Below are 140,867 nucleotides of genomic sequence, written 5' to 3' on the forward strand. Positions count from 1 at the left end.
CAGTGGAGCGCAGGAGAAGTCGTAGAAGGGCAGCTTAAATGGGTATCCGGCAAATACCTTGTCAGGAGTCCCATTGCAGTCACATTCCTTTAAAATGCTATGCGCTGGCCTCCTTCAATAATAATTACTGCTACTGCTTATAATCTAGCTCCTTTGTAAAGCTTTCCTGAAAATAAAAATAATAGTTTCTAACGTGAAGCCCCAAACCCTAATTATACTTTATGCTTAATACATATGCAAGACATGACCAACACTGGTTTTAGCAATTATGCAATTATCTTTTGCCAGATGCATATATAGATTTCTAAGCTATAGAACATTATGCAATAAAATGTGTCAAAGCACTTATCAAATTCCAGTTGCTAATGAATCAGGTTTTATTATTGCAAATATTTACTAGTTCTAATCGCGTGCTCTTAATTAATCAGTTTGCCTCCTTGGCGATTTCTAGTGTACTTCTGGAATGGAGACTCAACCTGGTCATATAAACAGCAATGTCACCTCTATGATGTATTTTCCACAATGCTTGACCAATTCTTCGGAATTAAGAGGAATATCGACGCTGAACAAGAAGGAGCTGCTCTCGATATGAGATCAACAGCAAAAAACTATCGATCGTGGCAGCAGAAACTAAAAACAGCATTTGCAAGCAGAATTCACTAGGCATCAAGTGCAAAGTGATATTCATAATATATACAGGTTTTTCAGATTTTAATTGGCATTGATAAGTTGTTTAGTCTGAAAAGAAGGAAACGTTGTGTTCATCACAAACCAGTGTAAAATCCAGTTTAGATTGCAGAACAAGTAGTCCAGAGCCTTACTCTAATGCTCCAGCCTCACAAAGATCAATTTGATAAAGGTGTTCACTTTGCCATCCTTTAAATTCAACAATCATGCTGTTTCAAATGCAATGACAAAACATAAAAAACATTTAAGATAATTCAAAATTTGAAACAAACATTCAACTGAGTTTGGTCACTACGAACTACCCAAAAAAAAAAAAATTTGTTAGTCAAATAATTAATTGATAATCAAATTAGTTCAAGGACGTCACCAGAAAACTAACCTTAACCATCCATTTATTTGCAGCATTAACAACTTACCAAGAGGTTTGTGCATATTATTAGGCTGTGAAACTCATGTTCTTCACTCAAATAGAGAAAAATTACTTTGCTCTAATTTGATCCAGAGAGACAATTGATGAAATCTGCCCTTGCGCAAAGATAACTCAGCTTTATTGGTGTTCACCTTTTTCTTTTCTGGGGAAGTGGGGTGTGAGGGGTGAGGCAATGCTCGCTGTTTCAAGAGTAAGTCTAAGCAAGAGAACTACAAATTAAGAAATCAAAGAGGAAAGAGAGGGGAGATTATTGACAATTGGAAAGGGGTGACGAGCTGCATGTGGTCAAACTTAATTACCAGGCAACTACATACACCTTTTTCAACTCCATTCTTCTCCCCTATTCTCTCCTAATCGACCTCTTCTACTCTCTCTCTCTCTCTCTCTCTCTCTCTCTCTCTCTCTCTCTCTCTCTCTCTCTCTCTCTCTCTCTCTCTCTGTATCCCTTACCATCGACCTTCTGTGGTGCCTCCATGTAACGACCCAGGACCTCGCTCAAAAAAATTAGCTGAAAGATGTTATTTAGATTCCTTAGCTTTATACAATAATACAAATATCTAATATCTATCTAATGCATAGCTCATGATCCATTCAAATAGCATCGTGCTGCACTATCCTCTAGTCCACATAGGTCATGGGCCGGATATGCTCTGATATAATTTGTAATAACCCAAAACCTCATCCAAAAAGATTAGCCGGAAGATGTTATTTAGGTTTCTTAGTCTTGTATGGGTATTTAGGATCTATCTATTGCATAGCCGATGTGAGATTAAACACACATCTGTGTGAGTCTTTACATTCATCCATCCTCCACCTTCTTTATTCCCTCCTTTACCTCCAATTCTGCCTAGGCAACTCCATATCACCTAAGTGCCTTGTAAGTACCCTAGCCATCCATATAACATTGTTCTTTTTTGGAACCCCAATAAGTAGTCCAAGTATACTCAGAATAAAGGAGGGGAAAATGGCAATGGTTTGCAGATAACATATTCTAACAAAGTCTTTTGGATGCAAGAAATTAAGAAGTCTATAAGAGCACCAGGAGCCTCTATTACAAGGAAAAAAAAACACAATATCCCAAAATTTGTCATTCAAGATGACTCAAGGATCTGATTCAATGTTAATACTGGACGTATTTTCTTCTATCTATTGCACAAAAGAATGATAAGATTAGAAAAATATCTTGCTAAAGTAGAATGGAAATAATACACATGAAGATGAAGTACGCCTTCAAGTTTTACAAACAGCGGACACTGAAATCAGGTCCAGTGTGCAATTTTCAAAGAAGCTGGTTGAGGTATGATAAAAGAACTTCCTTAGCACATGAAGAAGTACAGTAGACAACATCTACTTTAAAAGGACCAAGTGCATGAAATTGTGTATGTTTGCCTAGCACAAAGATATTTATGTTACTTGCTAGGAAAGAACAACCAAAATTCACAGATGACAGGTAGTAATTGTTGCGAGCACGAAAGCACTCTCCCTTCGATCGTACTATTCCCTTTCCTGGATCCAAACTGCGGAAAGACGAATCGAGAAGAAGAAGAAGTAGAGAATAAAATCAAACAATCACAAAGACAACAATTTTACGTGGTTCACCCCAATACGGGTTACGTCCACGGAGGCCACACGCACAGATTCAATATATTCAGCAAGAGTTACAATGATCTCTCTTCCTGTTGGAGATTGCACACCTAGGGCTTACAAGAGAGATAGGACTCCAAAAGAAACTCACTACAGCCGCTCTCATCATCCCTAGGGTTCACCAAAAAACCCTATTTATAGGTTTTCAACACATAAGGAAACTTCCCTACGAAAAAACCCTAAGTCAAAAAAAAACCCATCTTGCCATCGTTTCAATCAATCCCGTGATAAGGAGTCGACTCTTCACTTTCAGGGGTCGACTCCTGATAAGTTCGAGTCGACTCGGACATCCTCGGGTCGACTCCAAGTATCAGCACCGAAACTGGCACGCTCTGTCTTCCTGCAGGGCTGGAGTCGACTCCTGCAGGGCTGGAGTCGACTCCTGCAGGCAACCCAAAAAACTGCTCTCTGTTTCTTCACTGTGGCAGATGCGAGTCGACCCTCTCATCCCTGGGGTCGACTCAAGCTTCACATGAGTCGACTCCTAGATGCTAGGGGTCGACTCCATTCAGTTGGCACAGAATTTTTCAAGTAAACTTGAGCCGAATTCAATTTGCGGTCGTTTCGAGTTTCGAGGCACATTTTCTCAACAATCTCCCACTTGCCGAGAAACAAGCCTGAAATAACCGTAACCCCATCAGCAACATGATCTCCAAATCATCCTCTATGTGTGTGAACCTCTGTCTTCACTTCTAGCTGTGAAGACCAACCGAAGATGCACATATGTGCAACTTCTCAAGAGTAACCACCTTTGTCAACATATCTGCTGGGTTGTCCATTGTATGTATCTTCTCTAGCTGGAAAAGATCTTCTTCGAGGAGTGACCGAATAAAGTGATATCTGATATCAATGTGTTTGGTCCTTGAGTGAAAAGCAGCATTCTTTGCCAAATGTATAGCACTCTGGCTGTCACTATACAACTTTGCATCGCCTTGCTCCATGCCAAGCTCTTTCATCAAACCTTGTAACCAAACCATCTCCTTGCTCGCTTCAGTAAGAGCAACGTATTCGGCCTCGGTCGTAGACAATGCTACAATCTTCTGCAGTTTCGAAACCCATGAAACTGCAGCACTTCCCAGCGTGAACACATACCCAGTAGTACTCTTTCTGCCATCAATGTCTCCAGCCATGTCAGAATCCACGAAACCATGTAGGCAAACATCAGGACCACCATAGCATAGTCCTAAGTCTCTGGTTCCTTTCAGATACCGCAATATCCACTTCACAGCTCTCCAATGCTCCTGGCCTGGATCGCTCATGTATCTGCTCACCACTCCCACTGCATGGGCAATATCCGGTCTCGTGCAAACCATGGCATACATAAGGCTTCCGACCGCTGATGAGTAGGGTACATACTTCATCTCATCTCGATCATCCTGCGTAGTCGGACACTCCTGCTTGGATAACTTGAAGTGTGCGCCCAGCGGAGTACTCACAGCTTTAGCCCCGTCCATATTGAACCGCTTCAGCACCTTATCAATGTACTCTGCTTGAGACAACTTCAACGTTTTAAGCTTCCTGTCCCTGCTGATACGCATCCCAAGGACTTTCTTGGCTTCACCCAAGTCCTTCATTGAAAACTCCTGGGATAATTGTTTCTTCAGTTTCACAATCTCTCCCATGTTGGCACTTGCCACCAACATATCATCTACATACAGAAGTAGAATGATATATGAGCTTTTCAATCCCTTAAAGTAGCAGCAATGATCACCATTACACCTCTGAAACTTATTCTTCAGCATAAACTGATCAAACTTTAAGTACCACTGACGAGGTGCTTGTTTCAACCCGTACAGACTTTTCTGAAGTCGGCACACCCAATCTTTCTTCCTCTTCACTACATATCCTTCTGGCTGCTTCATGTAGATTTCCTCTTCAAGGTCGCCATGTAAAAATGCAGTCTTGATGTCAAGCTGCTCAAGATGTAAGTCTTTGGCTGCCACTATACTCAACACCATCCGGATAGTAGACATCTTCACAACCGGAGAAAAGATCTCGTCAAAATCAATGCCCTCCTTCTGCTGAAAACCCTTGACAACAAGTCTCGCTTTGAACCTCTCAGAACCATCTGGTTCAAGCTTTAGTCTGTATACCCACTTGTTGTGCAAAGCTCTCTTCCCCTTCGGAAGTGGAACCAAGTCCCACGTCCTGTTGGATGATAGGGAATCCATTTCATCATCCATGGCAAGCTTCCACTTGTCACTGGCTTCAACCTGCAAAGCCTCCTTGTAGCTTTCTGGCTCACCACCATCTGTAAGCAACAGGTATTGTAGAGAGTCAGCATACCTAGACGGAGTTATTCTATTTCTTTTACACTTGCGTAAAGCAATCGGGATATCAGCTGGAGGTTCTTCTTCTTGCTGTGCTTCTCCCACTGGCTCAGCAACTTCTTCATCGTCTCGAGACATTGTTTCATCATCCAGCTCTGCATATTCCGATTTTACAGCTTTGACGCCTTGGCTCGTCTGTTGCTGCAGGTCCTTGTACAGAACCTCTTCATTGAATACAACATTTCTGCTCCTGATGACTTTCCGATCTGTCGCATCCCAGAGTCGGTATCCAAAATCATCACCACCGTACCCAATGAATGTGCACTTCTTTGACTTTGCATCCAGCTTGGTTCGATTGTCTGCAGTATCGAGCACGTAAGAGATGCAACCAAAAGTACGCAAGTGAGATAGTTTCACCTCTTTCCCAGTCCATGCTTCCTCCGGCAGTCCAAGCTCTAATGCAACTGAAGGCCCTCTGTTGATCAGATACACTGCTGTACTGACCGCTTCCGCCCAAAAAATCTTCGGCAACCCTGCATGAAGCCTCATGCATCGTGCCCGCTCATTGATGGTGCGGTTCATGCGTTCTGCAACACCATTTTGCTGTGGCGTTCCTGGAACCGTCTTTAGTCTTCGAATTCCAGCTGAGGCACAATAAGCCTCAAACTCATCACTGCAGTATTCGCCCCCATTGTCAGACTTGAGACACTTCAATCTCTGACCTGTCTCATTCTCCACTAAAGCCTTCCATCTCTTGAACTTCTCAAATACATCGGATTTGTGCTTCAAGAAGTAGACCCATAGCTTTCGGGTAGCGTCGTCGATGAACGTGACATAGTACCTTGCTCCTCCATGAGAAGCCACTTGAGTTGGTCCCCATACGTCAGTATGTACGAGTTCCAACTTAGAATTTTTCTTGGTACTACCTCCTTTTGAAAAACTGACCTTCTTCTGTTTTGACAGTACACAATCTTCACAAAATTCCAAATCCACAGATTTCAGGTCTCCCAATTTTCTTTTGGACATCATCACCTTCATCCCTTTCTGACTCATGTGGCCGAGTCTCATGTGCCATGTCCTTGCATCAACAGTCGGATTTGCAGCACTGACGGTGGAATCAGTATCAGCTGTCATGTATAGTGTTCCTGACCTTACACCTCGAGCAATCACCAAGGCTCCCTTAGTGATCTTCCAAGCATCATCATTGAAGGTGGTCACAAACCCCAAATCCGACAACTGACTTACCGAAATCAGATTTCGAGCCAGTTTGGGTACATGTCGCATATCTTTCAGAGTTAAAGTCATCCCACTTGATGTCTTTATCTGAGCATCTCCCTTTCCTACGATGTTGCAACTATTTCCATCACCAAGATACACCTTGCCATGATCACCTGCAACATAGTTTGAGATGATTGCCTTGTTCCCAGTAGCATGGAACGAGGCACCTGAGTCGACTATCCACGACTCCGGATGAATATCACAGGAAAGTATCAGGGCATCATCTTCACTTGCAGTTTCGGCTAAATTAGCACTTGCTTTAGTGTCAGAACCACCATTGTTCTTTGACACTTTGCAGTCTTTTCTCAAGTGACCCTTCTGCCCACAATTCCAGCACTTTCCAAGAGGTCTAGACTTGTTTCTAGACTTGGATCGTCCACCCCTATTTCTATCTCCCTTCTTTGAAGTCCTTCCACGTTCTTCAAAGGCCAGCGCGTTCCCAGATGAACTTGCTGATGGATCCAGGGTTTTCCTTCGAGCCTCTTCACTCAGAATAAGAGCTACCACTTCATCAAACCTCGCTGTAGTCTTTTCCGAAGAATTACTAACAGCCGTGATAAAGCCTTCCCAACTTTCAGGCATCTGACCTAGAAGAGACCACGCCTTCACCTCATCAGTGAACGTGATCTTCACAGATTCCAATTGGGCACATAGGGTATTGAATTCACTCAAATGTGAATGAACACTCCCACTGTCTCTCATCTTCAAAGTGAATAATCGTCGAATCAGGAATACCTTGTTCGCTCCTGTTGGCTCATCATACATGGAAGCCAGTGTGTCCATCAAATCTTTTGCAGTCTTTACTTTGGATATATTGGCGAGGATCTCCGATGCCAAGGACAAACGGATAGCGGCGAGCGCCTTCTTATCAAGACGCTCCCACTTCTCCGACGGCATGTCTGTCGGCTTCGCTTCTTCTCCGCCCAGTGGTAGATCCAGATCCTTTGAGAGCAAGTAATCTTCCATCTGCATCTTCCACACACCAAAGTTCTGTCCGTTGAATTTCTCTATCCTCAATCTTCCTTCGTCAGCCATTGGAACACAGGGAACGTTGCTCTGATACCAGTTGTTGCGAGCACGAAAGCACTCTCCCTTCGATCGTACTATTCCCTTTCCTGGATCCAAACTGCGGAAAGACGAATCGAGAAGAAGAAGAAGTAGAGAATAAAATCAAACAATCACAAAGACAACAATTTTACGTGGTTCACCCCAATACGGGTTACGTCCACGGAGGCCACACGCACAGATTCAATATATTCAGCAAGGGTTACAATGATCTCTCTTCCTGTTGGAGATTGCACACCTAGGGCTTACAAGAGAGATAGGACTCCAAAAGAAACTCACTATAGCCGCTCTCATCATCCCTAGGGTTCACCAAAAAACCCTATTTATAGGTTTTCAACACATAAGGAAACTTCCCTACGAAAAAACCCTAAGTCAAAAAAAAACCCATCTTGCCATCGTTTCAATCAATCTCGTGATCAGGAGTCGACTCTTCACTTTCAGGGGTCGACTCCTGATAAGTTCGAGTCGACTCGGACATCCTCGGGTCGACTCCAAGTATCAGCACCGAAACTGGCACGCTCTGTCTTCCTGGGCTGGAGTCGACTCCTGCAGGGCTGGAGTCGACTCCTGCAGGCAACCCAAAAAACTGCTCTCTGTTTCTTCACTGTGGCAGATGCGAGTCGACCCTCTCATCCCTGGGGTCGACTCAAGCTTCACATGAGTCGACTCCTAGATGCTAGGGGTCGACTCCATTCAGTTGGCACAGAATTTTTCAAGCAAACTTGAGCCGAATTCAATTTGCGGTCGTTTCGAGTTTCGAGGCACATTTTCTCAACAGTAATGACCGTAAGATTCCATAATGAATAACAGATAATACCGACCTTCAACAAGGCACTATTGATATCAAAATCCAATTACATGGAACAAACTTAACTTTGAACAAAGGTGAAAATAAATTATTTACTATCAATTAAACAACATAGCTTTCTTAATGCAAACAACTCACTCACGAGGAAGCCTGAAATGTTTTTCTTGTGGCATGCTGCTCTATTGATCCTTGTGGCATGTAAAGTAATAAATTTGTGGAGGCATGTCAGAAGCAATGCCATTATTGCTTTGTCATAGTCAGCACTCCAAAAGTAATTCTCCAAACAGGTCCTTGAAAAAGTTGTAGCTCATATCCTCATGAAAGCCAGAGTCTGCTTGGTCCAAAAACTTTAAAGCAAAAATCAAGAAAGACATATGTATGAAACTGAGATATGCCGTAGATACATCGATTATTTTCCTTTTCTTTATGATGGGTGAACTGGTATTTTTAGACTCTGTTGGCAATGTCAACTCGGTTGCCATCAAGTCAAAGTAGTTCTAAAATCACCTTGTGCAGAAAATATAAACCAAGGAACCAGAACTTCAAAAATTCATGAAGGTTTAAAGGGGAAGGAAGATTGAATCACAGATTCAGAACATTGCATGTTATCTAGTCTGTTTGATTGCCACATCCGCGTAGTAAAAATATCAAAAACAATTCGCACATCATAAATTTTATAAATACAGATAAACACATTAAGCATGTCATCATGCATTCTATGTCGAGAGCAAGCTTCATAAAAGGAAATTTACATCATGCATTTCCAATCCCTCTCCGCACACACATGCACACAGCATGCGTACAAATGAAAAAAGAAAGAAAGAAAATGAAGAGGAAGAAGAAGGTATATACGTGTGTGTGTGTGTGTGTGTGTGTGTGTGTGTGTGTGTGTGTGTGTGTGTGTGTGTGTGTGTGTGTGTGTGTGTAATGTTTTGTTATTGGGAAGGAGAGGTCAGGCTGCCCAAGATAGAGCAGATGATGCTCCCTATTTTGATATGTTAACATTCTCTGCACTGTAATCTCTAATTTTCTTCCTTCAAAATCAGCACAAATGAATGTGCTATATACACTTGCACCTTGTGGGTCAAAGCCACCTAAGTACAACATCAACCATAAGCATTCCTTTCTTGAACCAAGTCAACATCAAGTTTGTGCAGGGTTTGAATGTTAAGGGGGACCAAGCGTGTACGTGCTTGATGCAAAGTACACGTCTCTATTGAGCAGTGCTTTTCTATATTTAAAAATAAAATAAAAATTAAAGTTGGCTTGAAATTATAAGTTCTAGACCCACGTGGCATTAGAAAACTTATACCTAGCTAGGGATGAAAAATAAAGATCAAAATAACCTTCTATTAAAAGGATACTAAATTTGATCATGTTTTTGTCGAAATTTTTTTGATCATATATCAATGATATGGAGTTATAAATAAGGAGGTTTAGACCACTACTCCTTCCCTACATTGTCTTTTGATTGGGCATATTTGAACACCTAGAAACCTTCTAAGGAATTGCTTATGTTCCTCCAGCTAAAATTTACCACTATCATGAGTCTACAATTTGAGTTACCTTCATAAATTAACTTTGACTGAATTTGCCATAGCACATGAAGGACTAACAAATGAGTGTAGCGAAATTTACATGTTTGGTGTTAGCTACAATTCCGCCAAATTTTGGATGAAGCAAATTCAGAAATTTTATTAAACTTGTTAATTTAAATATAATATCAAAGTTACAAGCTACGTATCCCAATAGCTGCGGTTGAAGGCTCCACAGTTCCAACATGCTTGACAACTGTTCATTAGTCATGCATGATGCATCTATCAACTGTGGATAACAAAAAAGAAATAGAATATGGGTTTGATCATCAACATATACCAATGTTGATCCATGCATGGACTGTTGGACTTGCTAATGTCGGAGGCGGTGATTGAGATTTACCTTTTGGATTGATCACCATTTTACATTGAATCCCTATTAGATGGAAAATTTACACATTACTTTTAATTCCAACAATTATTTTTTGTTTAATCTCTTGATTTGTAGAGTGTATATCAGATGTAGCTAACTACGCAAGTAAGAAAGGCCCAATTTCATGCAAAAAGAAATAAAATAAGTAGTAGGACTAAAAATAAAATGCTAATATTTATGGGCTAAATTAATACGATAGATAAGCAAAGAACCAATAATTTTATCTCGCATGAGATCTTAAATCTGTATGAATACCACTGACTCACATAAAACCAGATAAAGGAACTCTAGGCTCCAAATCATTAAGCTAAAATAAATCTAGCATGCAATATTAAATTATTAACACACCAGAGTCAATATTTTCTAATTTTTATTTCTTTGAATATTGTTAATTAATAAATATCAAAACCAATGTCAAAAAAGAATTGCTGGTTTTGATTCTATCCGCCATTTTTGGTATTTCTGCTAAAATAAAGAAAAATCTCCCATAGATAAACCAAGAGATCTATCTCAATATTTGAGTTCTATACAATCTAGAAAAGGACCGGCTAGTTATTTTTTGAAAAAATTCCATCTCTAGCATCAACTAATAAGAGAAATTTCGGGGCCTATAAAGAATAATTAGATAATTTTTTTGTTTTAGAGGCAACTTAGATTTAATAAATCGACGAGGGGGACTACAATATTTTCTAATTTTTATTTCTTTGAATATTGTTAATTAATAAATATCAAAACCAATGTCAAAAAAGAATTGTTGGTTTTGGTTCTATCGGCCATTTTTGGTATTTCTGCTAAAATAAAGAAAAATCTCCTATGGATAAACCAAGAGATCTATCATCATCAAGATTTCCATATTTGAGTTCTATACAATCGAGGAAAGGACCGGTTAATTATTTTCTGAAAAAATTCCATCTCAAGCATCAACTACTAAGGAAAATTTCGGGCCTGTAAAGAATAATTGGATTTTTTTTTTGTTTTAGAGGCCAACTCAGATTTAATAAATTGACCGTAGGACTACAATAATTTTTAATTTTTATTTCTTTAAATATTGTTAATTAATAAATATCACAACTAATGTCATAAAAGAATTGCTGATTTTGATTTTATCTGCCATTTTTGGTATTTCTGCTAAAATAAAGAAATATCTCCTATGGATAAACCAAGAGATCTATCATTATGGAGATTTTCAATATTTGAGTTGTATACAATCTAGGAAAGAACCGGTTAGTTATTTTTCTAAAGAATTCCAGCTCAAGCACTAACTAATTGGATAAATTTTTTGTTTTAGAGGCAACTCAGGTTTAATAAATCGACCGGGGGACTACAGTATTAGACGCCTTCAAACGCACCACCAGTGACGTGGACCCGCTGGTAGCGATCGGTGCACTTTCGACGGTCCGATCTTACGCTGCGGTTTAGAGTTTAACTTCGAGCTGGACTCGGAAAATAATCGGAAGCCGCGCTATGGAAATAAGATTCCCCCGCAAAATCCGATGGCGCGTCCTCTCTTTCAAAAGGCCGCGAATTCTTCACCCCCTCGGCCCTCGGCTTCGATTTCTTATGATAATAGGAAACCCCATCTCTAATTCCGAAACCCTAACTCCGCTTCCGAGTCCCACAGAGTCGTGGATATACGAAGGAAACCCTAGCTTGCCATGGAGGCCGAGTCTCTTCATCCTCCTCCTCCCCAGACGGTACGCGTAATTTTTTTTCTTCCAGATTCTTAAGTATTCTCTCAGGGTTTTTGCTGAATCGTTTCTTCTTCTTCTTCGGTAATCCTGCAGGAATCTGATCCGGAAAACATGGAAAGATCCTGGCTTTCGCCGCCTCCTTCGAATTACCAGCCCCGCCTCGTGGTAATTAGCCCCAATCTACACTAATTATATCCTTTTTCGATCTCTGTTCTCCTATAGAAATTGCGTCTTTTTGTGATTCTATCGTGAATCTATTTGTTTCGGTTGTGGTTTAGGGAGCCGCTCTCTGGAATTTAGGGAACACGTGCTTTCTCAATGCGGTTCTTCAGTGTCTCACGCATACGGTTCCTTTAATACAGAAGCTTCGATCGGTTGATCACTCTTCTACTTGTTGTGGTATTGGATTTGGTTCCGCTTAGTACAAAGACTGAATTTTTTTTCTCTAATGTCTTATTTTTTTCCGAGTTGGTAGACATTAGAATTTGGGAAAATTTTACAGGAGGCAATGGGGATTTCTGCTCTTTCTGTGCGCTGAGAGAACATATCAACCTCAGTATTGTCAAGTCAGGAAACGTTATCTCCCCCAGAAGGATTGCTGATAATATGAGCAGTATCCTTTGAATAACCTCATCTACTTTATATGGCTTCTCTGGTTTGGTCTTTGGATGATTAGTTTCTATTCATCTGTCCATATATTGATTTAGGTTTTGTCTGATATTTTCTTTGATCTGATGGGCGGTTATGAGTTTATTTCTGCATTCTCAAGTCGAATCTTGCTTGGATTCTGAATTATTGACTCGATACAATTCTTTACCATTTTTGTTGCCTGTAGTTACAACTATGATGATCGATGACCCTTGAACTAATCTGGTGTAATCTACTAATCTAGTAACAGTTGGAAGCTTGAAATTAGGGTGTTTCCCTCTTTCGATATAATCCTAACTCGGGTTTTAAGTTTTGTAGACTTAGATGCAGCATGATTGTCCTGGTGCCGTATATTTCTTGAGCTGAGAGATAATTTGAAGATATCTTGGTGCTTGAAATTTGGTTTCATTTGATCCAAATTAAATAAAACTTTTTTCCTTGTGCATAGATAGAGAAGTACGGATTAATATAACATTGTTCTTCTTGACCTTTTGATTACCAGAAATATCATCTTGTTTTCAGCTGGGCAATCAAGGGGATGCCCATGAATTCCTCCATGCTTTGCTGGATAGCTTGCATGGCTGCTGTCTGGACCCCAGCTTGAAGGACCACCCGTCTTCATTAGAGAAAGATAGCCTTGTCAAGCAGGTTTTTGGAGGGCGTCTCAGAAGCCAGGTAGCTGCCGCTAAGTCACTCCTTTACTTGGTTACCGGCCTGCGTCTCCTTTTAACTAATATTAACATCGTTCCTTTTAATGGCTATGCCATTGGTTCAGTTGCGATGCTGTGATTGTGGTCACTGTTCAGACACTTTTGAGCCCCTGCTTGATCTCAGCTTGGAGATTGGTGATGTTGACACCCTCACAGATGCTCTGGTGTCTTTCACCAAGGTGGAGAAACTTGATGATCCTGAAGCCAAGTTCACCTGTGAAGGCTGCAAGGCTCAGGTGCTGGTGGAGAAGCAACTTAAGCTGGACCAAGCTCCAGAAATTGTTGCACTTCAACTCAAGCGATTCAAGAGCATTGGATTTTTTGCTACAAAGATTGAAAAGTTTGTGGAGTATCCATTGGAGCTGGACTTGAATCCTTTTCTTAGTTGCCCAGAGGATGGGGTAAGCATCCCTTCCATTCCCCACCGAAGTACATTTTGGCGCACAAATGAGTTCTGATCATTTAGCATGCTTTACATGGCAGGCGCAGTTAAAATACGACCTATATGCAGTCCTGGTGCATGATGGTTCACCTTATTCTGGGCATTATTACTGCTTCGTTCGTTCCTCTCCAACAGCATGGTTCCAAATGAATGATTCCGAGGCAAGTGTTCTACCAATATTTTATCTACTACGTGGGTGTGCTTATGATTCTAATGAAACCATGTCTGTTGCAGGTGGCCAGAGTTTCTGAAACCCATGTGTTAAAGGAATCAGCCTTTATCCTTTTCTACATAAAGCAGGGATCCTCGCCCTGGTTTTCAACCTTAATGGAGGCACAGAAGGTACCCGACCTGGATGGCAGCAATGATGCGTCCCCAGTATCTGTGTTGGATTATGTAGATCGAAATCTTGTTTCACCTTCTATTGGAGAGACTAGTTGCAGCAGTTCAAGAGAAATGCAAGGGAAGGATGAAGACCCCAGCCAATGCTTTAATTTTTCTCCTGTTGTAGATGAAGAAAGATGCCATGATGCAACTCCTAGCGCTTGCTACCACAGGAGCCTTGACGAAGGGTCTTGCAAAGCTACGCCAGACAAGTTTATTATCCAACACACCAAAGAGTCTATCTCTGATAATCATATCGTTGGTTTTTTCCAAGATGAGCCATTGGGTAAGGGTTTTCCATCAAAAGTAGTTAGAATATTAAGATCTCTACGTAGAAAGCCGCTATCTAGTTTGTCGGCTTATATTGCTCTCATTGCTATACATGGGCTATTTCCTTTCATCATTATCCGTTTTCTTGTTTGAAATCGAGTGATACTTTTATGTCGAAGGCAATTTTATTCATTCATTATATTCTTTTTACCTCTTTGTGCCATAATTTTACAGAAGATGAGAAGGAGAATCACCTTATTCCACAATTCCAAGGGGAATTGAAGCTCACTAGGGAAGTAGGGAAAGCCACCCTCGACACCATGAAGGATGTGCCCATGAACGAGCCACTCAAAAGATTGGTGCGAGGCATGCCTGGTTCACGGAGGTCAAGCATTCTGGCCTGCCTTGCTACGCAGCACAAGCCTTTACATAGGCGACCTCTTCAGGATAAAGGCCAGCTTCCCAGTAATAAAAGAATGAGAGCGAGTTTAGATGGTTCTTCCAGGGAAGCAACAACGGCAGCACAGCTAACGTCTGCATCTCGCCAGAGCCTTAGCCCTCGCTCCATCAGACGTGGTTTGTTTATAGATGACTCCGAATTGGATCTTGAGCTTGTCTCTCGTCAGTCAGAGTAGCCTCCATAGATGATTACCCTGGCCGCTGCATCTGCCTTCGCCTATTCAGGCTTGATGATTAACCATCCTTCCATCTAAAGCTTCTTTTCGCTAAAACTTCATGTCAATGTTGATGTTTTCAGACTTTTAACCCATTCTTGTCCAAATGCTCTATCCTCTGTGTAACTTCGTTAAAAATATTTTTTTTTGTAGTTCTTACATGATTTTTCCTCTTCTCATATATTCTTCCTTGAGGTAAATACTTTGGCTCTTAGGTTGTCAGAGTATCACATAAGTACATGAATCTGGTGGGTGAAATAGCAGTTTATCCACAGCGCCAGAAAGTTTGTAAAGGCGAAAAACTGGTCTGTTTTAGAAGGTGTTATGAGCATTTAGCCAAAATGACGTACAGTCTGCACTTTATTGTCATAGGTGATCTGATGGAATATATCTCATTTCGTTTTTATCGTTTTCGAGCCTATTTCAACTCTTAATGTGAAACAATTCTGTCTTGTTTCTTGCGTTCGGTATACAATCAATTGCCCTTGCATCAACTTTGACATACAATAATCAGAGTGGGCCTTGTATCTGCTTAGACTGTGAGATGGAAGATGAGAAAATTTTGGAAGGGTTCAAGAAATTTGCCAGACGCTAGGTTTCTCTTATGAGCCCGGTTTTTAGTCCGATGCGCGGTGACGTGGTTAGGTTTCTAACTTAAGAGTTAATCCCTCCAACGCCCCACCAATAAAGTGATGTTAGACTAGTATTAAAGAAAAAATGATATTTTTTATTGACATTCCTAACGTGTTTCAAGTTTTCCCAGTAATTTTTCCACCCGAAGACGAAGAGTTTACTGTTGTCCTGAATGCCACCAAAGGGTACAGTGACTTCCCTTATCCGTGCCTCCAAGGGATTTTTTTTTTTTTTTTTTGGTTTTCTGATGGAAGACTCCAAGAGATTATTGGACTCTTAATTATATGAGCCGTCTCTTTATCATCAAGCTGTCTCTTTCATCCGTGAGGTCTTTCTTCTCCTTCTAAATCCTTTTTTTTCTTTCATCTGGAAACTGTGTATTGATTCACTTAAAAGTATATTGTTAGAATGTTGAATGATTATTTTGCTAGTTGTGTATCACCTGATCGTGCAGTATGTACTAGTGAATACTAAGTTCTAGAGGCTATGTATCGATTTACTTGAGCTATTGGGTTGCTATTAGATGTACATTAGAAAAACTTACAGTATGTATTACTGATGAGTGTATATCACTTGGCTAGTGAGCATCATATTTTAAAAATTGTATATCGATTTATCAAGAGGTGTATATTGGAACGTTAGATTACTATATTGCTAGGTTTGTATCAACTAGCCATATATTATATAATGGTCGATTTACCTAGGTATGTATTGAGATGTTAGATGATGATATTGCTAGATATATATCAACTACCCATATACTATATAATGATGCACATAGTATTCTAAAAACTATGTTTCAATTTATCTGAAAATTTGTATTGGATTGCTACAAGATGTGTATCAAAAAAACTTACAGCTTGTATCAGGAAGCTGATGAATTGTATTACTTGATGAGAAAGAAAAAGAATGAGATGGATTTTTTTTCGTACAGTCTCTATTGGTACATAAAATTTTTCATTTTTATTTTTTTAATTATAAAAGTGACAAACCCAGTTAGTAAAAAAACTATTTTTATTTGTCTTCTCTTTTTTTTCCGTATGATATATGCGGGTTTGCTCGGTAGCGCATGATGGAGAACGGCGTACATATTCCGCCAAGGGCGCAAAAATAGTATCTGGCTCTACGAACAAGATTCTGAGCAAACTGTGTCGTTAATTGTCCATTTAGTTCCAAATACTATAATACTAATGACTACTAATTGGCATATATATAATATAGGGAATCATTTCGTACCTATTTCATTAACAATATCAATCCAAGTTGGAACAAATTACACTATCTTGAAACAACTGGAGGCGGAACAAATTGGAGGAATAAAAATCGAGGTTGGGATTAGTCATACCACCTAGATATGATTTTTTTTTAAAGGAAAGGGAGGGGGACCCATCTGATATAAGTTGCGCTGGTTCAAATACAAGACGGTATATAATTCAAGACAAAACCAAAACCAATAGTGACAACTACAGTAATGCCCTCCTTCACAATTAGGTTAACCAGCATAATGATCCTAGATTGTGGTACCAAGGATCCGCACAAACGCAGAATAGAGGGATCCTGTTTCATTGAAGGCACGGTACTAGCTTGCCTTTGCACGCCCAGAGCTGTATGTGAAATGAATTCCTATCACTGCTTACCTGATGTTTTGCAATGAAAAAATTGTAAACTCTACAGCAGAGGAGCAGCACATAAACATAAATGATTAAAACATGTGCAACTTTTCAGGCATCAAATTTGCCGAGTCCATAAATACAAACCCCAAACTTTTTGGAGCTTCAAGAAGTATAAAATCCATTCTGCTATGGGTTCTACAGCTCCGAATGCTTCCACTATTACAAAAGTAGGTCATGCACGGTAACTAGGAAAGATGAACAATGTATCTCTGCGAAAAAAAGGTATGATATAGATTTAAGATGGTAAGCTAGCAACCTCCCTCAATGTTGAGATTGATCCTTTATTGGAAAAGGTAGCTGTTCTTTAGGCATGTACATGAATGTGACCACATGAAGCCCACTCAGAGGATTCTATCCTGAAGATCATTGATAAGGCTGGAAGCTAAAGATGTCAATCTTTTCCCGGTCTCCCCAGCTATGTTCTTGAGGGAGGATATATCCTGTGTTGCCTGAGAAAAACAAGATATTGAAGCAAATCATTTGGATAAAATACATACTGCAAACACCTGAAGGCATCAAATTCGATGGTTTGCTTCTCAATAAATAGTTAAGGTTGTAAAGGCAACATCATTGTGGCGGCGAATAGCAAGCACGGAATAGAACTAAATATAAAGACCAGTAATCACTCTTCGTGTTCAATCATTTCAAGAAATTCATGGATAGTCTGCATTTCTGATGTTGACCTATCAAGTGGAATCTCCTGGAATCATCATATAATATCTCATGTTCAAGAAAGTACCTGGAAGGAAATTCGGTTGATAAGGTCTGCTGCACTGAGGTCAAGTCCAGAATCAATCGTATTGTGACCAAAGACATCAGCACTCGAAATGGAAGTTGAGCCCTATATAGAGGTATGTTAAAACCAGTGGCTTTTGAACAGTAATCCAACTTCTTAAGCATTAATTTTTAGAATCTGATAGTTGAAAAAAATAACATCCAAATCACAGTTGATCTGCCAAACCATCCGCAACAGAATGCAATAAAATTAACAAGCAGAGCTCCAGAGATGAGAAACAGGATTTTACACAAATCATGATGAACTAACATAATGCTGATATTATATATCCCGAAATCTACTAATATTAGATAACCTGAACATTTTATATATAAGATTTCAGTAAGATTTGTGATAACAGCAAGAGAGCATACCGAAAACTTTTGCAGGGAAATTTGAGCCTCCTTATCAGCATCTTTGTTCTGATCACCAAAGAATTGGGCTGATGAAATTGATTTTGCATTTGAGAATTTCTGCCTTGCTTCATTACTTTCCTGGATCTGAAGATCATCATGCAAACTAAAAATCTCAGAGCATAAATTCGATGTCCAACAACAAGATCAAGTGCCAAATGATTTGAAATGCCTATTATATAGTTGTCCACTGCATAAACCAACAGATCCGTGGATCTAATTATGATTGGTAAAAGAACCATCTTTCAAGACATACAGTGGACATTATGACAGTGCCTAGACATTCACTGGGAAACAAAATGCATATCTTTTAAAACAGCCATTTTAATGCAACTGAATAATTGATAAAGTTCTCATGTTCTCAAACGAGGTTAATCCTTATGATCATATGCATGAGCTTCGGTTAATCCTTAGCCCACACACGACCAGCCATTAAGTAAAAAATCCAAAAACAATAGAAACAAGATACAAGGAAAGATCTGTACTGCAAAAATTAGTGACACTAGAATAACCTTGCACTACTTTGAACCCTAAACAGACTTCTATTCCATAATAAACTAGGACTCCCAAGTACAGGACTCTTTCCACTTTTTTGTCTCCAGAAATAAGAAAGAAACAAAGCAAAACTTCGCCCATAAAGTTACAGACTAGAGAAGAGGCAAGGATTAAGAGGAAGTTAGCAAGAGGCTTCATCTCATGGCTAGCCCTGTGTAATGGCTGCAACTTCTCTGTCCTCCTATTTAGCCCCAATTAATTTAGCTGGAGTAAGTCATGGCCCACAGAAACAAAAGTTGGCATGACGCTAATTATAAAGATCACATAATTTCTAATCTCAGCACCCCATTATCTAATCACCTAGTACAAACAAAAATATCCTATTTAATCTCCTAAGATTGACTCAGTCGCACCCAAATCATCCTCTTATGGACATCAAGACACAATTTTCTTCCTAGATTACATCAAATGTTAAGCAGTGTCATGTAGATACCATGTAGCAATAAGTGATGACACTCTGATCCTAAAACCCTCTAGTGTCCAAGTAACACTGATGATTGCAGAAGTTCTTGGATGATGTGTGACCAAAATTTGCAATAGTTTACAAGTCAATCTTGACTACAACATTACAAAAGGTAAGAATTAGGATAAGGCCGATGGTTAATTGTGCAAAAGGTAATCTTCGTAGCACAAAGCATCTCAATTCATGAAAAGAGCATCTTCCCCAACATCACTAAACCAATAGTAATCCATAGATGAGAGCTGCTAGATTCTTGGATGAGATGTCACCGTAGCCCCATATATAGGCAAGGCCATAACCATGCTAGCAGTACATCACCATCACACTAGGGAGAATTGCATTTCCCTCATCTCAAAAATGCAATGAAATTAATCTTGAAAGTTCAGAATGATTTTCTTCACATAAGAACTTGTCCCTCATCATCATGATCATCTCCACAATGCCAAGATTCGTAGTTAAGGTATATGAATTACCGCTTGAGTTTGTTCCACGATCTATCAAGAAATAAAGCTAATCCCGATTTTCTTGCAACCTTACTAGAGAAGGTGACCCAGAAAACTAAATCTTTAAGAGCCAAGCAATCTTTTTCAATTTAGGGAACTTACTTACAGTTCATGATCTGACTTCTTTTGATTTTGGAATGCTTTCTCCTTCATATTGAAGAGATTGATCTTTTCAAAACAAAACGATCATCCAAACAATTTTTAAAAAATAAACATGCTTATTTTATATGGTACGATATGGTTCCCAAACATGACAGAGATATTATTTTCACCAAAGCCTTTAACAACCAACAGAAACATGATAGAAATAGCATTTGAATAAGAAACCAGTTGCATTTCATTAAGTTACTACTAGAAATAACAAAAAGGCTATCTTACATTGCATTGGGTAACATAACTTGTTACCCATAGCCATGTAAAAGATGCAATTTTTACATAATATAGCTTGTCAAAAATGGGAGGCTTGCTAATTTTCAAATATCCAGGTATTAGACCCGGTTAAGAATGATGGTAGAGAAACTTCTACTGGACCAAAACTGTATCAATTTTTCAAACATTCCCCTTGGGCACACGTCCAATAAAAGGTGCCTTGAATAAATAGTCCATAATCATAGCCGTGTCATGGTGTCTCATCAACTGTAGTCTGTATCCACGACACTTGAAATATCCACGAATCATACCATGAAGGAACTGGGGAAGTGAAAAAAGACTTTCACCACTGAAATCTCATATTGCAGTCCTTAGCTGTCCAAGCATTAGTCCAGTGCTTCCCAAATAACTTATGGCTATGACGATATCACGTTATGACACCTTCAATTACCCCCCAACAACTTAGGAAATTCAATCTGTCCTCGTACCATACCTACAACAGTACTCCATTTGGCATAACCGCAGATTCAAGTCAAATAAAATCACATTCTTTAATATAGCCTTTTCCTCATGCTTACCACCACAATTTATCCTACTTTTACAATTGTTGAAGAAGAGAAGAAAAGCCAATAACGGCAACAATAACTTTGCAAAACAATAACTTCTCCTGAAGTTCTTTGTATGCTTCTACCCTGCTAACATGTGGATAAACTACATTGCATTTCCTAGCAGCCACTCTGATTTCAAGTATCTGACATGAGCAGTGAATAAGAAAGAGATTCAAAGACAATGTGTGTGACTCCACAGATATCATCATACATAATGCACCAGAAAGACAAAATCCATCCACTTAATATCAACCTTGGTAAATATTATTCCTGACATGTACATGTATAAGAGGAATGATTGTGCTTCTTCAATAGCATCAAACATGCAACTGTAGTCTTTGGTCCATTAAAAACATGAACTTCGTCTAATATGGAATACAAATTCATGCTAGTTAAGTATATTGAAATTTAATATATCTAGAAGTAAGCAACATTAACCAAATAACCAATATAATTTACAGAATAATCATAGATTTTATGCTCGTACAATTAGAGCACAAGTGCTTGCATTCAGTATAAATTTGAAACTCAAGTGTGTTTAAAACAACAATAAGTAAGCTTGCTTTGTCACATAATTACATACAACCAATGAATTTAATACATGTTTCTTTTTGTTGCAACAAATTCATTAGTTTTCAAGCAGCATGTGGTAATATCTCCTAGGAATTGCATGTGAGGGGGACAAAAGCTACACAGTACCTCTGTTCACAAACTGATGGTAAATGGTAACTTTTGATGGTTAAAATTATATCAAATTATAGATTAAATGTATAACCACACAAGATCAAGGACATAAAAATAAAAGAAGCCAACAAAGATATACACGACAGACCATGAACATGGAGTGCGACTTCATGATGTGAAGTGTGAGAAGTCACATGTTCTAGTAGAAATTAGACAGAAAGCCTGCCATGATTAAAATGGTAAGGCAGATGACCATAGAAGAAATGAATTAACTTATGCAAGAGGCAAGTAAGAAAGACAACAGCTTCTGTAACTAATTAGTTTCTAGAAGAAGCTGAAGCAATTTGTTAATTTGTTAAATTACAGTAGATAAGTTGGCCCAAATTTGACTTTTTTACTTCTCCCCATGCTGATGGAAATAGTTCCTACCATCAACTGAGAATAGTTTAATTCACAACTAGATTAGATGCATCACACGAAATGGGACCTGACATGCAATAGGCAAGAAGTATTCAAAATTCCATGGGAACCCAACAGTTTCAAACAAGTACCATCATTTCAGGCCTCAAATGGGACAGTCATGCAGACAAGGCCCAGATCTGGGTGGTTTGGAAGGCATGCTTTAGGGGCATTTGGGGTCAGCTATGCACTGTCATGCAGCCCACTAACTCAAATCCAAATGAAAGAAAAACCCTGATGATTTTGTTGAGAAAATATTTCAAATATAACTTTACCTCTACTTTTGCTGAAGTGGAGCTTGATTTTTTCTGAAATGCACTCTCCATTTCAAACTCTGCAAAGAAATTTGAAGATTTTGGTGGTGCAACATGATGGATCACTTGAGCACTTCCTGAACTAGACTCAGCAGATGGTATGTTTTCCATGTACTCAAATCGAGAAGGAAATGATGGGCCATGTGCTGTCTTGGAATTAGCCAAGGATGCTATAGCAGGTGCTGGCTCTTCAGGTTTCTGGTTATAAAGACTGTCGTTTGGCTGCAAATTAAATGCTCAGCATGGTTAAAACTGTTGCTAGTCACTTCTTTCTCATGCCCCGAAAGTACTGCACTAAAAGTCATAAATGTTGACAGCATGCTAAAAGGCACATATGGAGGCTCCCCAGCCACATGACTATATAAGGTCGGATAAGAAGGATAAAGGAAAAAAATCGTGGCCAACTACCAAAAAATCATTTTGATGGTCTCCTTCTGAAACCATCAAAGCATAATTTAATTCGTAAAGTTCCTCAGACTTCATTCCTTTTTAACTTATAATTGTTAGAATGAAAAAACACAAATTTACCTTTGTCGTAAGCCTTCGGACGCCTAGCCCCCCAGTCTTCTTCGCACCAATAGGCTTTTTAGCAGCACTTATAACTGCAGAATGGGTTGGAGCCTTAGGTGACCGAGTAGTCTCAGGTTCACGCTTCTCATTTGAATTTTCCTTTGGCACATCCACAAAATTGAGCTCTGGAAGACCATTGCCCGCATCTGGTGACTGGGATGCTACAACAGGCAACAAAGGCAAGCTACTATCTTCAGCAACGCTTTTAGCAACCTCTTTGGAAAGTAACTGCCTGTACAATTCAGCAGCTCTTGATGTATATTTTGCCTCAATTCTACCACCATCTGTCCATCCATGCTGCTTAAAGAAAACCTGTGCACGGTTGTTGCCCCCAAAAGCCATCATCTTCAGCTGCTCCGGAGTCCACGAATCTAAATTTGTAGACCTAGAAAACGAGAAAAAGGAACTCTTAATTGAGTAATATATTCCAGAACTTCCCCAAAAAACAATCAACCACAGGCTATATTCAAAACATTAATTCAATTTATAAAAAAAACATAGCCTCCAAAACATGAATAATATAAATGCATCAAAAGGAAAAAGTGAGAGAAAAACAAATTAAAGAACAAAAACAAAGTGATGAGGTACTTCTTTTATGGTAACTACAACAGGGTTTACAAGTCAAATTCAATCCAATCTGATCAGCAAACTACAGTCATAACAGCAATATACAATTCTGGTTCAATAGCAAAAGCACTTGAACAGGATGTAATATCAAGCATGTTTATCTTACATGCTGATAGAAGATTCTTTTCCAATGACAAGGTTACTACCAGTCTATTTGATTAATTTTCTTTTCCATTGATGTATCTATGATCAACCTCATTTGTGACAACCTTATAAAAATGCATGTCAGAGAGAAATACCATTCCTTCCAAATTTATAACTCTTTGCAGTCAAGACTTCATAATTAATTGGTCTACCATTCAACAGAAGATCTTAGTCAAAAATCTTACTTTCACTTCATAAGATTTTTTCTCCAGTAGTTCTGATATAGGTAGGCTATAATTATGAACACAAGGTCGTGTAAAAGGCATATCAAGACAACTGAAAACTTCCAAACATGATAACCCATTTGGTGTTGTTTGCCATGCAACCATCTTAGATCAAATAAGAAGCCATCTCCAGTCCAGTTAACTATTGATCATTGTCAAGATTTTTCGTGCTTAACAATTACACTTAAATAACTATAACATGCCTTTGGCATCATATACAAAGAATAATCAATGAACCTTTTCAACATGAATGAGATAGAGTAAGTTAGGTCAATGCTCTCTCCACTAAACAAAATTAATTATTTCATCATTACAAAGGCCAATCATGTGATCATCAAACAAGGTTTGAGGTAATGCTGAATCAGCAAATTTAGGGCTACTTCTGCACTCAAAATGTTACCTTTTCCTCTTTCTGTTTCTTATTTTGAGGATTACATTATGGTTGACCCAGTCTACCAGCCCCATTCCCCCAGTATGTCACAATACCCATGTCAGTTGTTGGGTAATTGATCACAATGCTTTAAAGCATTGGGAGTACATGATATGACAACATGAGTGAACCTTTGAGACCATGATTTTCTCATCATATGTGTCATGTCTTAATCATGCATCTCATGCATCACACTGAATTAGTTGAAGGAAGATTTGTACAGACCCCACTAGGATTTGATGTCAAGAGAATAGGTGTATATCCATTTGCACTTGTTCTCAGCTTTTATGCCAGTATATTTTTTTATTTCTGAGCACATATTACTCACATTAATTAAATCATTGTTATTTTATTCATTACATGATTCCTTATAGCTTAAATCTTAAAATTTGAGCTTATTTGCTTTGTTATACTTTGTTTGATAGAATCAAGGTACGCTGTCTTGGTGTCGGGCTCTACACCAGTGCCACCTTATTACCGTGTCTGTACAGGAGAAGGTTCGGCATACCAAGTATCGGCACGGCCTTCATACTGCGTACTGGTTCAGTGCCGGTACGGTATGGTGTATCTTGGATAGAACTGATTGGTCAGCATATCGATCCCTAGCTAAAACTTCTTGTTAGACAAAATCCAATCAAGATATGCTATTCTAGATTTCATATGCAAAACTTGTTTTCAGGTATACAGCTACAAAAGCAGAATCTGCTTTGCATGAATTACATTATCAATATCTAACTGAAAATAATCCCGAAGTCTAAAGGTCTATCAAAGCAAAAGCCCCTTAAAACCCCTGTCTCAATAATAGACTTCTAGCAACAAACACTCACTTTCTCCCCTCTCTACTTTCTTCTATTATAAGCAATAGATCTTTGACTTCTATCATGTTGCCACAAGCTTGCACCCATCCTAGAACCTACAATGTCAAGACCAAGGCTTGATTTTTCATTTTTTGGGGCCTTTTACCATAACCAAACTGGCTTTGATCACTAACTTTTCGAATAGCCAAAGCAAATTTTAACACCTATGAAGCTGCCTCTTCTGTATCCTACAATCTATACCGGACATGCAAGAACCATATGCACAATATACATTGTTCAGTTAGAAATCAAAATATGCCTTGATCAAGTACCTTTCACCTTTTGCACAAATACATTGAGTTGAAGAGATATGCCAAACTTCCGAGATCCTGCCCTGTGACTTCCTACATATCCCAAAACTATTATCATCTCCATACAGTTCAGTGGACGGTGGTTACCACCCAAAGGCATCAAGAATGCAGCTGGCTAGCAAGAATTCTATTAGCATCTGATTAGCTTGATCTCAACTTCTATTGAAGGGAAGGGAATGTCACGTCAATACCATCTACTCATTCATTATGCACTAGGGGTTACCTATAATCAGTTTCATCTTATCAGGTATATAATTCCAAAGTTGCATGTTTTAAGGCTTTGAACATCTTTAAAAAAAAAAATAGCTATAAAGATTTGCAGCGACAGCAACATCATCGCCTCAGGTTTTGAAAGGGCCGATGGTTGAAAATTCAGAAACGGCCTTCAAATTAATCAGAGAAAAAACGGAATGAACCACAAGGACATGAAGAGGAACCCTAGAAGTTGCCTCCTTTGCTAAATTAACAAAAGACAATAACAATCCCATACCTCACGAAGCTGATGTGCACGCCGAGGCTACGGTGGACGGCCGAGCAGTCAAGGCAGAGAAAGATCCCGTACGTCACCGACGCCCACGTAGGGTTCTTAGCGTTGCAATCAAAGCACATCTGAGACGGAAAGATCCACGGTCAGAAGCGATCAGATCTGAAGGATCCCGTCGGGATCTGGAGTTCCCGCAGCAGATCCCCCAAACCCAAACGATTTTCAGGAAAACAAGTGATCGAAATTGAGTCGAACCCAGAGCAAATTTATAAGGACAAACCTACGAGACTGATTCCAATATAGGGGGGGGGGGGGGGGGGGGGGGGGGGGGGGGGGAAGCAAAAAAGACGAAGAAGAAAAAGAAAGAGAAGAACTTGAACAGATTACCTTGTTCTCCGACTTAGATTTGAGCTTTTTGAATACCGCGTTCTTGTCGGTGAAGCTTTCGGGAGCCATGGCTGCGATGGTACGAGCGGGGAGAGAGAGGACGGGTTTTCTTTTTCCAGAGAGGGGGGGGGGGTGTGCGCAAGAACCTCCACTGGGGATATTGGGGAGGAGAGACCTTGGTTGCGCGAATTAAAATAACATTGAATTGATGGATAGTTAAACCTTTTATTAAATTCCTTCCGCTAGAGGAGTTGCCACTAGGCGTTTTTTTTTGCCTTTATTTTTCTAAAATTGCGAGCCCACGAGCCGTGGGATTAGCGGCGACAGCAGGTTAAAAGGTTGGTAGGCCTCCGGTCCGTGGAACGACGATATATTAGATGGCACTCGGCTTTCCAACCGCGTGGCACCTCCCTTTGGTGTTTTTTCTTTTTTCTTTTTCTTTTCCGGGAAACCAAACTATGGCGTGGTGTCTGCAGATTTTTATTTACTTATTTTATTGTAAAATTTATATGTGGAATTTGTAGATATACTTTAGTCTCCTGGAACGCGAGCTAGCAAACACCGCTCACCGACTTGGCAGAAGATGTGCGTCAGAAATACGTTAGTGCTTTCAGAGATCAGATGGATTACCGGGAACAAATGATTCATCGATATTTTGGAGGATTGTTGGATAACCGAACAGTCGATCAGTCGTCTACCGACCATGATGGACTCGGTTAGGCTAGCGGGACATAGGGTTAGTGATTTACTAGACCCAGATGGGGGTTGATGGAGGGATGGTTTGATTCGAGAGGATTTTGGTGAGCAGTTTGCAGAGATGGTTCTGGTTTTACTGATCTCCTCCCGGACGGAGCGTGACAGGCTAGTATGGTTGTCGTCAGGGCGGTCGTGGGTGCGAGTTAGGGATCTTCACGCTTTAATCAGGAGGAAGCAAGTTCGGCAGATTGAGGGAAGATGGATTTGGAGGATGTGGATTCACCCGCGTGTGGCACTTTTCATCTGGAAGGTGGCATAGGGTTGTCTACCGACTAGGAGTCTGCTTGTTCGGCGAGGTGTGCGGGTTACTTCGTGCTGTGAGGTGTGTGCGGATATCAACGAGAGCATTAGTCATATTCTTTTGCAGTGCCCTAGAGCCAGGGAGATATGGAGTAGATCACCTACACATCTTCCCCATTCGGTGGAGTTGGCTCAGGATTTAATTCACATGCTGAGGGGTTCCATGTGGAGTCCCAGCTCTGCTAAGGCGGGGATCCTCAGAGCATATTTGGCTTATTATATATGATTGGACAGGAATGCCGGCCTGTTTGAGGGCAGGAGGTCATCGCCGGGAATAGTGGTGGATAGAGCTATACTGCATGCGGGGGAGGTCACCGCAGCTGCCGATTGTTCTCTTCCAGAAAGACCAGGAACATCTGGGGTACTCTCTCCACTGGTACAGCGCCTAGGTTCACCCTAGTTTCTTGGGTGCCCCACCTCTTGGCCATTTCAAAGTGAACTTCGACGACTGCAGATCGGTGGACGGTTGGTCTGGAGGGATTGGTTTTATGATCAGAGACTCTCTTAGTAGGCTGATAGCAGCTGATATGCATCGCATGCTAGGACGCACAGTTGTTGGGGCAGAGCTTTAGGCAGCTTGGAAGGGCTTATTCTATGCGAGGCGGGTGCTGGGCGCAGAGCGGGTATATCTTGAGGGGGATTCATCTGTGGTGATTGATTGGATTCAGGGTGTGGATAGATATGGTGATGGTCATCCTCTTATCCGAGAGACTCGCAGATTGGCTTAGGAGATGAGCGATTTTCAGGCAGCGCATGTGTTCAGGGAGGCGAACAGGGCGGCAGATTGGGTCGCCTCCTTTGTTGTCCGGCATTCTGCGGAGATTTTTTGAACGTCTGCAATAAACATACCTTTTTCGTTGTACCTTTTACTTTTCGTGATTTGGCAGGATATACTCAAGTTAGAGCTATATAAAATTTGCCATTTCCACCCAAAAAAAAAGCACTGCAAGAATATTCATGAGGGCCGGCCGTTGACTCATTAAATTCGCAGACTACTGGGGAGTGTTACTTCTACCAAACCTCACACTTCTATAGGGAGACAAACGGAGCTACTGACTGGGTTGCCTCCTTTGCGGCCTACCACTTCGGTAGGTTCATCTGCTTGGATAACAGATTTGTGTGAGAGCCTTTATGTAGCCTTTTATTTTCTGATTTTGTTGGCCGTATCCACACCTATAATATATAAGCCGCCATTGTAAAAAAAAAAAAAAAACATTGCAAGAAGATACATCATATTATTTTCTTTTAAAAAATTATTTTTTTTTATTTTAAAAATAAAAATAGGCACAATCAGAATCATCCATTGAGATCGTAGATTCTGATGAATGCAGGTCCCGAACCCAAAACCTGATGAATTCCTTGAGGAGGAATGTAAAAGCGTTGTATGCCCACTATTTTTTTAAGAAAGTTAAAACGCATCCGAACAGACTCCGATAAATATAACTTTTTTTCCAAATAAAAGTCAAGTCACGGGAGGCTACACTGGATTTATTTTTTTTGGTGAAAAATAGGAGGAGGAGAGAGGCGAACATCACCCGCGTAGCAGCCTCCACTGGGCTCTCCTTCCATTAGAAAATGTTCGATGCAAGCCTTAAGTTTCCGCGTATCCTTCCCGACCCATGGTCTCCTCCACCGGGTTCATCACCTATGTATGAGTACGTCACCCCAGCGCCACCTCAGTGGCAAGGTTACACTAGATTTTCAAAAGCCAATATATGTCGTTGAGTTGCCAAAGTTTTCAAAATGCACGTATCCAAACATCTATTTAAAAAGTTAATACTATTATTGCCCAAGTTTTGTGCGACCATATCTTTGATAAGGAATAAAATCCTCGCCGACCATTTTAAAGCGTCGTGCCCTGTTAAATGAAATAAAAATCAAAATTCAAATATTTAGCAAATAACCCGTACCACACTCCGAAAGGGCCATCTGCCCGTTAACCCATAGGCACACGGATCAAAGACAACCACGTATTCCACCAGTCACAAGTAAAATATTTTCAGGTCAAATTAAAACCTAATCACAGATAAAAGGCATGGCTCAAACGGATCATGACCGCCCATTGCAGGAAGACACTGCTTGGGTCACATCCAGGCCCGGAAAACACCTTGGACCTCAACCTTGTCGCGATCTCAGAGTCACGGTCAAACCTGGCAACCGTGGTAAAGCAATTTCCTAGCTGATTCGAAGCTTCCCACATCACTCTAAAGTCCAAAAAGAGCTGGCCATCAACCCATCCAAATGCTAAAGTAGGCCAAATGCAGGTCATAGCTCTAAATGAAAAACAACAATTGTTTCGAGACTTCCAATAGCTAAAAACAACCTAAACCTATCTTGCTTCGTACCTAAACCATAACGGCAGCACCGTATGGATAGAAGATGAGGAGTTGCCTCAAAAACTCCGTGATATTTTGTTTTCTGATTATATTAGATGTATTCATGTACGTGTTGTATGTATTACTTGTCGTTGAAAAAAAAATACATGAATATCCTTTTAAATATTTAAATTTACATGAATACCTTCTTTGAATTTATATTTATTTCTTATCCTCATAAAATATTATTTTTGCACAAATATCCCTAATATAACTGTTCTTCTAACACCATTAATAAAAAAACATATTTATTTTAATTTAAAAATAAAATAAAATTTTAAAATTACTTTTTTGTCCTCCATCGCGATCGTCTTATAAATATTTATTTTTACACATCCACCTATTAAGAGTATTTTAATCATTTTAATTTGAAACCGTTAAATTTTTAATGGCGTTAGATGACGTAAATACATGTGCAAAAATAAGGATAAAAAAAGATAGAATAGCAAAACAAGTATTTTTATGAGGGTATACATACAAATATCAATTTTAGAAGGGTATTCATGCAAAATTAGATATTTAGGAGTGTATTCATGTAAAAAATTCTAAAATGAATTAGAACTAGACTATAAAGATTTTTTAACCCACAGGCATTTAAGGATTTGAAACATCAAACTGCCACGTGGCATTAACAAAAAGAAATAACTATGGATCAAGTGAACATATCTAGCTTCAACCATCATCAGATGAATGTTAATTACATGTGAGATATCAATTAGTTTATTCCCTCTTGCCAGGGCTAGGTGAAGGGTCAACCAATATTTTCAGGATGCTGTAGAGTGTTCATGAACCTCAAATATTGCAACAAATACACCATTTCCATTCCGTGAACTATCCATTTCAAAGCAAACCATATCGTGCATTGTACCAATGAAAGCATATCGTGCACACAAGTCAATGGCTTTTCATATCCTTTAGTTGAACAGTGGAGTCAAGGACCTCGCAGCTCATAAGCCCTGCATTTTGTCCAGAATCAACTTGAAGGAGAAGATCGTAGTTTCTTGCTGTGAGAATAGTCCAGATGAGGCTCCACACCTGCAACTGAACCTGTTGCAGCAAAATATGCTCCAAGATAGTTGCACTTTTCTTGGCCTGGCAAGAACTGTCTATGTACCTTTTGAAATAGAAAAAATTCTGAGATCTTTGCAGCTGCAGCATGGCCATGTTCAAGGCAGTTGATATAATGACTATGTGAATGGGAAGGACAACCAGAATTTTTATTTGGAAAACTTCGTGCAAGTATACAGAATCTGTTTACTAATAGTTTTACATCGTCCTGAAGCATTCACCAATCTACAACTAAACTTTTGACTTCATTGATCATATACAGGGATCAGCAAAAGATTCCAGAAATAGTGATGAAATTGTTCTTGTCTAACTCCAACAAGAATAAGTGCAGGATGCTAGCCAAAGAGCATAACAGTTAAACAGAAACAGATTTAAAGTACCCCAATAAAGACAGTAATACTTCTATCATTGCTTGATTTTCCACCATGTATTTATACTACAAAGGCTTCCAAAATAGGGGGCAACAAAGAAAATCATATCCTACAATTAAAGGGTGATTAAGGTTTACTCTTACAGTCTCTCTCTCTCTCGATCGAGAAATAGCAGGAGACCTGCCCGCAATATAAGTATCTAAGCAGATTTTTGGTGATGCACCACACAAGAATCAAGCCCAGAAACTTTGGCTGCTAAGAAACAGGACTGGGGCAACCCCAGTTCACAAGTTCACTCTTATGGTTATTTAGCATATTTGGCTGTTTGGGGTTTAAATAATGCAGTTGGTATATAAAACGTTAACTAGAAAAATCATTTTGTTGCTCAGGTATTATCTTGTCCACTGCCAGTTTTGTAGGATGCATTTCAGTTCGATTCCTTGATATTTGTGCTTGAGAGACAGATGTAGTTTTTGCTTTGATACATCCAGTAGACCATGTACAAAATACAGGCAATTTAATTGTTAACCGCATGTATGATGTCAAAATCACGTATGTATGTGTTTCTGACTGAGACTCTGTGCATGTGTGTGTGTGTGAGAGAGAGAAATAGAGTAAACTAACCAAGACTTTTCTATTGATACGTTGATGAACAGATTTGGATAACCAATAAAAATGTTGGTTTATGCATCTTCTAGCCTTAGGTTCTTTGCAGTTACAATTTTCATCAAAATTGTTATTTTCAAGAATAGATAAGTCTGATAACCAACAAATGAACTAACTCATCCACAATGCATTATCAGATCAATTGCCATTTCAGTCCCAAGTTAGCAAAACCTTGTCGGCTATGTAGTTATAATATATTTTATGACTGGGATGGAACTGTGTAGGAGATTTGAACAGAGCACGTAAACGGCAACACAGAGTTCTACGGAACATGTGCATAGACATTAATATATTGAATTAAGATATATGGTTTCCATCCAGTTGGAATTAAAGTTAAAAAGCCAACGGATCAAATGGTCATCAAAATCAGAAATCACTTGCACGTGCCCAAGAATACTTTTTAAATTGCAAGAAAGAAAAAATATGAAATTATGAATGCACTTAAACAAATATAAATGTATATATATAAGGAGGTAGACTTAGCTACACTCGAGTAGATCTCCATTCATATCTGTTGAGGTTCGATCGGACAATGGGTCCCTCATGGATGTTCGAGCCATGGTTTGCTATCTCGATATGGAACCCCATATAAGTACCATCCTCGTACAATGTCGATACACCATACATGGATAAGTTCAGCATACCGATACTCGATACGCCTCTCGTACCTACTCAATACTGGTATGGTATAGTTGGTACGTACAAGTACCAATTGGTACAATGTATCATGATTCGAGCAATTGAATATAATCTACTACTTTAAACTGCTTACACACCAAAAATCATATGATTTGGCGACTCCTAACCTATACCTAAGGTGTTCAAAAAAATATATATTATTTCATGTTATTCAAACTTTTAAATTTTTTGACCATTTGATGCATAGGCTACGAATCTCTAAATCACATGATTTTTGGTGTGTAGGCAGTTTTGGAATAGTAGATTACATCCAACAACTCAAATCATAAATATGGGACCCTCATCATTCGATCTAGACATGACCGAATCTGAGTGGAGATCCACTCAAGTGGAGCCAACTCTCTCTCCATATATATATATATATATATATATATATATATATATATATATATGTATGTATATGTATATATACACATGTATTAATATATGTATGTATATATATATATATATATATATATATATATATATATATATATATGTATATGTGCATGTGTGTATATATGGAGAGATAGAGAAAGTTAGGCTAGAATGCACTCGAATGTATTTAGCCCAAATGCTTCCTTATAGAAATCAATGTCGCTCATCTCGAAATGGAAATTGATACCGTTGATAATGATCTATGGTATAAAAAATGCTTGGACAATAAAAATCATTTATTTTAGATGTCTCATGCCTATGCATCAAATAAGCACAAAATGAACGATATTAAATATCAATATAACTAGTGAGCTAAAGTATATCACACTATAATTTGTAAATCTCAATCACTGATCTTGATTTAAATATTTTAAAACAAATATAGATTAAATTTCAGCTGATTTTGATGCTTCTAGAATATAGATCAAATGAAGACATGGCATCATACTATTAAAATCATTCATTTTTCATCAATTGGATGCAAGCGTAAAAGATCCTGGAATTGCATGATTTTTTTTGTTTCTAGGCATTTTATGCACCATAGGTCTTGTTCAATGGTGTCGATTTTCAATTTGAAATGTCCATCATTGATTTCCACTATTTATACATGTATATATAATATATGAATATATATGTGTGTGTGTGTGTGTATATATATGCGTCTATATAAATACATACATATATACATATATATGCACATGTATATATATGTATGTGTGTGTGTGTATATATTATATATGCATGTACGTATGCATGCATATATATATGTGTGTGTATGCATATATATATGTCTGCATACACATTATGTGTATTTATACATGCGCGAATGTATGTGTATGTATGTATGCATGTGTATATATGTGTGTGTGTGTGTGTGTGTGTGTGTCTATGGCACAGCTCAGTGTCATTCTCATCAGAAACAGAACGAGGTAAGTTTCTGAAACTTAATTTTAAGAACCTAATATTAGCTAAACACATTATGGAAATGTTTAGATTAGCAGACTGCAGGAATACATATGCAACATGGAAGTGGTAGCATAGAATTTTACCAGACATCAGCCCATGGATAACAAATGTTATGATTCCAGGTTCATCAACCACAGGTGACGATGCTTTAGGATGGAAAGTGGGGAATTTGGAAATACCAAATAAGCAAAGCTTTGCATTTTCTGCCATATTGCAAACAAATTAATATTCCTAGTCAATGTTATTGTATGATGAAAGTAAATAACAATCTGTACAATTAAAAACAACTAAATCTCTCAAACAAATTGATGTAATGTCAAATTCTCATTTAACAGTGGTGTGCAATGCAACAGAACAATGGACTGTGGACATCCATCCCATCATTAATAAAGAGCATGACTTTCAAAGGAAACATCCATCCTATCATTAAAAATAAAGAGTATTACTTTCAAAGGAAAGATTTATGTTAATACATTTTTGCGACATATAAGATTACAGAGAGAACAAAGTAATCAAGAAAATGGTGAATTTGGTGTGACAAGAATGAGGGGAACAAGGCTCAGAAAAGTAAATTGGGAGTTGGACATAGTGAAACTCCTGCACATGTGTAGCACCTATAACTTCTTGGACCTGTTTGCTTAACGAAAATTCCTGCACCTAAGGTTCTTTGTTAAGATAACATGCTTACCGCCTCTTCTGCTTTGGTTTGATCTAAAATTACAGAACCACTGTCGGTTAAACCAGAACAGATTGCACCTGTAAAAGTTTATATCACAAGTTAAATTGCAGCATAAGGTAAATGAAGAACAAAATTACCATGATCTAGCTTACCAGAAAGATGTTTTAAACAAATACCGGCATCTACAAGGGCAGCACAGGATGCATTGATGGTACATGGGAGAATCTAGAAACATTTATCAAGGAATTATCATCATTGGAAACAATATTTAGATGTAAGGAAGTATCAAATATCAACTTCCTATGGTAATGAGTGAGGCGTGCAGAACAAAACCACGAAACCCTTCAACGAAAGTATTCCTACAATGCAAATGAAAAAGAGGACTTCTGTAGGTTAGCTTAACAACTTCCAGTGGAGGTCTTCTAGTTTGTTTAGGAATAGTCAAGTATGCTACTGTTGCCAATTTTCTCGCATATTTTTAAGTGAATAACACCTCTTAACAGACCAAACATTCAACAGAGTATAGAATAATCAATGGCAAATACAGTATTGAAGAGGCCTCTAGAAGTTGGGCAAAGGGTGGCTCATTCTGCAACTGATGCTGACATAATTTATCAACATTGCTATATAGTAAAAGTGGCATATGTGGTTTACACATAGATCCATGGATACCGATTTGTAAGAATCATGTCAACATTTCCATATTTATCTGCATACCAACATTTAACCATAGGATTTTTTTTCTTTTTAGGAAAATCAGTAATCATCAATATCTGAAAATAAGCACTGAAGAGGTACCAGTACTGAAAACATAAAGGATACAGCACCATCATCACCAGCAACCTGTAATACAGGAAATGATTATTGTTAGAAGGAGAAACAAAAGTAAATATAACTTGCTTCAAATTATATATGCATATGGATTGACTCGATATTATTTAGACAGCAGGTAAGTGTCAACCCTAGGAAATAATGCATTCTACCAGGTAACAAAATTGTAAAAATGTAATGATTCTGCTCAGAAACCAGAACATTAACAAGGGAAACAATCAGACTTTTATTGCATAGTTATTAATTTAAGATTCAAATAGTATTGCAGACAGTTTACTGTAGTTTTTTATTTCATGGGTTTCTTTTCATGCCCAGGCATGCTACACCACTTCCTCCTCATATTTTGATCAAATTACCTCAGCAAGCATAAAAGACTTCACCTGGAATCACATATTGGAAAGTTAATCACGAAAGAGGTGCAGGTTTCACATGCATATATCTTTTCTTGGTAAAGTCAAGTGCTTATACCTTTACATATATGTTCAATAGCAACATCTTTCAAATAAGCAGCACAGAAGGATGCAAACCCCAGCCCCGATGCAGAAACAAAAACAAACAAAAAAAAAAGACTTCAGAAGCTTCCCATTCTTTCTACCATATTCTTCTACAACACTCATGATGGCCAAAAACAGGACTCTGATCACTTTCTTGCAGGCCTGCTGATTAAGATTCCTTCAGAAATATATTCCTACAAATTCCCCATCCTTGAATTAGGTTTGGACCTAATGGTAAACAATTAGAGAAACATGAAGAAGCAGAACCAACCATCTTCCAGAAAGTAATTCTATCTTCCCTTCCAGTAGATTAAACGGTACAACTAATAGACTCCCCCCCCCCAAGAAAAAGCATGCTGATCATGGTACTCTTTATGGTATGCAATGAACATCATTCTCCACATTGCTTGGTAAATTCCACATCCAGTTGCTGAGAAGTTCTAACAGCTTTCAATCCAATTCATATCATGGATACACTATTACCACATACTCCTCTCCATCCCCAAATGATGTTGCTCTAATTTGCTGACAATATGTGCATGACTAGGACAAAATCCTATATAAACTAAAACATAAGTGAAAATAGATCCAACAAAGACGCTGGTAATCATTTTCTCTTCAACATTGTCAACATATTCATCGCAATCCTATTCTCTTACATTTACCGAGAATTCGAATACACTATAGGAAGACTAGCCACTCAGAAAGAATCAAATCATTCCGCAAACAAGTTCAATGCCAATCATGACATAAATCCTACTTCAAATGACAGAAGACTCAGAATAGTCAACATCTATGTTAGAATATGTTAGAATGAGCCCGGCTGGAACCCGATCTGGCCCGCCCGTTGAGCAGCTTTACTCCAAATCGGGGTTAGAGCTCATCAGCGGAACCTACTTGTCAGCTGAAGTGGATATGATTTGCCGGAACGCGGAGAAAATCGTGTGATGTCTACGAACAAAACCCACCTCCAAACTCTCATCCTAGCCCCATTCCATCCCCCAACCTTAACCTCCAATTTTCCTCCCTAAGACGACCACACGCCCCTGCCGGTGACCACTACGTTTAAGGGTGATGTTCTTTGCAAAATTTGTGGAGATGGTGGGCATCCCACCATTATCTGTCCCATAAAGGAGCGTCACCTATATGAAGAGCGTCCTAGGGGCTAGCGAGTTCATCTTGAAAGAAAACTCCGCTTTGATGATCGATTGGATTCGGGATGCTGAGCGACATGTAGATGACCATCCTCTTCTTAGCGATATACGGCGGATGGTGAGAGACTGTGACTCCTTTTAGATTGTTCATGTATACCGCAACTGAAAGACGAACAGAGCGGCTGATTGGATTGCTTTGTTTACTGCCCATCGCTCCGAAGAGGCCTCATAGACATGGTCTGAAATTATACCCTCATCTTTATGCCACGTATTGTATCTTGACTCTATTTTTTTTTTTTTGGCTAAACTGGACGCCCTATTCTGGGATCAAATACTTCTGAGAGAAACCCTCCCTGGGCTAGTGGTAACAATGCTGGAGACCCCCATGCAACGGTGGGTGCAGGGTAGAATGGTAGCAGCGGCGTAGGGGAGGAAGTCGTTGGCGGGGGCCGTGGGGCCGCCTTAGGGAGGAGGGTTAGGGCTTAGGGTTAGGAGAAGGGATGGGGTTGGTGCGAGCGTTTGGAGGCGGACATCACGTAATTACTTCCACATCAGCTGCTGAGAAGTAGATATCTCCATTAAACTATATCCAATTAGCTGACAAGTAGGTGACGAGCTCTGACCCAATTGGAAGGAGATTTGGCCGCACTGCAATAATGTGGAAATAACAAGATTGACATTACGGCAATAATATGAGAGATTAATGTTGGAGGAACATGGATGGATCTGATTCATCTAGGGGCCACCGTGAAACTTCCGCATGGCCGTTCGATGGGAATGTGCATTCACAACTTCCAAATTAATATTAAAAATTGGTAATAAATTAATTTATGTGCCTTCATGCCTACACCTGTGTGTATCCTAACCAAGCTTTCGCCAGGCTATTAGAGGAAAATGGGTATATAGGTGCAGATCTCTGTCCTGTTAGGCCACGTGCCCCATTACCGGTCACACACGTAAAACATAAAACCAGATGAAAATTTTTAAGATTTTCTCCCTTCATCTGTCTTCCCCTCTCCTCCCTCTATTGCCTCATATTAACCTCCCTCGCACTAAAGCGATCATCCTCCATTGAGGCATTGCCTGAAGCCTGGGGTGGGTATCAAAATCCATGGAAGCTTCAGGCGCTTCAACAGGTGATTCATGCTCAATAATTATTTGAGGTTTCACATCAAGAAGAAAAATAGGAGAAGGAACTTCATGGAAAAAATGTTAAACATCTTGACCTCGAATTAGACCGATTTTCTTAGCCTCAGTATTAACGAAGGTGAACAACTTCGATAAAAACTGAAAAGCCACTCCGCACGTGTTAATAAAGACTAGCAATTATGGTAACACTGCAGTCAATGCACGATCGATATAATTACCGCCCCACACACAATTTTCACGTTGTAAATGTGCAGCTGGTCGTTATATTGCAATTAATGCACGTTGCACCAAATCAGTCCGAATCAATAACCTCTTGGCAACTACTTTACAAAATTTCTTTCTTCCACACTGTTGTCCTATCATTCTAACTTAAGCATCGAAGGGTCCTCCGTCGGAAGCTTTCTAGCAAGTAGACTTTTTGCAAGTCATCCTTGAAGACAACTAGTTCTTCCTCAACTCAAACACCCATTCAGTTCGGTTCTCACTGACAGTGGAGCGAGCGGAGCAACTCTTCAACCTCGGTTTGAGATTTAGCGGCAATAGGACTAAATACCATTTTGAGCTTGCCTAATGTTAACATATTTTTAGAAGAAGAGAAAAACAAGAGAAGGAAGAGAGAGATAAAAAATTTTATATGTCTATTTCATCGCATTCGGTATATCTTAGAGATTATATATATACTACCAGTGTGGAGACTTTATATAAGAAAATTAAAACAAGCTGATACAGTATCATATTAATAAAGAAAAAAATAATGGACAGATACAAGTTGTTATGTTATTTCTGAAATCATACTAACACCCCCCCCCCCCCCCCCCCCTCAAAACTCAAGACAGTATCGCAAGTGTTAACTTGAGTTTGGAAACCGTATCACAAAAGCATTCAAAAGCTAATATAGTAGATTAGGAGTTGAAGTAGTAGTTCAGAAGCTGATGTGATAGACTAAGAGCTGACATAATAGCTTAGAAGCTGACATGGTAGTAAATCAGAAGCTGATGCAGCAGCTTAGAGGCCGAAGTGACAAATCAAGAGATAACGTCGCAGCACAGAGTTTGATATGCTAGATCAGCAGCTATCATAGCATCTCAAAAGTTGATGTGGCAGATCAGGAGCTGACTTAGCGGCTCCGAAGCTGATATAACAGATCAATATGTCAAGCTGGTATGCGAGCACAAAATTTGAAATAGAACTGGAGTTGATGCAGCAAATTGATATGTTTGGCAATGCTAATGTAGCTAACTAATGCGGTAAACCGATGTGTCCATTGATGTGGCTAACTGATGTGATAGATTGGTGATTTTGTCGACTTATCCGGATTATGTATCTAATCCTTCGTTTTCTTGAACGTTGCATATTGTTCTATCAATTCCTCGATGAGATCTAATCCTTCATTTGCGAACATGACTGGTTAAATCTTGATGAGACCACATCCGTCCGCGGACTACTCCTTTCTAATCTACCAATAATTCCACTTATTGCATTGTCAACCGCTCTCAAATATTCCACAATACTTTAGCAACAAGTACATCATGTGTCGTGCAAGTAAGATGATAGACATTCATGGATGCAGTTTTTCTTGAATTTCTATAATTATCTCTTTCTTTTCAATTATAACTACTTATCAAACACTCCCTCAATCTATGCCCATCAGATGCATTGCACCTTGTGCATGCCAACCATCCAGAAATAATCGCACTGGCCTTTTCATTTCACTGTAGTGCCCGTAGGAGGACCACATAAAGTAAAATATGTGTCTGATTTGATACCCAGAACATGACTTCCGCGTTCACAAGGCCACCCGATCCATGAACCTTGGCCCAGAAAAACCAGTTGGGGCCCATGGTTGTGGTCGTTGATAATCCAGAGGAATTTCTAGGTCCCAGCATTACCTCGAGTCTTTTCAATCAACTCCAGTGACCAGCGTGCGAACCTTCCAAGCCATCCAATCATGACTGCGAAGCGTCAGGCCCAAGTTTGGATGATTACTGGAACTTGTCTTAAATTAGCCGCATGGATATGATGTTTATTGCTCGTACCTAATTTACTTCAAGGTTTGAATTATATCATTATCCTAAGATAAAGATTGTTGTTTGATTTATTTGTTAAAGTTAGTAGACTGAGTCCCGGCTCATCGAGTGACATTTGAATGCCGGGTTCCAATAATCCGAGTTCAGCCCTCCCTATCTCAATCTTGACTCTCCTTGCCGTCCTAGTTCTCAAATAAAATAAAGTATAAAATTTGTTGAAGCTCTTATTCTATAATTATAATAAAAATAATAACTTATTATTATCAATATAAAAATAAAGTTTAGCACAATTTTTTAAGCTATTATTTATTGAAGAGAATTATTTTAACTTATTATCATCTAGTTTGTACCAAGTTTGCACGAGACCAACCGGCGGCCGGTTCGAACAGTTAACGACCGATTCCGATCGGTAAGAGACCGATTTTAGTTGATACAGAGTCAAAACCAAAAATATTAGCCAAACTGGTTCAATTTTGCACTGGATTTGCTAAGTACTATTCGAATCGAATAATTTGGCCTAGTTCGGTCATCCTAAATTTCTTACTTCCTCGACTGTTGTAATAAAAATAGTCAAATAATAATACGTTGGGAGAATGATCATCATCCTCGAAGGCTCGTTATAAAGTCACTGTTTTAGTTTTTAAACCTCATTCCATGAGTAAACATCATTAACTAATTCATGCCGGCGGAACACCGAAACAAGGAGGACAAAAGTCTCCATCTCAGCACGTGCTTCGGGCGGTGATCGTGGGGGCGCCCCGCGCCCCACTCCCCCGTCGCGCCCGAGATCCAACAGGGCGGTCCATAAAAAGACAACTATCGACCGGCACGTGGACGGTGCTGCGTCGCTGTCCAACCGCATCGCGGACTTCGAAACTGGCGCAAAGCTGTACGCCTCAGTCCCGCGTGGCGACACTCGGAGCAAGGCAAACGAGCGGACGCTAAGTGTCACAAGCCAGTCTCCCAAAGCCGTTTCTCAGGTCCACATGGATGGAGCCAACGTGGCCAGTCATAATTCACCCAACCGGATGCCACGTGGGTAAGAAATGGTTATGTAAGTACCGGGCGTCTCATATTCTTCCGGGGCTGACAAAGAATTCATGGTTCACATGTATCTCACCTCCTTTCCACGAAGTGCGAGCCCACCCATCACGTTTGTTTTCTTTCATCCCGTGGTCAATAAATTAATAATTATATACATATACATATACATATAAAAGGTGTGAAAACAATAATATTATAATAATAATAAAAGACAGGGGGAACTGATAAATTCACTCCTCGTGTTGGATTGGTGCACTCTTTTATCATGCATCGGCGACGCAAGTGGGATGTATCAAACAATAATTTTTGTTTGGATGAATTTATTTCACGCGTGGTGTACGCATCGAGGAAGGCGTGTTTCCCGTGCCGACAAGCAGCCAGCCGGGCTTAATTAAATAAATAAACACGGGTTGGGTTGAGGATGAGAACACTTAATTTCACATGCGCTGTGTGTGCAATGCCTTTAAAGAAATTGATATTCTTGACACCATTCATTTACTTAAATATGCCATTTTTATCATTTTATTAAAATATCTATACTAATTTAAAGCACGGTATCTTATTTAAAGCACAGTATTTTCTTTTATGGAAGCTAATAATTACTATTTTTATTTTCAAAATTGCTAAAGTGTGGTTCTACGCAGACACCATACTTTTTTTCCACTGTGACGACTCGTAATTGTGTAAATTAGGAGAGAATAGCTAGCTAGCCGGCTGCTTTTTTCGGATACGACTGTTTCATTCATTATGATTTAGTACATAACAGTGACATGTGTATTGGTGTGAATAGTCAACATCAAACGGCAAACACTTGCATGCAAGTTGTTCTAATGAGATGATTGTGCAACAAGAGATATTCATCTAAATATTTTGTTAGTCGAACTTAATAAATTTAATCTTAATTTACTACATAGTATAAGGGACTATATTTAGTTTATTGTATACATTAACATGCGTGAGAAGATAAATTTCTTAGCCCCAATATTGTGATACATTCCAATTGCCAATTGGCATGTATGTTGTTGTATCTTTAGTGGCCGCTAATGCTATTTCTCTCTGATGCTTGAAAATCAAAAAAGTCATCTTACATTAATAAAGATAAAACTAATGTAGGTTGTAAAGTAATTAAGGTAGTATGTAATAATAACATAAATTTGTTCTTTGAAAAATGACTATGAACAAAAATTGTCACTGTCAATCTTGATCATGTTTCCGCATCTTTAATCAGGGTTAATGAATACTACAATCCCTAGATGTTCAAGGTTTGACATAGGAAATTTGGAGTATGACTATATTATTGGATAAGGACAAGAGCCATAAATACCTGGATATCATGACAAAGCACGCAATGACTTTCTTGTAGATTGATCGTAGAAGGAATGTAATAAAATCGATGGTCCTGGAGACAAAAACCATATATATCCTTTCCAAGATTGGTCAGACATGGAAAGCAAGTTGTGTGATAATTTATAGGATGATAACAAAATAATGGGAAAAGAAAGTCCAAGTAACAGTTCTAAATCAGTTTAGTCAAGCTCAATCACCAACCAATATAATGTTTTTGTTAATGAAATGGATTGCCAGCTGAGAATTTGCTATGAAAGACCATGAAAGAATACCTCTCATGCTTCTTGATCTCCACGGATGTATCTATACTCGAATAATTTAATTTATTTGAATTACCAAAAAAAATATAAAAAACAACTTCCATGGACAAAGCTCCTTTTATAATTGCGCAAAATAGTAGATGATGCACAAAAGGAGGGCTTACAAGATCTTTATGTATTTTTGGGTCTTATTAAGTCAACATTACTGGAGGTGAAGCCCTAATTATTGCAACAATATAACCCACCCTTACTAGGAGGATTAGGGTGCATTTATCCCTCACCTCTAAATTCAGGATGCAACATCTATCTCAAGATTTAATTTCATCAACATGTTCCATGCGAAGGTGCAGATTAACATTGCTCCTGGTCCTCTTTTCGAGAGCATGGTCAAGCTTCTTTCCCCCCATCGCATGTGTCCCTGACACCAAGGGACAAAATAAGGTGGGGACTTAAAAGAAAAACCATTCCCACACTCAAATTCTAAAACTTCGATGGCCTCAAGCATCTCTTATTCTATTCATCGATACATCCAGCGGGAATGCGGACTATGCTTCTTCCAGCGGCCGCCCGTCATCATCAAGACGTCTACATTTATAAACCCATCTTGCTTTAGCTAATTAACTTGCATGTATCCATCCCTTGATAATTAATTAAATCAAAGCGCAGCAACATAGCTGCTGCTGCTGCTGCTTCTTTTTTCTCTCTTTTTTTTTTTTTTTGAAAACAGCAATTCATATACCTCTAATGTGAGTACAACCTGCCAAATCAAGAGAGTAAAAAATACAAGAAAGGAGGTATGTCTACTGCCGATGTCTAAAAAAACTTTTCAAAGTGCGGGCAACAAATGAAGCAACCCAGTCTGCTGCACTTTTTGCTTCCATGAATACATATGCTATTTGAAAATCGTTCAGCTCCTGAACCAATCTGTAGAACTTTCGGATGAGAAAATAACCATCACCATACCTATCCACTCTCCAAATTCAGTCAATTACCATGGAGGAATCCTTCTCGAGATACACACGCTCGGCACCTAGTACCTACCTCACATAGGTTATCTCCTTTCAAGCTGTCTGAAGCTCTGTCCCAACTACAGTGAGTTCAAGTGCGCAACGGCTTCCAGCTGTTATCAATCTGTCGAGATAGTCTCGGACCACAAATCTAACAGCTCTAAATATTCCATTCGTCAACATGTTATCCTTGAAATTTATTTTGAGATGATCAAAAAAATGGAGCATCCAAGAAACAAGGCTGAGCCAACCGAAGCTTAAAGTCGAGCCTCTGCAACGCCGCACCAAATTTGGGCCCCCCTCATTCCACCAGCTCCGCCTCCGTGGAAGCGCACCGGAAGCGACGCGTGTTGCAACGACAATCTCTCATCACCCGGATCCAAAGCACTATCTCCCGGAAATCTCCTCCGATCCGATGCTGCTCGCCTTTTCTAATTTTTTTTCCCCATCAAGATATTCTTTTTATATCAATCTACGTAGCTAGGACGGTGACCATAAACAAAAAAAAAAGCATGAAACTTTAACACATGGTAATGCGTTTTGGCACGTGATCACGACAACAAATAAAACGTTGTTTTCGTTCGGACAAGGCGAGCAAAATGTGCTTCTGCGAAATTTCTCTGCTCCCATAATTTTTTTTTTTCCTACTAAACTACAAAACCTCGCATCGAATATTTTTTTTATCGCGCACCACGACAATACCTGGCGGCCAGCCGAAGGGCGCTCGCTTCATCAACAGGATACTTTACTGAATTTTATATTGTCAATTGATTTATCTTTTTTTGCCTAATTCTTCCCTCCGTCTGCACGTGGGCCAACTCAGGGTCAATGAAACCGGCGATTCCCTTCTCCAAGTCGTAGGAGAAGCCAATGACATGGCGGCACCCATAAACAGGTAGGGTAAAAAAAGGTAAAATCATGAACACTAAATAAAGAATAAGATTCTATTTTTAACTGGAATAAATCGCGGTGATTAGATCTCCTGTATCCAAATAGGGCGGAGAATTTATCCTCCAATTACCCGAAGGCCGGAAGAAGGCGCGAATTCTAAAGCCACGTGAGGGAGCCCGAATTAGGGGCACGAGTTCCGGCGGATGCGAGAGGCGTAGCGAATAAGGTTACCGGTTCTACAGAAAAAAGATAAAAAGAGAGTTACTGGCGATCCGCCAGTGGCAGATTCGTAATAGTAATTACAGCTGGAAGGATCTTAGGGGAGGGGGATATCGCGATTAGATCGCCGATCCGTTGAGGGAACCTCACGGTGATAACGACGAGAAAAAGCCTCGCAGTCATCAAAAAGAAGAAAAAGATGGAATTAAAAATGGAAATTCTAAACTCAAATTAAATGAACTCCAAATTACGCCCAAACCCATGCCAAATGTGAGAGGCCAGCATCCTATGCCTACCAATAATCTCTCCTTGCTCCCGTAGTCCAGCCAAACCTCTCTCTCCTCCTCCTCGGCTCTCCATCCGCGCCGCCTCCTCGTTCCCCGCCTATTTCCTCGCCGCGGAACCCTCGTTCTAGAACTCCTAAAGCCGCAGGCCAGAAACCTAACCCTAGAGTTTCGCAGCTCTGGTCCCGTACCGGAGCTGAGAGCTAGCGCGGTTACCCCACCGGCCGGAACCTGTTGATGCGACGGAGTCCGAGCACCGCCGCCCCCAGATGAACCGGTGGACTGACGACAACGCCTCCATGATGGAGGCCTTCATTGCCACCACCACCACCGACCTCCAGGGCTTCCCCTGGGCGGCGCCGCCCGCCGCGTCGGCGGCTGGAGGGGGCCACGTGCTCTCCTCCCAGTCAGCCGTCACGTCTGTGGCGCCGCCGCCGCCGTATTTTAACCAGGAGACACTCCAACATCGGCTCCTGACACTGATCGAGGGGGCGAGGGAGAGCTGGACCTACGCTATCTTCTGGCAATCGTCCGTTGACATGGCCTCCGGCGTGTCGCTGCTCGGCTGGGGCGACGGCTACTACAAGGGATGCGAAGAGGACAAGCGGAAGCAGAGGGTCACCAACCCCGCCTCCGCTGAGGAACAGGAGCACCGGAAGCGGGTTCTCCGGGAGCTTAACTCCCTCATCTCCGGTGGCGCCGGCGTGTCCTCGCCCGACGAGACCGTGGAGGAGGAGGTCACCGACACGGAGTGGTTTTTTCTCGTGTCCATGATGCAGTCGTTTGAAAACGGCTCTGGACTCCCTGGCCAGGCCCTCTTCGCCGATGCTCCGACCTGGATCCCCGGTGCGGACCGGCTGGCGTTGGCACCCTGCGAGCGAGCGCGGCAGGCGCAGGCGCTCGGTCTCCAGACCATGGCCTGCGTCCCGGTGGGGAGCGGCGTGCTGGAGCTCGGATCCACGGATGTCATCTATCAGAGCTCGGAGCTCATGAACACGATCAGAGTCCTCTTCAACTTCACCAGCCTCGAGATCCCTTCCGGATGCTGGCTCCCTACGGCGGCGGCGACGCCAGCTGTGGCCGACCACGGCGAGACCGATCCCTCGGTGCTCTGGCTTGCAGATCCAACCATGGTCGAGATCAAGGACTCTATCTCCCCTGCGTCTGCCACGGCCGATATCTCCGTCACCAAACCCCCAATCCAATTCGACAACCCTAGCTCCAGTACTGTCACCGAAAACCCTAGCTCCATTCAGATGCAGCGACACCACAACCAGCACCAGCAACAGCGGCAGCAGCACGAAAATCAGAACAGCAACAGCAATAGCAATTTACAGACCCAATCATTATTCGCCGCCAGAGAGTTTAATTTCTCCGAGGTTGTGTTGAACGGCCCTGCGCCTCCACAGTCCTTCAAACCGGAGTCCGGCGACATCCTAACTTTCGGCGATAGCAAGAGGAATTCCTCCCCAGCCCCTGGTAGCAGCCTATTCTCGCATCACCAGATTGCAACCGTCCCCGCCGCCGATGACAAGAAGAACAAGCGATCGACGGGGGCCACATCGAGGGGGAGCAACGACGAGGGGATGCTCTCCTTCTCCTCTGCCGCCGCCCGGCCCTCCTCTGCAGGTCAGGCGAAGTCCGGTGGCGGGATCCTTGGCGGGGCCGACTCGGACCACTCGGACCTCGAGGCCTCGGTGCGGGAGGTGGAGAGCAGCCCGGTGGTCGAGCCCGAGAAACGGCCCAGGAAGCGGGGCCGGAAGCCGGCCAACGGCCGGGAGGAGCCACTCAATCACGTGGAGGCCGAGCGGCAGCGGCGGGAGAAGCTGAACCAGAGGTTCTATGCCCTCCGTGCGGTGGTCCCGAACGTGTCCAAGATGGACAAGGCCTCGCTTCTTGGGGACGCCATTTCCTACATCAACGAGCTGAGATCCAAGCTGCAATCTTTGGAGTCAGATAAGGAGGGGCTTCAAGCCCAGATCGATTCCCTCAAGAGAGACCGAGACTCCTCCCCTGCACGGCCATTGCAGCTGCCCGATCAAGATGCGAAAATGATGAACGGCGGACGGTGCCATGGAGTGGAGATCGAGGTGAAGATCCTGGGGCTGGAGGCGATGATCCGGGTGCAGTGCCACAAGAAGAATCACCCGGCGGCGAGGCTGATGGCGGCATTGAAAGACCTCGATCTTGATGTCTATTATGCAAGCGTGTCCGTCGTCAAGGACCTCATGATCCAACAGACAACGGTGAAGATGCCAAGTAGGGTTTACAGTCAGGAGCAGCTCAGCGCTGCCCTCTTCTCCCGAGTGGGGGAGCCCCCGAGCACTAGATAAGTGTGCTTCCCCTAGTAACCAAGGCTTGTTTTTGCAAGGATTAGCAGCCCAGGGTGGCTTCTAATGGCGCTGGGAGGAGTTTTTAGACCTCGGCTAGTTTGCAACTCCATATTATGTTTATAGTTTATATGAATTATGAGGGTAGATCCCATTCTGTGTTTCGGTCTGGGACTGTGATCTTCCTCTCAGGATAGCGCTCGAGAGAGGATGGAGAGAGGATTGTTGTTGTACACTAGAAGTCGTCTCGTTTACTTGTGAGTGGTTTAGTAAACCTGTAAATAAACAATGCATGTTTAGTGGGTCGAGTCTGATGTTTTATGTAATAAGTAGTGCTGTTAAAATTGCTTTTTGACTCGCTTTCAGGGAGGTTAAGCTTGGAATCCTTGCTCGATCGCTTTTGTGATTTTTCTTTTTCTTTTTCTTTTGCTGGCATGAATTCCCTGTATCTTGTGCGAGCTGACATCGTGCCCAAAGAACTAAACACATGTTATGTTTGATGGGGGTATCTGCCATTTGAGTTCTCTTATCACTTTATTCGTTGCTTGATGTTTGGGTTTTAGTTCATTCTCACCAGCAAATTCTGTTCATCAATGATTGGAGCTGTTTGCAGGCCCAATAATTGAGTGGCCAATCTGTGAATAGACAATTGATGCTTGATGCGATGTCTGATATTTGATCGAGTAACAAGTGGTCATGCCTGTTAATGGCTTTTGACTCATATAGCAATGGCATACCTACTTTGCTTTCTTGAGCTTTTTTCCTGGTATGAATGTCCTGTATTGGATTCAACCATACCAGCAATCTTTTTCATCAATGAGCGTGGGAGTGTTTTTCAACTTTATAATTTTGTCAGAAAAGAGGATGCTAATTTCTCCAAGTCGTTGCACAATTTGACACAGGCTGCTACTACTATTTCTGCTCTTTACTCGAAATTTGAGGTTACACGTGCGAAACAAATTCCATTGATTGCAGGGTATTCAACTGCCAAACAGAGAACAAGAAAGCAACCCTAGTTGCTCCTATCGTGAACAAAGTTGTAAAAATTTGTCCAAGAAGATGACGATGTCTCTCAAAACAGTCGAGAGATTCATGCAACTTCCATGGAACGCCAAATGCAGAATGAAAGATTGGGGCTGGACGTCCCAAACAATATGACAGGTCTAAAGTTGGAAGGAGCGAAAAAATGGAGAAGAAAGCAGGAGATTTTTTTGAAAATATCATCACAAACCAATTGCCGTCACAAACTTTCCAGAGAATTCACAAATGCAAAAGATCCTGCTACAAATCATATAAGTTGATGTTCTAATAAAAAAAATCGAACATTGCGAACTTCTCTTGTTGCCGCACATTAGCATGAATCTTTTTAAGGTGGAATACATCACTGTGCCTTGCCTTCACGTTCTCATAAAAAATCTATTTTCTCATTTCTCTCATTTAAAAATTACAACCAGACATCCGATATTTCTTTTTTTTTTAAATTGATCATACTTTTTTTTTTCTCTTCTCTCAAACCAAACGGGTTCCTAAAGTAAATTCTCAATATCAGTTAGCGTAGCCAACTTTGATTTAAATACTGTAAAATTATTAAGAACAACATTCAGCCGATCTACATATTTCTAGGATTATATCAAATTAAAACACAACATTATACAATCAAAATTGTCCTTTACATGTCTATTTGATGCATGGATGAAAGATCTCAAAAATATACGATCTAGTTCTGGCCAACATAGAAGTTGAAGCTTATGATTAATGATGTGCATTTACATAACAAGAAGGTCACTATTTATTTTCACTGGAAAATATTTGAAACTAGGATAAAATATATAAAAATTCCTCGAGGTGCATTTTGGAAAACATCTGCTTCACACTTTGCTTCTTGGTTTAACACCTCGACGTGTAGCCAATGCCAAGGCAGTGGGCCATGCCGAGCTGACTCTTGGCTGTTTGGCACGTGTATTCAATCGATGAGGCCAAGTAGATGCGACATCTTGAGTAATTTTTCTTATCTAATTTATCCTTGAAACCAAGTATATCCAACAACCTATGTGTATACAATTACTTATCTTTATGTATATCTCTGTAAGTTAAAATTACCATGTCTATCCCTATTATCTCCTATGAACTATAATTTATGCAGTTATCCGCAGATTATTATGCATAAACTCCAATATGCACGCAATGTTTTTGAATTTCTTAGGATATGTTCGGTTTGCAGAAAGAATTCTTTCTCGTCAGAATATGTTTTTGAAAATCTGATTTCTAGAAATACAATGTCTGAAAAAATAATTTTGGCATGTTTGGTTGAGCATAAAAAAATAATATATTCCAGAATGGCTTATGTTTCACTGAGCATCTATTTTTGTGAGAAAGTCATGTAAAATATCTAATATATCCTTAACAAAGAAAAAAAATTAGTCATAAATTTTGATGGCTTAAGAGTAGTTTTGAAAAAAAAATCATAATTTCCACTAGTGAAAAAGTAGTTTTTCTATATCCTTCATAGATTTTTTTTATAAAATATTTTAATCTTATTTTCATTAGAATGCTACTTTTTTGTGTTTAAAAATTTCAAATAAATAAGAGGACTTTTTTATTTTTTTTATTAACCACCCTTACTTTCTTTCTTTTGCAGGTCAAAAGAGTCCTTATCAAGCAATTATTAAGCAAGAAAGTTTCCTACAACGAAACAACAGGCACATCGATGTATAATTATTTAATGAAAACTGTATATATAGCAGCTCATGGTTGCGGGTGAGACAAGGGATAAACAGAGCAAATTCCTCTTTACTCCACTTGATCCACTTTAACCCGCCAAGCCCATCCCGTCCAAGCACACAATAGGCATTCTGAAAAGCAAGTAGAGCTACATTTTTTTTAAGATTTATTCTAATCTGCAAAATGAAAGGAAGTAAAGCATTTGCCCTCCTGATAATATTTGATTTGAAATCATCATTTTTAATCAGCAATCTTTTCATAACTGTTTGTCAATTGCATAAGGGAATCATCAAGATAATTATGCCTACAAATTATCCAAATTATAGCACCAGCCACATAGAAATGGTAAAGCTCTGGACAGGACCTGAAACTGGCTTTCACGCAAGGATAGACTTAAAAAGGTTTTCAATTTTTTTTTTAAGCCACTTCACATGGATATTTTAGAAGAAATGATGCAATGTTTGCTTTTTTTTGTTTGATAGGACGGACAGATCACACTAATCTAGTATGAGTCCGGGAAACATTCTAGAAAGGGAGGTTTTGCTTCTTTGATAATATGATAGGCTCTGGTTATTATGCTTTCAGAGAGATCTGCATTCCATCCCAATGCCACATTAGACAGACATTGCGGTATACTAAAACATTTCTACCGCACCATGCCTATTTGTTCGTTTGATTGCAAGATCAACCAACTTGAGATACATGTCATGCACAGAAATACAAAAAATTACAGACCAACACCATCAAGGCGTTTGGCAGCACCTTGCTTGCAGTCAAAACTCAATTACAGACCACAAAAAACAGTCCATGTAAACAGCATGAAGCATAACTGCATAAGCAAACATAGCCCACCAGGCAATTCCTGGATTTCAGTCAAGGATATTGCTGAACAGAATGCCCAACAATCAAATAGCATTTATTCGCATGTTTTCTCTGAAGCAGATAAATGGTGCTCTTCGACACCTTTCAGTTACTTGAAATGAAGAACTTTGGGGATAATTACTGAGGAGTTCTCACATCCACATCGACCTTGTTTCTTGCATCTGCTTTCCAGTCTCTTTTACCAGTTGGGTTTGTATGACATTCAAGATTGGATCCAGCTTCTAATGGTGGCTTTATCAAGTGAGGAGGAGGCACGCTAGGCACATTTGATGGGTCCATTAGCTCTTGGAGTAAATGTGCTCTCCTTGCATCCTGTTTCCATTTTCTACCAGAGTATACACGGGCTTCATATGTGAAAGTGTCTCCATTTGAGTGTGCCTCAAGGGGCAATACAAATTGGTAGGGATTAACATTAATAAAAATTCCATTTGATTGTGTTTCACTCGGCAGCAATGCATGCAAACATGATTTCTTCATATCTGCTTCGAGGCGCTTCCTTGCTCTGTACCTTCGCTGCCGCTCCCTGTTCTTCAGGCGCCGGGTCATTATGTCATCAGTGACAACCAGTGATGGCTGGACCATCTGCAGGAATCAAGAAATATACATAGATCATCCAAAAGGATCACCGGCAAACACCATAAAATTTTCACATGGCTTTGCATCGCCCTCGGTGCATCTGAGCCTTGTGGCATAATTATGCTTCATGTGGCACCATTTTTGGTACATTTATTTCCCCATTCTACATATATCCCAATTGTCTTTAAGATGTTGCTACTTTGCTGTCCCACATAACAAGAATATTAAGTAATATGTCTTCTTGAATAAGATTTAACAGGAGAAGGCAAATCATATGTAAATACTCACCTCTAGTTGACTATCACCAGGCTCACTTTCTCCATCCCCTGCAATCATTCTGTGGTCCTGCTGCTGGAAGTTTGATATCTTGATTTTGGTCAAATAAGTTGCTTTAAACCGCACTTGATTAATAAACAAACCATTCGTCAAAAAGGTTGCCAACAATAGAAGAACAAAAGCACACATTAAGCCTCAATGGTTGACTAATGATTTTTACACACAGCAAGCACATTACAACCCAATGAAGCACATAGGCTTTACATCCTCGGAAACTACATCAAAATATATTCATCATCACCTCTTATGTCATGCTGCATCAGTCAATCATGTGTTTCACGGCATCTGGAAACATTTCAATGGATGAGCAAAAACAACATGCTAACAACAAAAAAAATCCCATGAACATAGTTCCCCTTCAATGACATACAGGCAGATCGAGAAGCTAAATCACTTTTATATTTGCAAGCCTTGCGATACAGGCTTTGGAGAATAAGGAAATCAAACGCAGAAAAATCAAAGACTAAGGCTGTGTTTGGCATCGTTGTCACTTCAAAAAAAAAAAAAAAGAAACAAGAATTCTGTTTCTAATTTCTTTTTCAGATTTCTGAAAACGAAAATATGTTTGATAGTCACCTTTTTTTTAAAAAAAATAGAAATAGAAACCCTCACTACTCTGATCAGCCGCTTCGGTAGCTTCTCCTCCGCCTGCGCCTCCACCAGGAATCCCCTCTTGACTAGGTCAAGCACCCCGTCCTAGACCAGGAACCGCTGCTGCAGCAGCAGGTGGAAGGGGATGATCCCATGGATCCTCTCCGTCTCGCTGTAGGGAATGCCCAGGTCCATGGTGGTCGTGAGGATGGTGGCATTGGTAAGGAGGTGGAGGTGGGCTGTGAGGGTGTTGGTTCCACCTCCAATGTTGATGGCACAGTGTTTGCGGAGCGGGCCAAGAAAAGGAGCCGGGGAAGGTCAAGAGCGGACTGGGCAGAGAGGAAGCGAGAGGCTTCAATCTTAGGGTTGAAGCCCAGGGAGGTGGGGAGGTAGAAGGAGCGGCTGCAAGCAGTAGGGGGCTAGAGGACTGTGGCATCGAGGAGGGAAGGGGGAAAGGATCAGAGGGTGGGGGACGAAGGGTCAATGGGCTTCGATAGGGTAAAAGAGATGCAACAGCAATAGAGGATAGGTTGTAGTCATGGAGGAGGCGCTTGGCATGGAGTGGAGGTTGCGAGGGCAAGGAAAAGGCGGGGGAGGAGGAGGAGGCAGAGGTGAAGGAGGAGCTTGGCTGGATGGCAATGACGACGAAGGAGGAGGCAAAGGCAAAGGAGAAGCTCCAGCACTGCAGCAATGGTGGGAGTGAAGACGGAGGCAGAGGAGGAGCGGACGCGAGTGAGGTGGGTGATGGTGGTGTGGATGGTATGGAGGAGATAAAATCCACTTTTTTGGAAACGAAAATTTTTCATTTCCACTTTTTTCAAAAATAATATTTTTAAAAAAATGTAATTAAACATCTTTTCATTAGATCGAAGTGTTTTTTTTTTAAAAAAAAGATAAAAAGCAATACCAAACAAGGCCTAAGAGCATGTGGTACTGCCAATTTGGCATTCAAATGTAAGCTATAGAAACTAACAGCCAAGCAGAAGACTACAAGGATGCATTTAAGTATTCAGGAAGAGCTCAAGTGCTGGCCTCATTCAACACGTAAAACTAAGAAATGCATGCTTTTCTGGGGAAAAACTCATAAAAAATGGGCGAAAATTAGACTAAGATGCCGGGTGTATGAAGATTCAAAACAACTTTTGTTTATCCATGGTGAATAGTCATGCAGGGTACACGCCATCCATTCAGCATAATCACAGGACAATATTAAGGTTATAAGAATTAAACCGCTAATGAGGTTGGGCAAGTGGCATTCCTCCAACAGAAAATAAATTACAGGCCAGTCATACATCAGTAAATGGGGCAAAAAAAACAATAATACAGCAGAAAGTCCAAAATCCATTGAATCCATACTGAGGCTGTACCAGTGTTCAGAAAATATGTAAAAATAAAAAAAAGTTTGCTGTTTTAATCATGATAAAATATGGAGAAAAAAGAACTCTTTGATGGAAACTATACGAATCAGTCGATATTTTCTTCGATAGTTGCAAGAATTTTTCATTTTTGATTGCCACGCAAAGCAGAGTGCTTAAATACTGTTAATTAAAGGAATTATTAATTAGACTTCTCGAACACCCTCCTATTGCAAGCCTCTTACAACCAAAGGGTTGCCATAATTCACCCTGATCACGAGGATGGGTGTCAGTTTTCAACACCTGTTCAGCATTCTTAGATTAAATAAGTACAAAGCATGCATCAAGACGGGCCATGCAACAAATACATAGTGTGACACTTCTGAGGCACGCCCCACTTACTCTATTTTGTCAAACATGAGTATTGTAATTCCCATGCAGTCATGATTAGTGAGAGGGAAAAAAAAGAAGCAAGAGCTCCATTTAAAGTTCTATTCCCAATAATTCATATAGATCTGTCAGTTAGTGAGAAGTAGTAAATTGTGACCAACTAAAACAAGTATCTTGCACATGCACTGCTTATATAGGGCCTTCTGTGTAGACTACGTAATAAATTAGAAGTTGCAACACAGGCTTAAAATCAGGTTTCAATGCATACCAAGACCAACCAACCAAGTTAGGTGATTCATTCTATGCTCCCATGGAAAATGGCACCAAGCTTCAAACTCAACCTTGTCAGAATGCAACTTTGAGATGGCAATACAAGTTTTACCGTATCGGTATGTACCGATTGTATGGGTACCGAACCGGTATATGGTATGAAAGTACACCAAATCAGATCCATACCATATCAGATAAAGTAATAGAATGGTACTGGTACGGGATCCGGTACTGAGACAGTAAATCTCGGCTTACGGGCAACAGAATCATACATATACCAACTCCACGCCAATCAATATTCAGAAAATGACAAACATCAAGCACGCATCTATGTGACAGGTGACAGTGAAACAAATCTACATGCCGCAATTTAGAGATACTTGGCTCCATGCCAACCACCAACACATTGATGGTCAAATAAAATGAATCGGAATTCACTTGTTGAACTTATTTTTACCCCGACAATCTTCAACCTCGTCCAACAAGATGTTGCTAATGTGCATCATACTCGTTAATCTTCAACGCGAATCATTTATCTTTTCCACTATAATCTAGAAGAAACAATGAATGTCCAAAAGATATAAATTTATTTGATCAGATAGGGCAAAATCGTTACAAAACCCTATTCAGCAAGAGACAAAAATAGATTAAAAATGCGGAGATAAACGTGTTTCTGCGATGTATCTAAAAGAGAAAAATCGATACAAAGTGAAGCGAAAACAACATGTTACAAGGTACACATAAATGAAAAAGTAAGCAGGGGAGGGAAAAAAAAAAGAAGAAGAAGATGCTCAATGGAGGCTCTTACCAATATAAAACTGGAATGGATTATTTTGTTGAGGGTGGAAGGGTTGGACGCTTGCGAGGGTGGCTGGGTCTTGGGAGAGGGATGGAGCTGGCTCCGTTTGGAAACACGGGGAGAGAGAAGGGGTAGGGAGGGAGAGGGTCGCGAGCAGAAGAAGAAGGGGGAAAGAGAGAAGGAAGCGGAAATGCCGTCTCTGATGAGGCGTGGCAGCCGCGCTCGAATCGAGCTTCGAAGTTTCACGGCGAGTCTCACGAGGTTTGAATAAATGTCCGATTATAGAAGCTATGAATGTTTCCCAGCGTTCTTATGGGGTGGTGGCGCAGTTGGCTAGCGCGTAGGTCTCATAGCTTCTGAGTTATCCTGAGGTCGAGAGTTCGAGCCTCTCTCACCCCAATCTTTTTTGGACCAGTTCAATTCTGCTTTGCACCACATGTCTTCATCAATTGTTATATCCATTGGCTCAATCAAATCCCATTAATTAACAATTTTGTTACAACAGTCAAATCCCATTCGCAAGGCTTTCAAATATCCATGAGATTAAATATATCTAATTTTTTGTTACAATAGTTTGTTGTAAAGATGCCAATTATTTTAATCTTTCTTGGATTTAACGGCGGTCCTACACAATAGCTATAAATCTTGCAGGTGTTAGAAGACTTAAAACATTTCATAGAAACAAAATTCATCAATCTTAGTATTAGACTCTAAATCGGATACCATGTTATACCCAGTATGAAAGCTGGTTTGGCATACGGAGACTCGATATGCCCTCGTACCGAATCTCAATTTAGAATCTAGGATACATTCGATATAGAACTCATTCGATATGGAACTGTATGCATTGGTAAAACAAATCTTGCATAGAAACATAATTCTTCATCTTAGTATTAAATTCCAGATCGGTACCCGAAGACGAAGCACTTCATCCCATCTGCATTCTGACATCTACCCAACATCAAAGCCCACGTGGAATACCATCGTCTGATTGCTTATCACCGTCTCATCCGGTACAATTCCCACTCCGAGGCCTTAAAAAATAAAACGTTTGATCGATTGGAAGAGGACCCGAAATAGGAGATCAAATCGGTGTAACACCATGTATGGAAGGCCGAATCACTTGCCCTTACTTGATCCGTTCCCGACTTTCAAATCACAAACGACGGCTCCGGCAGATCCAGATTCCAGACCGAGCTCCCACCCTCTTGACGCTCTTTTACTCTCCCAGTTTGACCGGACCCTAACATCTGATCCCACCCACTGTCCTCTCTCCCTCACTCTCAATTTCCCCACCAGAAATCCCACGCCCCCCAAACCCATCTGACGATCTCCCTCCCACGGGTTCCCGTTCTCCCCCATCCTCACCCCCACGGGAAGTCTTGAATAAGTCTCCGGATCCCCATACTCCCAGAAGACAATACTCCCCAAAATCCCCTCCATCATTCGCCCTCCCATCTCCCAAATCCCGCCTTACGCCATCACGAGATGAAACGATCCAATTCCACACATCCCTCACCCCCTACGTCCTCTCCGGAAAGAAAGTCTTGATAAAAAAAAAAAAAAACTATCTGAATCCATACCATTGGAGAATGAATCACTCGAAGAATCACAATCAACATCTGGGCGTCAACAAGCTGGGCAAGAACATCCGCAAGAGCCCCCTCCACCAGCCCACCTTAGCCGCGAACGCGAAGCCGCCGCAACACCACCAGCAGCAGCAGCCGCCGCCCCCGCCGCAACCGCAGGTGTACAACATCAGCAAAAACGACTTCCGTAGCATCGTACAGCAGCTCACCGGCACCCCCTCCCGCGATCCCCCCGCCGGCAACAACCCCCCGCCCTCCTCCTCCTCCTCCAACCCTCCTCCTCCCCCCCGCCCTCCCCACCCCAAGCCCCCCAGCATGCGTCTCCAGAAGATCCGCCCCCCTCCCCTCACCCCCATCGCTCGTCCTCCTCCTCCCCCTCTCGCCCCCCCAATTCCCTACCAAAATCCCCGCCCCACCCCCGTCCCCAATCCCAATAACAATCCCGCCTTTGTCCCCCGCCCCCTCCCCTCCCCGACCGGCGCCGGCCCGGCCTGGGTCGAGTCCCCGGTCACCGCCTACATGCGCTACCTCGAGAGCTCCTTCCTCAGCTCCGACACCTCCCGGCAGCTCCAGCCCCAACCTCCCCCCTTCCCGTCCCCCGGCCTCCTCCCCTCTCCGCCCTTGCCCGTCTTCCCCTCCCCCCGAGCCAACGCCGCCCTACTCCCTTTTCCCCCGCCGGCCTTGCTGCCGTCGCCGGGCTCGCAGTTCGTCGTGCCGTCGCCCAGCGCCTTCTTGAACGTGCTGTCCCCCAAGTCGCCCTATCCGCTTCTGTCCCCCGGCTTCCAGTACCCTCCGCCGCTGACCCCCAACTTCGCCTTCTCGCCGGGGCCGGGGCCGGGGCCGGGGACGGGGACGCAGCCACCATCATCGCCGGGGCTCTTCTTCCCGCAGTCACCCTCGGGGTTCTTCTCCATGCTGAGCCCGAGATGGAGGAACATTTAGCGGCTGAAAGACCTCTCCTCTCTTTGTTACAATAGGAAGACTTCCTTCCAGCATCAAAATCGTGGATGGTGCGACAATTCAAATGTCTTATGCTTTGACCAAAATCCGAAGGGAAAAGTACGAGCGAAGATAGAAGTAACTATTCGAAAGCAGGTCTTCTCTCTCTGGAGAAGTAGGCTGTCTTCTGGGTGTTCGGTTCCATGGAGGTATACATGGAAATGAGGTAGGTGCAGTGCTGTGTACATTTAGTTCCTGTTTAATCGGTGAACTCGGTCGCCAAATGCTTGTATGTAACTCTGTTTCTGGATCTATTGATTTCATTCACTTGAAGACTATAGATGTTGTAACTTTATTATGAACTGCATTTTGGAAGAGTTATGATTGTTAATTGTCTATCCATTCTATACAGTTTGTAGTTATGCTATTTATGGTCTTGCAAATACATATTGATTGCAACAATGTGGAGTTCACTGCTAGTTAACATACAACTGTCTTTTCTATTCAACAATGGCTATTGGCATGAGGAGAAAAAGATAAACACTTGTTTGCATATATATATTTTAAATGACATGAAGGAGAAACCTTCGCAGTGGCCTGGTGTTGTTGATTTCACATTCTTCATGATCACCTGAGGTAGAATAGCAATTGTTGTTTGATTTGTTGTAGTAATTGCAGTGTGAAACTACTTTTTTTTGTTACCAAGCAACTATTGATGGGTGATTTTTGTTTTGATGCTGTTTCATCCTTACTTGAGATATGTAAGTAGTAGTAGAGGCATTTTTGTTTAACACTTTTCAGGATGTTAACTGTGGTTAGCTCCAAATGACTAATTAATAACCTACTATGGAGATTGATGTGGAATCTGTTGCAATATCGTTTCCTGTAGCATCGATTGATTAGTTGGAGTAGCTTGACTTTGGATGTGCTTGGGGTAATATATCATGATTGGTTTGCATAACGATGCGAGGGTGAGTTTGGTGCAATGGTGAGGTTGCTTTCTTGTAATTGGATGTCATGGTTTTGAAACATGGAACCGGCCTCTTTGCATGTGGGGGTAATGCTGTATACATCTAACCATCCCTAGACCGCAGTGGTGGGAGCTTTGTGCACTAGGCTTGCTTTTTTTTTTTTTCTTTCTTTTTTTGTATGATGACCGTAAACCATAAATTTGGCATCAATAAACTTTGCAGTTATTTGTTTGTCGGCTTAGATGCTGACATCCTCACCTTGTTTTGTTATATAATATCTTTTACTGTATCTATGATATAGATAAGTTTTGCCTGGGGGTTATTATTAGGCAGCGAATTTAAAGTATAATGGTTTTATGAATTGATGATTGAAGTATGCTCCTTATCTCAAACAGATATCTTGGGGATGCTTGAGAAATATGGCTTTAGTGACCAACTGAGGTATATGCGACCATTGTTATTATATACATTGGTTCTAGTGATTGGTAGTTCTGGTCTCACAGAGTACTAAATGTAGGTCTATTAGTATTCTTCTGCCAATGATACTCTGTTTTTATTCTCCCAGGGTTTCCTAGAAATAAATTGTACCTGCTTGTTGTCTTATTGTCTTTCTATATCCAATTGGACGGTTGCTTGTGCAAGAAGACACATTTTTATCCATTAGGAGTGTCTGTTCTTTTCTTTTCTTATTATGGTGGTAGCATAATAAAAGAGACTTGGAGACTTTGTGCAGATTGGTTGCTCTTGAATTACAGTATTTGTGATACTTAAATATTTGCTTAACTTGCCAGTCTTTTCTTGAAGTATTTTATCAGTAAATAGGTAGTGAGTAATATGACCCTGTATAACATCAGTAGGAAGTCATTTTGCACTGTTTAAAATGGAAGAAAAGCAGCAGTATGTAAATTAGTGGGGCTTGTGAGAATCATTGTAGATAGCAATAGCAAGGTCATGTTAGCTAAAAGGCAAAATAAAGCTAAAAATGCCGAACAAATTCAGATGCATGCTAGAGTGAACTTTAAGGAATTTCGAAGACATGAAAATATGGACATGACTTTCAATGATGTGGAATTATATATATATATATATATATATATATATATATATATATATATATATATATATATATATATATATATATATTTCTGAATTTCTAATTGAAATCTGAGGCAGACAAGTTTTAGTTTTTCTTTGAGCATTGGGAAGTAGATGTGGAAGAAATAACTGTTAGGCTTGCTAGTTGCAGTTATTAGTTATTATTGTTTGTTTTCAAGATTTGCAAAGAATAATAAAAGAAGTAAAATCAGTGAAAAAAGTTGAGAGGGTAAAAATAGAATGAGTAATAATGCAAGGAGAATGAATGCATTATAATGAGGTCTATTCTCATTGGTCAGAGAGCCAATTTTTGGTAGGGATTTCAGCTTTTGGTAGGTAATTAGAAGGTGGAAATACCACTCACAAATGGCTGGTCATTATTTTGCAGCAAATATTGGGAATTGGATTAGATTTGAAAGCAAATATGGTGAACTGGGTTTGATTTGATAGCCTGATAATATCAATTTAAGGTTCATTATAAGTGGGTCTAATACAACACTCTTAGTTGCACATATTAAGGGAATATAAGGTTGTTAAGCATGCTTTTGCATCATATAAGAATGGTAGAAGCTTCGGTACTTTTCTGTATATGTAATGTTGGTAAAGAATTAAGATGAATTTAAATGTGGTGAAACACAGAATTCTCCGTGCAGATTGAAATTTTGCCAACCTAATCTTGTTCAATTGCTACTTTCTAGAAAAGGTTTGCTGCCTTCAAATTTAAACATACTTAGTTCAAACTAATATTTCAAGGTCTTATGAAAATTTTGTATAGATTATGAGATATTAGGTTATGTCAAAGAGAACTAAAGTTGTCATTGGGAGGAGGACTGGACTTTAGTTATTCATTGAAACTTGAAAGGAAGGTCATGTGAAGAGGATAGAGTTAGGAATAAGGTGATTGAAAATAGGGGATGGGTATGTATAGCTATTTCACAAGGTGGCTAGCTTGGGGAAGAAAAATATCTGGAATAAGAGAGAGTACTTGTTAAGATACTATTTCTTCAACTTTTAAGGCTCCCGAGGTGTGAGAAAAGATGGGAAATCTGTCTTTTCAGAGTTATTGTCCCAATAAAAGAAATATTCTTGTGAGAGGTCATGTTCCAGTCAAAAATATAGTGAAATCGCCTTTCCTATTCTTTCCCCGGAAGAGGTATGGCCATTACTACCTGTAATTTTTTTTTTAAGCAAGGACACACCGCTCAACATTGTTCATTTAGATTGAATCCTGCTTTTACCGGTCCCTAATCTGCCTCTTAAAACAAAAATGTTGGCTAAAGAGAAAAAAAGGTTGGATGATACAGCAGCAAGCAACCAAATAACAGGGGATCACAATTCTGGCGATTGTTCCTTCCTGTTACGAAGTTATTGAATTCTATCTCTGCACAACAAATGCTCTCACTTGTACCTGTATTCATACTGAAGCTTATTTTTTTCATCATAGGCTGTGTTTACCACCATTTCTACACCATCGATTAGCAGTGCAGCCTTGTTGCTAACACTACCAAATGCCACCATAACCATCACATGATTGACTAGCACCAATTGGTAGCGTTGGCCAGATTATTTCTAACCATTAGCACTTATTATAACTACCCTTAACTATTGACAAACACCAGACATCTGCTTACCCTGTTTGTAAATAATTTCTTTGACCATCAACCCTCACTCTACCTTCTAATCTGCCAACATCACTTTTGGGTGATCATCATGTTACATTGATTCATTGCCACTAACAGGATATCAAATTAGGGTAAGTGGAGTGGAATTCAAATAAGAAAACAGATGAGTGTGAATCCATAGTCAAAGTAGATAGCTAACTGATAGCCCAAAATGGTAAATTTATTATAGTTTTGTCATACAAAATTCTATTGAAATAGGGGAGAAACTTACAATAAAAAATGAATGCGATGGCATTTTAGTGCTGCTATGCTTTAAAAATGATGTGTCATTTGTGAATTAGAAATAAAGATTTACCTGATAATAATAAGGCAAGCTATCTTATGACTTATGTTTGTCAGAAGCAAGGAGGAAAAACAGGTGTGCGCACATTGACATCAGCATGCCGACTAATGTAGGTTGGAAAACTTTGAAGGACATGAGTCCATGAATCAATCAAAAGCCAATTTGTGAAATCCTGTAATTACAAGGAGTGAGATTGGTGGACTGGTTATTTATCTCTGTCTCGATAAGCCCCTTCTTCAAATGACTTTTCAGCTAAAGTCTGCATTTTTTGATCTGCGATCATTGTATTGCAAGTCTAAATTGTTTTTTTTGTTTTGTAAATAACAGCATCCAAACGACCACAAAGAAAGCTCGAGGATTGTATTTCCGAGAGTACATTTATTAGATATTAGATATTGTGGTGACATGTAATTCACCAGTGGAAGCCACAATAAGGAAAGTCTCAGATTTGTGAGCGATAGCTGGATATGGAAATGCAATCTTTTGATGGAAAAGAACAAATTTATCTATGAAAAGAATAGCATTTAGAAGTAACAAGTTTGACCTCTTTACTTTTCTACATGGAAGTTGGAAGCACATCGCACTAGAAGAGGTTTTGGTACCAGTTGAAAGTTTGGGAATTAACCATTTTAAGGTGTGCTACCTGGAAGTTTTTTGTATTTCAGGGTGAAAAAATTGTAGTTTACCACTTGGAAGATATCACACGAATAAATTTTGTATATTTGTTAAGTGCATTAAGTTTAAACTGCAGGTTTGATTCTGAATTTAGGACTTCTTGCTAAATTACAAGGACGGATGGTTATGTAAAACCAAAACACAAAGGTAACTCGAAAGTTCCTGGATTTTGTGCTCATAAGCCATCCATGGTTCTCTGAAACCACTTGCCTTTTAATTACAGAAAACCACATTCCATATTCAATTTTTAACCCTGTTCTTTAAGGCTAGTTATCAACACCTCCAGGTTTGTAAATTTTGAATCCCTTTAAAGTTACCACCTTCCTGCACCCACTAACTAGACCCCCATAAAAAAGATGGAAGTTCCTTCAAATCCTATGCTCATCTTCTCCTCCCTCCTCCTGAAAACTTTTCATTCTAGCCTATTATAGTATGCCTTCCATGTTCATCTCTTTGAAATTCCTACAGCTCAATATATCCCAAGCGACCATCTTTCCTAGTGCTAGAAATCCTGCCACAATTAGATAAATTTAAGATCAACTTTTGATTCTTAACTCCTGAACACCCAAAATGCTCCCTTTGTAAGCTCTTACATCTTAGTCAACAATGAAGGCACAGTGATGTATACGAACCTGTTGTCTAAGCTCTTGCAGCTTGCCATATATCGATGATATATATGATAAGCCAGAGTATATAGCACATTTGGTCCCCTCACGAGTTCTTTCACCTCAACCTGCTCATATGGCTTGCTCAAACCTCCATAATCAAAAAACCTTACCTTTGCCTTCAAGTATTGCCAAAGGCCTTCAGAAGACCCATTGGAAGGAACACTTAGGACTAGCATTTTTTTCATCTCGCTAGTCCGTTGTCAATTGCATCTCTGTGTCATAGACAAAGCATGACGACTGCATTCCATATTGCCCTAGCCTACTCTATGTTGTTTCAGGAATTCTCTGCTTACCTTCTCCAGCTTGTCTATTTGCATTTTTTGTGAATAAAAATATGTTCTGGAATATTTGAGGATGAGGCAACTTTTATCAAAAAACTGAAGGTAGAAAACCCATTATTTATATGAGAACAAGCTGGTAAAAAAAAAAGCATGTGCAATATGATTTGAAGACTATAAGTACTTATCAAGTTCATTTGAAATGAAAAATAAGGGCGAGTTCTGATTTAGAGTTTATGCATCACTTGGTTTGGATTGAGGTATTCATAATTTGGTTGGGAGTTGGGATGCTAGTTGGTTTGCATGAACCAATCATATATGAAGTATGCAAGGCAAAGCGATGCATAAGCTCTATAGAAGAATATGGTTTATGTTTATAGTTTCATAGGTGGAGTAGAAGACTGGAAGTTGAACTTGTAAGTTGGATTAGCGAATGTGGTATCAAGAGTGGATAATTCCAGATACAGTTGGATTTTGCAGATATATAAAAGTAATTATGTGTTCTATGTTTCATTATTTGATCATGAGACCTTTGGACCACTGGAGATGGCTTCTTACTCGATGTTGAATAGAAGTGGGGGTTTCTAGGAGCATCTCTAACTTGGGAAATTGCTTCCACTTTTGAAGGTTGGCATGGATTTAGTATAATATTCATTTATTTTATCTGATGAAAAATTCATCCTTTTTGCATATATAGAGATTTGATTTCACTGTGTTTTTTGGGTCATTGCATGGTTGGAGCTTCTGGAAGAGGTTGCCACCATGATTTGTCTGGTTATATTTCTTTTGCAAGTTACATCTAATTGATAAATGATTATACAATTCTAATGTGGCAGATGTTGTCAACAATAGCTAGTATTTTGAAGTGGAAGACTTAGAAGGGGACGCTTTTGCCACCATGTTGAATTGTCAAAAGGGAAGCTTGCCTTTTGCTTACCTTGGATTGCGACTTCATATGAAGAAACTTTTAAACATTGCTGATTTCCACTCTTAGAGAAAATGAACAAGAGGCTGGCAGCTTGAAAAGGTAGACTTTTGTCCATGGGAGGTGGGATTTGTCTCATTAATGCTATACTTTCGGTGCTCCCAACTTATTTCATGTCTATCTTCAAAGTTCAGAAATGAGTGCCGTCTAAGATTTTTCAACTCAGAAGTGCCTTTCTTTGAAAAAGAAAAGATAGTATTAGTGGATTTTATTGTCTTGCTAATTAGGACACGGTATGCCATGGTAAAGAAGAAGGCGGACTTGGCATCAAGAACCTTAGAGATATGAATCTCTCCCTTCCTGCAAAATGGACTTGGAGATTGATGATGCGTCCTAGTGTTGGTAGTGGCAGTGAATCTATCTGGAGGAAGCAAGTTTCAACTGCTTACTACACTAAGATGTAGATTTGCCATGCATGTCAGACGGCAACCCTTCAGAGCCTCCCCGGTTTGGAAGGGCATTTGCTCCGATCTTGAAGCCTTTTGGAACTGTGTTTTCTTTAAACTTGGTAATGGTGAAAACATTAGATTTCGGAAAGATTGTTGGTTAGGACCAATTTTCTTTGAATCCTTATTTCATGATCCGTTCTTAGAGTAGTCAAGTTGCTTCCTCATGTAGGAGTTGTGAGATCTGCTCTCCTCTGTTTGTCCGATTGATTCTGCTGATGTGCCAGTGTGGAAGCCCTGTTGAGATAGAAAATATAGAGTTGATTCGTGCTACAAGTTCATTAATAGCGGCGGGTTCGTTGTCAATTCTACAAGACGATTTGGAAGGCTTCAGCGTCTGAAAAGGTCAAGGTATTCATTTGGCTGGACCTCAAAAGTAAGCTACGTACTAGAGAAATTTTGGCAAGGAAAGGATGGAGGGTAGGTGCCGGCTGCCTCTTTTGTGGTTCCCGCTCTGGGATTGCTTCTCACCTTTTCATTCGCTGTCTCTTTGCCTAAGCATTGTGGTCTCCTCTTTTATCAGGCTTGAACATCTGGCACTCTCGTGAAACATCTGGCACGAGAGAAACTCAAGGATCTTCTTGAAAAGAAACGCATCGCCTGCCTCTATTTTGCATAAAACACTACTTTTTTTTTCTTGTGGAGCTGTCTTTGTAATGCCAAAACCTCTGTTTCCTACAAATGTCTTTTAGGTAGGCTGTCTTCTCTACGTGTGTAATTACCACCCTCCTTCTAAATATTTGTTTTTCTTCCAATAAAGTTTGGGGAAAGTTACTTACTCTCTCCATTTTACATCAAAAAAAAAAAGAAGAAGAGAGAGCGGGCAGATTCTGTGCATAAGTTTGCCGTATTTTAAGGCTTGTTTGGTTTGCGGGGAAAAAAAAAAAAAAAAGGAGGTGTGGTTAACGGAAAAATGAAAAAGATTTCTGATTTGGTCGAAATTTTCAAAGAAGAGAGATAGAAAAATAGCATTTACAGAAAAATAAGAGTAGCATTCCCATTAAAAAAAAAAAACTCGTGAGGAATATGAAAAAACTACTTTTTCAATAGTTGGGAATTAGAATTTTTTTTTTCAAAGTTATCCTTAAGCCATCAAAATTTATGAATAAGATCTTTTCTTTTATTAACAGTATAATAGATATTTTACACATCTTTTTCAAAAAATAGATATTCAACTAAATATAAGTCTCTAAAATGTATCACTTTTTTATGGCCAACCAAACATGCCAAAATAATTTTTCGAGCATCATATTCTCGGGACTCAGCTTTCTAGAAAAAATATTCCGATGAAAGAAAATTTTTTTCATGAACTAAATGAGTTTTTGGTTGGAGGCTGCACCAGCCTATTTTATCAAAGAAAATCTGAATATCTGATATTTCCACAGGAGTACAATTTCAGAAATTCAGTTTGTAATGAAAGATGAGTTTCATGCTCCTTTTGTTTTAGATGAGTTTCTGGGATGCTCCTATCAGTTCATCCCAACTACTCCATTGAGATATGGATGCCTTCAAGTCAGGGAATTTTGAATGTTCCCTAGGCATGGACAATGCTCCAGCCAAATATAACCTCTGACCATAAGATTATGTGTAGAATTGCGTGCCATTTGTAAATGATGCAAGTTCAAAGAACATCATTGCAAATCATCAGCCTCTGATATGAGAAGCAACCCTTTCAACAAGCTAATAGCTTATTAAAGTTGAAGGCGACTAAACCATCCAGGACTCTCAGTTAGAGATGAAAATTTCAGTATGTTTGAGAATTTGGGGTTGAATGGTGAGTCGATCAACTGGCACTATTCTTGTACAGATCTTCTGGGATCCTATGCCCTTATAGTAGTCCAAGAATTTTTTCGATTTCTTTCTGAGAAAATGATGAACGCTGAATTTTAAAGGCATGGCACCGTAAAAAGAAAGTTGGATGAATTCTCAAACTTCGGCTTAGCAAAGTAGTTAACTGCTTTCATTATAACAACTCTTGACTTCTGAGTTCTGATAAATGGTCAAGAGAAATTTCTTGTCATGGTAGATGCATACAATTGGTTGCAAATTTGAAATCACACTAACACAACTGATGAGTGCCGGACAAATGCTAGGTACGTACTGAACCCTGAATGCATTATTTGAAGTCAGTTTGCCTTCTAGAAGTGACTACTTTTGTATGGCGATTATTACCTTCTGGCTTCATGCAGGACTGCAGGTATAGTGTGATAATAGTCTGAAAGGTTTCAGGGCCCCTTGTATGCCAATAAAAACAACATTAAAGACATTATTTGAACATGAGTCACTTGTTGCACAGTGAATACGGAGAGCAGGTTCTTTGTTTGGCATATCTTTTTTTCCTTCTTTTTTTATGAAAGGGAGGGCAAAGCCTGTTTATATATTGGAAATGTTTCCACGAGAGTCTCATTCTAGTTCTTTCTTTGGTATAACTATCTAGTTTTTGCAGGGGTATCTCTGTTTTTTTTTTTGGTTTTGATTTCTTTGCACGGTTGCTTAAAGCTTTCATTTCTTGGTATGTTACCTGTGTATTCGGCAAATTGTCTCTCTCATCAATCAATCTATTGGTTTGTAATATATGTTCTTCGAGGAGCTCACTGACTTGCTAATATAAAAGGACTTATTTCTTATGATACAAAGATTACGTTAAAACAAACCAAAACGTAACAGAACCAGATTTTTTTTTTTAAAAAAAAATAGTTTACGTCATGCCATCCACATTCCACGTACCTCGGGCCCCTTACCCATGGAGAGGAGGAGGAAAACGGGCATCGTGGATCTCCCTCCATGGTGCTCTGCTTCCCAAAGTGCAAAGTGGAAGGATCAAAGCCCACACCAAAACCTGCGAGGTGGATGGAGAGCTCTGTTAGGAACAGGGAAATCGACGTGCTCTCCGGTCATGGGATTGCAAACTGGTGTTGGATCCAAGTGAGACATGCGAGCGAAGCAGAGGAGGAGATACATTGCACGAAGCCGATACTCTGTAGGGGATGCCCTGTGAATGTATTGTGCTAGTTGTGTGGTGATCGGTGGATGTGGAGGTTGACGAAGGTTGGATCGCGGATCTGATGGGTGATCAGTTTAGTCTCCAAAAGAGTTTGGGGTGGAGACTTCAAAAATCAGGCGGCTGATGAGCTGACCGGAGATGAGACTCTGATTTCTTGAAGGAAAAGCTTGCGATTTCTCTTTTAAGCTTTTTAAATTTTACGAACCATATTAAGGACTCGTTTGGTTCATTGAACCTGATTTTTTTTTTTTTTTTTGAGAAACCGGCGGCTTATTATACGATGCCATGCTTAAAAAAATAATTTTTGTATGTTTGGTTGGGCATAAAAAAATAAATAGTTTATATTTAGTTGAGCATATACTTTTTTAAAAAAAATTATATAAAATATTTGTTATGCTTTTAATAAAAAAAATATTTTATCTCTTTCAATCTAAAAGTTTAAGAATACTTTTGAAAAAAAATTCTTCTATATGAATTTTTCTTTTCTATGAAATGCGAGGATTTGCTCTTATAGGAAAACTACTTTTCTATCTCTTTTTTTTTTAAACTCCAACCAAACATAATCCATTTCTCTATTTTTTCGTTGACTATACTTTCTTACCTCCTCTTCTCCCATATTCCACATGAGTTTTTTTTATATGAAAAATAAGAATTTATTTCTACGAAAAAATTACTTTATTATTGTTATTTTAAAAACTCCAGCTAAACATGAGGTACTTTTCTATTTTTTGTTGACCTTACTTTTCTCTTTCTCTTCCCATGAACCAAATGAATCCTAAAGTAATAATAATAATAATAATAATAATAATAATAAAAAGACTCCTAGGCTGTGACTCCTATAGTCCTATTTGAGAGCAATACTCTTCTTTAAGTTGGGATTTGATATTCTCCATGATCTTCCAAGAATTTGACATTCTTAAAAATCAAAATATAAATTGATTTATATGATGTAATGACTTGAATTTGTTTAGATTTAAATAATTTTATGAGAAAGGTACATTAGGACCTAATGGACACTTCAATATGCAAAAAATTATCCTATATAAAAATCTTGGTAGTAGCTGTGTATATTTGCATATATATTGTGATTAGTATTATAAAAAAATGCCAAATGAATTTTATTGGATAAACTTATTGATTGAAATATCCACGTTCTTTTAAAAAATATATAAAATGCATGCCAGTAATAATGGCATTTTTAGTAAATATTGAATATAATACATCTTATTTTTATCATCCAATTTGTCAATTGCATAACTTATCATCCAATCCATTGTAAGCCCTTGATACTTAATAGGTCTATCCAGCTCAACCTTCTATTAAAAAATAAGTTGAGTTTAGGTTTAAACTGCCGACCGGTCGAACTCATATTGTCTGTATAATAATTAGGTTATGATTTGATCCATTTAGGATATATTTAACTTATTGAAATTGTTTAAAATCATTTAACATGTTTGGAACCTTTTTAACTGTTTACCTATCTGAACTTGTTCATTAAAATGGGTAATGCATATTAGGTTGCGTTTTTACAACAAAGAAATTGGATTCTATTTTAGATTTTTTGATATGTTTAATAAATAGTTAGCTTCAAGCTGATGAATCCAGCTTGTTTCTCGACCCAACATAAATCTAAGTTGACCTTGCTTATTACCGCCTCTAGATATAATTGGTTCGAGAAATAATAGATGAATCCTTGTAATCCACAATTTAAGAAATAATGGAGGCAGCAATAGTTAGAATGCCTTGCCAACTACAACAATATGGCCGTAGGGATTGAATAATGAACTGAAAAAAAATTAGTCATTCAAAGTGCTTGTTCAGCATGGTCCCTGATGACAAAGTATGTGGTAGCACAATTCAAATTAAATCTCCAAACAATCCTACTGCGAAGGATAGAAAACAAGAAAAAAAAAAGAAATAGAAGGGCTAACATTAGCCTTTAGTCTCTAGCAAGTTAGACAAGAAAGATGGAGAAGAAGAAGATAAAGATTGATTATGCAAGTAAGTAACTGCTTCTTGGCAAGAGACCGAGCTTGCCTAATCATTACCTTAGAAACGAAGAAGAATAGCGTCGTTTTTATATAAAGTTTAATAAGTTAAGAAATAGCTGTATGAAAAATAGTTTAAAATTTATACGCTGTGTAAATTGGGCTAACCTCAAGCCTACTGTTTACGTTTATGAATTAAGCCCAACAACATCCATGGCCCGGGCCCAATTTGTTAGTTTGTTTGTCGTATCCCTAGGATCAAAGACTCTTCCGTTAATTGATCATTTTTTAAGTCATTCTTTTTTAATCTTTACTATGTTTTTTTAAATCTTTACTATGTTTTTTTTTTCGGAGGGTAATGTTGAGAAAGGCTATTCCGGTAAAATCGTATCGAACACTTCGTCTTTTTTCTAGCCCCAAGGGGAGAAAAAGCTACAAATAAAGATAGAAAAGGTACCGAACTGCGCTATTACACTACTACTGCTCCTCAAGGAGACGGGGGTTCGTGGGATCTTTTCTCTGTTTTCTGAGGCAATCGCCCTCCTTTCTTCAACTCTTCATCCTCACCAGACTCTTACGTCGTCGGCATTTATAATCTCTCCTTCTTCCTCTGTCTGGCGACATGCTTACCTCCAAATCTAAGTAAGCACTCTCTTCTTACGAGATCTCGCCTCCTCTCTTTTGCCTCTTCCGGGTTTGGCAGCCAAGCTACGATTTTTTTTTCTTTTCCATGTTTTTAAAGGCTCGGACAAAAGTTTTCCGCTGGATTTTGATTCATCCCGTCGGATTTCTGTTTGATTGAGCCAAAAATTATGAGCTGGTGATGAAATTTTGGTTTCCTTTTGTCAAGATACCTTTTTTTTTCTTTTCTTGCTTCTTTTAACCTTAATATCTGGTGTTAATGTGGAAGATTTCGGCTTTCCAAATCAGTAGGTTTTGAAGATTGCGAAATTTAAGTTAGCTTCACCATTTGACTGGTTTTTGCCGTTCTTAGCTTGGTTTGAGATAGGCTTTGGTTCTTTCTTTGGCTTTCACCATGACCAGTTGGTCAAATTATGTTTTTTCTTTTTCTTTTTCTTTTTTCAGTTGTTGATTTATTTATTTATTTTTTTTTTTTTGGGTTTCGTGGGAGCCGGGGGGGGTTGGTGCGGTTCATGATGACACCGTTTGTAGATTTTTTTTCCCCTTTCTTTTCTATCGCCAATGCGAGATGGGCTTTTATCTGGGTGTAAGAATCCAGTTTATTTGAGCTGGATTTTCTAATCTTAGCTTCGTATCTTGACATCGGTTATATACTCTGTTTTTCCATGTTGAGTTTTGTCGGTTTTCCAGTTGTAGAATTATGAGATTAGGCTTTATATTTTTCCTCCCCTAGTTTAGATTGGCTTTTTTGGATGGATATAACTTTAGATTTCTTAATTTGCTGCTCGAGCTATCTTTGGATTTCATCACATTGCAGCTATTCTGCAATGCATTAGAGATTGCTTGCAGAATGGCTCTGAAATTTGGGTTTTGTAAACAGATCTGGTTTATCTGAAGCTTCGAATAACAAAACCACACCGGCAACCCCTAGGGTTAGCAAATTGGGCAGGGCAGGATCCGTCAAGTCGGAGGTTGATTCGCCTTCACCCCAGCAAAATCCACGCCTTTCCATCGATCGATCGCCGCGATCAGCTGATTCCAAGCCCACTGTTGAGCGTCGATCGCCTAAAATCGGGACCCCTCCTGATGTAAGAGGACTGAAACTTTGTTAAAATTCTCCTCCATATCTTCTTACTATTCACTTTTTATGGTAGACTCATTTGATCTTTTCTTTATGCGTTAAAATTTATAGAAACAACCACGAGCATCGAAGGGATCAGAGTTGCAAGCACATCTGGGAGTGGTTCAAGAGGATTTGAAGAAGGCAAGGGAGCGATTGGCTTCTGTGGAGAAGGAGAAGACTCGAATTGTAGAGGAATTGAAGGATGCGAAGAGATTGGCTGATGAGGCAATCGAGAAGCTCAAGGAGGCTGCTGTTGCTCAGAAGAGAGCTGAGGAGGCCACTGAGATTGAGAAGTTCCGGGCCGATGAATTGGAGCAGGTGGGCATTGAGGCTGCTCAGAAGAGGGAGGACAAATGGCAGAAGGAGCTCGAAAGTGTCCGAGACCGGCATTCTGTGGATGTTGCATCACTGGTTTCCACCACGCAGGAGCTCCAGAAGGTGAAACAAGAATTGTCGATGACAAATGATGCAAAGAATGCTGCCCTTAGCCATGCTGATGATGCGATGAAGATTGCTGAAATCAACGCAGAGAAAGTGGAGCTCCTGTCAGATGAAGTGAGCCGCCTGAAATCCTTGCTTGATTCCAAGCTAGAGAGTAAGACCAATGAGACCGCCGAGCTGCTTAAGAAGTTGGAATCTGAGGCCTCAGTGTTAAAGCTTGAACTTGAGAGAGCAAAGGTAGCCGAGAGTAAATTGGTCGAGATGCAAGCATCAGTTGAAGGGCTAAGGACCGAGGTCATTGATGCAAAGAAGGCTGAGGCGGCTGCAGGCCAGGTAGTGGATGAGTGGAAGAGGAAGGTGGAGCTGTTGGAAGTTCAGCTGGAGGAAGCTGATCAGTCTGAAAAATCCACAGCCGATTCTCTTGCCTTAGTGATGAAACAGCTGGCGGAGGGCAGTGCATTGTTGCAAGACAAACAAGTCGAAGTTGCTGCTCTGAAAGAAAATGTGGAGTCCCTGGAGCTTGAGGTGGCTAGGTACAAAGCAGATGTTGATGAGTCAAGTCGTCACCTTGATGTGGCACAACAGGAAGCTAATGAACTGGGGAGGACGATTGAAGTTCTAAAATCTAAGCTTCAAGTTATGGAGGAGGAAAAGATGGAGGCTCTGAACAATGAAAAGGTTGCATCTTCAAATATCAAAAGCTTGACAGAGGAAAACAATAAGCTTGCTACTGAGCTCGAGACTACTAGAGATGAAGGAGAAAGAGTTAAAAAGGAGATGGAAACCCTGGCTTCTGCATTGCACGAAGCATCTACAGAAGCAAGAGAAACACGAGAAAGGTTTTTGGCAAAACAAGTTGAGGTTGAGAATGCCCAAGCTCAGATAGAGGAATTGAAGTTGGCTCTGAAGAACACTCAGGAAAGTAATGAGAGAACACTCGAGGAAGCAAGGTATGAGATAGTTTGCCTCCGAAAATCTGTTGAAAGACTCGAAACAGAAGCCAAAAATTCTAGGGCTGAGTGGGATTTAAAGGAGCTAAATTTAGTGAATTCTATCAAAACATCAGAAGGGGAAATCATTGCCATCAAAGTAGAAATGGATAAGGTAGTTGAGTCTCTTGGAGACAGAGAGCATGAAATACTGGCTGCCAAGGATGAGGGTGTCCAGCTAATGGATAAACTGAGGCAAGCCGAATCTGAGGCAGCTGATGCCAATAGAGCTGCAGAATTAGCAAAGGCTGAGAGCTTACAGTTGAGGGAAAGGCTGCTAGACAAAGAGAATGAGCTGCAGAATATAACTCAGGAGAATGATGACCTTCGGATGCGAGAAGCGGCTGCTTTAGAGAAGGTCCAAGACCTGACTGCATTGCTTGCAGAGGTTACCACCAAGAAGCCTGAGGTAGATGGTGAGCTATCAAAGAGTGAAAAAGAGTGCGACCAACTGCCAAAGATGGCGGAGTCTCATGTGGAGAATGCTCATGATGCTGAATCTCAGAAACCCAGGTTAGATGTTCCAGCAGGGAAACTTGAGGAATGTTGTAGAGTGGATGAGAAGCTGAAAGAGGAAAATGGGAGTGGAAGAGCTGAAGAAAAAGAGCCGCTGGAAGAGGAAGGCAAGATGCAGGAATGCTGCAAGACCACGGATGACAAAGACTTGTCAACTGAGAGGGAGAATGGGGCTAAGTCGGATGATGAGTTGGATTCAAAGATGGATGGTGTTGGTGCCGATCAGGCAAATGGATTGCCATCAGAGAAGTTGGACAATGGGGCAACATCTCCCACCAAGCAGCAGCAGCAGCTGAAAAAGAAAAAGGCTTTGTTGCAGAAATTTGGGAGCCTGCTGAAGAAGAAGAGTAACCACAAGCAGTAGAGCATCCCTGCCACAGGTATTTTCTTTTTTCTGTTTGATCTAATGGATTGCTTTGCTTTGGGCATCATCAATCAATTTCATGGTTTCAAATGCTTGAAATAGTTGTATGTAGTGTCCACCTAAAGATTTAACCAACATAGAGTGTGTGTCGAAGATGATTTGCTTCTTTGTTTCTTTGCCATATTATGATTGTAATGAGCATGAGCTTTAGGCCTTTAATGTTCTTATTTTCCCTGCTTTTGGCTTATGAAAAAAAGGTATTTTCTGATCTTTTATTCGACATGCACACCATCAAGAATTTGAGTAATAATATTCCTCCCAATTCAGAAATCAAATCAGGTTGGCATGTGCCATCCTTGTTATCGGAATATATTAAGACCTCAACCACCAAGTGTTAGAAAGACAAAGGAAACAAAAAAAATAGTACTTTTGGCACTGCAACAACTGAGAGCCAACTAGGAGGATATGGATATTTCGCCAAACTAGAGGCAGTTGAGTCGTTTTGGTGAAGATTAGATAGATGGTTATCATTGTTTAACCTTTTACCTAATGAAACTGCCACCTTGGAGATTGGATCTTTGGATCTCATGCACCTTGCATTGACCTAAAACCATCCATTCGTCACAAAGGTTCTTTATAAGCTATTTTTTTTCAAAATTCATGTGCATTAGTTGTATGCAGATGCTTTTAGTTTGCATTGAGATTTTTGTTTATGACACCCAAATGTCTCTCATCACATTTTCACGTGCTCTCTCCTCCCTCCCTCCCTACCTCCCTGATTCATGAGCTCGTTCTTTTTACGTGAGCGTCGGTCATGTGAGGCTTTCTGACATCTTGTACTCGACCATAGACTGCTTTTCCTGGAACGTATTATTCCTCCCTACTCCTTCCTCGGCAACCAGAATACTGCTTCTCCATCTGGCTAATTGCCAACTCTCTCAGCGCCCCACACCCCTTTTTATTTATTATTTATCCTAAGAACTGTCTCATTCTCCTTCACGTATTAATTAGGCTTGTGGGTGTGGGACCTTGCTATAGGGGCAGTATGGGCTTATATATTGGTTCTTAAAATTATCCGGAATCTTTGTAGTTCCCACTACCGGCCGAGGCCTATGAGGCCATGGAATGGTAGACTGGTCGCTGTATCTTTGCCTTCCTCCTCGACTACTGATCACCGGTCACCACTTCCCATTCCAGTCCTTCCTGGGACCATTTACTGCGCAGATGAAATGCCCGAAGATTTTTTTTTTAATACAACAAAAAAAAACGAGAAATATAAAATCGTTCGATTATTACAAAATTTATATGTATGGATGAATAGTTACAGGGAAATTAGAGACGCATAACTAAAAAAAGTTTACTTGACAATTTATTGGAATGATTATTAAAAAAATAAAAAAATAGTCCATCGAGTAGATCAGTCATTACTGTGAGGACAGCGATATCGAGTAAAAGTGTGGATCCGAGTGGGTGTGCCTAAAAGATCTTGGGTACTTATACGGAACTAAAAAATCGAAAAAATATCTTTCGACTAGCTTTTTTGGGTAAGGTTTTTTGTTATGACAATTGGTATCAGACCAAACTCGACCTATAGCCTATATAGACTATGACACACTAAAATACGGATTCATGGAGGTTGGTTATGGGCCGATTGTGATGTTTGTGATTAGATTTGAATGGCAGGAGCATGTGAGGATTGTATGGATGTGCCCATAAGATCTTGAGTACTTATACAGAACTAAAAAATTCAAAAAAAAATTTGCGACTAATCTTTTTGGGTGAGATCATGCGTTGTGATAGAAAGAAAAAGTTAGATATTTAGTTTCGACTCCAAAATCCTTCTTCAAGACTCGATGCCTGGGCAGGAAGCCCGCCACCTTCCGATTCCTTGGTTTCTTTCTCTTCTCTTACAATCTAGCCGATCCCATTCTCCCTGCATCATATATGATTTCTACTAGCCAAAAAATAATATGATAATGCAAATTATGCATTTATCAAAATTTGGATAATCGCCCTCGACTTACTGGATATTCGAGACAATGTCTTTATTTTATGTATCTTATATATTTTAGAGAGTGGAATAAACCTGCCGACTTGGTAGCATCTCATATAGCTCATCATACAATTAGAGATCCATGGGCACCTATTCTTGATTGCTCTTTGGATAGATTGTTTCCTTGACTTCCTCTAGATTTATACCTGTATTTGGTTTGCTGTTACTAGAATCGTTATCGTGGTATGGCCCTGTTGGTACTGGGTGGTGATCCCGAACATGAAATTTCATTCCGGATTATAAGTTATCAACGGACGAATCGATTTCTCAATCCAAAATAGATTTGGTCCATCTTTCCTTCCATTAAGGTTTATAACATATTCCGAACCGATTTGTTCCAATCTTTGAAACCCATGCATATCTCGGTCCCTCCATTTCTCCTAACGCCATCCGAGAATAATGCATAGGAGTGACGAATTTCCCTTCTATTTTTTATTAAAATATTTTTTTTAAAAAAATAGAAATATGATGTTTTAAAAATTAATTTTGGTATGTTTGGTTCTGAGCATCTATTTTTTAAAAAATTCATATAAAATATATATTAAATTCTTAATAAATTTTGATGACTTAAAAATATTTTTGAAAAAAAAACTCAATTCTGTAGTTTTTTCATATTCTTCATAATTTTTTTATAAAATATAAATTTTTTATTTTTATAAAAAATTTCAACTAAATAAGAGATTCTATTTATTTATTTTTTTGTTTACTTTTTTTTTTTTATTATTGTCCGCGAAGGGTTCGGACGTCTTTGCAGGGTGGGTGGGAAGCTGCTCGGAAAGACGTGCAGGTGCGAGGGTGGACGGAACGAGATCCCACATGGAATGTCTCTGAGATCGCTCTCTGCTTTTATTTGTCCTTGTGGATTGTGGGGTCCAGTGCTTTACCCGGTGGAAATTTCCTGGTTCTTCCCTTAGGTTCCTTTTGTGGGTATTTGGATCAGATGGTCCTCCCCTTTGCGAGGCCGTGGCCCATCGTTTGGTTGGGGTTTGGTCAGTTGTGATGTCAGACTCTTGAGCTTGTTACGGGATCACTATCAGAGATTGGCTTGCATGTGCGATTCTTAGTTTATTACTAATGCTGAAGACTTTTTGTGTCCTATTTTATCGTTCATGCATTGTGTCCTAGAAGGCTTAGCTTCCCATGTTCCTCCTGAATCTGGCCTTTAACTAGCTGTTACTTTAGTTGCTCGAGAAACACAGATCAGCTGCGTCCTTTAAAGAATTCAGAGCAATTTCTGCTCCACTGCATGATGTGTCAGATCTCCATGGCACCTTTACTTTCAAATTGACGTGGACTGGGGGGGACTTTACTTTACATAAAGCTAGGGTGAGTGTGTTGCTTCGTCAGGAATCCAGCGCATCACTCCACTTCCAAGGCCACGCATTTTACGCAGTCTTGTATTCATTCCGAGCCTGCAACCACCCACTTGCGAGCATGAGTCAGTTTGTGCTTTACTGGGTCACTTGTTGACGGGAGAAAAAGATGAAGGCTTGTTGCCTGATTTATATTCGGCTCCCACCAATTAAAAATTAAGGTAATTTTTTTCCAAAAAATAATTTTAAGTTTTTAGATAGAATAAATTAATTTTTTAATTAAAGATACAACATATATATATATATATATCTATATATATTAATCAACGAAACATGTAAAAACTATTTTTTCAGATATCAAGTTTTTAGAAGAAATAATTTAATTTAAAAATATTTTTTTCACAAATCAAACAAGTTTTTAGGTTTGGCAGTTTACTCCTGACAAGATTTTCCTCCATTTTTTTTTTCTTGTAAAGAAAATCTGCGTCCCCCATGTAATTTAGGATGGCTTACTTGCTGAGCTGCTGAATAAAGAATAGCTGAAAGGAGTATGGTTGGTGCTACGTGGTGCATGGGATATCTTATGCATGCTGCATTGCTTGGTATATTATACCTTGTATTCTCGACGAGTTGGTGGCATTCACATTCGGCAACTTTCGGTGCTCCATATTGTTAATTTCAACGTTTTCCCTATTGATAAGAAAATAAGGAATGTAAAGGAAACACTTGCCATTTTGTGTTGGTGAAGCTAAGATGTTCGGTGAATCATGCGGCTCATCTGATCCTCTTTGAATGATGCCAAACCCAGGGTAACAGTAGACAGGTCCGACTCGTGCATCACGCGTCTTTTAATCTGTTTGCGAATCTTAACTTACCGAGACCATAATTAGAAAAAGGATTTTCTGGGTTTAGAGAAGTGGTCAAAAAGCTGTCATGGCATGTGACAATTAACTCAGCTAACAGCTATGCTACATGGGAGATGGTGATGTGGGTGATGTGATCATCCATAACGTTGAACCAGAAGGGAAGGTTGGAACAAAGGAATCTTCTTGGATGGATATTGCGTCCGTTCCTATTTGATTTTATGATATTTTTTTTAATTTTATTAGATATATTCATACTAGATGTGTATAAATCATTCTTCTCCTCCCTCCTACCTTAGCCCCCTCTTATCACCGTCACAGCTCTCCTCCTTCAGCCTCTACTTCTAATTCCACCCCATAGAACCAACCCAATAGGTGTGCCGGAGCTGGTCCAAATATTTTCTAAATTAAAGTTCTGATGGTAGGTTGAATCGAAAATGTATTGCTAATTCATAGGTTTTGCAACCACCAAGCCTAGCCTCAATGCAAATTACTCACAAGTTACAAGCCTCGACATCAAGCTCATTAGGTTCAAAATGCCAATCACAAAGCACCTTGATGGGACTCGAAACCCTAACTACTTTAGCTATGCCCGGTGGGGCGTGCTACTTGACTTTGAAACAAATGTCGAGCACCCCTAGATTTTGTTGCCAATTTTTTTAAAACCAAGATAAATTATTTTATTTATTTATTTTGGAGAAGAATCAAGTGCATGTGTGGAGAAATAATCAATATCATAATATCAGAAATAGTAGGGATTAAGCAAAAAAGAAAGAAAAAATGATGTAGAAAAGAAGAAAATAGAAGATATCCTGAGAAATTCATCACCAGATTCAAAGATAAATAACTTAGACAACTCGATTCATAGTTCTCTCTATTCATTCTCTATTACATGACTTTGTACAGATTTATACAACTTTTCTTTTGTTTTATTTAATTACGACTAATTTCTAAAAAATACATGAATGAATTATAAATAATGGTGTAAAAAAAAAAATGAAAGACATATTCCGTATTTATAAATGTATACCAATTATCAAATATTTAAGAATATTATTTGGCTAAACTTTAACTTCTTGGCTTGCACTGCCAAATGGACCAGGCATATGGACTCTCTAGAATAAGCTAATATAATTTGATAGGTCTGTCACACTTGCATCAAATTAACCATTGGTTTAAGATGCTCGCTTGCTGCCCAAGTCTTCTGGCGGTTGTAGCAATCCATAGACCTTCGTTCCATTAACCTCCTCGCCTCCTCCTAACCGGGGGTCTAAAAAATTCATACAAAAAGAGCTCTTGTTGTTGGTCTCATACATGTATACAAAACAATGTCAGTGTGGCCCAAAAACAATCAGCCCAGTAAGTATTCACGGCCCCTTGGGCCCTGCCAGCCTGCTTCCATTCACAGCCCACACCCACAATCCCTTCTACTTCTTTAATGTGAAAACCTTAAAGACCAAATATACACTTCATTTTCTTTAATTTTTCATGAGGATTAGGATCCTAGTGGAAGCAAGGGGACAGAAAAGGCAATCTGAGTAGCAAATTTGTTTCTTTTATGCGTTTTCGAACGCAGTATGGTCTTATGGTCTCAGAAATTCTTTGATAAATCTCACATCCAAATGACTGACATGTCACAAAATTTGTAGCAGCAAATTGTATCATTGCTCGATGTTATAGAGTTACATCAAGGACAGCCAGTTTTTCAGACAGTGGATTGATGCCCAACTCAAAGTAGAACAGGTTAAGGGTTTTATGGAACCAGGAAAGCTTATATAGTATCTGTTGGGGGAATGTAAGTCACCCCCTAAGCACGTGCGCGCACTAACGGCCCACGACCTCGGAATCGCTCGACCTCGGACACCCGACCAGGCGACCGACCTCGGATGCCTGACCAGACGTCTGACTTCAGAGCTCTTGACCTCGAAAGTCCGACCTCGCCGTTCACCTACCATGGTCGCATCCTTCTAAAGTCCGGTCAGGGGCCATACCCTGCCACCGCCCCCAGCATTTAATGCGCATGGTCTCTGCAAACCTCCCGCTTACTCAACAATTAATGCATATCTTCGGCTCACTCAACAATTAATACATATCTCCGGCTCACTCAACAATTAATGCATATCTTCGGCTTACTCCACAATTAATGCACGTGGCTCCTATTATCTATGGATCTTCAGTCCTCCACGGCAAATCAGCTCGGCTGCTTCTGGTCAGCCGTGACAACTCTCTAATCCCGGCCTCACCTCCGACATCAAGATATTAATTCACCTGATCGTGCACCAACTCATGCGACGTGCTAAGCCGTACGGCAACCTCGCCCCATCACATCACAGGTAACCCAACACCCTTCTATAAAAAGGGGACCCCTCCATCCTAGAGGGGGTTGGACTCTGAAACCCCGGCAAAATATTTCTTCCTCCTCTCTCCTCCTCCACACATTAGCCCCCTCTGACTTAAGCATCGGAGGGCCGGCGCCGGAAACCCCGGCTACCGACTTTTTTGCAGATTTTCCAGAGGATGCCGCCCGCCGACGGATCGCCGCCCGCCAGTTCTCGTCGGAGCTCCTCCTTCCCAGTGGACCAGTCGCCCCCGGGTCCCGTTTCCAGCAACAGTATCCAAATTTAGGTGCTTGATTAGATAGGCTCCTGAAACCTAGTTGGAGTCGGTTGTGGTCTTCTGGTAATTGAAATTGTATCGTCATATGCATCCTAAATAAATTTTGTAATAACTTGGTCACCTTGATGGAACAAATCAATCACATTCATAGCTCCAGCCAAAAAAAAAAAAAAATCTTTCTAACTAAAATTTTATCAAAAAGACTCCCCTAAAATCTTCTTGATGAATTTCCAGCTCCAATAAATTACATTTTTAGAGGCCACATTCAACACCAACAGCAACATCAAACATCACCTCTCTTTGGAGGAATCCGTCAATCCAAACTAACATTGCAAGCTATACTACCGCTTCAGCCTCTAAATACCATCATCATTCTCATCTTCATAAGTATTCAAATAAGATAATTATTAAATTCAAATATAAATCGAAATTAAAAATATATATATTTTATATACACTTGCTCAGTATCTCAATGCATATCTTTAAGTCTTAATCTGTTTTTTTGGGCCGCTGAGGGTACAATATTTACACTACGAAGGGCCCATCAGAGCCGATTATAGGCCAAATCTCAGGTCTAAGCTATATTTATTTTTAGCCGAGCTTCGGACGGGTCTAATTAAATTTGATATTTTCTATTCTTAGACATATTTGAGGTGACTATTGAGTGCACGAAAGTTACTTAATAAAAAAATATTATAATTACTAAAATTATTTCAATTGATAATATTATAATTATTTTCAAATTATTGTAAGTTGCAGCGCTAGCCCGGTGCTCGGACGCGGTTCGGATGCGGGCCTTTCTATCTTCTTGGACAAGGCCCAAGCACTCTCGCTTCGCTTTCTTCCCTCTTAAGTCTTGAGCAAGTCTCGGCCCCTAATCTTCCTCGCTACGTCAGGGCTGATCTCACTTGTTCCAATATTTTCTCGCAACCAAAATAATTTGTTCGGTTGCTCGTCTCCGAGATTCACTTCCCACTCCCCGGCATCATTAAACGATCGAACCGGAATCCAAAAAGATCTGTAGGGAGAGTCGGCGATCGCCATGTGGGTGGAGATCGTCTGCGGTCTGGTCGTTTACAAGCTTCTCCGGCGAGTCTTCTACGGCGACGACGCCGTCCAGGACGTCGATAGCTCCGACTCCGACGCGAGCTTCGCCGTCGCCAAAAGGTCCCCAAATCCCTATCGCTCGCCCCCCCCCTTCGAAACCCTAACCCTAAAATAGCTGCATAGCTCATTTGATCATTTATTTCTCCCAGGTTGGAGAGGCTTTATGGTGGGAAGACATTCGTTGGGCTTCGAATTCCCGATCCTGACACCGGCGTCCGGCAGCATATTGATGTAGTTCTTGTCACCAAAAGGCTAGTTCTTGCTCTTTATTGCAATTTATAACTTGTAATTTCTTTGGTGGAGGGAGGAAAGAGACTAATTTTATGGTTGCAGGGAAGTGATGGTGGTGGCAGTGAGGAACTTTTTTGGGTTCGTGGAGGTTGGAAAGGATGGGAGCTGGGTTTGTACCGGTGACGAGAAACATAAGCCGGAAACCCATCCGGATCCTGTACGTGTTACGTGTTCTTGAATTTTTACCTCATCTGTTGTAGTTATTTGATTCTTATGGCTAATTCTGTTAGATTTTACAAGAGTTATGCAACAAACTTCAATTGAAATATGAATGGATACTTCAAGTGTCATGTGACGAGGTGAAGATTTCAATGCGTATTATTTTGGAATTTAGAGCTACTGGAGGATATCCATATTCGCTCTCACTTTTTCCCTTGCACTTGCTTCGCTAGTAGAAATTAACTCTATTCATATAATTGTACAACTCTATTGAAAGCATTTTCTACATCTATGTCGACGACAGTCATAAGGTTGCTGGCTGCATGTGATGGCAGTATATAAAGCTGGAAACAAATCTCTGTGGTATATGCCTTTTATTTTTTTTTGAAAAGAATATATGGTATATACATTTGAGAACTGATTGGTAACAGACCAGCCAACGAATTCTTGGCGATAGTTGAAGAGGCTTTTAAGTTGTACACTATGTTGCATGGTTATTGGTAGAACATCTCTAAACTTTAGAGTGGGGATGGATGACAAGGCAACACATGGAATGCCGTACCGGCCCGTACCGGCCGGTACGGGCCGGTACGTACCGGCCGGTACGGGCCGGTACGTACCGGTCCGGTCCTAGACCGGTACCGGAACGGATAAAAAACGGTATTTTCCGGTTTTTTATCCGAACCGGCCGGTACGGGTGCGTACCGGCCGGTTCGGGCCCGTACCGGCCTGTTCGGAGCCCGTACCGGTGCGAACCGGCCGATTCGCACCGGTACGATTTTTTTTTTTTTTTTTAGAACCACAGCGCCGCGCGCTGTGGTTTTTGAAACCACCGGTACCGGCCGGTACGGACCGGACCGGACCGGTACCGTACCGGTCCGGACCGGTACCGTACCGGTCCGGACGGCCACCGGTACGCCGACCGGTACCGGTACGGCGGACCTTGAGGCAACAGATGAATAATTACATTTCCATTCCCCTCATAATTGCAAAATCCAAGTGCAATGAATAAAAAAAATAGTAAGAATAACTTCGTAGTCCATGACCATCCTTGTCCCAACTATCATAATCCACTACCTGATACTCCTTTGCCATTCATTCATTAAAATGCATCATTCTCCATCTGCATGAACTATTCACAACTCCTTTTGCACAAGTTCCATCGATATCATCTCAACTCGTCCTGTCCTTTCTTCTAACCTTTTTTATAAAACTAAGCTCTATCCTTGCTGGTTCCTTCTCAGATATTTGTTGAAAATGCCATTACCATCTCAGATGCTTTTCAACCTTTTTAACTCACATAATTATAAGGAACTATTTCATAGTTTGAGATTCTTACTATGAAGGACTACCAACCTATAATCAACCATCTACGTTAAACGGCATCTTCAGCTTTACCATTTTGTCTCTCTTATCAGATAAATGGCACCTATCTAAGGTAGCGCAGCTACTGCAAAGTCTCTGGTCGACTAAATTTCAATTGCTTTTGAAATACATCTAGATCAAGCTTTATTGCAACCATACTTAATTGAACAACCTTTGTACGGTTAGCAATATATCAATTATTTCTATTTATTTCTTTCATCCTTGTATTTTTTGCTTACAAAAATTACCAAGTAACTAACCGAATTAAAAAAAATCACCAGATAAACAAAATAGCCTTTATGAAATTTTCAGGCCTTTTAATCAATGGAACGAATAAGTTATATTTGTTTGGATCTAAAACTGATAAACCTCAAACCTTGAAAAGCAATATTTGCCATTTCTTAGCTTCTTTTAATGCCAAGAATTGAAGAAGAATCAAAATGTTTGCAACATTCTTGTTTTTTTTCCTGATGCTTTTCCAACTTCTATATTACTCCCTAAACATTGTAATATTTTAGTTTCCGATGATATGAAACAAAATTATTGAAATGGTAAGAATCTTGCATGCTTCACATGGTCATGGCTGATTTTACATGTTTGTAAGTCTTTCAGGTGTTGGAAATTAGAATACGAATTACTGTTCTTTGATTAAGCTTTCTTTTACGCTCTTGTTGATTCAGTCTAAAATAACTCTGTATTTCAGATGCTTGAAATCAGCAGACAAGTTGGAATTCTTCAATTGTACTTGGAACAAAGGGGGGTACCTTTGCCCAAGGGGCACATAATTGGCAGAATAGTGCTGCCAAATCCAAACTGCAGGTGTGGATGAACATGTATCAGCACTATTATTGTTATGGCATCACATGTGTAATTTCTCTTTTCCACATGTATCTTTTTAAATGGTTCTGCCATTTGAGTGGAGCTGGAATTTTTTACATGATATGCTTCATGAAGAAACATTTTTTTATGTCATATGGTGCCCAAATATTCAAAACTAGTGTAACAACCTATGGTTTTATGTGCACACTCTGCAGCGCATACTTTTCTATTCTAATGAGCTTTTATTGACTAGATGTTCTCAATTTATCAGGTCAAAATGACCATTAACAAATGTATTTAAGCATTCCCCTTATAACCTTTACAAATATTACAGAAGTGTATTATTGCATATATGTGCAAGGTTGCCCCTTTCTCTGCACTTTAATTGTTCAGGCATCTTTTTTAAACCCAAATCTAGTTTAGAGTTTTTGTCTTGCAAGTTCCAATCTGTTAACTTTAACTGTTATTTTATATTGCAAAGTTTGACCAGTTTTGTGTCTTTCGGGGGAACCATGAGATGTGGGTAAAAAAATGTTTTAAAGACCCTGCTAGGGTTGGTGTGATATTGAATGCTTATGATATGGATATGATTTGATGTACACAGTTGTAATTTTTTGGTAATTGGGTCTTTTAGAGCTTTGATTTTTTTGGGTTGCGGGAGGGGGTGTGGAGTGCGGTTGAACTCTTGAATTGTATGTGTGCTTGGTGACCAAGCTGCTTAGGTTTATAGCTTCTCAATAATGTATGGTTGTATGACTTAGAACTGAGAGAATTAGGTATAAAAATTAAATAAATTTACTTGGCTATACATTTTCTCCATTCTTAAGTCAATTATAAGTTAATAGTTGCCCTTATATATTATCCTTTAATTTACTCAAGCTCATGCTTCGTGTTATGTTAATTCTGTAGGCCTACCTATTCTATTGCTTTTCAACCGGAGGTTATTTCTTTTGACAAATGGAGAGAGCTCAAGCCAGAATGGAAAGGTGGAGTTACCAGCTGGATTAAAGATGCATTTCATGGAAGCAAGGGTGAAATGCAGGATGGGTCATATCAGAAACTTAGTTTTATTCTCAGTACATCACCAATGTGGGATTGGTATGTTCCTAATGACATGCCTGATCCATTTTCTATTTCTGTTAATGTTGTAAAAGGAGCTTGGAGATGCATTTTGCTGGGTATCGTGATGCTTATTCTGCTTTTCTCTTGGATTGATGCATTCTAGCTAATTATCTGTTTTAATTGTTATATTTAATAGTTATATTTCACATTTGAGCATTAGAATCTATGTCAGTGTGTCAATGTGCTGTTACTTCTTCAATTCCTCTGACTGCATCTATTTGTAATGAGAGATCCTGCCCACGCACAGTTCCTTAATGTGCTGACAGGACACCATGTGATTAGAAGAAATGGTCAAAGTCTGGAAACCACTTTGCTTTGGAGACTGCTGCTTCTCTCATACTAGCATGCCAGCGCATAAAGGTTGCATAAAAAAGTGTGCCTGCAGTATTTATGTTAATCTATGAATGTTAGGAATTTATGAATGTGTGCAGATTGGAACATATCAATTTAAACTGTTGAGACAGAAAGGATTTGGGTCTGCCAATTTGATCATTGTCAAAGATGAGGGCTTTAGGTAGTGGAAACAGCAACTGATTTCACTGATAACAGCCCACCCTGATTTGCATAAGATATCCAGAAAAACTGATTAACTAAATGAACACGAGATACATGATCGTTTTAGATGTGCTTCACATAGAAACGACAGTGATTTACTTAAAATTACTTCATACCCATGTATCGTTGTCACTAGCTTAGTGGTCCAGCCATTAGGTACCCATCTTCTTAAGAAAAGGGGTTGGATTGAATGTTAGTAAGGGCTGGATTGTTCTTTTTCTTGAGAACTTACTCCACATTGTAGTAAATCTATAACGAAATTCGAAGTTGAGATTAGTACTATGAAGTAAATTGATTATTTATTATTTCACTCTTAAGAACATGGTGAACTACAATAATAGAACCCCTAGAAATATATATTGCAAGACTTATTGATTTGGGTTTTCAAAACCTTGAACCCACAGCCACAATATGTCCAATGCTCCAAGCCCCTGACTGAAAATGCAATGAGCTTGTTGTAGGAATTTTTCCGTCTATGCTAATACTGAAATAAGTTAAGATGTGACAAAATGTTTATAACTAAAGATCAATTGTAGTAGATTTTTTTCCTTTTTAGATGGCCGGCATCATCGTACTCAGAAAGACAGTTTCCTGTGCATCTTTCATCTAGGTAAAGAAGTCAGTTACAGTAAAACGGGCAAATTTTTAACCTAATTAGGAATCTTGTACTCAAATTTCTTTACTTAGAGGTTTTGATAACTCTATAGTTATTTATAGCTTATTCTTCTCGAACATTCTCAGATATCTCACCTCATCTCATGAGATTTCAGGCTTTAAAATATGAAAGCTTTATATCTTTCTTGCTCAGCAAATTTTGCGACCAAAGAGAAATCATATCTATGAAACTTATTGTAGAATTGCTTACAAAGAACAAGACATATAGGATCTCTTGCTTTATTCCCAATCTGATTCAATCTTATTTTATAACTTAATTGTATCTGACAACAAAGTCCCCACAAGTCATCAATGTATTTAGCCATCAGAGATTGTTCAACTATTCTTTCTTTCTTTTTTTTTGGTTCTAGAAGTCCTTGTTATGTGATCGATCAAATAAATTTATGTCATTTCCTCACCAAAAAAATATTAATCAGTGAAAAATAACAGTGGGACTTGACATTATCTTAGAGACTAATATGTTTTGAGGAATGGCAAGCATCAAAATATTTTATTTGTTGTACTTTCCAAATGGACGTCTGGTCATAATTACTTAATTTATTGTTCATTATTATTGATTTACTTATATATTTGTATGGGAAGATAGTCCATGTATGTATTAAATGTGCTACTGCAGGTGCATTTGTATCTGATGTCTTCATTTGTTTTGAGCATTTGGAAATTTTAAATGTCTCATCTTAGTTTCATTTCTCTTCCTGTTGGCATATAGCTTAACTCCATATACATCTGGTTATTTCTATCTGCCAATGCCATGTATGGAGGAAACAAATTAATTAGATTGTATTCCATGTATTGTGCAGCTTAAAACTTAAAGGTGACAGAAACATTCTTGGCGAGTTCATTGAATTTAAAGGAAATCAAGATGACATGCAAGCTTTGAGAAATTTGAAGAGATCAAAAGTTAGCCGATTCATCATCCAAAAGCCATCAATGTTAGGGTTTGGTAATTTCTCAACGATCTTTCATGCCATTATATTTATATAAAGAACTAGATTATCAGGCAGTTAGGAGGCATATGTGACCATAATTGACAAGCATAATCTAAATTCTTTGGTCTCAAAAATCAGGCATACATAACATGCAAAAAAAAAAAAACAGCAGTAAGAATAAGTCATTCACTAGAAATTGTTGGCATTTCTGCCTGTTATGAAAAAAAAATTTAAAACATTGTGTACCTTCCCCATGCCAAACAGGACCCAGCAATGCGCACATCAATGTTGTACTCATGTCAGTTCAAATGCACTCCCACAAGCATATTCATATATTTTCCAAAGGATACAATTTCTTGTTTAATTTCCTTTTAACTCACACCAATATTAACTACTTGATATAATGTATAATGTGTTACATATAAAGTTAATTTTAAACTTATACAGAGAAATCCAGTGTCATTAATTATTGTCACAACCTTTACTAATTGATATTCAACATGTGCTCATGGTATGAAACTATTATACAAGTTATCAATACAGACAATCTTTAAATTCATAGTTGGAGGTATGAATATGTTTCTCATAAAGAATACATAGTCCGTGCACTCATCAGTATTGTGGGAATTTCTTAATATCACTAGTTCTGTAACTGAACATGTAGAACTACCATCTATTAAGTACAGCAACCCTTACTTCATGATAGCAACAGACATAGCTGGTTTAGGCTATGCATATCTATTAAGCATATACTAGGCATAAGGTTTTGTAACTGTTGACCATAAGAATCATCAGTATCCATGGGATATTGGATTTGACTGATCATCAGATACATGGGAGGGCAAACCACAGACATATATAGTATTACATGTCAATTAGAAAATCATGATGAAATGATGGTAGAAATGTGTGCAAAAACTTATTGCAACCTGTGGGTTGTCACTGTTAATGGATCTCATTTTACCTAAGTCATCCAATGGCCTTTCATGATAGGTTGTCCTTTGGGTACTTCTAGCATACCTAGAGGATCTGGAGCTATTGTGCCCCCCATGACATGCTTCATTTTCCTAGTGCAATTTGATTTTAGAGACAAACATGATTTAATTTTTGAAAAGTACACAACATTAGGATAATATGGGTTTATTTGGTTAATAGCTTTTGGTCTATATAATGAGAACTTTGCACTGAACACTTAACTAGGTCACTTCTAAAGAAAGCTACCTCAAGGCCCAACGGTTGTTGCTAGGCTGGCTTTAGAAGTTGGTTAACATTTAATGTTTAACTTGCTTGGGCCTATCATGGGGCTTTGGTATCCAGAGCTGAACAAGGCTATTCTCATGGGCCTAGTGTTAATCCTGATATATTGTTGATCCTTTCTTTTTCAGTTTAAGCTTTTGGGTTCAATTGATTGCTAAATATGCTATCAAAGCTCAGATTTGCTGGAGGTCATCAATTTAAATCCTCTCCATGCTAATTATTTATTTAGTTATCCTTGTTATTGTCTTAACTCATTTCAGTCATTAACATCCCTCCACGTGCATGGTCCGGGTCACACGCTAGGGTATGTCAAGCCTGATATACATTGTGATATACATTGTTGACCCTTTTCCTATCAGCTCAAGCTTTTGGGGTCAATTGGTCACTCAACAACTACATCAAATATATCATTTAATTAAATTTCATGTATTATTTTCTATCTCCAAAGCATCCTTACTTTCTATTACAGTAAATAATATCTCATGTCAGTTTGTGTGTTAGGCTAAGTTGATGGTATTTAATGCATTTTAAGCAGCAGTCAACAAGTGTCTTTAACGGTGTGCAAGATAGTATTTTAATTATGTTAGTTATAAAACATGTTGGAGAACTGAGAATAATATGGGAATCCTAGCACATCTTAATCTTTTTGTGATGCGTATTTCTGCAATGTTGTTTAATCCTTTCTTTCGGTGCATGTTTATCCTTGGCTGGATGTTGTAGGGTATGTATACCATGCAGCCCTTTGGCTAAATTACAATAATATTGTAAACTTTAAGCCTTTGTCTTTTAACACCTTAGAGGAAATGTTGCCTTCACAGGTCGAATACTAGGAAAATGGAATTGTGACTAGGTTGTACAACTTTCCGCAATCTTCTTTACCTCTTCTTTCACTGCATGTCTAGCTTTGACATAACTTTACAAGGCACGCATAGCATGTATTCTTTGACCAGAATTGTGATGATATCTGATACTTTGAGCCTCGCCTTTAACACGTTAAGTTTTCAAAGGTTTGGAGAATGGTTACTTCACAAGCAGAAGACTAGGTATATGAAATTTTTATTATGTTTCGATGGTGTTAATTTGCATCCTTGTGTTGAATAGTAGTGCACAGCTGAAAAGAGTCTATGCATGCCTTTGACAAGAATTGTGATGATATTTGATACTTTTAGCCTCACCTTTAACACCTTAAGTTTTCAATGGTTTGACGAATGGTTACCTCACAAGCAGAAGGTATATGAAATTATTATTATGTTTCAATGGTGTTAATTTGCATCCTTGAATTAAATAGTAGTGTGCAGCTGAAAAGAGTTTGATGTGGCATCACACAAAACTTTCTTACAAGCATGTAACATAAAATCATAGTCATCCAACTTTTTTTTTGAACTATTTAGGATCGGTTTTATGGTTCTTCATTTGCCAAGTTTTCCTATCTAAAGCCATCTTGGTTATTATTCTAGGTCTCTTCATATCATTCCTTGCAAACTCCAGCCATTTTAATTTAGGTCTTCCTCTTCTTTTCTCACAACCTTCAACACAAAGTAAGAACCTCTCGCGGAATAAGGAAAAGGATTTATGTAGCCCGCCCCGACTAGTTTAGGATTACAACTTAGTTGAGTTGAGTTGTATGTCCATACTATCTTGATCTATTTTCTATTTCTTTGTCCTTAATATGTGCAACTCCTATAACTCCTTTAATATATTCATTTCTTAATCTATTTTTCTAGTTTGACTACACATCTATTTTGATTTTCTCATTTCTATCACTCTTAGCCATACAACATTGCAAGTCTTATTGTTGTTCTATAAAATTCTCACTTAAGCATTCGAGGAATGCACCTATCATATAATATTGGGGTACATCTATATTTTACCCAACTAACTCCAACTCTATTACATATATTTTCATCTATCTCTCCATTACTTTGTCTATTAAATCCTAAATAACGAATTTGGTCACTCTGTATATCTCTTATCCATCAATCTTAATTGATATTACATGTTCATTTCATTCTCATTAAATTTGTATTTCATGTACTTTATCTTTGTTCTACTAATTTTTAAGCCTTTGTCCTCTAATTTTTTTTTCATGATTCCATTTAGTATTTAATCTAGTTTTATTTTCACCAATTAATACTAAATCATCCGCAAATAACATACATCATGGTACATTTTCTTGAATATTAGATATGAGTTCATCCATAATTAATACAAAAAGATATAAGCTTAGCATCAATCCTTGATATAAGCCTATTGTGACCGGAAGAAAACTTGTATCACAAACACTTTTTAATACCTCAACATACATGCTCTCAATTATTTTAATATACCGTTTATGTATGTCCTTCCTTCCTAAAGTCCACTTAGTACCCTATCATAAGCTTTCTCTAAATTAATAAAGAGCATATGTAGACTTTTCTCTTTTTCTGTATTTTGCGATCTTTTGTTTAAGCAAAAAGAGAGCCTCCATTTTGGTCTTTTAGGGACAAGTCCAAATGGTGTAAATTAAATTTAGTGAAAACTATTTGTGGAAAATGCTCTTACCTTCTTACATTGGTCATAATTTTAATATCACCATGGATCATAAATTATGATATGTTGTCTTCTAGATTGAATGGATAAGGATGGTTAAGTTTACTTCTGTAGGTACTTTCGCATTAAGCAAATATAACGTTTAAGCAAATAATTTTAATATCACCATGGATCATAAATTATGATATGTTGTCTTCTAGATTGAATGGATAAGGATGGTTAAGTTTACGTCTGTAGGTACTTTCACTTCATGACTCCCTCTCCTCTCGCACTTCCTCTCTCTCCACCCTTCCCCTGCTGCCCCCTTTTTCATCTTCTTCTTCTTGCAAGAAGGACAAGAGCAAGCGTGGCCAAAATTGGGTGAAGGTGGCATTCGAACCTAGTTAACAGTATCCACACCCAGTGATTTTATACTAAGCTAGTTGGCACCCTCAATCATTTCATGACATTCAACAAGAAGTTTGTATATGTCATAAATAACTGTATCAAGGAATGATGATCCAACCACAACCTTAACCCTTGAGATGAGTTGAAGTGCCTGTAAAGATAGCGTTACTAGAGTATTTCATTAGAAGAATCGCATATTATTCATGTCAATGTGCTAATCATCAAATCACAAATTTAAATATAGAGAACAGTTATCAAATTTTAATAGTAGGTTTAGTGGAGAATTGTGGACTAGTATTATTGTTGCTTTTACCATCTTTAAGTTATATTGCAATATGAATGCAGGTAGATCAAGAATCGAGCTCTTGTATTCACGCCGTGATTATCGGAGTGAAGGGGCTTCAGCTTCAGAATGGGATGAGGTTGCGGTGAAGCCAAATACCGAGTTTTTGTTTCAGCCATTGAACTCCAAAAAACCTCGGAAGTTCAAGCTTTCAAGTGCTGTCTCTTTGACACTTAGCGTCTAGTAACAGTGAAATTTTAGGCGGCAAAGAGTGCTGGATTGAAGAACCCCCAGTTTTCGGTTGTTTCTGTATACGTATATCCTCAGAATTGAAGCAGTTCAAAAAAAATGTGCCTATAATATTGTGCAAGATGTTCTTGTAAAGAATAAGTCATTGACCGGATTGGGCGAGATGTTATTGTGAAAAAGACCAATATTGTGCCTATAATATTTTCGCTCTTGTAAAGCGCATATTTTGAAATAATCTTTTTCTCGTGTCCTTAATATGTGAAGCTAACACAAAAAATTTGAACTACTACTACTACTGTTCACAATAATTGTATTAATCGTAGGGGATCCAGTGTTCGTGTGATGTGGTCATTATGGATAAAGAAATGACTCTCTTCATAGTGCTAGTGCCGATCTTGAGCGTGAGGTAGGGATGGAGTTAAATACTCTTTAGTGAACAAAAATTGCCAGCTGGGGACGGAACTTCTATGGATGGAGTACGTTAATTTCATAATAAATAAAAAAAAGCAAATTACATGTGTTAAGAAAAATCATCCATGAAGAGAGATTTTTTTTTTCGTTAAGCCTCTTCATCTATTTTTTTTCTTATCAAGTTGTTTATCTCATTCAAGAGATTTTTTCTTTTATAATTCTTATGTTAGATAAAGCTAGTGGACCAATATTAATGTACACCATGTTCTTAAAGCTATGTATCGATTTACCTAGAAATGTGTATTAGTTTGTTAAATGACTAATTTGCTTAGTATGTATAGCTTGACTATGTAATGTGTATTGATAAAAAAACATGTTCGGAAAACTATATATCAATTTATCTGGAGTTGTTTATTGAATCACTACTGGTTGCGTATTAAATAAGCTTGCAGTATATATCAAAAAGTTGAGCGTGTATTATCGATCATACAGTGTATATTAGTGAATATGATATTTTAGAAACTATGTATCAATTTATCTGAAGGAGCGTATTGGGTTATTAAATGACTAATTTGTTAGGTATGTATCATCTAGCCATGTATTGTGTACTAATGTATATATATTTTAGAAGTTATATATCGATCTACTCAAATATGTATATTGACTTGCTAGATGATCAATTTGCTTGGTGTGTATTACTTTATCATGCATATATATCGGTAAAAAGTATGTTTTAGAAAATGAGGAAAAAAAAGATGCCGCAAGTGATCTTTTTTTTTGGTTTTTTTAAATCATGGGACTGAGCCTATAGTTTTTAGATTTCTTCTTTAAAACAAGTACTACAAAAATGATAAAATAAGAAGCTCATTATATATATATATTTTTAAGATGAGTACTAAAATAAGAAGCTAGTTCTTTAAGGTGTGTATCAAATATTTTTTTTCTATATTTTTTGGGTTTTTTTAAGAGTCTATATTTACATGATTTTTATTCCTCTAGCTGGTTCTGGCCGCTAATTTGTGTATACCGTGCGGGTAGATATGGAGTTAAATACTTTTCTACGCTCCTCAAGGTGGTTATCAACTTAAGAATCACTTGACCATTATGATTTCCTTAGTCTTTTTTTTTTTTTTTTATCTTGACCATTTCAGCACTTGCAAATAATTTTTCATAATTTGGGCACAATAGACCATCTAGACCATGCTCGTGACCAGATGAAGGAAACTGCCGCGAGTCGGGCTCCGCTATTTCCATATTTACGATTATGAGCCTACTCCACGCTTGATTCCTCTTAGGGCTTCGGTCCTCCAAAATGAAAGTCTTTTTCAGATGGCTAGCCTTACAACCACAGAGTTCTTGGAACTGCGGACAAAATAATTAAATGAGTGGCAAATTGTTTCTAGTCAAGTTTGGTTAAATTTCGCAATCATATGATACATGATAATCGTAAAAATTAATCGAACAAAGACAAGTCACAAAAGGAAAAATTTCCAGCCATTCTCATTTGTTCCGTCCAAGCCTGCCTCTGATTCATTTCGTACCAACAATCATGTTTTTTTTTTTTTCCTGAAAAAAAAGGAATCAAAGAAACAAGCCACTTGGCTCAACCTTTCTCACACGCCACTAAATACAGGCAGCCATCTCCTCGGCCATTTCCAATATTGCACCGTTTATCCAATCAAATCAACCTTATACTGCACCACACTTCCTTTTCTTTAACCATCGATAGCAATAGTGACGGAAGAACCTATTAACGTGATGTCTCCATCTATTATTAAATGGCCATCTATTAGTAATCGATCCCAACTCTAGTATACGGCTCCTATCCGTCCACCTGCCTCCCTGCGGCGACTTCCACCATCAACTTGTTCAGCTTCTTGTTCTGGATCCGCTGCTGGATCACCCTCAACTCGTCACTGCAGACAAATAGAATTACGATAAGTTTTAGCAAAAAATAGTCAACCTTCTGTGCTTGGTTACGAAAGTACCAGTGAAAGGGGCAAATACCTCGGGGAAGTGCAGGGCGAAGAGGGGGAAAGCAACTGGGCGAGCTTGACGGCGTCGTCGGGGCGACAGACGGCGCGGTTGAAGCAGAGGTAGCGGCCGTAGGCGGAGGGGGTCTCGAAGACGGCGATGTGGGCGTCGGCGAGTAAGTTGACGTCGACGGTGACCAGGACGCCGTCCTCGTACATCTCCGGGGCGCCCTTGAGGTGGGGGCTGGTCAACGATGTGTCCGGGCCCACCATCAGCCCGGCGTTGACCGACACCATGTCCACGCCCCGGTCCATCGCCAGCGCCCACGCCGTCTTCTCCGCTAGCGTCTTCGCCAGCCCGTGCCACAGCTGCCGTCAAAAAATCATAAAAGCCACCGTGATGCGGTCCCACATATTTAGTTATAACATATAAATTATTAATTCAATTTTTTTATTACTAAAACAAACTATTAGTAACTACAATTAAATTTTTGAAAATCTTCAAATTGGACTAACGTATCCCTGTAGAGAAATACTCTATAGGGAATATTGGACGAAAATAAGAGAGAAAAGTATGGTAGGAAATAAAGAACGATGTTTTGTCTGTTTGAAGTTTTCAAATAAGAAAAATAAAAAAATTCTATAAAAATAAATTTTTTATATTTTATTGGAAAAAATCATGACGAACATAAAAGAAACTACTTTCCTATTAGCTAAAAATTGAGATTTTTTTTTAAAATTATTTTTAAGCCATTAAAATTTATGAATAAATAATGAGACAGCTTTGCAAGTGTGGCCCAACACAACAGTTTTTGAGAAGCTGGACTCCAGAATTGGGACGAAGCAAAGGTCTTGCAGGCCTATTGAAAGCATAACATGCTTCACTAACTTGAAAGCAGGAATTAATCTTATAATATTAGAGTTGGTGCTTGTTTAGAGGGTTATAAAAATGGTGGGCTAAGGAAAAGTTTTTGGATGCTAATACTGATTCTTTAGAAATTATTGGTGTGTAGATGAAGGTGTTTATTTTTCATATATCCATTTGGTGTCGTTTTGTGCTTGCATTGAGGGCGACTATGAACCGCCTATAGATGTCATGGTCGTAAAGAATATTTTAAGTTGGTCTGATGAATCTTTCTCCAGTCCCAAACAAAAAAAAAACAGGAGCCAACTTTGAACATTGAGCAGGTCAATTGTCCAAGAAGCCGGGCAGTCTTCAAATATGAGGTTCAAGTAGAGATAGAGGCATTTGCATTTAACTAATATTTCACTCTAGAAATTTAGGAGGTTTCAATGGTTAGCGAGTACTTTTCGTTCCTAGATTTTGGAATATTACCTGCTAGTTGAACAACAGAGGGTGTTTCCCTTCCTTGTCCAATAAGTTATTAAGGAAAGAGGCTTCTCGAAGATCCCAATTAATTTAATTCATTATTTAAACTGCTAAAAAAGAGTCCATAAACCATCAGTACCTTAGTAGTCCCTTACTGGTGGTTTTAGGTAAACTAATTTGTAACACCTATGTTACGCAAGGAGATATTTTAACATAGAAAGGTAGCAAGGAAATTGATCATTGTAGAATGCTTAGTTCATATATTAAACTGTAAGTCAAAACCTGGCCGCCTATATAAACTTTTTTGTTCTCTCTTACAAAAGATTGGATATAAAGTTGAACATAAGCTTCTCATTTTTCATAAGAGACAAGACAAATGGGAGTTAACCTCAGACATACTAACAAGACAAATGGAAGTGCAAATCTTTGGGTTTGAATAGTATTTAAATCTCATCAATCCATCTATACCACCTGCTAATAAGTCCAAGTCCTTATTATGGCTTCCATGAGTTTGCACCAATAAGAGATTCCTTATCTTTCTTTTTGATATTAGAATAACATTAGAAGGGCAGAATGGAAGATCGGTAAACTGACATCATACCTTGAATTTTCGACAGAAATTAGGCTCGCTCCAATCCCTCTCATCAAAGTCTGCAGCTAATTTGCGATTCTCTTTCCATACAACTGCAGTCACAGATGATGTGAACACCACCCGTTCTATGGTCTCCGTTTGAGCGCAGGCTTCCAACACATTGTGTGCTGCTCTCACCTCCTCCTCCACCATGAATTCCTGCATATCACATACAAATCTAGAGTCTCCTTCTAATTGAAAGTGGCGTATGACTTTCTTGGCTGTACTCATCTACGTTTGGTATGAGAAGCCAATGTACCCAAAAAAAAAAAAAAAAAAAAAGTTGGCACTACCATTAAAAGAGATCGGCTAACAAGGGGCTGTAATACTTTGGAAAAAGAAAGTGAAACATACAATCGCGGAAACGTTGAATAATATGTCTAAATAATTGAGTGTTCCATCAGCTTTCATGAATTGTCCCTCTCAAGCATTTTTTTTGATGTCATCGATTTCCCCCCATCCTTTTCCAGTAAAACATTAATTCCTTATACCAAGCAGAAATAAGTAGAATCGGGATCCTTTCCAATCCCCACTTGGGCTAGAGAGATGCCTATGATTAAAAGACCGATCTCCTCCGGTCCCAAGCAAAGCATATTTACTACTGTACGTTGGATAATTTATAAAGCGAAGACCTTCGAGTGTTTTAGGACAAGACTAGCAAAAGCTACGCTTTGTTAAAGAGCAAATTAAAGGTGCCTGCAAGAGTCATGAAAAAGCTGTCGGCATTTGATTTTGATCACCATCCGATAAATCCTGCCCAGGTTGTAACACTCTTTAAACCACCCCCCACCCCCCAACCACCAATTGGATAACATAAACAGGATTAGCTGCTTCACCTTGCGAACAAAAACCAGTACTCATAACAGTTCAGCACGAGACACTTGGCATGGAGCTAGATGCTTCGTGTCAAGAGAGAGCTGGATTCTTTTGGCTGTTTGGCGTAACAATGAATGCTTGGAGGCCGGCCATGGCTCACATGAATACGTACGAAAAGGTCCTCCCAAACATTAAAACAGCCGCGTCATCTAGAAGCCCAACTCGTGACTACTCCCTCAGCGTCCGAACTCCTCAAAAATTTAATGCAGCGCTACTTAAGAAGCAATAAAGTAAAGATTAAACGAGCTAATGGATCACTCACATCATAGTTAGATTGATCTTGCGGAGGCTCAAAGGTGTAGAAGAGGCCGGCGCATCCTTTCATGGCGTCGACGATGCTTTGGTAGTCGAAGGGGTCCGTTCGGAACACCTTGAGCCGCTTGTTATCGCACGACAACACCTTCGAGCCAAGCAATTCATCCCCTGGAGCGCCAGTTAACATCGAAAGCCCATCGATCAGTTTCACCATAACAATCGACTTTAGCCGAAGCGAAAGAATTAGAAAAGGGATCGAGGAGAGAATTAAAAACCATGATCGCAAGTCGCGGCGTGGACGATGTATCCTCTCTGCAGGAGCCTCTCGACGAGCGACACGCCGAGGCGGCCCGACGCGTCCATGACGCAGACGGCCTTCGAGCCGTGCTGGAAAGATTCCGGTGCCATTCTTGGAAGAGCTTTTGCAAACTTAATTTGGGAGCTTGAGAGAGGCGTAGAACGAGAAGAGGAAGAGGGTGAGGGGTTGGAGGAGGGTTAGGAGGGGTGGTGTTGGGATTTAAAAGGGGATGAGGGAGGGGCGGCGGGGAAAGGGATGGGGAGGGAGAGCATTCAAAGGGTGTGCGAAGAGACGGGTAGGGGGAGGTGGTTGTTAGCTGTCCGGTCACCGGTGAGGTAGAGAGACGCGGGCACATTGATGAGTGGTTTGGTAGGAAAGCGTGCGTATCGGCTACCCCCGCCACCCATGCGGATGTGTTCAATTCCACTTCAGCCACGGATCGAGTAAATATGAATACTTAAGTTATAAGTAGAAATTAAAAAAAAGCTTAATAATATATATTTTATTTTTTTTATAAAATTTTATATTTTTAGCATTGATGCCTTATTGGGTTCAAATTTAGTTAAATCTACTCACAAACATCACGATTGGTCTGTAGTCGGCCTCAATAAAACGATATCTCATAGTCTATATAGATTATAAATCGGATCCGCTCTGATACTATTTATAGCAACGTAGTACTTTACCCAAATGATTAGTCGAAAGATATTATTTGAATTTCTTGATTCTGTATAAATATCCAGAAGGATTCTCATATTTATAATTAGATTTGAATGTATTTGGATATCTGGTTTGGAGAGAATTTTGGAATTTAAATAAGAAAATAGGTGGGGACATGTGCTCGTAAATAGGAGCTCATCTCATTGTTGATAAGTTAATTATTTTATCTTGTGTATGAGTGGTGGGCTAAGTGTCTCTTTTCCAGAGTTCATAAACAGCACGGCACGGAATATGGAGCGTCATGCTATTAACTTATTTGACAAGATAATATCTGGAAGGTTGAAGTTTTTGGTTGGGCGAATTTAGTGCATCCTGAATTTTATATTTTATTTGAGATATATTGTGGGCCTAGTTGGTGGTTGCACTGGTGGTTTTCCTTTGGATCCTGTGTTAAAATTTTAATTTTTGTGTATGCGTACGTGTGTTTTTGAATGCAGCTAAGCTAACTTGTTAGAAAAGCATTTTTGAGCTGCCACAAATTATATGGGCAAGGCATGAATGCAGGCTTGTTGTTAACTGATGTAGGGCCGTGATGAATCAACACTTATGCCAATAGGGGTGGCAATCAAGTTGGATCAAGTCATAAACGGACTGGGTAAGAAAATTTCAAATATGAACTTGATCTATTTATTAAATAGGTCAGGATTTGAAATCTGAATCTATCTTGTTTAATGACTAGGTGATCCGACCCGACCTATTTAACTAGTTTAATTTATACCTCACAACAACAACCAATATTGAGAAAAATTAAAGAAAGAAGAGAACCAAAAAAAAAAAAAAAGTTAATAACTATCCATCCATTCACCACTCTAGCACAAGAGGAATAAAAGTTAATAATGATATTGATAAGCTTAGCTTATAGCCTTTCATTATAGAAAGCAGCGAAAGAAAAGAAGCGTCACTTATTTGACTCAAAAAAAAAAAAACACAAAGAGTGCTACAATCCTAAATGCACTCCTCATTCAGTTTTCCATCATGTCTCAGCAAGGAATTGGTGCGTGTAGTTTCCTCTTGACCGAATCAATTCTTTGAATTACTCTTCGTGATGAATTAATCCAAGATCTATTCAATTGTTCTGAAGTTTTACACAAGTTTTGTGATTTATTCATAAATTATTTCTAACTAATCCAGGAAATCTATGCGGTGAGGCTGAGCCTCATCAACCTATGCCTAAGAAAAGTTACAACGCAGCTCCAAGTTTTCATGATATAAGACACAATCCAGACCAATTCCATTCTCCTTGGGAAACCAGTCCATAATTTGCACCTTGACTCTGTTCTCAGACTTGTTCTATGCTTCGAAGGACTGGAGTTAATAAACCAAGACGTATCAACCAGGAGAAAGGCATAAATCCACTACGGTGCATTGCTTTAATTTTTCAGCATAAATGCTTTGCTTTGCCAGCTCAGCACCGACGTCGGCATTTTCTTCTTTTGGTTTTTTTTTTTTTAATACAGAAGGGGCCAAACGCCTCAAACAAAAATACTAAATAAAAATATAAAAAAAATAGAGATGGAAAAATTGAACACCGGCTTTATCAGTCTAGGCCAGAACTCTTATTCTCCGAGGTAATGCAGCAGTCGGCATTCAACCTTAGGATCATTTCATGTTAGGTTGCCTTTAATAAGCGGGGGAAGAGCCCATTAAACGGATCGGTCCTCATCAAACGTAACGATGGCCCCGCACATTAAAAGCCTCTCAGGTTCGCAACGCGTCAGGAAGGTCGAGAACCCTCCAGTCTTTTTTTTTTCTTTTTTTTTTTTTGTTTTTTTCTGGTACACCAGCTCTTCATACGCACGCAGTCATATAGTCGGCCGCTATGTTAGCTTTTCGGTAAACATGAGCGGCCTCAAAGGAGCCAGACTTCCCAACCATTCGTCGTATATCAAAGAGCAAGAACTATTTGCCTGACTCAGAATGTCGTATACGGAGTTTCTCAATCACAGAAGTCGAATCACTTTTTAGATGGATACACGCCGCACCTAAAACGCGTTTCGTATGGAAAATGCTCTTCCACGCTGTCCATAGCTCCGCTCTAATTATTGGGACACCAAAAATACGCCACGCCGTGGAAATTTATCTTAAGAAAGTAGGAGGATCCTGGAAGCCTTCCTCCCATCGAGACACAATCCCAGGGCTCACACGGTGCATGGCCGTCCCATCACAGGCAACACCGTGCCCGCCCGGACGGCTAGCTGTGTTCGGAATTAAATGCCAATCAATAAGTGTTTGATGCCGCGCGGTGGGTGCATGATGTTCGCTAATCAAATACCGTATAAATTTTAATGGGATCAGGTCCACCGCTGAATTGGTGACCAATCCAACCTTAAATCAGTACGCATTAAAAATACGTATTTCATGCTTTTTATTTCTTTTTTTTTTTCATTTCAACTTCGGTGACTGCCGGTTCATGGAACCACGATAGACCATGACTCTTGGTTTTAGTTTCCATGAGCTTTAAACAAGGTTAGTTGGTTGGTTGGTTGAACAGGTCATAAAGGATTTAGAGCTGGAATGCAACCGAGCCAAATCAGGATTTTATGCAGCTTGGACCCCGTCTGAAAAAAATTCAGGCTTTGAGCAAAGTCAAGTCCGAGATTTCTTTCAAAATTCCGGCCCAAGCATGAGGCCAGGCCAAACCCTCGCTCAACCCTCAGATGGGGCCAGTCTGGAACCAGGCCCAAGCTTCTCCTCCATGCAATTCAAGAGGCGAAGAGAGTACGTGGGGTAAGAAGAGAGGAAAGAGAGAGATTGGGAGGGAGAGAAGGAGAGAGAGGAGAGGGAGAGAATGGATGGGAAAGAGAGGCGAAAGGGAAGAGAGATCAGGAGAGAGAGAGAATGAGAGGGAGAGAGAGCGAAGACGGGAGAAAGATCGAGATTGGGTGGGAGAGAGAGGAGAGAAGGGAGAAAGATAGGGACGGAGAGAGAGAGAAGAGAGAGGATAGTGAGAACGGAGAGAGGGAGAGAGATTGGGTGGGCGACGGAAGAGAAAGAGATCGGTTGGGAGAGAGGAGAGAGGGAAGAGAGAGATTGGGAGAGAGAGAGGAGAGAGGAGAGAGCGGAGAGTGGAGAGAGATCGAGTGAGTGATGGAGGATTAGGAGGGAAATAGTTGAGGAGAGAGAGCGAAGAGGAGACGGAATGGAGAGGGGAGAGAATGAAGAGATAGGCCAATTGGGTCGCCTCTTTTGCTACTCATCATTCTGTAGAGATCTTCTGAACTGAGCATGCTTATGTTCATTTGCCACCGTGTAGTTCTAGTGATTCAGTTAGTTGTGCTCATGTGAGATTAGTATGAGCAGTCGATGTACCAAAAAAAGCGGGTATATTATCAGGCTTAGATATCGGGCTGGGCTCAAGCTAAGGCAAGCATCACCTTGAGCCCAACTTAAGATTTACTCAGGCACTATTTTTAAACTCGAGCCTGACCCAAACAGTCCGACTTGCTCCTAAGCTCGATCTAAAGTTCGCCCAGTCTGAGTCCATTTTTATTATATGTAACTTTTTAAAATTTACTATTTTTGTGTATATCTTTATAAATTATTTTTTTACATATATATATACTTATAAATATATTTATACTTTTTAAAGTAAAAAAAAAGTGTTATATAAGTATTTAGTAACATTATTCAAAAAAATATTTTTATGAGAAGAAAAATGTACTTTTAGAAGAAGCTAGAAAATTTGAACTTCCTACTGCTACTATTCTTCTAAACGAGAAGCAACATGAAATATATTGTTGACATTGCTTAAAAATATATTTTTATAACTTTTAAATAAATAATATTAATTAGAATGTTGTGCTTGAAAACGACTACCCGGATTCCCTTTCCATAGAACGAGTAAGAGAAAGTGATGATTGGCTCCACCTGGAAACCCTTCCCGCTTTTTCCTCTATCAATAGCCGAGCTAGCCCCCGGATCAGCCCGAAATCTATCAGTAGGTGACCCTAAAAGTCCTTTTCTTGAACTCCGCGAAAATACCTGTTGAGAAAACCACCTGGAACACGCTCTTTGGCTTGTTGATTCTTTCTTCATGAATATCATAATTGGAATCGTCTTATTACTCCGAATAATTCTATTTTTCTTTTTTCAAAAGAAAATAAAAATGTATTTCGGTTCCCATATAATTCTTATGTATCTGAATGCGAATTTGTATTAGTTTTTTTTCGTAAACAATCTTCTTATTTACGATTAACATCTTCTTGGAGCTTTTCTTGAGCGAGGTTAAGATATGCCAAATTCCACCAAGTATACAAATGGAACCTAACTATACGTGTCCTCCAATTATATCTTCTAAATCGTCCACACTAACAATCCAACCTTTATACTATAAAATTTTGGAATGCTAGCAATTGAGTCAGCGAAATATGGATTACAGTAGATTGACGTAGGATGAATTTGGAGAATACAGGTCCACCCCCGAGTGGCCTTATTTATCTGGAAGATGGTCTGGGATTGTTTGCGACTAGAAGCATATTGGCTAGGAGGGGGTTAGGGTTCTCTCAGTGTGTGTGGATTGCCCTGATGTGGTAAAGTCTGTCAATCATGTTCTACTTGTTTGCCCATGGACCGCACAGATATGGAGAAGAGCCTCGATTCCACTACCGAGGTTCGTTGAGTCAGTTGAAGACCTTCTACGGCACATGAGGGTAGCCATGCAGTTGCTAAGCACTATTGGGTGGGGTATTACATGCGTCTATTTGGCTTATCATATCTAGTTGGACAAAAACGGCAAGATCTTCGAGAACAGGAGGGCACCCCTGAGGTCTATTATAGAAAGGGCTATCTATTAGGCTGTTGAAGTCACCAAGGCTAAAGCGGCGGTTTCATCTAGAAAAATTTGGGTCCCCCACTCTACTGTTATAGCACCCAAGTCTATCTTTTTTTTTTGGGAGCCCCTCTCCTTTGGCCATCTTAAGGTAAACTTTGATGGTAGCTTGCTCGGTAGTGGTGATGGAGCTAGAGTTGCGTTCATGATCAGAGATCAAAACTCTAGTTGATTGCTGATGGGGGGTGTCGCTCTTTTAAGGTTTCAGTGTTGGGGGCGGAGCTCCGGGCAGCATGAGAGAGAATCTCCTATGTGAGACAGGAGTTAGAGGCCGGGCGCATCATTCTTGAGAGGGACTCCACAGTGGTGGCGGAGTGGATTTTACAAGAAGGGCGGAGGGGAGCAGAGCATCCGCTTCTCGACGACATCTGATGGTTGGTGAGGGAGTGTGATACCTTTCAGGGCATGCATGTGTACTAGGAGGCGAACAAGGCAGCTGACTAGGTCGTCTCTTACACCGTCCAGCATATCGGTGAGATCTTCTGGACACGGGAGTCGGATGTTCTTTTATCATTGAGTTGTCTACTTTCTCTTGATAGTGCTGGCTATGCTCACGCGAGATTAGTGTGAGCAGCCGATGTATAAAAAAAATGGATTACGACAATTGGGTCCAAAAGGTGATATTGAACGAAACGAGAAAATCAGATAGATGGGGCTCAACATCTGCTTTTTAATGTCATGTGACCACGTATGATTATAAATTTGCTGACATGGCAAATTAAGGAGTAAAATAGTATTTTCAATCTAGTAAATCAAACAAAATATTAAAAAAATTGTAGATTCAGGGAGAAGGCAGAGCCAAGGGAGAAGTCGAAGGGGTTGCGGAGCCAGGAGAGATGGTAGAGGGGTCACAGAGTTGGAGGAAGAAGGCGAAGAGGTCTCGAAGCTAGGGAAAGAAGGTGGAGGGGTCTCGGAGCTAGGAGAAGACGGAGGGGTCTTGGAGTCGGGGGAAGAAGGCGGAGGGGTCTCGAAGCTGGGGGAAGAAGGCGGAGGGGTCTTAGAGCTGGGGGAAGAAGGCGGAGGGTTCTTAGAGCTGGGGAAAGAAGGTGGAGGGGTCGTGGAGCCGAGGGAGCTCACTTCCAGCTCTCTCATGTATGTTCTTCATCACCTCCTCCGACCACGGACCACCCTTGCGCCATCTTCGTCTGCTGGCAAGCTTTTGTCACCATTTCGACGCTGCCCTCTGAAACACTGCCGACGCCCTCAAGAAGCCCTCTGAAACACTGCGCCGGCAGCATATTAGGCACCGGAGGAGGTCGCGGGAGAGGGAGTCAGACCGGTGGTGAGGGATCGGGTTCTGCAAATCTAGATTCTAGGGCACATGGCGATGGGAGCGTTCGTGATGGAAGTTGAGGGAGAGGGGTTGAGGGGGAGGGAGATATAGTGGACGGCGAGGGAGGTCGCAGTCGTGTCGAAGTTCGGTGAGGTCAAAGGGGGCGTTGCTGAGGGTGCTGGCTGAGGGCGCTGGTTGTGGCTTTGTATCGTTGGCATGGTTTACTGCTGATTCGGTACACTAGATGTAGAATATAATTAGGAGTTGAATTAGTGGCAGATCCGAATCTAGATTTTTTTTTAAAAAAATGATTTACTGGATATTTTAATCTTTAATTTGTCATATTAGTAAATTTAAAAATCATATGCAATCACATGATGCCAAAGGGCAGATGGTGTTGAGCTCCGTCTGTCCGATTTTTTGATTTCGCATGATTTTTTAATTTTTTAAGTAAATTACGATGGGCTACATTTCATTGACTCGACTGCTAGTATCTTAAAATTTCATTGTACGAATATATATATTTTTTCCTAATTTTAAAGATCAAATGTTCAGTAATATTGTTCGCAAAAGTGCTTGTAAAAGAGGAAAGCGTCGATGGCTAGACATGCTGCTAGATTTTTGCTTGAGCCAGACAATTTATGGAGCATAGTGATATGGGCCAAGTATGACCACTGGACCTCTGGCGGGGACATCCATGCTGGTTAGAGGCGCTCCTTCATGTGTAGAGAGATTTGTGCACATGCCCTGTTGGAGATGGTCAATACGAGATGGCTGATTAGGGATGGGTGGAGCGTGGCTGTCATGAGGAATGCGTGGATGGATGACCTTCCCCTAAAACTCTAGTCAACCATGGTTAGCATTGAGATGTGTGTGTGTGTGTGGGGGGGGGGGGGGGGGGACAACATGTAGGTATGCGATCTCCTTCTACATGGGCAGCGAAGTTGGGACACCTGCCAGGTCGGTCACTTGCTCAGGAGCACCTAGTGGAGAAGGTGCACTCTGTAGTTGTTTCGGAATGCAGTGTTCCAGATGTGCGAGTTTGGACATCCCCTTGTAGTTTGAGAGTTAGAGCTAGAGATCTCTATGGCTTTTTCAAGGGAGGGTAAACTCAAAGTCGTGACTATGCCTAGGTTTGGAGGCTGGGAGTCCACCCAACGGTTGTGTTGTTCCTTTAGAAGGTGTTTTGGAGGCGCCTGCTAGCTAGAGTCGTCCTGAGTAGATTCGGATTGAGCATTTCATCAATCTGCCCCTGCTATAGGGTGGAGTCCGTTGATCGTGCCCTCTTTTAGTGCGAGGGAGCAGTGTGAATCTGGAGTCCGACAGATATCCCTTTGGAGGTGCTCTATTCGATGATCCTCGGGACTTCTTCCTTTAGTTTTTGAGGAGCCGATTGAGTAGGCCTCACCTTAGGTCGGGAGGTGTTTTTGCGGTTTATGTTGTATATCATATTTGGCTTGCTAGAAACATTTGGATTTTTGGGAGAGTGGCCAGTCTTCGAGGATAGTTTTGGAGACGGCTCGAGTGCAGGCTGCACAGATCATCTACCTCAACCCTTTGGAGAACCCTTGATAGCTCGAGGCACTTGGGACTTTACCTTTGTTAGATTTTTATTAAATAATGATTAAAAGTTTTCATACTTAAAATATATATATTATACATATATGTTAACAAGGGAGTTTGGCTTGGTGGTTGGTGCGTTGTTTGGGTGGGGATGAGATAACAGGTTCGATTCCCCATTCTCTCCTTTTTATTTCTATTACGTAAAGCTCGGTTCTCTTCTGCTCGTTGGGCCTGTGCTTGTCCGAGCCGAGGTTCTCTGTGCCTGTGCTTGTCCGAGCCGAGGTTCTCTGCATCCGAGCTGTGCCTGTGCTTGTCCGAGCCAAGGTTCTTTGCGCATGTGCTTGTGCTCGCTAGGCCCTGCCCCTGCTCGTCCGAGGTTCTGTGCGCCTGTGCTCGTCCGACCCACCTTAATTGAAGCGCGAAGAGCCGAGGCCGAGGTCGGACCACAGGTGTGATGAGCCCAGAGGAGCCGAGGTCGGACAACGGGTACGATGAGCTAAGAGGTGCGTGGGCCGTGCCTCGTACCCATAGCACGAGGAGCCACGTCGCTTCCTCGTTAGCACCTCTTCGCAACCGACCTCGCATCCGCTGGCCATATTCCTAGTGTTTTTTCAAACTTTCTTACCGGTTTTGACCGTTGGATCGGTTTTGGGTCGCGTCTGTCCCGAAGAAGTCTATAAATAGACCTCTTCAGATTAGACAGGATATATATATAATTTGAAAGCAGAGAACTTCTATTCTCCCTGTTTGCTATTTTTCTTTGAATCAACGGGCTTGCTGCATACTGATTCTGGGTTCGAAGGCTTCTTTGACCCGTGCAAATCATTGAGGCAGAAGGAACAGTGCGAGAGGCTGTTGTATCTCAGGAGTAGAACGCCATCTAAGCCTAGTGCACTGTAAGGCGGCGAAATCTACTTCAAGGAAAGTGACCAACATACCACGCCTCAGCATCTCGGATTTTATTTTTTCACTTTCTCTATTTATTTTCTCTAAGCCTATTTCTGCCTATTATTTGTTGAAATAGAGTATTATAGATTTAAAATTTTCTGGGACAGTTTATTCCCAACATTCTTGAAGTAGATTTCTTCATACATATAATAGGCTAGTACTTAGAGTTACTCCAATGGCCAATGCAAGTGACCCGGTTCCTCCTGAAAAATTTAATGGAAACAACTTTAAACGTTGGAGACAGAAGATGGAAATCTTCTAAACCACACTTGGGTTATTTTCCATAATCTTTGACTCTCCTCCAAATGAGGAAGAGAATGAACCAGCTAGAACTTGTAAATTGGAGGAATTTAAGAAGAAAGACTACCTGTGTAGGGGAAGGATTCTGTCCTATCTTACTGATCCCCTTTTTGATGTCTACTGCACTTTTAAAACCTCCAAGAAAATTTGGGATGATCTTAATAAGAAATATGGTATCCAAGATGCCGGAATGGACAAGTATGCTGCTAGTCAATTCCTGTCTTATAAGATGGTTGACACCAAGCCCGTAGTTGATCAAGCCCATGAGTTAACAGTGATTTATCATGAATTAGGCTTAAGGGGAATGGGTATAACTGAGAGCCTTCAAGTTGCTTGTACCATTGACAAGCTCCCACCTTCTTGGAAAGACTTTGGGTTATCCCTGAAACATAAAACCGAGGATATGACAATGAAAACTCTATTGTCTGCCATTAGGATCCAAGAACAACACCTTGAGAAAGATAATGAGCAACTCATGAATCCTGAGCTTCTAACCAAGGTGAACTTTGTAGAAGGCCAGAATAAGACCCATAAGTTCAAATTTGAAAAGGGTAGACCTAGAAACAAAAGAAAACTTATGAAGCCAAAACACCATATCAATAAGAATGATCAGAAGCCGATTTGCTACAATTGTGGAAAACTCGGTCATATGGCTCGAGTATGCCGGATGAAGAGGAAGAAGTATCAGAACTATGAACATGCGCTTTCTCAACCTGCAAATCCACAAACCAACATGGTGCTATCCAGTATTGGTCCTACTAGTACTGATGATCGGTATGTAACTTTAAGTCCAGAATTAAATTTGGCAATTTGCTCTACCGATTGGTTAGTGGATACAGGTGCGAATGTTCATATGTGTACTGATCATACCCTTTTTACTACTTATCAGGTCCGGAGCGGCCTAACAGTAACTATGGGGAACTCCACCTCGGCACGAGTGCTTGGAACTGGAAAAGTACTTCTAAGGCTTACGTCTGGAAATGTGCTTACACTATTTAATGTGTACCATGTGCCCGATGGAAGGAGGAATCTGATCAGTGGATCTCTTCTAAATAGGAATGGTTATTCTTTGTTATTTCAATCTAAGAAAGTAATTATAACAAAGAATGGAATATTTATAGGCAAAGGCTATGAGTGTGATGGCTTGTATGTAATAAATAATGTATCTTTGGATTTTTCTTCTGATAACAATAATAAAATTGTGCTTTCAATATGTTCTTCATCTCTTTGGCATGCTAGATTAGGACATGTGAATAATAATACTATTAAAAGAATGATTAGCTGTGGTTTATTGCCTAATGTTTCATTAAATGAAAAGGAAAGGTGCCAAATTTGTGTTCAATCTAAACAACCTAGAAAACCATTTAAAATAGTAAATAGAAATTCAACTTTATTAGAATTAATACATTCAGATGTATGTGATCTAAATGGAACTTTGACTAAAGGGGGTAGAAGGTATTTCATTACCTTCATAGATGATTATTCTAAGTATTGTCAAGTTTATTTAATGAAATCTAAAGATAAAGCATTTGAGATGTTCAAGACTTACAAATCTTTAGTAGAAAATCAACTTGACAAGAAAATAAAAATTCTCAGGTCAGATAGAGGAGGAGAATACACCTCTAATGACTTGAATGAATTTTGTAGAGTTAATGAAATTCTATATGAAGTTACACCTCCCTATTCACCTCAGTCTAATGGAGTGGCTGAAAGAAAAAATAGGACTCTGCAAGATATGGTAAGATCTTTGCTTGCCAACTCAGGTTTACCTGAGGTTTGGTGGGGGGAAGCAATGCTTACTGCATGTTTCCTGCTTAATAGGGTTCTATTTAAAGGTTCTAATAAATCTCCTTATGAACTTTGGAAAGGAAGAAAACCTAACCTAAATTTTGTAAGAGTTTGGGGTTGTTTGGCTAAGGTTAATATTCCTTTAATCAAGAAAAGAAAATTAGGACCTAATACTTTTGATGTTGTGTTTCTTGGTTATTGTCTTAATAGCGTTACTTATAGGTTCTTAGTCATTAGTTCTGATATTAATGGCATAGATAAGAATACTATAATTGAATCTAAAGATGCTTCTTTCTTTGAAGACATTTTTTCATTTAAGGATAAAATAGAAAAGCATGTAATAGATAGATCTCATGATGCATCTTGTAGTTCGCCATCTAATTCTCTAATTATTCCTAATAATGAAAATGAAAATGAACTTAATGATATTAATGAACTTGGTAAAGGAAAAAGAATTAGGAAAAAGAAAGATTTTGGATCTGATTTCTATACTTTTATGGTTGAAGATGATCCTAAAACTTATAAAGATGCTATGAACTCATTAGATTCTATGTTTTGGAAGGAAGCTATTAATAGTGAAATGAATTCACTTATGACTAATAAAACATGGTTTTTAACTGACTTACCACCTGGTAGTAAGGCTATAGGTTGTAAATGGATATTTAAGAAGAAATTAAGACCTGATGGTTCTATTGAAAAATACAAAGCAAGATTAGTTGCTAAGGGTTTTTCTCAAAAAGAGGGTATTGACTACTTTGATACATATTCTCCTGTAACTAGGATAACCACAATTCGTACTTTAATTGCACTGGCTTCAATCCATAATTTGATAATTCATCAAATGGATGTCAAGACTGCCTTCCTTCATGGTGATTTAGAGGAAGAGATCTATATGGATCAGCCAGAGGGATATGTGGCTCAAGGACAGGAAAGAAAAGTTTGTAGGTTAGTCAAATCCCTCTATGGTTTAAAACAAGCTCCTAAGCAATGGCATAGGAAATTTGATAAAATAATTGTTTCTTATGGCTTTAAAGCAAATGAATCAGATAAGTGCTTATATTCAAAGTTAGAAAATGATTCATGTATTATCTTGTGTTTATATGTTGATGATATTTTAATTTTTGGTACTGATATGAATATGGTGACTGATATCAAAACTTTCTTGTCTAATAATTTTGATATGAAAGATTTAGGTCAGGCAGAGGTAATTCTTGGTAACAGGATTACCAGAATACCTGATGGTATAATTTTTGATCAATCACAATATATTGAGAAAATATTGAAGAAATTTGATAAGTACAACTGTAAACTAGTGAGTACACCTTATGAGCATGGTTTGAACTTGAAGTGCAATAAAGGTGATCCAGTGGCCCAAGAGAAATATGCTCAAATTATTGGGACACTGATGTATGTTGCAAATACAAGTAGACCTGACATTTCTTATGCTATAGGAAAGCTTAGTAGGTTTAATAGTTGCCCTAGTCTTAGTCACTGGGAAGCACTGGATAGAGTACTTAGATACTTGAGAGGTACAATATATTATGGTTTACATTACTCAAGATTTCTCACTGTACTTGAAGGATACAGTGATGCTAGTTGGATCACTGATTCAGGGAATCAAAAAGGAACTAGTGGATACATATTCATGTTGGGTGGTGCAGCTGTTGCTTGGAGATCATTCAAACAAACTGTGATCACAAGATCCACTATGGAGGCTGAGATTGTAGCCTTAGATTCTGCAAGTCAAGAAGCAGAATGGTTTAAAAATCTTATGTCTGAAATACCTATTATGGAAAAGCCTATATCTGCTATCTCTTTGTTATGTGATAATGAAGCTGCAATTAATACTTGTAGAAATACTGAGTATAACAAGAGAAACAGAAGATACATTAGTGTGAGACATAAGACTATTAGATACCTAATTAAAAATGGTATCATAACTTTGAAATTTGTTGGATCTAAAGATAACCTAGCAGATCCTTTAACTAAAGGACTGGCTAGAAACAAAGTCATAGAAACATCAAAGGGGATGGGATTGAAACCCATAAGGAATCATTGGCAATGGCAACCCAACCTATTCTGACTGGAGATCCCAAGATGAAATGTTCAACGGGAAAAACAAGTTGTTTAATGATTAGTTAGCACTATTATAAAATGACTTTATGTCATTTGGTCTCTCCCTGTGATGTGAGTGCTAAATACAGCAGAGGTATACGGAAGAGTTTAAAACTATGAATGAGTCCGAGTCTATGGCAAGGTGCTGTGCTGCGAGCACCCTTGGAGGACTCACCTATGTGAGTGTGACTGTGTGGCCGCAGTCTATGGGGATAAGGGTTTAACCCCTAGAGCACTCATGAAACTGAGATATTGGTGCATAAGGCCAGAAAAAGCACCACCTATAATGAACCCAGTATTTGCATTTGTCATAGGTGAAGTATATAGAAATCTGAACCAAAGGATTTGGTTCAAAGCTTTTTAGCTACCACTATACCTTTCAGATGAAAATATACTTTCACTAGGTAAAGGTTCAAAGCCGCAAGCTACCTTTATTGAAGTCGTGACATAAACAAGCCCGGTTTGACTATTTTTTATTTTATAAAGTTTTGAAAACATTTTAATCATGTGGGGGAATGTTAGATTTTTATTAAATAATGATTAAAAGTTTTCATACTTAAAATATATATATTATACATATATGTTAACAAGGGAGTTTGGCTTGGTGGTTGGTGTGTTGTTTGGGTGGGGATGAGATAACAGGTTCGATTCCCCATTCCCTCCTTTTTATTTCTATTACGTAAAGCTCGGTTCTCTTCTGCTCGTTGGGCCTGTGCTTGTCCGAGCCGAGGTTCTCTGTGCCTGTGCTTGTCCGAGCCAAGGTTCTTTGCGCATGTGCTTGTGCTCGCTAGGCCCTGCCCCTGCTCGTCCGAGGTTCTGTGCGCCTGTGCTCGTCCGACCCACCTTAACTGAAGCGCGAAGAGCCGAGGCCGAGGTCGGACCACAGGTGTGATGAGCCCAGAGGAGCCGAGGTCGGACAACGGGTACGATGAGCTAAGAGGTGCGTGGGCCGTGCCTCGTACCATAGCACGAGGAGCCACGTCGCTTCCTCGTTAGCACCTCTTCGCAACCGACCTCGCATCTGCTGGCCATACTCCTAGTGTTTTTTCAAACTTTCTTACCGGTTTTGACCGTTGGATCGGTTTTGGGTCGCGTCTGTCCCGAAGAAGTCTATAAATAGACCTCTTCGGATTAGACAGGATATATATATAATTTGAAAGCAGAGAACTTCTATTCTCCCTGTTTGCTATTTTTCTTTCAATCAACGGGCTTGCTGCATACTGATTCTGGGTTCGAAGGCTTTTTTGATCCGTGCAAATCATTGAGGCAGAAGAAACAGTGCGAGAGGCTGTTGTATCTCAGGAGTAGAATGCCATCTAAGCCTAGTGCACTGTAAGGCGGCGAAATCTACTTCAAGGAAAGTGACCAACATACCACGCCTCAGCATCTCGGGTTCCATTTTTTCACTTTCTCTATTTATTTTCTCTAAGCCTATTTCTGCCTATTATTTGTTGAAATAGAGTATTATAGATTTAAAATTTTCTGGGACAGTTTATTCCCAACAACCCTTGCTTCTGTAGCATCTTGAATGATGTTCATCACCTGGGAGTCTCCACTTCCGAGTTTTCTTAACATGAACTTTGACAGATGCGTGTTGGATAGTAGCAGGAGGAGAGGAGCGAACTTTATTATTAGATGTCCGGATTACAAATCGATTGCGATGGATGGATGCCAGATCTACACCTGCTCAGTACTTGGTGCGGAGCTGAGGGTCTCGTAGGAACCATGTGTGACACACATTGAGGGTCGATGCCATTTTGCTGGAGGGTGACTCAACGATGGTGATTAGTTGGATTCATGGTCGAGCTAGGAAGGTAGGGTCACATCCCTAATTCAGGACATCTGGCACTTGGCGAGAGATTGCATCTACTTCAGGGCGAGGTACGTTTATCGAGCGATGAATAAAACTGCAGATTGAATTGACCTTTTATGTGGCTGATCATTCCGGCAGGCATTTCTGATTTTTTCAGGCATGCGTCCCTAGAGCCTTTTTTTTTTTTTTTTTTTTTTGGAGCTTTTGTTTTTTTTGCTGAAATCCCTAGAGCTTTTAAAGATATCTTATTTTCTAACGTATTGATATTAGAACCGTGTAAAATCCCGCCTTAGCGGGAAGGAGGAGGAGGAGCCATGTAGGATATGTTCGCGCACAAGGGGCACCTTATGCCTTGCCTGCTACCTTTAAGGCGGTCCGAACCCAAATTCGCCACGGCTCAACATAAGCCGTTCCACGTGGACGTGGTACTTTCCAAGTCCATCCGACGCATGACACGGCATCAAAACGATAAGTTAATCTTCCCAGGCTTCTCCATATGTGGATTTGGCCCTTACCCGATAGCTTCAAAAGCCGAATCCGATGCCTGAGGAGCCACAGCACTCTGGCGGCCCCGCCGGCGACGGCGGTACCGGGCTAGTCATGGCGAACAACGAGACCGTCCGATCCTTTCTCCTGTCCGCTGCGGAGGACCGGCAGCACCTCACCGACGAGCTACGGGAACTCGCTTCGTCTCTCTCCTTCCGGAGCTCGGTCCCTTATAGATCCCTCAGGAGCATCTGGTCCGCCCTCCCCCCGGACGGCCGTCCCGCCCTCCGCCGTCTCTTCGCCGGCGTTGAATTCGTCTTCTCCCGACCCAAACGCCGGGAAAAGGTGCGAACCCCACTCGAGAGCATCAATTTTTCATTTTTTTTCTCGGAAACTTTTTTAGGGTTAGGTTTTGGTGTTTGGATGGGATTGGTAGAGCGAGGAGTTGAAGGCGAGACTGAGAAAGCTCGCGGAACTGGCAGAGAGGAGAGAGTACGAGGAGCTTGTGAAGGACATCGCGCCGAAGAAGAAGACCGTGGAGCCCTTCTCTTCTTACAAAGATCAAATAGGTTTTGGTAAAGATCTCTTCTTTGTTCTTCTGTTGTCTTGAAATAGAGATAGTAGCTGTGTGTGGTTTCTTGAAAATGTTTGGAGACTTAAGAAATCAGATTAAAATGCTACACAATCGGAAGTGGGAGTTAAGCCTCAACCCTAAACGAAACTCCTTTGCATAAAACATGAAACCCCAAGGCCTCCTGTTTCGAAGAAATGCGAGTGACTTATAGGAAGGCATACCACATGAAGGATGCAAAGCACCAAGGCTTAGACTTTCGCATGAACGTAGCCAAAAAAAAGAAAAGGTTACTGTAGATGTCCAATTAACCACAGAAGTCCTCTTACCGAGTATAGATCTGGTCTACTAGATTATGTGTCCTATTAAATTCTCTTCCCGAGTTTAGAGTAGTGTGGATTTATATTTGTTCATCATAATTCAATTATCATCATTTCACAACGATGTAATCCTTTGCCCCCTTTCAGACATACCTGAGACCATGTGACCCATATTTTTGATGATTGGTCGAAGATTGGCCAAACATTTTGTTTTATGGGATTCCATCTGAAAATGACTTGGGATGGAACCCAGATGCCACAAGCTTTATTTTAGAACCTTCATGCATAAGCACATTGAAACACCAGACTCTGATATTATCAACCTCATTAGGATATTAGTGGATTCCTTGAACTTAAGCAATAATGATCCAGCAAAGTTTGATACTTTAGTAGTTGGTTCCTGACTTGATGTCGTCCCTTTGAATTAGTTCTAGGACAGAGCAACTTGGAGGAAGAGAAGACCCTTCCATGAAGCTTAGTTTTTCTTCTTTTTGGTGTTCTGTTAAGGAAAGACTGGGAAGAAGCCCTATAATGTAAATCTATAAGCTGGGAACTTGCAGCTTTAGCTTATGCAGGTAGAGAGCAGCTCTGGAAGTTCCTTTAACCTTAGAAAAGGGAAAAGGCACTGTTCATAGGGAACCATATTTATCTCTGAGACAAAAAAATAAATGAAACATAGTCCCCATCTGCCTTGTAAATTCTAGATGCCAGCTTTAATCATATGTTGAACTTTCATACAAGTTAAGTCATCCATACCCACTTAAATCTCTATATCTTGAAAATAGAAAAAAAAAAAAAGCCAAGCTAACCTCAATGAACCATCATTCTCAAGTCTGTGGCCAAGCTGAACTGCAACTATTCCAAGTTTCCTCTATTACACAAGAAAGTAAAATATTGAAAAAAAAATTTATTGACAAATGAACAAGCTTGCCAATCTAAATTTCTTTTCAGTGTCTCTTGAGTTAAAGCATTTATCCCTCATTACGCCGACAATAGGTGTGCTAAAAGGATTTTTATTGTTGCCAATATATTCCCGATTTAGTCACTTTAACATCTCTATTCCACAAAACTAAGGATATTGATATATGAGGGGAATTTTAGGGCATTACATGTGCTCCCAAGAGCACTTTTGTTGCCCGCTAACTTTATAAACTATACACAAAGAGAACATATTTTCAACCTTGAAAAAGCCCTTATAAACATGAGATATATATATAATATAATGTCCCATTTTAATGGTCTTCCATAACATTCCAGTTCCAGTCAACTTGAGCTAAGTGCCTCGTCCTACTCCATAGCCATTTGTTTAAGAAAATAATATATGTGAAATTCCAGAATTAAAGACTAATGCCTTCACTATACCTGTATTTGTAATAGTTCTGTTATTTCTTATCCTCTCTTTCAGTACTATACCAATCCTGGATATTTTGATCAGATATAGAATACATTTGTGCATTCGAAAAAGTGCCTCTTTAGTCAGTTTTGTTTTGCCCAAAGCTTGACCTCTCTCCACTTAATCAACTTCCTTTCAAATCTCTCAGCAAGCAAACCTGGTCATGTATATCAGTTTATTATGTCTAAGAGGAAATCTCAGATGCATTACCACTTTGTTACCCTCAATTGATTTATCATTTATCCTATTGTTAGTGGCCAGAAACTTTGTTCAGGGTGGTGCACCAGTTTTGGAAACTTGTGGTTGCACCCCGCTTCCTTAGTGTTTCCTTATTTTTTCAGTTTTTATGAGAGACCCGCTTCCTGCACTATTCCTAATTTCGGCAACTAAGATTCTATTTCATTCCAATTCTCATTAAGGAGCTTTTTGAGTGACTAATTGCCATTACAATTTCTAGTACGAAGGACCTGAAGATGGAGTTCTAAATTCACAATATGAGCTCTCCCCTCTTGTCACATCTGTGGAATTCGAATATAATCCTGTAAGGCAACTATTCGCTAGAAGTTGGCCCTTAGAAATGCAACATGATTTCCAGGGAATAATTTCTCCAGCATCCTCTAGGTTGCAGAAACCTCAAAAGACTTGTGTTTCAGTTTGGATGAAAGATATTTCGGGATCTTTAAGTTATTTCTTTTTGTACATTTTTTTTTTTTATTTTGGTGTCTAATTTGATGCATCTTACTCCTCTTATTCGCATGCATCATGTATAAATGTCTCACAAGAGAAAAACTTTATATGAGTGCATATAATGGTGGTCTTGGTGGTGATTGCTTAAATATCTGGAGGCAACTGCCCATAACAACACAGTGCAAAGACTACGACTATTTTGAAGTTTTCCAGCGTTGTGTAACTCAGATTCTGTCCTCTTCTGCTTACACATGACCTTACAGAGATGTGTCTAGGGTGGGTTTGTTCTATCTAGGGTTGTTCAGAGTCCTACGATTCATTGTTATCAGGATTAAAAAAACAAAGATCAAACTTGAACTGAACTGAAATTGTAGCCTAAATGCCAGACTATAAAAAATGTCGAACATATAGTGAAGATTCATAAAAGATTTCAAATGGAGGCATTAAGGGACCAGGGTTTGTCAGTTTTCTCTTTGGCTAGCAATGGGAGTCTAAATTAATTCTTGGCAAACATATGGTCAAGATTTCGTAAAGATGACCACATACTGACGTATTAAACCATTGTTGGTTCCATTTATGGTTATTGGCGGGAGTCTAGATTATTTCTTCTCACTAATTATCCGGATTTTACAAAAATCCCCAGCCCTGATTATAAAATATTGTCATTCACTTTATAGCCAGTGGTAAGTGATTGGTATCTATCAAAGTAATCCTGGTCTCGAGCGTGCTAACCTGTTCTTCAAATACAAGAAGTTATTTGAAAATGTTAAGAGGATCTGTAGAACTTTAACATGGCTTTATATGAGTGAATTATGAGATAAGGTTCACACAGCTGGGCCGTAGGTGCATGTGGTTTTCTAGATACCAGTCTCATATATCACCATGTCTGTACATATCCTATAGCTGCACCTTATTAGTCTTATAAAACTGACCTCACCAACTAGACTTGATTCACTAAATCAAAATACAATTTTATATGCACTATGTGACCTATAAAATTCAAACTGTGCTCAACTCTGGCCCTAAATTGAATCCAGTCTGACCTGAACCGGTTGCAAGTAAAAAAACATGATTGGTTCCAAAGAAACCGATTTGAGTTTTACGAAGGATGATATTCACAGCCTGACAGACCAATTTGCTAAGATATGGAATTTGATTAGCCTTTGTCACATAAGTTTATCTTGGTGCATACTTCTTGTTTCAGTCATTACCCAGATTGATATATTAAGCATTAAAGGCAAGCAACCTTTTCCTTTGACAGGTCTGCATGTTGTGCTGATAATGTTTACGGGGTATTTGGTTGGATTTGCTGCTTTCAGAGCCCTGTTCAATCATAGTTCTGTGATGGTAACTACTGAGAGCACTTCATTATTTAAACCATACTGTTCCACTGTAATAATAGCTTGTCAAAGGTTTTCAAAGGAAATGCACATTTTGCGGCAGACGTCTAACCATGGCAGTACTGACAAACTTTGCAGAATACTGCTGGAGGCATCTTTGGATTGGTCTGTGGTATGCTACTTGAAACAGTTCTCTTTATAATTAGAACTTCAAATCAAGAAATGGTCTCTTCCAGTTCAGCATCTAATCTGAAAAAACATCTGTAGTCCTGTGGTTGCACTGAAACGGGGAATCTGGTGGCTGTTCTTGTTTTCTTACATACACTTGTCAAATTGTTAGATTGTTTTCTTGTATATTTAAGGAGAGATCCTCAAACCGTTGTTTTTGATGTCTGCTGTAGTTGAGAATTACATAATGTATGATACAAAAAGAAAACCTCTTCAACCAAAAAATATCAAGCGCCAGTTCTTTGATTATCATAAGTTGAATTTGCCCCTCACAAAATTGCTTATACTTTGTTTATGCTAAGTGAAACTTAAGCTTAATCATCTGAGAATCTGAGATTGTTCTCCTGTGATGTCTTTTACAACATAAGTAATGGATGCTCATGAAGTGTGTAAAATTCCCATGGGTTTCAGCTCTCTCTTTTACGGAAATTCCATTGAGTGGTTTTATTGCTGGCTGTTAGAGGATAAGAAACAATGAACAGGATAACATTGTGGAGGGGGGTTATTGCTTTTAAGAAACAATGGTAGAATACTTATTTAAATTGTTACCATATCCAATGCAGAGATCATCCACAGAATCTAAAATCCATTTAGATGATGTTACTTGCTGAATATGATGTCGTGCATCATGGTGCCTTTTTATTAGTCTGATGCCGATAAAAGTAGAACTTTATTGGTAATGTACAGAATATGTTAATAAAAATTTGCTTTTATCCCATGTTCCTAAGAGATTAGTTTGGCATCTGATTACTGTTAGTGAATAGAATCGATCTTGGCTTTTATCCCATACAAGACAAACATTAAAATGCATCCGCAGGCAGACAACTTGAAAAAAGTAAGGATGGCAAAGGTGCTTTATCTTGCTTATCTTTTCGTTGGGTGCTACACTTGTTTATTATGTTGATACCTTAGGATGAAGCTAGATCCTGTGAAATATGATTGCCAAATACCTACACAGGGGCAATATGTTGATCTTCAATGCTGGACATCCACGCTAAAGTTAGACGTAGAAATGATCATGGATTTTTTTTTTTTATTCGAAGGATAAGAATTTTCAGCCTGTGTAAGTCAATAATTGATTTGCTTTACCTGGAAAGTTAATAACCATTTTGTAGATTCCGGCATTAGTTGTTTGGTTCGATACGCGCGATTGCATTACTCAAGTCTTCTAGTCATTACCATTTTGCAGCTTCTGAGGTTAGTCCTTTGTAGTGGTTCAAACTACTGACCAGTTTTGTTCAAGTGCTGTCGTGGTAAGCTCTTGTTTGCTTTCACAAAAAATGGATCATTTATAAAAAAAATACAAAAAATTAATAAAATTAACTTAAATAAGAAACCATATAAATATAAACTTATATTAGTGAAGTACACCTATAAAAAGCCCCAGAATACAGTTTCAGAAAAATATGGAATAAAATAGCAAAATGCAAAAAGTCTAAACGAAGGATACATAAAGGAGATGTTTATAAGTAATGTCAAGTAATATAAAAGATTAGAAAATAGAAGAAATTTGATAGAAATATAATGATATATTAAAATTGATGTGCTCTTAGGGTAAATAATGAACTGGAAATATGAAATAGAATATAAAAAAAATAAAAATGCATAGAAAACATAACAAAATTCTGATAAAAATAAGCTGAAACACGAGAATACATTGCAAAAGAAAAATGATCAATTTGAAAGAGATAGCAAATGATGTAAAACAAAGATAGAAGAAATATATAGTATCTAAAATAAAATGAACAAAAAATAAAATTTTAAAAAATAAATCTGAGAATAAATATAAACATATAAACATATTTAAGAAAACCAAAAACACAAATTATTAGAGAAATATATATTAAAAAATATAGAAATATATAATCAAATAATAAAGTATCATCGTATTGAACTAAAAATATATCAAAATGATAGTCTAAAATAAAATCAGATATAAAAAATAAGTTGATGGGATGATGTTGGGGCACGGAGAGGGGAGAGGTAGGGGAGAGGAGAGGAGGGGGTCGGTAGGGGGTGGTCGGCTTGTAAGATTGGGGTGAGGGTGTGAGCACGGAAAAGGATGGCAGACAACGGGCAGGGGTGTGTATACATATATGTATGTATGTATGTATGTATGTATGTATATTCAGGTCTTCTGACGTAGTTTTACACTTTCCATCTTAATGTGCATTTCACTTATATGTATCCACTTATCTCAGGTTGAAAATCCATATCAATGGTTTAGATATGCAAATTATATAGATGTATGTATATATACACACATGTATACACATAGAGACATGTTTAGGGCGTTACTTTACATATCGCACTTAATATTTTGCCAATATTGTGCATTAAACCTTCGTTTATATCTATTTTTATGAATACTAACCATGATCTTTGGCTAAGTTAATCAGGGATAAAGAATAACTATGTTACCCTTGGGTACTCTAAACTAAAATCTCCGATCCTCCTATCTTGTCATGCCCTCATGTCACGATTGTAGTTGCACCTTATTCCATTTCTTGCCCTTCTTTTTTTTTTTTTGCTAAAAAAAAAGGAGAAGGGGGGAGGAAGGGACAAGCCCAACCCCGCGTAGCAGCCCCCACTGGGCCCCCCACCCCGCCAGGAGAATGTTCGATGCGGGCAAACCGGGTCGTGTGTTGGGCACGCCGACCTATTTTACTTATACCCTCCCCACCCGTGAGCCGGCTCGGTTACCCGACCCGACCCTCCGTGTGAGTACGTCGCACCTGGCACCACCCAGGCTACCAGCCGACCAGTAGCACTTCCAGACCCCGTGTCCAGGTGTGGAGCATTCGGTCCCCAAATTTAATCGACGTCCGTGCATTTCGAACCTGGAACCACTTGGTTGGAAGTAAACGCCCCGTTCCAACTGAGCTACCACCTTGGTGGCTATTTCTTGCCCTTTTTCACCGGTCGATCCAACCTCAGCCTTGCTCTTCTGCATTGACCAGTCTCACTAGTTCTTTCTAGACCCTGCCCTCTATTCGTACCCTCCCCACATCTTAATCCCTTTTGTACATACATACTTTCAAGTTTAGGGCCTATTTGGAAGACCATGTAGATTATATATCCTTCACATATTGGCATTAGCTTTGTCTTATAATTTTCTTCTAAAAAAGACATGTTTATTTTTTAAGAAAAACTGTTATAGTCCACCAGCCATTTCATTGGGGGGAATAAAATGGAGTTTTTTTCTCTCCTTTTGATAAGGGTTAAATATCTAGTTACATACATAGTCTATCAGCCACAAGCCCCTCAGTCTGCAGCTCGGAAGGCGATGTCTCTATCTACCATCATGATCCGAATATTTTGGAGCAAAAGGCGGTAACCATCCACACCACTGGTATACCCCTTTTTCGGAGGAGCAAATGTCATTTTCTATAGCCCGATTGGAGCAAGTAGAAGGTAGGTAAATATACGATCCGGTGACGGTACCGGGGTTAAGCTCCCATTTTCCAATTCCCGTTGCTTTCCTGGGGCCCGTTCGAGGTGACGGCTAGAGTCCACGGGAATGCGAGTCTTGGGGCTCTGTCACGTGAACGCCGCTGCTTCACGCCCACCTATTTGCTATTGCCACGTGAGCACGGCGGTTTATCACGTGAGCGCTGCATAACTGGAACCCTTCTCCTGCCACCTCTCTCTCTTGAGCCTTGGCTGATGAGAGAGGAAGAGGCGGCTCTCTCTCTCTCTCTCTCTCTCTCTCTCTCTCTCTCTCTCTCTCTCTAAAAAAAAAGAGAAAAAAATCTGTGGGCTGATCTTGACCCGGACATCTTACCTACTACGAAAGTACTGAATACGATGAAGTGCCCAAATATATTACCTGCTCTTAGTCTTAGTATAGCATCGGAGACGAACTTGGAAGTCCTGTTCTAATTAATGCTGGTTTCTCCATATGTTAATATATTATTCATTATTCTAGAGAATGGTGGAGGCTACTTATGGGATAATATAGGGTTTGGTATGACTCCTGGAGCTCGTTTGATTCGTGTAAAACATTTTCTTTTCGAGAAATATGATTTTTAAAAAATAAATTTCTAGAAATATGATGCCTAGAAAAGCACTTTTGGCATGTTTTGTTGACCATGAGAAAGTAACAAATTTCCAAAATGCTTATTTTTGGTTGGCCACCCACTTTCCTGTAAAAGTTATGCATAATTCCTATTATACCCTTAATAAAAATTAGGTCTTTAATGCCTTTTTAATTCTTCTTTAATGCTAAAGGACCTTTTTGGGAAAAAATAAAAATAAAGTGATTCCCGCCTCATGAGAAAGTAACTTTCCCATGTTTCTCATGGGAAAGACTTTTCCATGAAATGTAGGAATCATATTCCCATCGGAATATAACTTTCTCATCTCTCTCCTTTGAAAACTCCAACTAAACGAAAGGCATTTCATTACTTTCCCGTTGACCACACTTTTCCCTTTTCTTTTCCCGCAAACCAAACGAGCCCCTAGTGCGTTATATCTATAACCATCCGATATCGTAGAAATTTCCTTGTGACTAAATGCTAGATTAAAGTTTGGGTGAAAAATAAATCAATGTTAGATTCTTATTTTATTTACTAACATTGTTGGTGAATTCAACGCACGCCTAGAATTGCAGAAATAAAAATTTGCGGCATGTCTTAGTTGTTATAAATATCCTCGCGGAGTACTTAAAGTTTGGGTGAAAAATAAATCAATGTTAGATTCTTATTTTATTTACTAACATTGTTGGTGAATTCAACGCACGCCTAGAATTGCAGAAATAAAAATTTGCGGCATGTCTTAGTTGTTATAAATATCCTCGCGGAGTACTTATAGTCGAAGATTGTATCATTGATGCCATTTTAGTTTGCCCCATCAAATTCTTATTATGCACTAAATTCGTAAACATTTTGGGGTATAGGAGATGCAAATATTGCCACGGCTTGCCTGAGAATCCAACCTAAGACCAATTTACTACAAAGACAACCTTTATTTTCTTTCGTTAAAGTTAGGCATGATAAGAGGATACGAGATGTAAATTAGAGTTGCTATAGTGGTCACTGTAATGTCCGGGCCCAATACAGACCGGGCCCAATACTGTAGGGCCTAGTTGAAGGGATTGGGCCAGGGTGAGGGGTTAACAGCCTTGCAGGCCCAGGGAAAAACCAGAATGCCATCTTCCCCGATGGCTGAAAAGACAGGACCACCAGGTGGCCAAAGAAGAGACCCCCACAAGCATGCACAACCAGAGCCCGCCACCTCCTCCTCCTCCTCGGCAGCTGAACCCTGAGCTGGCCTGAAGGGAGGGGCAGGTGGTGGCTCCCGAAGCACTGAGGAAGGAGAGAATGCCACCTCTCCTTGGGGTCAAATCCTAAGCCAAGCTTTTATAGCCCAAAGCCTGCAAACCCCCCCCCGGAACCTTGCATCTACCCTCCCTAACCTCTAACCCCCTGGAATTGCTGTACCAGGAAGCTAGTCCCAGGAGCTGGAGGTAGAAGGTACCCGCAGCCCCAGGAGAGGAAGGAGGGACTGTGAACCGAAGTGATACCCCACAGCTTCAACCGACCACAAGAAAAGGTAAGGCTCTGTAAGTAGGTCTCTAGGCAAGGACAGAGTGGAGGTACCCCTCTGTGGGGTATTCTCCCCTCTGTTTCACTGATGAAACAGAGGGGAGGAGACTGGCACAGAGAAGAGGAGACCGGCATGGGAGAGAAAAACAGGAGGAGGGCCGTGGGTCGGACCCACGGGCTGCGGGCCGGATCAACAGGCCGCGGGCCGGCCTGAGAACGGCCCAAGCCGAGCCCAACGCCACCCGGGCCGAGCCCAGCCGGACTCGGCCTGCGGGTGACAGGCCCCGGCCATGGCTGCCCTAGGGCTGAGGGGCAGCCAAGGGCCGCCGGGTCTGCCGTGCCGGCGACCAATGCGGCCTCAAGGCCGCCAGCCCCAGCCGAGCCCCACCTCTCCGCCGGCCGAGAGGTGGTGGCGAGACTCCCACAAGAAAAAGGAAAAAGGGGGAAGAAGGAAACAGAAAAAAAAAAAAAAAAAAAAAGAAACATTAAAATACTTACCTCGGACCACGGCCTTACCTCGCCGTGGTCGGAGCCGGTGAAGACCCCCGGAGGAGGTCCGGCCTCGACCTCGCCTCCCGGCCCTCTCCCTCTTCTCCAGCATCACTTCGGAGAAGGGAAGAAGGGGTCGGCCTCCCGCCGTCGTTGTCCGAGGGAGGAGAACCCTTTCGGCCGATGGATCGGGGGCCGCAGCATCTCCCCGGTCGACTGCGAAGGAGGGAAGGCGGCCGGGAAGGGGCTTCGGCCGGAACAGGAGGGAACCGGAGGCGGAGGAGGCCGGGAAGGGCCTCGGCGGAAAGCGGGGGAGACGAAGAGACCGGAGGAAGGGGGAGAGGGAGAGGCACGAGCGAAGAGGCCGAAGCCTCTGGAAGCCCCCAGAAAGAGCCCTTACGGGCTGCTTAACGGGTCGGATCCAAGTTCGGGTCCGAAACCCGTCAGGCCCAAATAGCCTGAATTGGTTTGGGTAAATCCAATAAAGGGTTGATCCAAGCCCAATCGAATGAAATGGGTCAAATTAAGCCTAAATAGCGTTGGGCCTGAACCTGACCGGGCCTGAACGAACCCAATTAAGCAAATTGGGCTAAATCTGGACACAATTAAGCTCAATTGAGCTAGGGTCTGAACCCTATTCATGTCATGTTGATCCCAGCAGGCCCAATTAATTATAAATCAGGCCCAAACCTTCTTATTAAAAGCCCAAATTAAACCATGTGGACCCAAATCGACTTTAATTGAACCCTAAAGGCTTCAAATTAGGTGAATTAAGTTAGGCTAGAATCCTTGGTTAAGATCAAAGCAAGTAAGTTCATAGTATGATGAACTAAGAAATTTTATAATAAATAAATGGGGAATAATGTGATCCCTATGGTGTTGTTTTAGGTGATTAAGGATTTGTCACCTGGACTTGAGAAATTTGGAAAGCGAATTGAGGTAAGTAATTTGTCTTAATCTTATCGTAGATCTTGTATTACATTTTATAAGATGAACCAGTATTTTTCATACAATTTGAATTGTATACATGATTTGTGAAGAAAGTGAGTAATCTACCTTAATCTTATCGTAGATCTTGTATTACGTTTTATAAGATGAACCAGTGTTTTTCATACAATTTGAATTGTATACATGATTTGTGAAGAAAGTAAGTAACCTGTCCTAATCCGGTTATGGATCATGTCATGTTATTAATGTTTTCCTAAGTATTTATTTTAAGTATATATGTTTCATGCATGATATGTTACAATGCATAAGTAACTTGCATGATCCCAGAAGCTATGGCTATGTATGCAACATGAGGATGCTGATATTTTAATCATGCATGCAAGTTAGTATAATGAAATACTATCTAGCCAAGAGGCACTATAATGGGCTCAAAGATGCTACTGAGAATGACTGAGCTGCCAGTGACTGAATAGTAACTGAGCTGCCCCGCCAGTGGCTGAATAGTAACTGAGCTGCCCCGCCAGTGACTGAATAGTAACTGAGCCTGCCCCGCCAGTGGCTGAGTTGGAATTGGGCCTGCCCCGCCAGTGGCTGAATAGTAACTGAGCTTGCCCCGCCAGTGGCTGAATAGTAACTGAGCCTGCCCCGCCAGTGGCTGAATAGTAACTGAGCTGGCCCCGCCAGTGGTCGAGTCTGACTTCGCAGTAGCATCCGAGAGAAAAAGGACCACGGCATGCCGGGGCTACGGTTTCATATGCACATATTATGAAAATTTTGTGATTTGCACTACTGCTTTGTTTAAATTGCATACTTATTATGCCAGGATGATTATTAGATAAACATGCATGTCAGCTTCTCAAAACCCTAATTTACATGTTTAGTCTACTGGTTGATCCGGTAGGATTATGCAGGATTACTTACTGAGCCGTGTAGCTCACATCTGTTTATGTTTCGTTTTCTTTCAGATCCTCACCAGTGATCGCCAGCAGATATGTTTTTATTTTGTTACAGAGCTTCGTATTTTTGGAGAAGCTTATATACTTCTGTACATTGAATAGCATAGAAGTTCTGTATTTTTGGTTTCAAACTTGAAGGTTGTACTGCAAACTTTTAATATATATATAAGGATGAATCCTTTTTGACTACCTGTTACCCCTGTATGAGGCTGCGTGCTACTGTGGGCGATAGTCGGCAATAGCACGGCCGTGTCACGGATCCGGATCCGGGGCGTGACATCTAGTGGTATCAGAGCCTTAGGTTAAACAAAAGAATAACCATAAAATGCCTAAGGAAAGGGGTAATTAAGAATGTCACCGTCATAGGAAAAGTCATAATATACTAGTTTATCATAATCTCACTTTAAAAAAATTTTGACTGCTAGGCAATCATTAGAAAGATATGGACGACGACCGGAGACCACCCTCCCCGGAGCCCAGCGAGCGGTCAGCTTCCCCGGATACTCCACGGTCTGCAGCGGGTCAGGCAGGCCTAGCCGGAGTGTATCAGCTTATGGCACAAGTGCTGCAACAGCAGCAGATGATGCAGCTGGCCGCTATGCCACCGGCAGGCACCTGCTATGAGAGGTTTCGCCGACTAAACCCTCCGACATTTGAGGGTGGGCCTGACCCTATGGCAACAGAAGCATGGATCCGGGAAATAGAGAAGATGTTCCGAGCTCTTCTTTTCCCCGATGAGGTGAAGGTCCGGCTGGCGACCTCTATGCTGACAGGAAACGCCGAGTTCTGGTGGACGGCCATGGAGACAGCCTATGCCGTCGACGGACTTACATGGAGGGACTTCAAGAGGTTGTTTTACAACCAATATTTTCCGGATTCAGTCAACCAGTCTAAGCAGAATGAATTCTTGGCGCTGACCCAGACCGATCGGATGTCTGTTCTGGAGTATGCCAATAAATTCAACGAGCTGGGACGATTTTGCCCCCAGTTCATGGAGGAGGAGAGAAGTAAGGTAAACCGGTTTGAACAGGGATTGAGGTACGGGATTCGATCCCGAATATCTTCCCATCTGTTCTCAAGCTACAAGGATGTACTGGACCGAGCCTTGAAGGTTGAGGCTGACCTGATACGGTCCGGGAGGGAGAGAGAAGACATGAAGAGGACCCGATCGTCGGGAGCTCAGAGTAGTGGATCCGGGGGCAGCAAGGGGTCGGAGCCCAAGAAGAAACAGAACAGAAGCTGCCCCACCTGCGGTAGGAACCATAGCGGACCCTGCTTAATGAAGACCGGAGCTTGTTTCTCTTGCGGGCAGACAGGACACATCGCCCGCAACTGCCCTAGTCGAAAGAAGGACGAGCCCAGACACACTGCACCAGAGGACCAGAGATCGAGGGGTAACCCTCGAGTTTTCGCACTGACGCGACAGGATGCCAGTGCTAGCGATCAGGTGGTGACAGGTACACTTCTGGTCAACTCGGTTCCTGCCCTCATTCTATTTGATTTTGGTTCTACGCATTCTTTCGTATCAGTTAGCTTTTCCAGACAATTACATAGCACATCTGAGAAATTAGTGGAACCATGGCATGTTGCTACACCCCTTCAGAAAACCGCAATTGTTGACACTAAACATAGAGATTGCATAATTCAGATAGAAAAAAAAGAGTTAGAGACAAATCTTTTACAACTTGACATGCAAAACTTTGATATTATCTTGGGCATGGACTAGGGTGGTATTTCGGATACCTGGGGAGCAAGAATTTTTCTTTCAGGGCGACATACCCCTTCAGGGTGCTCCCACATTGCACTACATTTCCGCTTTGAAAGCTGGAAAGGCTCTGAAAAAGGGGTGTATGGCCTATCTGGCCTGTGTAAAGAATGCTCAGAAAGAGATCAAACTAGAAGATATTCCAGTAGTTAGAGAATATCCGGATGTTTTTCCGGAGGAATTACCGGGATTACCCCCAGACCGAGAGATCGAATTTGATATCGACCTCGCACCAGGAGAGGGGCCAGTCTCCAAGGCTCCTGATTAAGCAAAGGCTTCAGGCTACCCAAGACAGACAGAAAAGATGGGCTGACAGAGGAAAAAGGGCCTTGGAATTTTTGGAGGGAAACTTTGTCTTCCTGAAAATTTCTCCATCGAAGGGCATTACCCGATTCGGAAGACACGGCAAGCTAAGTCCTCGCTACATCGGCCCATTTGAGATTCTTGCCAGGATAGGCAAGGTTGCCTACGAATTGGCCCTACCTCCGGAGCTATCAGGCGTACACAACGTCTTCCACGTCTCCTTGTTACGGAGGTATGTTCCGGATCCCAGCCATGTGGTGCCACATGAGCCTCTGCAATTAAATGAAGATTTAACCTATGAGGAGGCTCCCCTGCGCATCATAGACAGAAAAGAGCAAATCCTCCGAAGGCGCACCATTCCCTATGTTAAAGTCCAGTGGACCAACCATACTGAAAGGGAAGCTACCTGGAAATTGGCAGAGGAGATGCGACAATGCTACCCTCAGCTCTTCGAGAACCAAGGTATGCTTAATTTCGAGGACGAAATTTATTTAAGGGGGGAAGGATGTAATGTCCGGGCCCAATACAGACCGGGCCCAATACTGTAGGGCCCAGTTGAAGGGATTGGGCCAGGGTGAGGGGTTAACAGCCTTGCAGGCCCAGGGAAAAACCAGAATGCCATCTTCCCCGATGGCTGAAAAGACAGGACCACCAGGTGGCCAAAGAAGAGACCCCCACAAGCATGCACAACCAGAGCCCGCCACCTCCTCCTCCTCCTCGGCAGCTGAACCCTGAGCTGGCCTGAAGGGAGGGGCAGGTGGTGGCTCCCGAAGCACTGAGGAAGGAGAGAATGCCACCTCTCCTTGGGGTCAAATCCTAAGCCAAGCTTTTATAGCCCAAAGCCTGCAAACCCCCCCTGGAACCTTGCATCTACCCTCCCTAACCTCTAACCCCCTGGAATTGCTGTACCAGGAAGCTAGTCCCAGGAGCTGGAGGTAGAAGGTACCCGCAGCCCCAGGAGAGGAAGGAGGGACTGTGAACCGAAGTGATACCCCACAGCTTCAACCGACCACAAGAAAAGGTAAGGCTCTGTAAGTAGGTCTCTAGGCAAGGACAGAGTGGAGGTACCCCTCTGTGGAGTATTCTCCCCTCTGTTTCACTGATGAAACAGAGGGGAGGAGACTGGCACAGAGAAGAGGAGACCGGCATGGGAGAGAAAAACAGGAGGAGGGTCGTGGGTCGGACCCACGGGCTGCGGGCCGGATCAACAGGCCGCGGGCCGGCCTGAGAACGGCCCAAGCCGAGCCCAACGCCACCCGGGCCGAGCCCAGCCGGACTCGGCCTGCGGGTGACAGGCCCCGGCCATGGCTGCCCTAGGGCTGAGGGGCAGCCAAGGGCCGCCGGGTCTGCCGTGCCGGCGACCAACGCGGCCTCAAGGCCGCCAGCCCCAGCCGAGCCCCACCTCTCCGCCGGCCGAGAGGTGGTGGCGAGACTCCCACAAGAAAAAGGAAAAAGGGGGAAGAAGGAAACAGAAAAAAAAAAAAAAAAGAAACATTAAAATACTTACCTCGGACCACGGCCTTACCTCGCCGTGGTCGGAGCCGGTGAAGACCCCCGGAGGAGGTCCGGCCTCGACCTCGCCTCCCGGCCCTCCCCCTCTTCTCCAGCATCACTTCGGAGAAGGGAAGAAGGGGTCGGCCTCCCGCCGTCGTTGTCCGAGGGAGGAGAACCCTTTCGGCCGATGGATCGGGGGCCGCAGCATCTCCCCGGTCGACTGCGAAGGAGGGAAGGCGGTCGGGAAGGGGCTTCGGCCGGAACAGGAGGGAACCGGAGGCGGAGGAGGCCGGGAAGGGCCTCGGCGGAAAGCGGGGGAGACGAAGAGACCGGAGGAAGGGGGAGAGGGAGAGGCACGAGCGAAGAGGCCGAAGCCTCTGGAAGCCCCCAGAAAGAGCCCTTACGGGCTGCTTAACGGGTCGGATCCAAGTTCGGGTCCGAAACCCGTCAGGCCCAAATAGCCTGAATTGGTTTGGGTAAATCCAATAAAGGGTTGATCCAAGCCCAATCGAATGAAATGGGTCAAATTAAGCCTAAATAGCGTTGGGCCTGAACCTGACCGGGCCTGAACGAACCCAATTAAGCAAATTGGGCTAAATCTGGACACAATTAAGCTCAATTGAGCTAGGGTCTGAACCCTATTCATGTCATGTTGATCCCAGCAGGCCCAATTAATTATAAATCAGGCCCAAACCTTCTTATTAAAAGCCCAAATTAAACCATGTGGACCCAAATCGACTTTAATTGAACCCTAAAGGCTTCAAATTAGGTGAATTAAGTTAGGCTAGAATCCTTGGTTAAGATCAAAGCAAGTAAGTTCATAGTATGATGAACTAAGAAATTTTATAATAAATAAATGGGGAATAATGTGATCCCTATGGTGTTGTTTTAGGTGATTAAGGATTTGTCACCTGGACTTGAGAAATTTGGAAAGCGAATTGAGGTAAGTAATTTGTCTTAATCTTATCGTAGATCTTGTATTACATTTTATAAGATGAACCAGTATTTTTCATACAATTTGAATTGTATACATGATTTGTGAAGAAAGTGAGTAATCTACCTTAATCTTATCGTAGATCTTGTATTACGTTTTATAAGATGAACCAGTGTTTTTCATACAATTTGAATTGTATACATGATTTGTGAAGAAAGTAAGTAACCTGTCCTAATCCGGTTATGGATCATGTCATGTTATTAATGTTTTCCTAAGTATTTATTTTAAGTATATATGTTTCATGCATGATATGTTACAATGCATAAGTAACTTGCATGATCCCAGAAGCTATGGCTATGTATGCAACATGAGGATGCTGATATTTTAATCATGCATGCAAGTTAGTATAATGAAATACTATCTAGCCAAGAGGCACTATAATGGGCTCAAAGATGCTACTGAGAATGACTGAGCTGCCAGTGGCTGAATAGTAACTGAGCTGCCCCGCCAGTGGCTGAATAGTAACTGAGCTGCCCCGCCAGTGGCTGAATAGTAACTGAGCCTGCCCCGCCAGTGGCTGAGTTGGAATTGGGCCTGCCCCGCCAGTGGCTGAATAGTAACTGAGCTTGCCCCGCCAGTGGCTGAATAGTAACTGAGCCTGCCCCGCCAGTGGCTGAATAGTAACTGAGCTGGCCCCGCCAGTGGTCGAGTCTGACTTCGCAGTAGCATCCGAGAGAAAAAGGACCACGGCATGCCGGGGCCACGGTTTCATATGCACATATTATGAAAATTTTGTGATTTGCACTACTGCTTTGTTTAAATTGCATACTTATTATGCCAGGATGATTATTAGATAAACATGCATGTCAGCTTCTCAAAACCCTAATTTACATGTTTAGTCTACTGGTTGATCCGGTAGGATTATGCAGGATTACTTACTGAGCCGTGTAGCTCACATCTGTTTATGTTTCGTTTTCTTTCAGATCCTCACCAGTGATCGCCAGCAGATATGTTTTTATTTTGTTACATAGCTTCGTATTTTTGGAGAAGCTTATATACTTCTGTACATTGAATAGCATAGAAGTTCTGTATTTTTGGTTTCAAACTTGAAGGTTGTACTGCAAACTTTTAATATATATATAAGGATGAATCCTTTTTGACTACCTGTTACCCCTGTATGAGGCTGCGTGCTACTGTGGGCGATAGTCGGCAATAGCACGGCCGTGTCACGGATCCGGATCCGGGGCGTGACAGTCACAGGTCACATGCTTTTGCTTAAAAATCGATGATTTTAAGCTCAAATTCTAGATGGTATATGCGTAGAAATTCGTATCTGAGTTTAATTATAGTATGGGTATATCTCCCTTCTTCCTCTCTCTCTCTCTCTCTCTATATATATATATAAAAAAGAAAGGGTTTTAAAGGGGCAATAGAAAGATGGCAGGATGAGCTTTCTGTAATTCAGAAACATTATTCAATCCGTTAGTATTGTCTCCTTCTTCAACTAACACCACATAAGTTGTCCATGTAAAGCACGCACATAAAAATCTATATAAATTGACTGAGTTATCTAAATTACCAAATCATCTCCTAGTAAATTTTTTTTTATGCCATAAATAAGTTTGGTCTCATATTTGATATCAAATGTAGGTCCAAACTAGCTAGTTGGGCAATGAATATGGGTAAATTGTATCCTGGCATACGCCAACATGGCCATCTACCATACCAATGAGATCGTCTTATTTCTATAGACTTCATTCATCGTGTGCTTATCTCGGTGATTAGCCCATGGAAATGAGACAATATGATGCATCGCTATGTGATGCATGCGGGGGAGAAAATAATTTCTCATAAATATGAGTCTGCATTAAATTATCTATGGTGTAGGTTGCATGAGCTTCAACCAAGATCGATGGCTCCAAATGGTGTTTTCAGATTAATTGATTTGTTTCGGACAACCATTGGCCTTCGATACGAGACAACCAACTGTAAGAGACGAAGATTCATACAGTTGGTGCCCTCAAGCAATTGTCTTTTTTTGAGATGAACTGTCGAACAAATGTCAAGTGGTTATCCTCAAGCTTGAGGGCGGCGTCCCAGATGAGACAATAAGTGCAGCTTTAGGGAAGCCTGGCTTTCATTTCAAAGGATGTATCTCACAATGATCTAAACAAGCATCCAAAAAGGAAATCTGAGTGCGTTCAAGGCAAGGGATATGATAAAAATAGGATTTTGTGCATATATTATGGAATTAGCTAAGAGAAGCAACATGATGATGATAAAAGTCCTGGCTGGATAAAACTAAATCTCCATAAAAATATTAACTAAGGTAGCTTTCTTGAGCATCTCCCTCAACTGCATGCATCGGCTTACTTATGATCTTCAAAAGTATCATTATTAGGTTGCTACTTTATCTTATTAGGGTTGGGAGTCATGCTACCTTCATTGAGATTAGGAGTCCTAGGGATGTCAGATGACGTGCCTTGTTGCATCTCTTTCAATGATACGCATATACATACATATACAAAAATAGTTGTAGATATTTATGTGCATGCATATATGCCTGTGCGCCCGCATGTGTGCGCGTGTGTGTGCTGCTTAATTAGATCATCTCTATATGCTTTCCATTCTAAAAGTCAAAAGTGCCAACAATATAGTTGCTAAAGTCATTGAGCATTAATACCTCTTTGAGTCCTATTTTTAGCTTTACATCCTTGTGAGTGTTAAAAGAAAGAGAAAATCAAAGTAACATCTTCCATGACATTGAATCTATAAGCTTGATTAGTCAACCGTAATTATCATATCCAAACTCATCACATGGAAGCATGACCTACTATTGAATTAAAGAATCATGTGTTTTTCTAATTGATTATTTTATTTATTGCTATACTAGAACGGCCTAATTCTTATCTACTGCTCATCCTCATTTCACATCCCCATACATGTATGTGCGAGAGCCTAGGCTTCCAGAGAGATCAAGTTCAAGCTCACAGAATTAGAGTTGTGTTAATTAGAGGGTCGAGATGAGAGCTGAGTTCTCTCAGAATTAGACCCTCTGTCTTCTTGTCCAAGGTGATCATGCCGTCCCACGAAGTGTTGATCACACGGATGCATGCTATGACCATCTCTGAGGATTAAAAAAAGTTTGCGAAAGGCCAAAATAGCTTATTGTTAAATATTTTATTTTATGGATGTGACTCCACTTCACTAATTTAATTTATCAAATTTATCCACTCCTGGCGCGAATGTAGGTTGCTTGGGCGCATTGCACGTGAAAGCTTGGCGAGGAACAAGAAAAGTTGGCAAGGTGGGATGGGTCTTGAGATTGTGGTCATTATTTATGGCCTTAGAGATGGAACTGGCTGATTCTTCAGTCTTTATTTATTTATTTATTTCGTGTGTCATGTCCTTTGTCTTTTTTTTTCAAAGCACAAAGAGTAATTGATTAAATTCATGGGGGTTCCTATAAAAATGTTTGAAATCAACATTTGTCCCAAAAACTTAAATCAATAGAATGAGATAAATTTATTTATATATTTTATATTTTTTTACATTTTTTCTCATATGTGGACCAAATTTTCTTTTAATTAGAGCAAAAATTTCTGCCTCCGCACTTATTAATCTCATTATTAAAAAAAATTTCACATTTTGGGCTCATCCATTAAAAAGAAATCCGATCCACATATAAAGCAGAGTGTAAGAAAATATAAAATATATAAATAAATTTATCTCCTTTTATTAACTTAAATTTTTGAGATAAGTGATGATTTGAACAAAGAGTAATGATTGGCTAGCTCTGATTTTTTGTTTGGGTCCAAGAAGGACTCTTCTCTTGTCGTAAAAAGATCTTCGCCTGGTGTGGTCCAACCCATAGGCGGAGCCGCCCTCATCCCTCTATTGCTCTGTGCTCCTTGCGGCTTCGCTCGGCTTTTACCTGCCGACGGCAAATTGGCAATAGCGACAAACCTTCTGGTCTCTGTCATTCATGCTAGAGGACCTGAGTACCATGCGGCGCCCACCAAACCAACCCCTTGTTTTGAGAGAAATTATTCCACACACTGCATGCACCATCAACTATCTGATACTAGAGCACCATCACAAGTTAAAATGAGACGTTACGTAGGACCCTTAGGCCATATGAATGAGAGTTGAGTCACATTGGTTTGGGACACATTTAACGTATTTATCCATCGTATATATTCTCCAGTAGGGGTTTGCTATGTCGTAATGTCGGAAGCCCTCTTTCTTACAGAAGGAAAGATAAAAAGAACGAACCATGCCCATCCTGCTGATTGTGGCATTCGCATTTACCTATATATAAAGAGATCGATGCATAGATTAGCGAACGATTCCAATATTTCCTCTTGAGTCAAATGACATGGCTCAGGTGATGTGGTTCAAGTAGGACTATGTTACATTGATTAGTATTACTTTGTGTGTTGAAAGTGTCGTTGTAAAGTATATTTTTTATTATATAAAAGATATCCTAAGATTTCCCTCTCACATGATGGGGCAACCTTGGCGGTGCATTTTCAAGAACTTCAGCCGTACGCGTCGGCGGATGGCGAGAAATTATTAGGCGGACCGGTCCGCCTTTGATCTTGGATGAGATCGCTCCATTTTTCCACCTCTCTCTTTTTTTATATATGTAATAGCAACATGCGTTAGACTAATTTGATCATGGATCCATATTAGATTTTAGATCTGATCCATCTAAAAATTTCTCTTCTATGACCCTAGGTCTGAAACAAGAGACCAACGCCATGCCACTATGCGTGCATCTGCCTTATATCCCTGTTCGAACATATTGTTACATGCATCATACATTCCTCAGTGAATGATATTTGCTATGACCTAGTATTTCTTTTGCGGTGCGCTATTTGCACCAGCTTAATTGGCACTATTAGGAGATAGACGATCATCAAATAAGGCTTTATTTGATTGTCATCCATCTCTCGATGACAATCATTATATGATGCACAGCCACTGTGGTGCAAACTAAAGATCCAAGCTCATTTAATGAATATTTTTCTTTTAGGCCCGATAATATAACACCGTACACCTGCACTCTGGTGTGGCTGTGCTGGCTTCCACCGCATGCTCCACATCAACTGCAGTGTGATCATCATTGCCACCACCTTTGCTGCCATGAAGACCAGCTGCTATCAACATCTCCGGGACCTTAGTGTTGGAAGCGTAAGAGGAAGATCTTAATGCAGTGCAGGCAATATTAGAGGCGATATTCTCTTTTACTTTTTACTTGGAGGGGAACTTGCGTTAGATCTAAGGTAAATCCCATTCATGGAAGGAACTTAGTGGTTGCCACCAAGGTGGTAGCTCAGTGGAGCTGGGTGTTGTCTTTTAACCGCATGGTTACAAGTTCGAATCGTCCTGCGCGTCGATTAAAATGTGGTGACACTGCTTGGATATGGGGTCTAGGAGCGCTTATTGGTTTGATGGAAATTTTGGTGGTGTCAGATGTGATATACTCACCTTTGGGTGGAAAGGGTATGAGTAAAACTTGTCTGCCCGCATCGAACATTCTCCTAGTGGGGCGGGGGCCCAGTGAGGGCTGCTACGTGGGAGTGAGCTTGTCCCTTCCTCCTTCTACCCCTCCTTTCAGCCAAAAAAAAAAAAAAAAAGAACTTAGTGGTTGAAAATTTGAAATGCATCTGGACGGGAAAATCGACAGATGCCCGCACGATGGCTCGGGGTGAAACGGGCTTCTGCGCATGAGACCGTCGAGGTAAAAATGTTCAAATTAAGTAATTTATGGAGGATGAACATGAAAAAAAAAAAAGCAAATGATAACATACCATGAGAAGGGCAACTTTTGAAGAATTTTCTTGTACTCTACCCTATTTCCTATCATTGGTGCATTTATTGAGAGATCAACTAAAATACTGCCATCTCTTGAATATTCAATCTCAAATGTCAGGTCCAGTGAGATATATTCAAAACTGAGCTAATAGAATATTTTGCAGAATAATGTTTCAATTACAAAATTTTTGTTGAGTAATGTCTCAATTACAAAAAAAAAATATTTTTTTTTGAACCAATTAGGATTTAGTCTTAACCTAGTGTGGGCAACATGATAAACTTAACTCCAGATATGGGACATAGAAAATTTCCAAACTCTTATAGCTCATTCAACTCTTGCTCCCCAGACCATAGTTTTGGTAGTTTTGCAGGTTTGCTATCATTAAGCAAAATAGCAGGTCCCTACCTTTTAAATTTTGGCACCTTTATTGAGTTCTAAATACTTTGGCATTTGGATCATTCGTTTCCAACTCCTTGGTTTTATGTGCTAAATTGCTAATTCTGATCAAGTACTCAAGACCTTCCTATGTATCGTATGAGCACGTATCAAACTAGGTCATGGTAGTAGTCTTCCATTGAAGCAGAGGATGTTGCTTGTCTCAAGACAAAAGCTTGCTCTCAAAGTAGGAACTTGTTTGGTTTGTGGAAAAAAAAATTCACTACAATATATTTCGTGAAGGCCAACATCTAGATACATCATACATGAAAAAATATTTTTGGTATATTTGGTTGATATAGAAAGCACACTTTTCAGAATATATTATATTTGCTCGAGCATCTATATATTTTCGTTGGAAGGTTGTGTAAAATATCTTTTACGTCTTTAACAAATTAACTACAAGAAGAAAAAAAAGGAGATATAAGCCATTGAAATTAAAGGCATTTTTGAAAAAAAAAATTACTTTGATTCTTAGATACCCAATCCATGAAAAAGTTGGTTTTCTATGTTCTACATAAATTTCTATTGCTCGTAAGAAATAAAAAATTTAGTCTCATAAAAAAATTATTTTTTCATCTCTCTTATTTGAAACCTCTTATCAAGCATAAGCCATTTGTCATTTTCAGTTTGATCATACTCCCCTCTTTGTCTTTTCGCAAACCAAATGAGTTTTAAAAAATCTTCGTATCGCATCATGTCCTATAATTGGAACTGCATTAACGTGTGTTTTGCATGTGATTGATTTGACGAAGGTAGTAGATAAATAGAGCTTGCATGCCTGCCAGAATGCTCCCTCCTCATACTCCTGGGAACATCACTTTCCAAGATCAACCCTAGAACCAGTCTCCAGCTCAATATCTGGGAAAGAGATGCTACTTAATGAATCAAAGAACCAATTAGCAACACACAATGTCCTTTCGTCACCTGACAATGAGACACCGCTCAATAAAGAACTAATTACAACTTGATAAAAGGTAAGATGGAAAAGTTAAGCATCAACTCATACAGGTCTTAATGTGTGAGATTGCCATAATACTACTTGTATTTGTGAACAATAAATTAGTATTAATTGGATAGAAATATATTTATACGATTTTGATCTCATCTAGTTTGGCAGCCAAAAAAAAAGAGGTAGAGCAACAGGAAACCCGACGCCCGGGACGTGGGACCCTGCGCGCTCGCCCCACGAGCCCAGACGCATACAACGAACCTTTACGTGGCGCTGCCTCCACCGTCCTTCCGAGGACGGCTCGTGACTTCCCCTGGTGCCCCACGTGCTGGACGCCGCCATGTGTCCGATGGTCGACAGCTCACGCTGGAAGAGAGAGCCAACGCCTAACGGAGCCGCCGTTACGGCTAACAACACGTGGCAACAGTTTGGTCGTCGGCTCCTAACGCCCTTTCCATCAATCTAACAGCGGGGAACCAGAAGCAAGCGCCACTATAAATGGAAAACCCCAGCCCCGGCGCGAGAAAAAGATCAGTCAGTGGCATACCAGAAGCTTAGTTTCTATTATTTCTTCGGCTTCGGAGTTCTCTCGTGCTTCGATCTGCCATGAAAGCAGCGGTTCTGATCCGGACCAGCTCGGTCCCGGCCCGGCCCCAACTCGTCGCCGATCAGGACTCCGGCGTGGGGGTCTCCTTCCTCCGGCGGAGCCTCAGCGCCAGGTTCTACCCCCGCTCGGCCGCTCTGCACGTCGACGTAAAGGAGAGGAGGGAGTCCCCTTCATATCTCCACCGGCGGGCGAGATCGGAGGCGGATCTCACCGGATCAGACTGTCCGATCCCTATCATGCCGCGATCGCCGCTCCCGAAGGAGAAGCTGTTGGATCGGAAAGGAAGGGGGTTAGACTTTGGAGCGATCTGCACGGAGGCAGCGGTGGCGGCAGCGGTGCCGGAAGAGGAGGAGGAGGAGGAGGAAGTGGTGGTGGAGTATTCGGGCGGTGGAGTAGGGAAGGGGAGCAAGATAGGAGGCGGGGGCGCCAGCGGTGGCAGAGGAAGTGAGGAGGGTGACCAGAGCGAGAACCGGAGGATCGGCGACTACTACCAGGAGATGCTCAGGGCCGATCCTGGGAATCCACTCCTCCTGCAGAATTACGGAAGGTTCCTGCACGAGGTACACAAAGACAAAATCCCCCAAAACTTATGATCAAATCCCTCCTATTTCTCCTCTGTTTTCCTTTCCTCGTTTTCATGCGAATTAGATCGATAAATTGATTTGTTCCCTGTTTTTGTTGAATAAAGGTGGAGGGAGACGCGAAGAGGGCGGAGGAGTACTACGGGCGGGCGATACTGGCGAGCCCGGGGGACGGGGAGGTGCTGTCGCTCTACGGGAAGCTGGTGTGGGAGACGCACAGGGACGGGGAGAGAGCCGAAACTTACTTCGAGCGAGCCGTCGAGGCCTCGCCTGACGACTGGTATCCCTCTTCCCCTCTTCTTACTCTTTCTTTCGTACAAAAGAAAAGCAAAAAGAAACATCTCGGATCTTGATTCTTCTGATCCGTCTGATCATGCTAAACGTTCTTCGAGATTCGAAACTTGTTACTCACTAGTTGGTGTGACAAACAGCTACGTGCTGGGGTCGTATGCGAAGTTCCTGTGGGACGCGGAGGAGGAAGCAGACGAGGATGATGGTGAGAGGGGAGCGATCCCACCGTTGGTGGAAGCTTTCTGATCTGATCTTATCTTGATGGACGTCCGTTAATCTGACCGTAGATTACCGTTTCTCATGCGCGATGCATGTATCATATATCATGTGCAGTCTGTAAATAGTGACGAGATTTTTATTAGAGTGAGTAATTAATGAATAAAGCAAAGCAGCCGGAATAATAACAGGAACAAGGGATGAAGCAGTAAAAGGACGGAAGAGGGCTATTGATGTGTATGGCAACTTTATTGTGCTGCCCAGGGGAGTGAGTGGGAGTGGGGACGGTATTTGTTGCTGCTTCGTTTTGTCTTCTTTCTTCTCTCTTTTTCAAGTAATTTTTAAAGTAAAAGTTTGTGAAAAAGAAGGAAAACAACTTGGGTGTTGGTCTTGTCAGAGATTAATTTCGTGCGAATTTGCAGCGCAAGA

At 40.3% G+C, this 140,867-nt stretch overlaps 12 protein-coding genes, 1 non-coding gene and 1 pseudogene across 24 annotated transcripts in view; 10 read left to right on the forward strand and 4 right to left on the reverse strand.

Moving 5' to 3' along the window:
- The window catches only part of LOC103711809 (subtilisin-like protease pseudogene), a 2,554-nt pseudogene extending 2,365 nt beyond the window's left edge, over positions 1-189 (forward strand). Inside the window, exon 1 of the transcript XR_015976577.2 lies at positions 1-189. This exon is cut by the window's left edge and continues 2,365 nt beyond it. The product of XR_015976577.2 is annotated as a subtilisin-like protease pseudogene (transcript).
- Positions 190-11,555: 11,366 nt separating this feature from the next.
- LOC103711769 (uncharacterized) lies at positions 11,556-15,373 on the forward strand. Its single transcript, XM_008798038.6, has 9 exons — positions 11,556-11,844; positions 11,935-12,006; positions 12,120-12,240; positions 12,344-12,454; positions 12,992-13,164; positions 13,265-13,600; positions 13,683-13,802; positions 13,876-14,311; positions 14,530-15,373. The coding sequence occupies exons 1-9, from the start codon at positions 11,806-11,808 to the stop codon at positions 14,928-14,930; spliced, it is 1,809 nt and encodes a 602-aa protein (XP_008796260.4). The 5' UTR covers positions 11,556-11,805; the 3' UTR covers positions 14,931-15,373.
- A 1,928-nt stretch (positions 15,374-17,301) lies between these two features.
- Positions 17,302-26,757, reverse strand: LOC103711768 (putative ADP-ribosylation factor GTPase-activating protein AGD8). 2 transcript variants are annotated; one of them, XM_088718878.2, is made up of 8 exons: positions 26,450-26,757; positions 26,069-26,187; positions 25,540-25,801; positions 22,944-23,370; positions 22,377-22,637; positions 18,425-18,550; positions 18,015-18,116; positions 17,302-17,724 (listed from the first exon to the last, which is right to left on the reverse strand). In XM_088718878.2, exons 4-8 carry the CDS (start codon positions 23,328-23,330, stop codon positions 17,617-17,619), a joined length of 984 nt encoding a protein of 327 aa, XP_088575004.1. In that variant the 5' UTR covers positions 23,331-23,370; positions 25,540-25,801; positions 26,069-26,187; positions 26,450-26,757; the 3' UTR covers positions 17,302-17,616. The 2 variants fall into 2 exon arrangements, with proteins under 2 accessions (XP_088575004.1, XP_038974850.1); XM_039118922.3 differs by lacking the exon at positions 25,540-25,801.
- Positions 26,758-30,481: 3,724 nt separating this feature from the next.
- LOC108511475 (uncharacterized) lies at positions 30,482-37,509 on the reverse strand. Of its 7 annotated transcripts, none has more exons than XR_016399966.1 (6): positions 37,214-37,502; positions 35,569-35,589; positions 34,899-34,971; positions 34,756-34,823; positions 34,151-34,270; positions 30,526-30,994 (listed from the first exon to the last, which is right to left on the reverse strand). XR_016399966.1 is itself a non-coding variant. In XM_089929756.1 (4 exons), the coding sequence occupies exons 1-4, from the start codon at positions 34,979-34,981 to the stop codon at positions 30,854-30,856; spliced, it is 447 nt and encodes a 148-aa protein (XP_089785882.1). In that variant the 5' UTR covers positions 34,982-36,525; the 3' UTR covers positions 30,526-30,853. The 7 variants fall into 7 exon arrangements, 1 of the variants encoding a protein (XP_089785882.1); XR_015976583.2 differs by having other exon boundaries at positions 37,040-37,500; XR_015976582.2 differs by having other exon boundaries at positions 30,482-30,994; positions 34,899-35,589; positions 37,214-37,509.
- Positions 37,510-45,323: 7,814 nt separating this feature from the next.
- LOC103711767 (transcription factor MYC2) lies at positions 45,324-48,166 on the forward strand. Its single transcript, XM_008798035.6, has one exon. The coding sequence runs from the start codon at positions 45,723-45,725 to the stop codon at positions 47,784-47,786; it is 2,064 nt and encodes a 687-aa protein (XP_008796257.4). The 5' UTR covers positions 45,324-45,722; the 3' UTR covers positions 47,787-48,166.
- Positions 48,167-51,231: 3,065 nt separating this feature from the next.
- Positions 51,232-55,877, reverse strand: LOC103711765 (FAM50A-like protein). Its single transcript, XM_026806462.3, has 3 exons — positions 55,713-55,877; positions 52,251-52,363; positions 51,232-51,968 (listed from the first exon to the last, which is right to left on the reverse strand). The coding sequence occupies exons 2-3, from the start codon at positions 52,296-52,298 to the stop codon at positions 51,504-51,506; spliced, it is 513 nt and encodes a 170-aa protein (XP_026662263.2). The 5' UTR covers positions 52,299-52,363; positions 55,713-55,877; the 3' UTR covers positions 51,232-51,503.
- A 140-nt stretch (positions 55,878-56,017) lies between these two features.
- TRNAM-CAU (transfer RNA methionine (anticodon CAU)) lies at positions 56,018-56,102 on the forward strand. The gene is given in 2 exon segments: positions 56,018-56,055; positions 56,067-56,102. It is a non-coding gene; the product is annotated as a tRNA-Met (tRNA).
- An 806-nt stretch (positions 56,103-56,908) lies between these two features.
- Positions 56,909-66,073, forward strand: LOC103711808 (protein HAIKU1-like). Of its 2 annotated transcripts, none has more exons than XM_039118890.2 (2): positions 56,909-58,457; positions 64,720-66,073. In XM_039118890.2, the coding sequence occupies exon 1, from the start codon at positions 57,296-57,298 to the stop codon at positions 58,232-58,234; it is 939 nt and encodes a 312-aa protein (XP_038974818.2). In that variant the 5' UTR covers positions 56,909-57,295; the 3' UTR covers positions 58,235-58,457; positions 64,720-66,073. The 2 variants fall into 2 exon arrangements, with proteins under 2 accessions (XP_038974818.2, XP_088575006.1); XM_088718880.1 differs by lacking the exon at positions 64,720-66,073 and adding an exon at positions 59,598-60,317.
- Positions 66,074-70,744: 4,671 nt separating this feature from the next.
- Positions 70,745-77,530, forward strand: LOC103711764 (WEB family protein At3g02930, chloroplastic-like). Of its 3 annotated transcripts, none has more exons than XM_008798031.6 (4): positions 70,745-70,948; positions 71,829-72,036; positions 72,141-74,397; positions 77,170-77,530. In XM_008798031.6, exons 1-3 carry the CDS (start codon positions 70,929-70,931, stop codon positions 74,379-74,381), a joined length of 2,469 nt encoding a protein of 822 aa, XP_008796253.1. In that variant the 5' UTR covers positions 70,745-70,928; the 3' UTR covers positions 74,382-74,397; positions 77,170-77,530. The 3 variants fall into 3 exon arrangements, with proteins under 3 accessions (XP_008796253.1, XP_038974816.1, XP_008796254.1); XM_039118888.3 differs by having other exon boundaries at positions 77,189-77,530; XM_008798032.6 differs by lacking the exon at positions 77,170-77,530 and having other exon boundaries at positions 72,141-74,661.
- Positions 77,531-82,005: 4,475 nt separating this feature from the next.
- On the forward strand, positions 82,006-93,185 carry LOC103711763 (uncharacterized). Its single transcript, XM_008798030.6, has 7 exons — positions 82,006-82,393; positions 82,483-82,584; positions 82,667-82,781; positions 84,852-84,967; positions 85,877-86,065; positions 88,120-88,262; positions 92,767-93,185. The coding sequence occupies exons 1-7, from the start codon at positions 82,269-82,271 to the stop codon at positions 92,946-92,948; spliced, it is 972 nt and encodes a 323-aa protein (XP_008796252.3). The 5' UTR covers positions 82,006-82,268; the 3' UTR covers positions 92,949-93,185.
- Positions 93,186-94,836: 1,651 nt separating this feature from the next.
- On the reverse strand, positions 94,837-99,146 carry LOC103711762 (cinnamoyl-CoA reductase-like SNL6). The gene is made up of 5 exons (XM_008798029.5): positions 98,705-99,146; positions 98,437-98,597; positions 97,269-97,457; positions 95,372-95,706; positions 94,837-95,280 (listed from the first exon to the last, which is right to left on the reverse strand). Exons 1-5 carry the CDS (start codon positions 98,835-98,837, stop codon positions 95,187-95,189), a joined length of 912 nt encoding a protein of 303 aa, XP_008796251.1. The 5' UTR covers positions 98,838-99,146; the 3' UTR covers positions 94,837-95,186.
- A 15,418-nt stretch (positions 99,147-114,564) lies between these two features.
- On the forward strand, positions 114,565-119,355 carry LOC103711760 (ER-based factor for assembly of V-ATPase). Its single transcript, XM_008798028.6, has 4 exons — positions 114,565-114,906; positions 114,998-115,136; positions 118,794-118,879; positions 119,011-119,355. Exons 1-4 carry the CDS (start codon positions 114,616-114,618, stop codon positions 119,137-119,139), a joined length of 645 nt encoding a protein of 214 aa, XP_008796250.3. The 5' UTR covers positions 114,565-114,615; the 3' UTR covers positions 119,140-119,355.
- An 8,126-nt stretch (positions 119,356-127,481) lies between these two features.
- On the forward strand, positions 127,482-129,072 carry LOC149768136 (uncharacterized). Its single transcript, XM_089929953.1, has 3 exons — positions 127,482-128,496; positions 128,569-128,620; positions 128,766-129,072. The coding sequence occupies exons 1-3, from the start codon at positions 127,482-127,484 to the stop codon at positions 129,070-129,072; spliced, it is 1,374 nt and encodes a 457-aa protein (XP_089786079.1).
- A 10,194-nt stretch (positions 129,073-139,266) lies between these two features.
- On the forward strand, positions 139,267-140,802 carry LOC103711759 (uncharacterized). Its single transcript, XM_008798026.6, has 3 exons — positions 139,267-139,910; positions 140,039-140,211; positions 140,363-140,802. The coding sequence occupies exons 1-3, from the start codon at positions 139,350-139,352 to the stop codon at positions 140,466-140,468; spliced, it is 840 nt and encodes a 279-aa protein (XP_008796248.4). The 5' UTR covers positions 139,267-139,349; the 3' UTR covers positions 140,469-140,802.
- The last annotated feature ends 65 nt before the right edge of the window (positions 140,803-140,867 follow it).

This window comes from Phoenix dactylifera, chromosome 3 (assembly GCF_051530095.1).
Source record: "Phoenix dactylifera cultivar Ajwa chromosome 3, Ajwa_hap1_PhDact_Kaust_v1.1, whole genome shotgun sequence".
Lineage (NCBI taxonomy): Eukaryota > Viridiplantae > Streptophyta > Magnoliopsida > Arecales > Arecaceae > Phoenix > Phoenix dactylifera.

What these genes read in the sequence shown, in the direction of transcription:
- LOC103711769 (XM_008798038.6), top strand. Translation starts at nt 11,806, where the DNA reads ATGGAGGCCGAGTCTCTTCATCCTCCTCCTCCCCAGACG. An exon ending in TTAGTTGCCCAGAGGATGGG is followed by an intron (nt 13,601 to 13,682) that starts GTAAGCATCCCT and finishes TTTACATGGCAG; the next exon opens with GCGCAGTTAAAATACGACCT. An exon ending in TTTCCAAGATGAGCCATTGG is followed by an intron (nt 14,312 to 14,529) that starts GTAAGGGTTTTC and finishes ATAATTTTACAG; the next exon opens with AAGATGAGAAGGAGAATCAC.
- LOC103711768 (XM_039118922.3), bottom strand. Translation starts at nt 26,518, where the DNA reads ATGGCTCCCGAAAGCTTCACCGACAAGAACGCGGTATTCAAAAAGCTC. An exon ending in TCCGAAGGCTTACGACAAAG is followed by an intron (nt 22,638 to 22,943) that starts GTAAATTTGTGT and finishes TTTAATTTGCAG; the next exon opens with CCAAACGACAGTCTTTATAA. An exon ending in CCACTTCAGCAAAAGTAGAG is followed by an intron (nt 18,551 to 22,376) that starts GTAAAGTTATAT and finishes GATGATCTTCAG; the next exon opens with ATCCAGGAAAGTAATGAAGC.
- LOC108511475 (XM_089929756.1), bottom strand. Translation starts at nt 34,981, where the DNA reads ATGTTTCTAGATTCTCCCATGTACCATCAATGCATCCTGTGCTGCCCT. An exon ending in TTGTTTAAAACATCTTTCTG is followed by an intron (nt 34,824 to 34,898) that starts GTAAGCTAGATC and finishes AAACTTTTACAG; the next exon opens with GTGCAATCTGTTCTGGTTTA. An exon ending in TATCCATGGGCTGATGTCTG is followed by an intron (nt 31,030 to 34,150) that starts GTAAAATTCTAT and finishes GCCATGCTGCAG; the next exon opens with CTGCAAAGATCTCAGAATTT.
- LOC103711767 (XM_008798035.6), top strand. Translation starts at nt 45,723, where the DNA reads ATGAACCGGTGGACTGACGACAACGCCTCCATGATGGAGGCCTTCATT.
- LOC103711765 (XM_026806462.3), bottom strand. Translation starts at nt 52,298, where the DNA reads ATGATTGCAGGGGATGGAGAAAGTGAGCCTGGTGATAGTCAACTAGAG. An exon ending in CTGGTGATAGTCAACTAGAG is followed by an intron (nt 51,969 to 52,250) that starts GTGAGTATTTAC and finishes TGATTCCTGCAG; the next exon opens with ATGGTCCAGCCATCACTGGT.
- LOC103711808 (XM_039118890.2), top strand. Translation starts at nt 57,296, where the DNA reads ATGAATCACTCGAAGAATCACAATCAACATCTGGGCGTCAACAAGCTG.
- LOC103711764 (XM_008798031.6), top strand. Translation starts at nt 70,929, where the DNA reads ATGCTTACCTCCAAATCTAA. An exon ending in ATGCTTACCTCCAAATCTAA is followed by an intron (nt 70,949 to 71,828) that starts GTAAGCACTCTC and finishes TTTTGTAAACAG; the next exon opens with ATCTGGTTTATCTGAAGCTT. An exon ending in AAATCGGGACCCCTCCTGAT is followed by an intron (nt 72,037 to 72,140) that starts GTAAGAGGACTG and finishes TAAAATTTATAG; the next exon opens with AAACAACCACGAGCATCGAA.
- LOC103711763 (XM_008798030.6), top strand. Translation starts at nt 82,269, where the DNA reads ATGTGGGTGGAGATCGTCTGCGGTCTGGTCGTTTACAAGCTTCTCCGG. An exon ending in CGGAAACCCATCCGGATCCT is followed by an intron (nt 82,782 to 84,851) that starts GTACGTGTTACG and finishes TCTGTATTTCAG; the next exon opens with ATGCTTGAAATCAGCAGACA. An exon ending in ACATCACCAATGTGGGATTG is followed by an intron (nt 86,066 to 88,119) that starts GTATGTTCCTAA and finishes TGTATTGTGCAG; the next exon opens with CTTAAAACTTAAAGGTGACA.
- LOC103711762 (XM_008798029.5), bottom strand. Translation starts at nt 98,837, where the DNA reads ATGGCACCGGAATCTTTCCAGCACGGCTCGAAGGCCGTCTGCGTCATG. An exon ending in CGCCGCGACTTGCGATCATG is followed by an intron (nt 98,598 to 98,704) that starts GTTTTTAATTCT and finishes CTGGCGCTCCAG; the next exon opens with GGGATGAATTGCTTGGCTCG. An exon ending in AAGATCAATCTAACTATGAT is followed by an intron (nt 97,458 to 98,436) that starts GTGAGTGATCCA and finishes TGTGATATGCAG; the next exon opens with GAATTCATGGTGGAGGAGGA.
- LOC103711760 (XM_008798028.6), top strand. Translation starts at nt 114,616, where the DNA reads ATGCCTGAGGAGCCACAGCACTCTGGCGGCCCCGCCGGCGACGGCGGT. An exon ending in GACCCAAACGCCGGGAAAAG is followed by an intron (nt 114,907 to 114,997) that starts GTGCGAACCCCA and finishes TGGGATTGGTAG; the next exon opens with AGCGAGGAGTTGAAGGCGAG. An exon ending in CAAAGATCAAATAGGTTTTG is followed by an intron (nt 115,137 to 118,793) that starts GTAAAGATCTCT and finishes TTCCTTTGACAG; the next exon opens with GTCTGCATGTTGTGCTGATA.
- LOC149768136 (XM_089929953.1), top strand. Translation starts at nt 127,482, where the DNA reads ATGGACGACGACCGGAGACCACCCTCCCCGGAGCCCAGCGAGCGGTCA. An exon ending in TAGCGATCAGGTGGTGACAG is followed by an intron (nt 128,497 to 128,568) that starts GTACACTTCTGG and finishes CTTTCGTATCAG; the next exon opens with TTAGCTTTTCCAGACAATTA. An exon ending in GAGAAATTAGTGGAACCATG is followed by an intron (nt 128,621 to 128,765) that starts GCATGTTGCTAC and finishes GGCATGGACTAG; the next exon opens with GGTGGTATTTCGGATACCTG.
- LOC103711759 (XM_008798026.6), top strand. Translation starts at nt 139,350, where the DNA reads ATGAAAGCAGCGGTTCTGATCCGGACCAGCTCGGTCCCGGCCCGGCCC. An exon ending in ACGGAAGGTTCCTGCACGAG is followed by an intron (nt 139,911 to 140,038) that starts GTACACAAAGAC and finishes TGTTGAATAAAG; the next exon opens with GTGGAGGGAGACGCGAAGAG. An exon ending in GAGGCCTCGCCTGACGACTG is followed by an intron (nt 140,212 to 140,362) that starts GTATCCCTCTTC and finishes TGTGACAAACAG; the next exon opens with CTACGTGCTGGGGTCGTATG.